We start from the raw sequence: 144,179 nt of genomic DNA on the forward strand, positions 1-144,179 counted from the left end.
AGCAATATATGCATTAGAACTAAATGTCAGCAGAAGATAGTGGCATATGTCAGCTCTTATTCTCTCATTTTCAGACAGGAAAGTTCTAGCAATAAACTATGCGTTGATCTTGCAAGATCATCAAGCTAGAAAAAATTTTCTCTTCTTTCCTCTTCCTAAAATTTGCTCCTAAATTCAGTCTTTTCTGTAGGGTAATCCATAGTGACATGACTTATCCTATTGGCCTATCCAGTTTTTGACCTTAATCTAGCTAGGAGGGCCATGCAAGATCCATGAATAAACCACATTTTTCAACCCTTTATTTACCAAAGCATAGAGTTACCCTTACTAATTAAAAAAAAAATTTAAAGAATCCCCCACCCAAAACAAATCAGCACCTGCCTGCTGATACCTGTGCAGCTTGTTCTAGGCTTGTGAAACATGCAGAATACAGACCTGCAGGGAGTGTCTTAGGCCTCCTTCTTCCTAACCTTAAATGCAGACAAGATGGCTAATACATTTTTACAAAGGCTAAGTCTTTACTCCTTGCCAAGTGTCTGGCTCAACCTTGTACTGGAGTCCTAGAAGATTCAGCAATTGACTGATCTTAGAGCTCTTGTTTTCCTGAACTTTTAGCTTTTACCTTTGCTATAATCATAGAAAGTGGGCCAATGTTTTTATCAAAGCCAAACATAAACCACTGGTTCATACTGACACAAGCACACAGCTTAGCCCTTTGAACCATACGTAGTCCAGAAATTAATGAACTCTTCCGTTTGTGGTAAGGCCTGTGACATTCAGCTTGTGTTCAGCAGCAGGAAGTAAAAGGGTGAAAAGTATGATGAAGTTTACCAATATATTAAGTTAAGGATATACCAATATATTGGTATATACACACACAACTCACACACAAATAGGCATTTCCTCACACAACATATAGATTACGGAGCTTCTTGTCACTGGGCATAGTGGATGCTGAAAGTTTACATAAATTCAAAAAGCAGTTGGGTTTTCTGTCCATGAATTTATCCGTTGAGGGTAATTAAACACAAAGATGTGATTTCATTCTCAAGAATTCCCTGCGCTGCAAATCCTTGGAGACTGGGAGAGTGTTTTGGGGGAGTTTCATTCTATGATTGCTTTGTTTTCATGCTCTTTTCCCAGCAAAGGTTTCTGTGGGAGACAGGATTTAAGTCCTTGGGCCTGATCTGGTTTGGATGTTCTTATGTTAGCCCTTGGTTTTCAAAATCTCAGCCTTGATCATAACCAAAGCCAGATGATGAATACTTGCATCAAAGAGAAACATAAGTAGGGGCTCACTCTTGATAGCAGCTTGCATCTAGCAGGATGATGCAAGATTAAATAAATCAATTTCTTCAATTCTGAAAACACACATTCATGAGGTAGTAAACTGAGATACCTGGGATGTTGGAGGAAGAGATATCAGAAGCATTTTGTAAAATTCAAAAGAGGATATCAGAATTAGCCATTCATGTTGAAAGGCAGTGCGCAGATCTGGACTGATGTCAGACCTTGGCTAAAATGACCATTCAAAGTTGAAAAGGCCAAGTGTTTGAGGAAGATGTTGAATAGCATGCTAGTCCTGTGAGACTTTGACCTCAGACAACATTCATGTGTATTCAACAGCTCTCCCTCACTCTTTTGTCACTTTGAACTGTATCTATATCTTAACTTGTGGAGGATCTTTATTTATGTTGCTGTATAAGATCTTTACATAGGTGAAACTTGATTATATCACAAAGGGTTGTAGGCTGGTGTTTCTTACATTTTACTTGTCTGTGATGTGACAGAGAGAGATCCGTTTAGCCATCTCTTTGTGCATATGTGTTCGAGGATAGAAGCTGAAAGACTGAGGAGAAAACTGAACTTGGGTTCCCCAGATCACTAGAGAAGTGCTCTATTGACAGCTATTGCAGGAAGAGTGGGGAAAGAGGGGAATGTGCATTGCAACCTGCTTATTTGGACATGTGCTTTGTTTTTTGAAGTATAACCCCTGCCCATTTTTTTCCCAAGAGAATGCTATAGTTGTAGAATTCCAGTGTATACATGACTCCTTGTAAACAAGAATTTGCCATCTAAAATTGAGAAAAGAAGTCATTAAAATATGTTTCTTTCAGTGTTTCCTTTTGGCTAGCTTTTGTGGCTTCCCTCTTAGTGTGCTGAATGTTTGCGAATCTTTTCTTAAAATGCCACACACAGAATATAACAACCAAAGCACCTAACTTAAGTGGTGTGAATATCACACAGGGAGCCGAGCATCTAAGAGGTATTACAGTGCATAAGAGGCACATAAATGTAGTTGTACAGGTTTCTGGGTATAAGCAGTCTCTTCTTGAGGGAATAAATATATAATTTTCTGAAGGGGAAAAATAAACAGAACTGCAGAGCTGGTATCTATGGAATCATAAAAACTACTCTTGAGAGAAAGTTGAGGAATGGCAATCTAATTAGCATTAAGGACCTCTTAATGCCAAATTTTAGAGTTGACATGTCTCTCCCAGGAGACTTGCAAACTTCAGGATTATATACCAAAGAAATGCTTGATCATAAGGATACTCTTCCATTGTCAAAAGAACACAGAGTGTAATTTATCACTCCACATTCTCTGAAGCCCTGTGCTGACTGCGTAAGAGAGTGTCATTTAGAGAGATAAAGATCATATCAAAGGTGAAAGCTTGGAAAACTCAGTACATAGTATGCATAATATATGAAAACTCAGCTCACAATGTGGCTATGAACTAGAGGCTAGCATGGGGTGACAATTAAAGAACAACTTGTCAAATCATGAAGACTTCGTTAACAGAGGGTAACTGACAGCAGAATAATAGCGGACTTTAATGGGTAATAACATTTCTGCTACACACATCTGTAATAATAAAAATGCCCTTTTCTTGCTAATATCAGGACCTGGTAATTATTGTCAGGGAGGATAATCTTGTTCTTAGATTTGCACTGAATTTCATAATCATTGAACCAGTCTTCAGTGCCAATTCAAAAATGGGAATTCCATCACCTTTTATCTCCTTCAGCTGTTAATATTAACATTTTAGTTTAACTCTTGACTCTTGATTTCAGTTATACTTCCTTCCATATGCCAAGTGAGCTCATCCTGTTTAAAAAAAAAAAAAAAATTTTCTTTTTTTTCCTAAGCCTTTCACAAAAATTTTGATCTTTCAACCAAGAAATTCAAGGATTGACCTTTCAATATGCATGCATTTATTATGTCTGACTCATAAAAAACAGCTTGTGACATTGCTCTGCATATTCATAGCCTTCAAATCATCATCACAACAACCTATGTATGCAGCCTGTGAGAGTCAAAATCCAGATTTGAGTGGAATATTTGTCTGGGGCTGATCGTTAAATATTTAAGAGATGGTCAGAAGAAGAAAGTGATCTAGGATTTATAGAAATCAATGAGAATTTTCTGTTTTCTTCACACAGCTTCACATCCCAGTCCAAATTGTAAGTGAATTACGTATGTCTTTTTATTTGTTGCTCTGCAGGGTCATTGCTGTAAATTTCCAAATTCTGCTGACTAAGTTTGTAAATGAGGTGCCTCCCAAGGTTAATCAAGACACCAACGTTTGGGATCTGTGCTTCCCAAAGGCCTATACAGTGACCTAAGCTTTGAACACTGGAACTTCAATTAGATGCCTGAAGTTACTGTGAATACTTACTCATCCATGTCTATCTGATGGGACTCTTGACATGGTGTAGATTAATCAAATTTAATTTTTAATCTTGCTTATAAGAAGGATGGTGAAAAATCTGCTGTACTAAATTTTGGAGCTTAACTCCTCTAGAACAGGATACAAATAATCCTTCATAACTCTCAGTGTAAGAAGCAGCTCCCTGACAATGCAGTAACATGTTTACCTACTAGATTGTAGTAGGTTAATAACATAATTCCAGTGTAATAAAATGAAAAAGAATACTCATGGGAAACAGAGTAAATTCTTTGGAATGAACACATATATTATTTACCTGTTCATACATTTAGTAAGTTTTTATCTTTTAAAAATAAGATTAAAAATAAGATTTTTTTTTTGTTTGTTTATGTACTGTGTGCACTTAAGCAACTTCGGCAGAATGAGGTCTTGAGTATTAATAGAATTAATGGAAATTTAATGTATCTTTGTCTCCTTGGCAATGTAGTCCTATGTTTCCTGTTTCCTGGACAATTTACATAATTATGCCAACTTAGTGGACATCTGTTTTAATATCCTCAGACAAAATTACATGGTTGGAAAAGCACTGCTTCCATTTTGGCTGTTGAGATAAGCTTTTTGAAGTTGAAAGGATAACTAAAAGCTGAGCACATGTTCTTGGGAAAATAAAAGCCATAAAACTAAGATACGAACATATGCTTTGGGTTCTTATCTCCTTAAACTCCATCCTATTCAGTCACACCTGAGCCAAACAAAGTTCAAGTGCTGACTTGCTAATTAGGCATAGTGGGGATGCAACCTTTCTTCAGGCTGCCCCTCAGTGATGTACAATCCAGGCAACACAAATTACTTGGCAATGAAAATTCAAAACTGAGAATTTAGCAACCAGAGTTTGAAGTGTGGCTTCCTCTTCTGCCAGCTTGTGTGTAGCTAAAGGAGTGAATTTCATAGAGTATTATGGACAGTCACGTTTGGGGTGTATACATTATGGTTACCTGTGAAATCTGGAGGGACTATTCCATGACCTGAGCCCTTTGCAGTACTGTGTTCCTAGGCCAACCCTTGGGGCATGCCTTTCCATTGATGGTTCTTCCAAGATACTGGGGAGTGCATTTAGGCAATGGCACTTAGAGTGTTCAGGTAATATCCCAGATGGGTCGGGATATGGCATACCAGAGTGGAGAAGAGAAGGAATATAATTTAGAAGTGGATATATCTAGCTGGAGGAAAAAAGTGCTTGAATTTTAAGTCTTCTCTCTGGTTCTATGTTCAAGTCTTTAGAAAACCACAGTCTGACTTTCAGATGGACTGAGATGCCTGATGATCAGAGATTTACACTGTGCCTATATTGTGTTGTCATCTGCTGTAATTTGTTAAGAACTTGAAGTGACTGGTGCGTGGCCATGGTGGTAATGAGAAACTTGACAACCTCCTGTTTTAATACAGGACAACAAATTAATCTGTGGTTTGCAGCAGTCATCTCTGAGTTTCATATCTCAGTGCACTGCAGATTTGTGGTCTTCAAACTTGATAGGCATCTTCTCAGCTATTTGGAGTGTGAGGTATATATTGCTGGGAGATTATATGGCCTTCAGTCAAAGCAGGATAGGCCCCGACGGTTGCCATCACTAGTGCTCTTTACCAGGAAGAGGGGCACTGCCAGTGTCTCTGGTAGCTGGAGAGAATCTGAAGAGCAGAGGAGAAGGTGAAAACACACTAGGCCTAAGTATAACTGGGGGAACAAGGAAATGCCTTCCAGGAGACTGGGGGATAACGCTCCATGGATTTCGTGCTATTATGTTGGACAGACACTCCCACTGATGTAGCAGGCTCTGGGTAGGAATGGGAACCTGTCTATGCATATCCAAATGTGGGCTTTAAGTCCTAGTCTGCAAATGTGGAGCAGGGATTTTGATTTGCCTGGATATGTAATCTCAGGGTCCTGGTTGTTGCAAGGCTGGTTTTCTTTTGGCTGTTTTTGTAGCCAGAGCCATATAAAAGTCAAATCTGTATTGATTTTCCTTTTCAAAGTGTGACCTGTCTTGATAAGGTTCATGATGACTAGGAACAAGAAGTGCAATAGCCCACTGTCATTACTAGGTGAATTAAATAATGGCAAACTATTTGCATCTAGTTTAGTCAGAGATCAAATTCCTGCACTTAGCTTTCTCTCCTGCATGTTATAAGGTCTCTTAAGATAACATTCACACTTATTCCACACCTCATTTTACGTTAAGGGCAAAATAAATCGAAATCAAACAGGTAAGGTATTTTGTTGTTCTGTTTACATTTCTGTAGCTATATAAATATTTCCTAGACAAAATAAACTACCAGAAAAATTATGGGACACTTGAAATATGCAATTTATACTAGCAGAGAAATGGAGACATATCTACCTCATAGTTTTTCCAAATTACCCTACCACCATTAAACTGTTGTTTAAAATTACATAGAAAAAACTTACCAAAATTCTGAACAAATCTTATCAGTTCGGTATGATTAGAAACTATGAATGCTTCATTATGAAGAAGGTTACAATCCACAATTGTTCACATTAGATGGCCAGTGCACGGATATGACAAATTCTGGAGCTTGCTGTGACACAGATAATGGGCACATCCACATAAATGCAGCGTCTAGTACACAACCATGAAAGATGAAGTGTTGCACTTCATGAAGGGATAGCACAATTGTACACTCTGCAGAAGAGTACATTTTGCTGGTAAAGATGTGAATGTTGCTCATGATACTAATAAAAACATAGCAAGCCCTTTGTCCTCTTGCTCTCCATTCTTTTTCCAGTTTCTTAATTTTTTTTCCCATATTTCACATTCAGGATGAGCTCTCCTGCACTTCTGTTCAAAAAACCCAGAATTAATTCCTGACATTATACACTTTTTTTTTATTTGCAGAGACATCCCTTTAGTAATAGTATGACATTTTCTCTACCTTGTTTCTCTGCAAAATCTAGGTGATCTCATATTGAAATATTTAGGGTGGAAGCCTATCTGGACTTCCTGTAGTCATACTCAGGTCCCAGTTCAATAAATTATTTAGCACCTCTTTGACAAAATACTTTAGGTATACATTGATAGACATGGAGATAATGGAGTTAAATAACAATCAGCCATGCACCCATCCTATGCTGAATTTATACTTAAATACAGCCTAGGTCTGGAGGGATAATTTAACGCTGGAGATAACGTGTATCTTGATTTTTTTTTTTTCAGGCATCTACCTTATTTTCTCTGCTTTTATAATCTTTTTCTTATAGCAATGGAAGAAAACTAGTTTTTATGGTAGATTGAAGAAAGTATTACTACTCTCCTTTGATGATGAGCTTAGCTTTTATTATTTGTACAAAGAATAAAATTGAAATGGGGTGGAAATACAGGAAATACAGCTATTTGATGAACTTGTCATCTCATCATAGAGATTAATGGGTTTTCTTCCATCAGACATCCCTTCAGAAGCATTTGTCTGACACAGCAATAGCCTTATTTATTCCATGGACAGGGTGAACAATTTTTTGGAAAATTTCAAGGTGAAAAGGGTATAACAATTTTCTCTTTATTTAAAATGTTCTCCTTTTTTCTCCCCCGTTGTCTATTAGAATATGCTATTTTTAAATATTCCACCACCAATTTCCAATTGCCCTTGTCTGCTCTATCTTACTAGAGAACTTTTCACCAGTGAATTCAGTGAGGACCTAACCTGAGAAAAAACACTCAAACATTTTTGCCCCTACATTGATCATGATTAAGACCATGCTGGTTTTTTTTGAGAGGTGACACTATGGTGAACAATGAATGATATTGCAATTGTTAATAATAGTTATTATTGACAACTTTTCCTGTATTAGATTCTCTTCATCATCTAGGTAGGTTTTCAAGGGCTCCTTACAGTTAGAGTCAAGCTCTGATGTATCTGTTCAGGCTGTGGACCACCTTTTTGAGTTGAGCCTTAACAGGAATGCTTAAATAGTAAAAGGTTATAAGATAAGCAGAATATACTCCATAAGAAAAAGCTCTCATCGCCATCAACATCTGTGTGAGCTGCCTGTGTGGCTGTTCGGCATCTTTTGTTTTGTTTTTTTTTTCTTCTAGGATTCTCTTCTTTAGTCATCATGCAAAGGTTGTGTCTGCATGAAAACTTTTTGTAGAAGCAGAGATGCACAATGGCTGGAATTCTTGGCAATCAGGAGGTCAGTGGTAATAAAACCAACCAGAGGGTGTCATCTTAAAATATTTTTCCACTTAGTCATCTGTGACATGAAACTAAGAAAAATAAGGGTTGTTTTGTTGCCTAAGGCTTTGCTTTTAATTTGCTCTCATCATTTGATATGTTGATAGCAGCTTCATTTTCTTATTCAAAATCTTGCACAAACTTTGCTCCTAAGCTAGTGTCAGGAGAGATGCTCCCTGAACAGCCTGGGCTCTTCTCAGTTGCAGAGGCAGCAGAATAGCCCATTCATCAGCAAATCCTGAGCAGTCTCCATTCCAGTTCCAGTTTGCTAACAAGACTCCCTAAAAACAAGCAGAGCTGCTGCCTGCTTTAAATGAACCAGCTGCCTTTTCCAGCTGCTACTTCAATATTGTGTCTGTCCCCCATCTGTGTTGGTTCCAACAAAACATTCATGTTTTGAAGGATCTACTTCTATCCCCAGATAAGCCAATGAGATCAGGATCCCACTTAAAAAACAAGTGTTGCTTCTGGTGCTGTTTGTTTCTAACCTGCATGGAACACTGAATAATAAAGGATCTGATCTGGGGAAAAGAAGAGAAGAAAATAAAAAAAGGTGACTGTGCGCATGTCTGTACTGCAAGCACATTAGGTGAGAAGCAATCTAGGTATGGTGATGGACTTCTTTATAGAGCATCATCCTTTCATCCAGTAACCAACTACCAACCTGCATTGGGTGTCTCAGCAATGCAGTGCCTCAGCAATGCAGTGTCATGTGCAGCACAGACATACCCTCCATCTCATAGCTAAAGAAGCTGTGTGTGACATGGTGTATGACTTATTAGTGAATTTCTGTCCTGACTACTCTTTTTCCTCACATTGAGTGACTTGGAGGACAAAGCTTGTTAGTATTTATTTATATGTGGGCACAATTTCTTTATTATTTTAAGTATTGACATTTGGAAAACATGTCTTATTTCTCAGTAAATGGTTGTTTACCACTTGTGATTAATTGTGTAACATCATAAATTAGTGCTGAAGAACTTGTGGTATGTTCTAACAGTTGTTAATCTGTGGAACTCTTGGCTACTTTAGCTCGTTGGCTAGAAATTGGATAAGTTATGTAGTTATATAGACAACATGAAGTCAATTTTAGGTAGTAATAATATATCAGATGTGAACTGGTGCAGTGCATTTGCACTTGACATTAACTAGTAAGTTAATATGGTTTTAAAATGTTGACACATTACTGCAGATGAAGCTAGTGAGTTACCATACAGGATGTGTTAGACTGACTTTAAGAACTTGAATCATGAGGTACCTGTTGATTATAACTAAATGAGATGACCAAACTATGAAAGCATGGTTTCTTGTTTCTGAGCAGGTATTTGTACTTTTAAGTTCTCAATTATATGCAAAGTTCATGGCTCTGAAATGACTGTTAAGCTTCTTGTTATGCTTACAACACAGAACCATGCTAACTAGCTATTTTGAAGGGATATGCTTCAGAAGAGAGAGGTGGTGCCAGACTGAGCCTTCTTACTTTGTAAGTTATTTGTGGAGAAGTCCGGGGCCTCAGAAAGATTAGATGAATAACATCATGAGTAGAGCTTAAGAAAATATCATGTATCTACAGTATTTAGGCTAACCTGACTTCCCCAGAAGCCGCCTCTTCTATTCATAAGTATAATATTTGCTATACTTTTCTGTCTGGTACCTAAGAAAGAAGTGGTTTTGTATCACTTGTGCTTTTTTGGGTGCAGCTATAGTCTGTTCTATTACTGATTTCATGTTGTCTTTTCCTAGGTTAAGTAAGGTCTCTTCATGCGTATTTATATGCATATATACACACACACACACACAAATACTTTTTCTGTCCTCCCTTAAAACTCACTGCTTGTGCTTGGACCTTGTGCTACTGTTTTGGTCTTTCAGCCCCGACTTGTATGCTTTATCCTTGAGTTGTTTGTCCTGGCTATGCAAGTTTCTGCAGGACTTTTTGGTTCCCATGCAGTACAACAGCTCAATATAAGTGGCATTGCAGTGCCAACATTGAAAATAATCAGATTCAGTCCTGGCCTTTTATTAAAAGCTACCTTTTTTACTATTCTCCAGTATATATCAGTTCTGGCAAGGGGTTGTGACAAGTTGTTTTTACCAGGCTAACTGGCAAATGATGAGTACAGTATCTTATTTCAATCTTACCAGTGGAATATTTGGGACATTTCATTTTGTCCTATCACATATTTTGAAAAGCCTGGCTGTATGTTGGTATTATGCAGAGTTCCATACAGAGCAATGTTTGATAGACTCGAGAAAATAGCTGAAGATCAGGATGGATGAGGCATAAAGTAAGCAAATGTATGTAAATACTGGATATTCCATTTTGGACCAGGTTTGTTTGATACAGTTAGAGGAAACCTCTTCCTGTTCTCAGTAACAGAGCTCTGAACAGAAGATTGTCTCTCCTTGCCTCTCTCTCTGCCTCTCTCTGCCTTATCTTCTCAGAGGTGAAAGATCTGGCTAGGTACCAGTGTTAAGCCGTGGACAACACCACCTTTTTATGAAGCCACTGGGCTTCATATGGGGAATTAGGACTGTGCCATTTCTTGGAAGTCTTTGAGAGGAGTCTGTCTGCATTCTTGTTGACAGTGTGATCTCTCACTGAGCACATTTATTAGAAGTATATTGATGATATACCTGCAAAGGCTGTTCAGGTCATCTGCTGTATTTCAGTGCCTGCTGAAAGAGGTTCACTTCTCCAGACTTCACAGGAAAACAGGAGATAGTGTGCCATGCAGGGCACCATGGTACTGGTGACTAACATACGGTTGCCACTGACAACATATGAACCTCCGTATTACTTTGATTGGAGTTAGGTAATATGGGAATAAAAACATCAGTGACAAGCACATGCTAGTGGTGCAGTTATGAGTGTTGCAGAATGCTTGATACCAATAGAGGGAAGTTAGTAAAAGGTGCTTCTTATAGACAAGATTGGGAGTGCTGGAGTTTTATCTGTCTAGCAGGAAGCTGCATATTTAATATGTTAAAGATGAGAGAGGAGATGGGCGTGCTCTTAGCCAGTCAGCCTTTATTTATCAGCACCATCATGAACACAAAGAAATTTTCTCATCCCCTGAGAACACCGTGCTGCCAGCCACTTCCCACCCAGCTGAGCACATCCACGCTTCCCTGGACACCAGCTCTTTGAACAGGTGCTGAGTACTCCAGAGCAATATTGCCTGGGAGCTGTGGGAATTAGGCCACCCTCTCCTGCATATGTTTTAATGCAGCTTTAATTGGATTTTTATTGTTTGCTTCCTCAAAGCTTTGTTCAACAACAGATGGGACCACTGTCCTACCATGTATGGGGCTGAGCTTTTTATCTAAGGAACAATCTTTGCTTTTAAGTTGCGCTTTATTTCAAACAGCATGACATCTATCCTATTCAGAGAACACTGATATCAGAGAAGGGGGGACTGAAAGGAAGTAGTAAAAGAAAAAGAGCTAAAATATAATAATTAATATAATAATTAATATAATAATTAAGAGATTTAGCTATCTAATAATTATTATTGATACTGTTATTTTCATAGAACTTTTTCTTATATTGGTATTAGTTTAAATGGAATTGCCCTTGTGTCAGCAAGAGAAGAATTTTTGTTTAAAGCACATAATGGGATGGGCATTTCCATCTATCAGCCACTTCTCCTGGTTTTGTATCATCTGCTGAGGTTGCACTCTGTCCCATCATCCAGGTCATTAATGAAGAGGTTAAACAGTGTTGGCCCCACTATCGACCCCTGGGATACACCACTAGAGACTGCCTCCAGCTGGACTTCATACTGCTGTCAGCAACCCTCTGACCCAGGCAGTTCAATCAGTTTTTGATCCACAGTCCTCGTATCTAGTTCATACTTCATCAGTTTGTCTACAAGGATGTAATAAAAGAGCGCTTGAAAGCCTTGCTAACGTCAGGATGAACAATATCCACTGCTGTCCCCTCATCCACCAAGCTAGTCATTTCATTGTTGTTGTTTCAGGTTGGTCAAGCATGATTTCCTGTTCCTAATGCTGACTATTCCCAATAACTTTCTTCTCTTTCATATGTTTGAAAATGGCTTCCAGAATTATTTGCTCTATCACCTTCTCAGGCATTGAGGGAAGCTGACTGGCCTGCAGTTCCCTGCATCTTTCTTCTTGCCCTTCTTGAAGATAGGAGTGACATTTGCTTTCTTCCTTAAAACCTTCCCTGATCACGATGACCCTCCAAAGATAATCAAGAGTGGCCTCACAATGACATTGGCCAGCTCCCTCAGCACTTCTGGGTACATCCCATCAGCTCCCATGGACATGCGTATGTCCACTGCATTTAAATGTTCCTTGATTTGTTCCTCTTCCACTGGTGGTATGTCTTCCTTGCTCCAGGCTTTCCCACTGGCCTCAGGGGCCTGGGATTCCTGAAGGTAAAATCATAGCCTTCCACAATGCTGCTATGCTGTCTGGAAGTAAGTACACCCGAAAATCTCTACAGCACCTAGCTGAGCTGCTTACATTGAGGACTGAAGCTTTTCTTTCCACCTGCTTTAGTTCAGCATTGACAGAGGAACAGACAGCTCTGTGTGCATAGTAGCAGATGGAAAAAGAGGGGGAAAATGGATCTTTGAAAAGGAATACTAACATCACAAGCTGGTTCAACAAAAAGCAAGCGTAAGCAAATCTGGGATTTCTTACACAATACATCAAGCAGATATGACCTTTTTTTCCTTTCAGATGCCTGCAGATCACAGCTGAAGTGTACCGTCATCTCGTTTTAGAGGATGAAAAAGCATTAGTATGTTGGAAGTATCTATCAAAACTCAGTTTACAAAATAGCACGCTGGATCGTGGGAAGTAGGGCTGTGCCTCATCAGCTGTCTGCCCAAAGATGCGCTCATTATAACCACTTCATTAGTGACAGATGCTGGTCTATTTCTTCTTAAAAACGAACACTGGAAACTTCTCACCCCCTCCCAGGCAATTTCCAAAAGGATGTCAGTGTCCTTTTTCCTAACGCCTAACATAAAAAGCTCCGTCCGTTCACTTCTTCACAGCTGGTTTAAACCATTATTTTGGTGCTCTGGATTATAACATAAGGGAAATACTTTAAAAGAAGCAATCCTGCTATGGAAAATGATGTTTGGGTGTCTCAAAGTGATAAACAGTGATAGCATTTGCCATTTACTCTGTGCCACTGTTTTGTGTTATTAACTGCTCTTTGCTGCTGACCTCTGTAGGTGCTACCAGGCCAAAGACACCTCCAGCTCTGTCCTGTCACTTTTTTCCTTTTGGACAAACTTTGCCAAGAACTCAAAGGACCAATTGTACTGTCAGGCCTCCTATAGCTTAGAGTGGTAGCCAGCAGGGATACTGTCACTCATGTTGGTGTTTTATTTTTCTGCCGTACCTCCAGAAGTCATAACTAAAAGGCCATAGCAGTGTCCCAGTCATCACCCAGCTTGTGAAAGTCATGGTACTGAATGGTGGTATGCAATACTGATGTGTTCCCTGCACTCTTCCACTGTGTAAGCTATATAAAGACTCAGTACTTTTAGCACAGAGATAATAAAGACCATAAAATGTTTGTTTCTCACCTGGAGGGGTGACCTAGAAGGCTGGACAAATACAGAGGGGTGCAGCTTGTTTATGTCAGTATTGTCTCAGTAATGTCAGAAGGGATGCAGTAGCTTACAATATTGGGTCCCTTATTCAGAGATGAGATTATTGATTTGGCTACAAAAATGGGACTGAATGGGAGAAAGCCCATTCACTCTTGCTTTGCTTTTCACTTTCCGAAAGATTAGAAGACATTGGGAGTGTTCTTTTGACCACTCATTTTGCAGGTAAGAGCTGTGGAGCTCTAGGTGTGGACTCTTGTGCTGATTCTGCTGCAGGCTCTGTCACTTCACAGTAATATTCAGGATGTGCCCCCTTGAAAGCTCTAAAAATTAGTTTAAATAGTGGGCCTGATTCACTCTGTTAACAACCTCCAGGCTGCGAGTTGCCACAGACAGAAAGTTGTACGAACAGGTACTCTGAGGTGTACACTTGATACAAAGCATGTGTCACATTGTCCAAGAGGATATTGGTTTATGGCATAACAAGCATTTGAACCAAATTAACTGCTTTAGTGCTGTCCTTCCATCAAACCTGCTGTGCTGCCATTATTCACTGATGTTCCTTTCGTACTAGTAAGCTGCTGTGACGTGACTCAGGTGCTGCAGCACAGCTGGCACATGCTATCTGGTACACTGAGCATACTGGTCAGCAGCTGGAGAATTAGATTGGTGTGACCCTGGGTGTCCTCTGTATCTGTCTTCTCAGTGGAGAAATACAAAATGCAGTATTTTCTGCAGGAATATGCAAAAACAGCTGATGTGGAAGGCTAGAAATTATGGTTTATGCTAGTGAAAAGAGGTGGGAGAACAAGTTCTTCTTAGTGATCAGTCTCTGTGTCTAAATGGAAGTGCAATAATAATAGGAAAAGAAATACAAAGCCAAACAATCTGAATGATAACTCTTCCTATTAGAATAGTAATGTGACATTCTGTAGCTCAGGTGCTGGCTGTAAATTCTTCCATAATATATTTTTCATCACAGTTATCTGCCTTCTCTCAGGAGAGAGGACCAGCTCCTCATAGAACAGTATGCACTATTATGTGTGTGAAAAAGCTATTCATTTTAACATTAAAAAACAATTTAATGCTTGAATTAACAGACTCAATTTCAGTCTCTTTTGGTACAAAGTCTTTCTAGACTTTAATTCACTTTCGTCATACACTGAAAGAATCTCTTCGGTTTCCCCCTTCATTTTTTAAAAATGTGGTGAGCAAGCCACAAATATTTCAGTGTCTTCTCCTCCATGTATGTAAGAACATGCTAACTTGTCTGTTGTCTTCTGTCCTGTTCCTTGCACATGCATCCTTTTTGGTGACATGCTGCTCTTTGAGGCCGGTTTGCTGAGTGGCTACATTTCATTCAAAAAGCACTGATGCATCTGAGTGTCTCAGTTTTCTTTCCATCAACATTACATTGTATTTGCCACCAGGCCATTTAATCTGCCATTTTGGTGTCCATTCTCTTTGGATATAATCCAAAGTACTCAATTCACACATCCCCCCAGTTTTGAGGAATGCAGAAGCTTAGAAGCTGTCTCTGTCTTCTTTTTAGCTGCAAATGGTCACATAAAGTACACATAACTTGAAGAGGAAATTTTTAATGCTCTAGTTTTAAAATCTTTGGTTTTCTTCAGGGGTTACCTGATCATAGCCCCTACTAGTTGAGACAGTGGAGCATGAGTGTTTGATGATCTGGGAAATCAGGTCCTCTGTGCAAATAAGATTTTCTAGGTCCCACAAGGGTGTGGTAAGGATCGATCCACCACGGTTTTGAGACGCTTGTGCACCTCCTGTAAGCATTGTTGCATAGTGATAGTGGCTGTACGCTGTAGGTAAAGCTGTGAACTGGATTGAGCCTGGGGAGATCCTGCTATCCAGTGCAGTGTTACCTACAGAATATTATGTTTGAGGGGAAGTTGCAAAATTACTGGCTTTGCACACTTTAGTTAAGACTATTTTTCACGTTGGGGATTTTTACTTATACGTGTCTGCTGGCAATGATGGATATTTTCTATGTGTTTTTCCTGTGTTGGAAACCTAGCAAGGGGGACAGTTCATTAGCAGTAGTCTTATTTTAAGGACAATCTTTAGTTATTTTGTGAAGAAGCCTGACTGTACAGACATAGCAATGGATTCTCATTAGCCCACAGTGTTCTGCTTTGCTACCAAGAAAAAAAGGTATATCTAAAAAAAGGCATACAAACAACATCAAGAACTTGGATTTTATGTTTTTTTTAGCTGGACAAGACATATTTTCCATTTCAGTGGAAATCTATTCTAGATTATAGACACTATTACAGAGTGGTGATGTGTACGAAGGAAAAAAATACAGTGGCTTCAAATACTTTTAAATTTATCATTTTTATTTTTTAAATAAATAAGGCCCTGTTTTTGAAGGGTAAGATTTGCAGCTACTTAAAGGGCCACTAGAGGGGAAATTGGTTTGGATAAAACTAAAGACTTCATTCAAAAGAAAAATAATATTTTATTTTACACTACTTAATCATTATTTTATTTATTAATTTGGGTATAATGTAAAGATAGTATATACAGTTTGAAATGCATCTTTTCACTGTCATATTTGAATTGAAACATTTAACTAAATAACCAAAATATGTTTTAATATTTTGGAAAAAACCTCCTTTGTTGATACAAGCTGAATTTGATCCAATTTATGAATGGTTTTGGTCTCCCAGAAGCTCCATATTATATTCTATTTACTTAAAAAAAAAAAAAGACAAACAAAAAACCAAGCCCGCCCCAACAAACTATGGTAACCACAGAAAACAATAACTTTCATCCTGGTAAGTTGTTACAAACATTTTGGGGGAATCTAGAAATACGTACACCTATGAATGCAAACATATATGCCATTCTACCTAAAAAAAGTAAGAGTCATACAAATTTATCTAGATTAATAGATTGCAGTCGTTAGGGTTCACTGGGTCACCTATTCTATTGTTTTATAAACCACGGACCTTAGAATGTACTCCAGTATCCGCTGTATTGAGCAGAAAACCTGTATTTTGTCTGAAAGAGTTTTTCCTGAAAGGCCTTCAACATATTTTTAAATTCCAAAATATTTTAAGAATTCAATTAGAAAAAGAGTTGACTTTATCATTTGAGTGTGTATGTAGTTACATGTTGCATCATTATTATATATACACATTTATGTAGTATGTAGTAAAATTATTGTGATTATGCATAAATTGCTAAGCAGATTGCAGAGCACAGAAAACCAGGTCAACAACAGAAAAGCAACTAGAAAAGTCCAGTGTGCCTGTGCATACTTTATTCTGGCTTATAATGCCCAAAATGAACTGGCTGCCTATCACCGATCTGACTATCAGTTGAAGTAGCATACTTTAGATAGTTCCAACCTTTCAAACTACCATCTGTTAAGACATAATCATAAGCCCACTGACAAGTGTTTGTCAGAAATCGCTTCATGCTAATTGATCTCTTTTCCGACACACTTCAGTAGCTAATTTTTAAGACCCGAGATCCATCATTACTACACATTAGTTGTCAAGATAATGACACAGCTGTCCTTTGGAAAAAAGAACCTAAAGTACTTGAACTGTCACAAAATTATAGGAGAATCACTTTTAAATAGCGATGTTCAAAATTTTAACTGAAACGAAAGGAAGTGTTGATCAAAACAACGTATCCCATCACCAACAGCTGCATTCTTTTGCATCATTAGTAAATTTAATTTTGTTTCGTTTACAGTGAATGAAGAGGTGCAATGATCATGCGAAATCACTGGTGCAAGTGATTTTCATTCTTTTCAAGCATGCCTTCTTCCTGACATAATTATGCCTAATGATTTGTTGCGTTCTGCATCTGCAATAATCATGATTTCATCCTTATCTTTAATCACTGCATCTTTGCTATTCTTTCAAAGATGTGGTCAGCAGCTCTGGAGGGGCAGAAAGTTAAGGGGCCAGTGACGGCAATGATGCCTATTCTTACTAATGCCAATGAAAATTTTGACAGTAATAGGGCAAATTACAGCAACGTTAAATGCTGGATAAATAAATCTCACAGTGTTAGTCATAAAGCTGAAGCCTGTTTACAATTTCCGTTTTTGCCCGAAGTCTTTATTTACTCCCATCAACACTCAATTTTAACATCTGTTGGAAAATCTGCCTGCCTATTGTTTGTCTCCAAAGAAAGAAAACATTTTGTTATGGGCTGTGTTCCTGTTGTATCTCTGCAGTCAGTTGAGGAACACCTTGTGTAAGGCTTGGTCTATTGTTCGGGGGCTCTTGACAACTTTGAAACATCTGAAAAAGGACTGCTTCTTGGCTCTTTTCAGATCTTCCTCCAGAGAGCTGAGTATCTGGAGAAGGGGCCTACCCAATACTAAGGGAGCATTATCAATAGCACTTCTGTTGTAGACGAGTCTTAGTCAAGTAATCTGCATAGACTTGAATTTTCCATTATTATGTAGATTCCTTGTGTAAGTCAATATCTAGATTGAATGTTCCCTGAGATGAAAGCGTGGCTGAGGCAGATACGTCTCAATATATATGAAACAATGAAAAAGAAAAAAAAAAAAAACAGAAAAAAGAAAAAACCACCTAAATTAGATCAGTCCTCAGAATGTTCTACTCCTACTGAAGCGCTTTGCCTGCTTTTCAGTGGAACTTGAAAACTTGTGGAGGGGTGAGTGGAAACAGAACTGCAGTATCCTCTTCAATGAGCAAAAAGGCTAAAATTTGTTTTACCAACTCCTTGATAAAAGGAGCAAAGGTTCAGTTTGCAAGATCAGTCAGCTGAAACTTGCGTTTCTGAAAATTAGGAGTTAGCAATACCAGGCATGTTTGTGATTAAGAAAAACTCAACGCTCAGCAGGCAAAGCAGTAAGAATCTTGGAAGCCATTAAGGTGAATTGCAAGAAAAGAAGGGTCTATAAACAGGAAAATCCAAATAAACAATGGAATTTTAAAATATAAGGTGGCTGTTAGACCAATTCTAAGGGCACCCAGTACCTTCCTGAAGAAGCCAATATTGAGAAGATTCTGAAAACTACTCAAATCACACTAGAGAAAACACTTAAGAAAGCATCCTCTGTTAATAAAGAGAGAAGCAGTGATACAAGCAGGTGATTTCCAGCTCTAATTTTTCCAACTTTTGGAAATCGGATATCTTGATCTCAGTGATACGGCTCCATCTTTGATAAATGTAGACATTTGGATGAGAACTCATATGTGAAGCTCCAAAATAGTTCATAAAAAAATAACTGGATTTGACTTTTTGAGGGATTGAAACTATACAGGTTTTCAAAAGTTTAATTGCTTTTCTGGTTAGATTCAATTTATTTAGGTTTACAATGGTTTAAGGTTATACAGCTATAAAAGGAAGCCTAAAGACTGATGAAATACCTGTCAAAGAACATCAGTTATAGCTAATAACCCAACTAATTAACAGCAGTCTACTGTGTTATGTGACACCATTCGTGCCCAGACATAAAAGTGGTTTGCAAATGAATTAATGGAACATACGCCGTAAAAAATATTATCTGCATTTTATAGTGGGCAAATGGAGGCCTAGAGAGACTAAAGTGATTGCTATGGCAACAAAGAAAATTTGTGACGAGGAAAAGTACACAGAATTTTTTTTACTGTCTTATCTAGCAGTCTCTTTTTAGATTTTTTTTTGTCTTTTGTGCATATTTGTTGTTTCTTTCCCATCACTATCACATCTCTGCTGGCTTGTCTCAACTGCTTATTCTACACATTTGATAGACATTTTCTGATTTGCAAGCCTTATATTAACTAACTTTTTTTTTCATTACATGTAATAAAATAATTTGATCTTTTGATTCTGTTTGTATTTTAAGGTTGCCTTGTAATGAGACATGACAAAGAAGATACTATTTTAAGACATCTTAAAGCAGAAATAGCCTGTGCTCTCAACTGAGATGTATGTGTGTCCACAAAAGAGAACTAATATCAGGGGGTTTATCCTCCAGCAGCAAATTAGAGTTAAGGTATTTTTTCTTTGGATAGGAACACTGGGTAAAACACTCTGCTGTTTTTCTTCAGGTTTTAAAGTTTGGAATCAAATTTTCAGTTGGCATGAACAGGCATTGCTCCAGTGAAATCAGTGGCACATAATGAAGTTCTGGTCCAGAGTAACCAAGTTAGTTTGTTATCTTACATAGATTTCTGTAGATGGGTGTTTCTTCTTCATAAGCCCACATGTAAAAGGAAGGGCTATCCTGACCCTGTGAACTGCATGCTCTTGTTTTTAGTAACTGACAGCCATCAAACTTGCACTGTGGAGAGCTGAAGCAACAGCTCAGCATAATTTTACACAGCAATAATTTTCCATTGCACGTCAGTCCTGCTCCACAAGGGGCTGTAGGCTGACTTGCACATGTCAGCTTCAGCAGCCCTTCTGGCTTGCTGCTTCTCTTAGCCAGGGCTGTGGGTTACCACCAGGCTTTGAGCCAACACAGTCTTATTGATGCCTATGTGGCACCTGCATTGGAGCTACTGTAATTTGACTGCTTGTGATGTGCGTGTTGTCAGGACACCCAGACTGGCCAAATCCCACATCTGTTTTACCTTTGTGTTCCTTCAGTTAAAACTAGTGAAATACCAAAAGAAAATTATCTTTTAGTACTAAGACACTAGTTCCTTTCTGCATTTTCTTAGGTTTATGTAGCTGCACTTGCATTGATTTCTATAAAGCAATTAATGGCCACCTGTGATTTACAAACTCTATTTGCCGTGTCATGTTTTTGAGCGAAGGTCTATTTCAGATTTCAGAAGTCAGACTTCTGCATACTAGCGCTCCTCACTGTTTTAATATTTCAAGGGAAAGGCAGCTGAGCAAATATATTTGCTTAAGATAAGGCTGGGGGTTTTAGAAGCATCTAGGTGACTGAAGTCCACACATCTGATAGGAGCAATAGCAGTGAGATTTCATTCAGAAGTGTGAGAGCTGAGTACAGAGCGTGAGGGCAGCCACTTTCTCTTCCTCCTTTCAAACTCAGCAGCATTAATGTTCCATGTGAAGTCTTCCGGTCCTCTGCATTTCACACAGACCTGGTCATTCTCACTCAAGAAAAAAATAAGCTTGGAGAAAAGTGGAAAGAAGGGCAACAAGTGAGATGAGGGGAATGGAGAGCCTGCTGTCCAAAAGGAGAGAGACAGATTGTGACTTACCAAAAGAGGTTCAGGAAAGCACTAATTCATGCTCAAGAATGAATTGGGTGGATAAAGATTGTAGGGAGAAAAAGAACTGTTTAAGCTCAAGAAAATAACTGATGGTCTGCATTGTGCATGCACATTCAAGCTGGAAAGTGGAACGTTTCCAACAATAAGAAGACTGAACTTCTATTTCCAACATGAGGGGGAAGAAACCAACTGCAGTGGAGTTTTTTGAACACAATGGAGCTTGATCCGTCCATGACTTGGTTGCCTGCAGCAGCAATCCCTGCCAGGACTGTGTTTCTTTGAAGTAAAACAGCTCTGTTGCAAGGATTGGGGATAATTAACTGAACATTGTGGAAGTGTCTTATATAGTAGAACACATTCTGCCCCCAGCTATACTGAAAACTGAACAAATAGGGATAAATGGATTGTCCTGTTCACAATGTTGTGCCAGTATTTCACCTAGGCGTGGAAGAACTGACCCTCCCATTGTGAGCCCTGATGAGTCCCTGAATTAATTGTACCTATTTAGAGAAAAAATAATCTAATCGTTTAAATAATATGGGAACCTACATACCCATAACTTTACAGTTATGTAGTTACTATGGTTATACAGTTACTCTATGCATAAAGTTATACATACAGGCAAGACTGTGAGCCTAAAGTTATATACATATGTCGTGGTTTAACCTGGCAGGCAGCCAAATACCACGCAGCCGCTCACTCACTCCCCCCGCCCCCCCAGTGGGACGGGGAGAGAATCGGAAGGGTAAGAGTGAGAAAAACTCGTGGGTTGAGATAAAGACAGTTTAATAGAACAGAAAAGGGAGAATAATGATAATAAATAATGATAGAATATACAAAATGAGTGATGCACAATGCAATTGCTCACCACCCACGCTGACCGATAACCAAGTAGCGATCAGCACTTCCTGGATCACGCCTACCGTTCATATACTGAGCATGACGTCACATGGTATGGAATACTCCATTGGCCAGCTGGGCTGGCTGTCCTGATTATGTTCCCTCCCACCTTGTGTACCTAGCTCAGTCAGTAGGCATGGGAGCTGTCCTTGGACTAGGAGGGCACTGAGCAACAACTGAAAACATCAGTGTGTTATCAACATTCTCCTCATACTAAATCCAAAACACAGCACTAGGAAGAAATTTAACCCTATCCCTGCCGAAACTAGGACAACATAAATATGTAATAGTGGAGATTTAAGAGCAGATATCTAAAATATATAATGGAATGAGTTTTTTTGCTTGTTCTTCATTTGTTACCCCTTTTCTTTCCTTTTTTATCCACCTCATGCTTTTTATTGAATCCTTCATTTAGCTCTTGTGTTCAGGAAAAAAGCTTGTTCACATACTTCTGTAGTCACAAAAACATTTTCTGATTTTTTCTGATTCACTCTGGCTTCTCATGTATCTTCCAGGCGATCCTTGGCATTCTGCTTTTCCTCCCTTTTATTTGGCCATTCTCATTTTTTTTCTCCTGTGGTATTTGCCATTTCTGTCCTTTCATGCTGATTGATAGTTTCTTTTCATTCTAGATGTTGAAAAAGTACAAGAGAAGGAACATCCCATCAGGGTAACTTAGACCTAAGTGTTGGAAGATGACCTTCTTCATCTTGGTGGAATATCCCTTTTCCAGTACTTTTCAAATACTTTCTTGCTTCCCATTCCTATTGTGAAAGTTCTTATTCCTGTTCCTCCATTATCTTTCCTCTTGGTGAGACTGTTTCTTACTCTTTTTTTTCTCTTTTTGACCATTACTCTACTCCTCCTGACTCAGTGTACAGCCTGAATACGATTTTGCTAATATGTGTTGCCAAGGTTGGATTCAAAACCTTTATTTATTCAGTGAAGTTTCCTTCATATCAGAGACATTCTTCTGTGTGAATATAACAAATGTGTGTTGCCTACTGCAGAATCTCAATGTTGTGGATTTATAGCAAAGAATTTATGTGAATAACTATGTCACTTTACTCTGTAAATATGGGGGATCCTGTTTCAAATATAATACCATGTTCCATGGTATTGCAGGTTTAGTAGGGACAAACTCCCAATTCTTAATTACTTAAAACGTACTGATTTATAGACACTTAATTTACAAACACATTTTGCTTTGAAGGCTGACCTTACCAAAAAAAAAAAGCTTTTGGGGGAGATTTAGATGTCTTTGTGTAATTTTGTAACTAATTATGATAGATGAAAACTACATGAGTGTGGTTAAACATGCATGCCCAGTATAATGGTTAAATTCTGATAGCATACTGCAGAAAAGTCTTGGGGACTAAGTTACTCTTCGCTGGGGTTATGATGGGCAAGGATTGATTTCAGTGGACCTACAGCAGCTCTGACTCGTGTGATGTCGGGATGAATAGGGCTGTTGGTTTAATCTGAATGTGTAATCCGCTGTAGGCATTGCACTGCTGCTGCAAAAGCAATTAATATTTGGAAAGTCAACATGAAGAGATTCTAACCTGGTAGCTGTTTAATCATGTTGTTCGAAATCTAAGGCAGCCCCCTCGTGGCCATTTATGTTTTGAAGCAATTTAACCATTAAAAACCATCTAAAAATAGCCATTGGAGGAGAAATTAATGCTTCCCGATTTAGAAATTCTACTGTGTACTGTTACGCTTGTTAAAGGTGATGATAACACCAACAACCTGTGGGGCTAATACAGGTCAAAACCAGTTTTTGTGTGGTATTGATCTGAAATGATTGAACTGCCAGGAGCAGCTCTCTAAAGCCTTGCCTGCAGTGGCAATCCTACATACCTGGCTTCAGCGTTGGCAGAGGTATGCTACATGAACAGAATCTGTACTAGCCCAAATCTGTGTGGTTGTCTTCTGTCACAGGACACTGATCCTCTGTTTCTTTTGAACTACATTGCACAGAGGGCTGCATATTCTTCCTGGAGCATCTTGATTTTTTTTTTTCTTTCTTCAGTTCCTGCTTGTCCCCAGATGCTGTGATGACCTGCAGTCACCTCGTCTTTGCTAAATACCTACTCAGTTAAATATTAATGTCTTCCAACTGCTTAGCTCAACCTTATTTACATCGTTTTGACTTTGCTCCTTATTGGCACTTGTGATAACAGAGCTCAAAACACAAACAGTGGCTTGAAGAGAAGAGCTGGGTCGTGAAACAGATTGTGAAAAGATGTCAAGACAGAAATGAGAGATGCTAATACTTAGATGGATGAGACACAAAGGTGAAAGAGGGGAAAAAACCTGTAGCTTAAATTTTGATCAGGTGCCTTTTGTGTAGCAGCTGGTCAGACTAAAAGCAAAGCATGTCTTCCTGGAGTTATGTGAAGAAGTCATTCAGTGAATTACGGTTTGGGGTTGTTCTTTTTTTTGTGGGGGGGGTGGAGATTGTTGGGTTTTTTACATTTCTGCGGCCATGCTCGGCTGATCCTTCTCTCAGTGCGCTGTGGAAACACCTCCCCGTAGGGACAGAAGCACCTCTGGCAGCAAACCTCTGTTTTGAGGAGGCGCTGCCCATCCTTGCCGGCACTTCTCTGTTTTGTCTAGTAAGAACAGACCCGATTTATCGCTATGGTTATGACTGACAGTGGGACGTTTTTAAGCATTCTTTTCCATTTCCGACCTCTCCGGCTGCCACCCTGCTCCAGAGGAAGCCCGGCCAGCCTTCCGGAGAACGGGGGAGTACCGGTCGCAGTCACCCTCGCCGGCGGGAGCAACTGCGGGTAACGGGAACACGCGGCGGAGCAGTGCCGGAGCCCCACGACTAGCCTCACGCCCGGCCAGCGGTGAGGCGCCCGCAGCCGCCCAGCCGGCAGAAACGGCCGCCCAGAGGCGGCGCGCCCCAGCCCAGCCCCGTCGCCCAACGGCCCGGCGCTGCCCCGGACTCGCCCGCGGCTGCCGCTAGCCAATCAGGGCGGCCGTTGCCGGTGACGTTGCAGAGCGTTAGCTGCCGGGGAGGTTTGAAATTTTAGCGGGCGGAGCCGCGCGGGCCGGGCGGGCGGCATGGCTGAACCGGAGCTGGGGCTGCCGCAGAGCGCGGAGGCGGCGGGGCCGCAGGGGGAAGGTCAGGCCGTGAGCAGCGCTGGCCTACGGGAGCGCGCCGAGGAGGCGAAGCCAGGTAGGGGCTTCCTGCCCCGGGCGGCCGCCCCGCGGGGAGGGAGGGCGCGGGGCCACCTACGGCCGGGCGCGGCCCGGTTCCGCCGCCGCTCGGAAAGGGAGAGGCGACCCGCGGGAGGGCCGCTGGCACCGTCCGCCCCGCTTCAGGGCAGTGCAGGCAGGGACGCGCGGTTTGCCCGGGGCGGCCCTGCAGCTGCGGGAGCCAACGGTGGAGGCTGCGTCTCGGCGCGAGGCGGCTGCAGCGTGAGGAGCTGTGAGATCTGACCAAGCTGCTCAGAGCTGCCCCGGCCGGGGCTCCAGTACCTCCGCGGGCGGAGATTGCACAACCTCCCCGGGCAGCCTGTGCTGCTGCTTGGCCGCCCTTACGGGGAAAATGTTTCTTGTACCCGCTCCGCCCCCGCGCAGGTGCCGGTACGGAGCCTGCGGTGCCCAGGGCCGTCCCCAGGCAGCGGCTCCCCGTTTCGCGAGGCTGCTGGTGCGGGGGGTGGGGACCGGGCTAGAAATGGTGCCCTGCGAGGGAACATAGGGATGTCTTTGGAAATAAACACAGTAAAGTAAATTTGTTTTTTCTTTTGATTATGAACCTATGGTGTGTGTCTCAGGTGCATACCGCAGGCATTTAAATCAGCGTCCAGGAACATGTACGTGTTTGAAATACTGACAGAGGAAAAATGCTTTCCTGGAATTGACTTTCTTGTCCTCTGCCTTAATAGCACAATATTGGAATATTGGTGCTTTTAGTATCTATTGAGTATCATTGCTCAGTGCCAGGTCATTACTGGTATGTGTTTATAGGCTTGCAGTTTGTAAACAAAGAGCAAGCTAAATTAAATGGCTTGTTCTGGAACGTGTGCTGTGCTCCGGAATTCATAGGGTGGCTTGTACAGGGTGTTGCTATCATAATTGCTGGATTTGATTATGGGTGTGTAGGAAAAAAATTCTTATTTACAGTGTACATGTAACATAGTTACAGTTTTACAGGAATCTGTTAAAATATTTCATAAATCATACTTGATGATTAAAATCACCTTTTCATTTCCTTTCTTTACATGTTGTACAGTGGTTCTGCTACAAAGAAAAGTTATATTGTCTAAGCACTTGTAATTGGCTCATACGCTGGTTCTGGTTTTTGTTTTGTTGATTGAGTTTGGCCCCAGATATGTAAGAACTTTAACAAATTTGAGGTCAAAACAGCTAGCTTTCATAACACATCCTGAAATGTAAGGGATGTGTTAGAAATAGAATGTGATTTTTTTTCTTTTTTTAGGTATATAGTAAAGATCAGACTGTAGTCTAATAAAAATGCAGAGGCCTATGGATTGTTAAAGACGTTAAGGACGATGAGGGTGTCTTGAACTGTTACATCAATGAAAAGAAAAAAAAAAAAAGACCTGAATCATCATCACCCTTGGTTTACTGCAGTCATCTCTTTAATATTTTCTGAACTTATGGATGACCAGGCCTGAGAGAGACTGTAAAACCAACAGTGACTGAGTTCACTGAGTTTGTAATGAGAACACAAGTGGAGACACTTTTTTGGAGACTTCTAAAGGGGTGCTATCATTGCATCGAGCCCTTCAAAGTAAAGATTCGGCCAAAGTCCATTTAAGCAGGCTAAAAATTACAACTCTGTGTCCCTTCTGTCTAAATATGTTGCTTGGAATTTCCATGGAGACTTCAGGTGTGGAGACTTTGTTATTTGTTAGTTTATTAAAATACAAAAAGAATGCTTGTACTGAAGAACAGGAAAAGACTTAAGAGAAGGAAGGGACAACTGTGAAAACATATCTTTAGCTGAGACTAGTATTTGCAGTTTTATTATGCATCTTACTTATATTTTGCTCTTTGCTCACAGTAATCCTGTGCATTATTTTGGATCAGTTGTGTGTGGGATCAGCTGGTTTTATACACGTACCAAAATCATTTGGATTATTGCTTGATATCACATCTGGGTGATGCAGGCAGTGTACTAACAAGGCATAATATGTACATAAATCGTAATGTATTACCCAAAGGATTTTAGATCTTACATACAGAACCAAGTAAATTAGTATGTAACTGCAGCTCAGGACAGATGGCAACAAATAGGGAGATCCTCTTTTGGGACAGGGTAAATATTCTGAAGAAGAGAGCGAGTAACTAAGTAAGATAGTCTCTTCACCAAGGATAATTTAAGATGTGTTGTAGAAAGCAGGTACATTATAGATCTTGGGCTGAACAGGAATTCTTTGCGAATACAGGAGTGAGTGATGATTGCATTGAACTGACAGTTTGTGGGGTTTGCTTTGTTCCCACTCCTCTCCCCAGATCTGCTCCAGGAAGATAATGATTCCTGTAGTGATTATGGCAGTCGTGACAAACCAGGGACTGCTTTAGGAAGGACAGTGCCAGATGGGAATGTGCTTTTTCCAGATATTTTTCACACCGATCGTCTTTTGTTTTACGAGCGATTTAAAGCTTACCAGGATTACATCTTGGGTAAGTAATTTCTTAGTAGAAAAAGAACATGTAGTCAGATTTCTTGTAGTGACTGTTTAAATGGTGCAATTTAAATGGAGTCAATTCCAAATTAAACTGTGAGATGCTCTTAATAACGGGGACTAAGAAAAGATGTAGTGTTTTGCCATTGCTTATGCTGTAACCTCAGCTGCATTGGTTTTAATACAAGTAAATAAAATCTGAATGATTGAAAGGAAAAGGTGCTAATACCGGATTCTGTGCCTTGTTTTAACTGATCTTACTAGAACTTTTTTGTGTGTAGTAAGACTCTTTAAGATAAGGCACAGGTTAGCTGTTTAATACCACTGGAACTGAAACCTTCAGTACCAGGAAGGTTGAGTACTGGATCAGAGAAGCACAAAACAAATGACTCTCCAGCTCTCTCAGTACTGAGGGAGACAGCAAAAATGCTGATGGTTATCATGAACAAAACAGAATGAAGTCCAACTTTAGATGTGGTAGAGGAACATTTCAACCATGTTGACTTTAATTTTCCAATGATCTGGAGGACTTTTCTTTCTTTCCTTGCATAAATGTACTGTCTTCAATTTCTTTTTAGCTGACTGCAAAGCTTCTGAGGTGAAAGAATTCACAGCTGAGTACTTGGAGAAGGTCCTTGAACCATCTGGATGGCAGGCAGTCTGGCGCACTAATGTGTTTGAGGTCCTTGTTGAGGTAAATGGAATGCAGTTGCTCAGGCATTTGTCTCCAATTAACATAATTTACCTCTGTTACAGACAGATCATTTGTCTATGAAGTTTATGAGCTGGTAAAAAATAGTAATGTTTTCATATCTAATTGCCAGTGATGGCTAGAGCAACAGGAATTTTTTCAAAGGGCTGCTTGCTTGAAACTGGGAGGGGGAACACCAAGTCAGTGCGAGTGAGCCGTGAGGTAGAACTCTGTGGGACAGAGGGAATAAGTACTTGGTCCACAGCTGGCTGTAATGTAGTCTTTTCAAATATCAGGCTCTGATCACTTGTCAATTTTTTTATTGGTAAAATTCTTCCTTTTAACCCACCTTGGTACTGACAGTAGCTCTTCCGCATTGCATACTTCTGTCATAGACCCGCTAAGGATTGCTGGTTTGGGATACTCCTTTTCTAGGTCTCTCAATGTCCAAGTTGTACATCTTTGTGCAAACCTTGGATGTTCAAACTTGCAGTTCCATTACATGCTTGAGGAGGGAAAAACTTTGTACCCCCTCAGCTTTTCAGCCCAATTAGTGACAAAATAGCTTTCACTGGCCCAGACAACTCTTTGGATTGTTTGTGTCTTGTGGGCACTTTGAAAAATGAGCCTCAAAGGAGTCCCAAAGAACTGTAAGGTATTGATTTGTTTGAGTCTGAGGATACTAATTTTGTGTGTTTTTAAAAAAAAAAAAAAAGAAAGAAAAAAAACAAAATAGGGAAGCAGCGTACTGGCCTTATATGAGTATTGAGGGATTTGAACCAAGTTTTGAATGTGGAAAAGGCTCTAGATGTGTGGTTCTGAGAAGCTTAATTCTGGGGTTATCACTTCAGCTGAATAGATTGCCTTCGCTGTACTATGCAATGTGCATTGGTTTGTGTGGGTCAACTGGCACTTGCAGTATGGCCTGCTGACTTATGCACGTCATGTTAGCCTTCCTCAGCTGTATCTAAGGTGAAAGAGAGAAATCTTGAGAACTATTTGTTCCAACAGGTTGTTGATGTGGAGTGCTCAGCTCTGAAAGCAGTTGTGCAACTCAGTGAGCCTTTCCTGTGCGAGTCACGGGATAGCACCTTTACCTTGGAGTGCATGCAGGAACTCTTGGAGCTGAAGGAGCATCAGATACCACTGCAGGAGCTGTGGGTTGTGTATGATGAGTCAGGAGAGTTTGACCAGACAGCACTAGCCGTAGAGCATGTCAGGTAGGAAAATGCTCAAGGTTTAATTTTTGTCTTGAACAATTACACTCTGGTAGTATCCAATGGGTGGTGCCCTGAGTTCTTGTGGTCATGCTGGCAGCCCCACAAGCCAAGCTTTCCAAAGTAAATCTGATGGCTGGTACTATGAGCAGACTGCTCACAAAGAAAATCTGTGGTGTCCTCTGCAGCTACAGGTAATCACACAATCACAAGGTACATCTAACTGCAGCTTATTGTCAGTCTGCTTTCTGTGTCAAAAGGGGGGGGGGGGAAATTTCTGTTGCATTTGTGCTCTTCTCCACCCCAGATTTCCTTGGGCTGTACCACCTTGCTAACTCTAGTGCAGTGTTCCTTTCTCTTCTATAACATTTTGGTGGATTTTTTCCTTTTTTTGTCCCATTCTGCTTTTTTCTGCATTTTGCCTCCTCCTCTAAATTTGCTCTTTATTCTTCAGGTGTCTGTTCACATCTTACTACTTCTATTTTCTTTCCCTTTCTTTATCAACTCTCTGTCTCTCTTCCATCTCCCTTGCTTTCACGTACTACATGCTGTTTGAAAGCTATCTACAAATAGGCAGTAGAACTGGATGAAAAAGCTAAAATAGGAGGAGTGGCCTTCCCATCTAGAAAATGGGCCGTTTCAGAAGTGGTGGGTGTGGGAGGAAAAGGGGAGAAGAGACACATTCTGTTGAATTAGTAGAGATTCTCAGTAGTAGAGATCTAAGCTTGAATGATGGAGGTAACAAACTCATTGTCAAAAAGAAAGCTTAGCTAGAAGGATGCCTGGCCAAAACCAAACAACTAAAAAGCCTCAGGATCTTAAGAATGTAGATCTTGTTTTCAAATCCAGCTTTTAGCTGTTCACTCTCTTTTGATGAAAGTGGGACTCGGGCTATTATGAATTTTGAACTTAGATACACTAAATAAAACTCTTTATGCAGGTAAACAATGGACAAGAAAGATAAATTCTGTGTATACTAAATAGTTTACAGGACAGTAACACGAAATTGGAGAGGTGATGCTTTGAAATGAAATCTCAAATTGGTTACATTTGTGTTTCCAGTGCTGTTGTCTCTGCTCAGGTAAATGTGGCCTCCTTTGATTAAACGCTTACTTTGCTTCAAAAGGTTCTTCTACCAGTGCATCTGGAGGACCTGGGACGAGGAGGAGGAGGATGATTTTGATTACTTTGTGCGATGTGTTGAGCCTCGACTGAGATTGTAAGTGCAACACCTTTGATGATATTAGGGTAGAAACACAGGAAAAGGTGACGTGGGAATAGTGACACACAACTAGATTTAAAAAAACCACTGTTCACTAGTAAATCAAAGCAAGTTTTTTCTAACAGAATTCACTGTCTGATGGTCAAAATTTTGTATGGAAAGAAGGTGCAACTGAGGTTGCCACTTGATTTCTGAACCCTCAGTTTTTCTCTGTAATCCTTGATCTTCCATCAGATGGCGCTCCAAACCCAGCTACAGCCTCCTTCAAATTGCAGGCATATGAATTGTAATCCTAATTAAAGCTAGCGTGGGATGCTCTGATATCTCTGGGCATAGAATAAGAATCAGAATGGAACTGAATGCAAACAAAAACTTGTAAATTGGTCATGCTGAAGGAGGAGTGTGTGTTTCTTTCCCTAGTGGGATTAGGCGGCATTAGGTTTTTCTGAAGGTGGGTTTTTAGTGCTGTCCTGCCATATGGAACTGAAGCAGTGCACAAGGACACAATCTGGTTATATTTTTGAGGGTGCTAAATAACCAAAGCACAACATAAAACATACCTGGAACGAATAATTGAAAAGTGATTTTTACTGTAGGTTTTCCCCTGAGATCTGATGCACTATCTTTTTCTTAAGTCTTTCATGAGAGTTATTTTTCAATTCCTTTTCTTTATTTATTATAACTTAACATCATGAGTATCCGCAAGTTTGTGTGTCATTCAGATCCAGATTTGTGACTGCTATGATTCTGGGGGATTACATCAGTGAATATTTATAACCTACCCTGAAATGCTATTTGGCATGTGGCATTACATGTGCTAGAATATAGCATATAGCATGTGCTTTACAAATTAGTATAATTACCCACATTATAAAGGTGGCTGTAGGCCTCTCTTTCAAACAGGACACAATGTGACATTTGAGGACTGATATCCCTGTATTTTTCTGAAATCGTACAAATTAGGAGGAAGTGTTATATATGGAAATATTATGTGTTTCTGAAGTGTTTAGACTTGTACGCTCCAGCAAATGGCTATTCTGTTGTTGAATTTTTGGAGCCTTATGAAGACTTTGCATGGAATTAAACCAGTATGCAATGATGTGCCATGGGATAATGTTTTGGTTTTTTTTAACACTGTGTGTGGCCTTACAGCCATTTTAGCAAGACTCCAAAGTCTTAAACAATGTCTTCAGGCAGAAAAGTAAATGTTATACTTTCTTATTCTCCCATACCATGCTTGATACAAAGCCTGTCCTCCAGGCTACACTGATGTTGGCGCTATCCTGTGTTGTGATCTAAGCACTGATGTGTCAGCTCAGAAATAACATTAATCTTCAATGCATGGAAACATATGATGCTTTAAACTTTTCAGATCTCTGGTGTGCACTGTTTTAATGAGAAACTGCACATTAGGTTGTAATAGTTTTCTGAGGCAAGTAAAGCTGTATGAACTGTTTAACTAAAGCTTGAAAAAAACAAAATAAAATAGTTTTATGCACTTTCATAGTGACCAGCTCTAAAATAAAGAGCATGCATTTCAGGGCCAAATTACGTACCACATTCTCTTTCCTTCAAATATTTTATATTTCTATATTGCTATAAATCCTTCTGCTGTTAATCATGCTGCATTGACTTACTCTGTTGCCTCTGATAACCCCATTGCCAAAATTTTGTGAGGCTCTTCGTGTTCCTGTACACCCTGTTTATTGGGACTGTATAGATATTGACTGCTCTACTACAAATTTTCCTGCTCTTCGCAGCATGCTTTAAGTGCACCCCTTAAAGAACCTCTGAAAGTTGAGGGAACATCTTTGCCCTTATTTCATATAGCCTCTTGAATAGAGCTGTTTATACTATATTCAATTGGTTCCCTACAAAAATGGTGCGAGATAATTAAATCTTGTTTTATTTGTATCATTAATTGCTGTCCAGCTTTTTTGTAGTGACCATGATTGGTCCTACATGATTAGCCTTGGAGTTCTTGGCACCGTCTAGCTGGCAGATGTCCACATCCTTCTGACTTCGATGATGCAACTTTGGGCTGGCATTTTCTGGCCTGCAATTTCACTTGTAGAGGATATTCTTGGGATGGTGCAAAATTTACTACGCAGTGCCTTCACATCTTCATCTGGTGCTGATAATGCCTTTCTTATTCATTCTGTGTTTTTGTCCGGGTAGTTGTTTAGATTGTTGCTAATAGAGATTTCACATTATAGGATTTTTCTCCTATTTCAGACATTATTTTCTCAGTTTTTCTAATAAATGCTTAAAAACAGACTAATTTTTATATCTAATTACCTTCTAAATTCTTACTATTTTTTAATAGGTGTGCTTATGCCTTTGTTTTAGAGTGAGTTTCTGATAATTGTGTATAATCTTTCAAGGTGGATGGGCAACTATTTAGAAAGTAATATGTTTGTGTCTGTTCAGAATCTTGGTTTTGCTGCTTTCAAAAAAAATAGAGCAGTGTCGATATGGACTGCAGAGAATCTTGACTAAAGTACTGATGCAGAACTCCTCAGGTTCTCTCTGGGTTTGTATTTGATCTTTCAAAATTGTTAATGCAAAATATACTGATCCCTTGCTCTGAATTGCAGGCATTATGACATCCTTGAACACCGTGTGCCTTCTGGGCTTGTAGCTGATTACCAGAACTTGTTATCTCAATGTGAAGAGCTTTACAGGAAGTTTTTAAATGTGAGGAACAGCATATCAAGCAGTGATTCAGACTCAGAAGTAGAAAACGTCTCCATGGTGGAAGGATTAAAATTGTATGAGAAAATAGAGCACTTAAAACAAAAGCTAAAACTAATTGAGAATCCTTTGCTGAGGTACTTGGTGGGCTTGTGCAAGGAGGAGGGCCATACGGGAAACTATACATGGATATTCTTTACTCAAGAAAGAACTGATGGCTTTGTTATTTTTGTTTTAGGTATGTGTTTGGTTACCAAAAATACAGCGGCCTCCAAGCTAAAGGACTGAGACCAACGGGTGCCAAGATCACTCATGTTGTATCCTCAACCATGATGGCAAGTCTGCTGCAGTCATTGATAAGGGACAAACTTTGCCCTGAATCTTGTGGTGAAGAACTAGAAATACAGGTACAGTAACAGGAATTGTCTGTCTGCTAATACTTTTTTCTCCTCAAGAAACAATGTGGAAGAATAAGTTAATTTATCATATGCAAGATACTGCATTTGCACAGTGTTATTTTTTGTCAGTTCAAAAAAAGCACTGTAATTTAAACAATAAGTGGTAAGACTGGATGATACAAATAACTTCTTGTAACTCATTTGTGTCTGCTGAGAACTGTATACAAGCAGTTTCCTTCCTGTGTGTAGGAAATAATGAGATAAACTTTCTGCAATAATTCTACAATGAAACATGGTAAGGCGTAATACTTATATTTAGTTTTGAAATAACAGTGTCTTTTGATGCTACTGATAATGATCTAGAGTTTGTTGCTTTAGTTCTGTGTAGGAGATACATTTGTTTTAGAGCAGTTGTGTTTAATTTTAGTGAATTCAGACAGGACTTACCACTTCAGCAGTTAAGAACAGTCTGGATTCCTTGGGCCCAAATGAAATTGCTTGTATTCTGATCAAGTTCATGAATTACAGATGGCCAAAATGGAGCCACAGGGAAGGTCCTGGATTAACTTTTGGGCTATAAATCAGATTTTCTGACTTGGCAATTGAAAACATACTCTCACTATGCTTACCCTGGAATTTGCTGGGAAGCAATAGATGTGCAATTTTTGTGTACTATTTGTTATCTTTCAATACAGAATCCCCCAGTAATATTTGTGAAGGATATCAGCTTGCCCTCTTTGGGCAAGAAAAAGGACCATGTGGACCCCATATTTGCCACTGTAATATCTGAACTCTATTTTGGGGTGACTTGCACCAGGAGTGAGGGTTACATCAGTGTTCAGACCAGCCCAAAGCTGGTTGCTGAGTTGTTTGTGCTTTTTATTTTCTTTACCTTCTGTCATCTATTTCTACAGTAATTCGCGGCAAGTCACTTGAGGCACAATTCAAATGTTGGCCTGGAACCAAGGCCATGTTGAGGTTTGCTTTCCGGTGCATATGCGCTTCAATCTGTCTCTCTGCCCTAGTTTTCTCATGGGGGAAGGGACATGACCGAAACATCAAAGGAATATTTTAAGGCTGGTTTTGTCCAGAGAGTGCTATGATTCTTGAATTCAAAGTAGAAATTGTGTATTATTGCTGCCATCAAAAAGGGTTTCTTTTAAACAAAAGCAGCAACATTTAATTGAAAAGCAAGCTTTAAGGGCATAAATGCATCCATTTTTATAGCATTCTTCAGGAGCTGATTATATTGTTTGTCTTTTACAGTTTCACAATGATCCACTGGCAGCTGTAAATGCCTGTTATGAAGGAGACAGAGTCATCATCTGTCCTGGTCATTATGTTGTGGATGGCGTGTTCTGCATTGCTGATTCAATTGAACTAGAAGGTAGAAGGTTTGCTAGCAAAAAGGTCCTTAAAACAAAGTAAACTGAATGTCTTAAACTAGCTCTGCATAAGGATTTACTTTTTGCGGAGTTCGGCATTTGCTTTTTTCTTCAAAGTGTTCCTATTTCTGCTTGTAAAGCCATGTCTAATGCAGGATGGAGTAAGCTGTTTCATTAGCCATAATTACTTCCACAAATAAACCGCATATTTTGCTGATTAATAGTAAATTCATTATTTCCTCCTATTTGTCTGGATAAATCCTGATTATATTGATAATAGAGAGGATTCAACAGAAACATGAGGGACTTGATTTTTTTAATCTAGGAAACACAGAAGTCATTCTGAAAGGCTTCAATTTTTAGAGCTAGTAACTTAAGAGTACTTGAGAGATGTCCTTGTTCTTTGCATGTTTAATCTGCTTCAGAGGTATACTCTGAGACTCACTGCCAGTATAGCACTGGTGCATACAGAGGGAAAGAGCCAAGTGCTATTAGAACTCAGTTTACGGTACTTATTGCATGTCAGCGATGTGGGGGGGCTACCAATGTGAATCTGCATTATGTGAAGCACATGGGTAGAGGAGGGAGCTGTTCATTTAACATGTGTGTTTATTCTGTAGAAACAGACACAGCGTATGTGATTCCATTTTTCTTGCAAAATATTTGGGTTTGAAATACTTCTGCCTTGTCTAGGATGTGTTGCTATCTCTTCCTCACAATTCTTGATTTCTCAGTGTAATTCCTCTGCTTTAGGCATGCACACTCTGGTGCAATGTAGTAGCCTGTATATCAATGGGGCTTGTGCAGCTGTTCAGATACTTATTTAGCTGCATTTTTATCTTGTCAAAACTTCTTAATGGGAAGAAGGCTGGGAGTTTAATTTCCTGCTGTTCTGGACTTTATTTTTCTTGCCCTTATTTTATGAGTGTCATTTTCTTTCTCACCCTTCTCTTTGTATGTTTGATTTATATAGATATGCATGCTGACAGACAATGCACCTGCAGGATGAAGGACTTCAATAAAGTGCTCTATTTATCTGCAAGAACGACATTGTTCTAAAATTGTGTGGGGTTGTTTTTATTGCTTTTCGAGCTTTGAGGAAACAGTAATACAAATGGTGCAATAGCACACCTATTAAAGGATGAGCTGCTCTATTTTAAGGAGCAAGGCATATAAATATGTATCTTTAGTACAAACCACTCTCTGAATAATGAGTATGTGTCAGGGTATTTAATCTTCTTATATGGACTCCTATTAGAGAAGTTTTTATAGCAATAGTACCAGCCAAAAACGTTTGAAGTAGGAGCATCAAGAAAAATTTTGTTGGCACTAAGTTGAGCAGCTGGCTGTTTTGGTGGCTTTCTTGGGATGAAAATGTGACTCATCAAAGATATAATGTCACTTTGCTTAGTAGAGCTTTTATTTTTTTCCAGCCACTGTGCAAGTTAGTACTAAGGTTGAAAGTATGAGGATTAGTAAGCCAGAGATAAATAAAAACTTACAAGAACTAAATAAGGTTAAAGCAGTAGCAGCTGCAGGAAATCATGGTAAGGATAACTTTAACACTTGACAAAAATGTGTAGCAAAGGCACCGAAGAACTTCCCTTCTTCTTGTACAGTAGTTGTTCAAGCTGGATGGGAATCTGTAGCATCAGCCTATCTAATCTCTGTGATCAGTGTTACTGGATGACAATTGCCTTTAGCTCCTGCGGAGTCACTTGGCTTACAGGCAGGGCGTACAGCCGTGACCATCCTGTGTGTTGAGCACCACCTGACAGCAGGTGACTCTTTCCTTCTCTATTCCCTGTCTTGTCACTGGCTTCCTTCTTACTACTAGAGCTGCTGCTTCACAGGTGACGTGTAAAGCAAGCTAAAAGCATGGTTAGAAAAACTGCAGGTAGCCTGTAGGACAATCATTCCTAAAACTCTTGCCTTGGATAATAACCTCTTTCTATAGTGGTGTGAAGTTAAACTAGACTGCTGCTTGCTGTCCCGTGGTGCTCTCTTTTTATGCACTGGAAGTAAACTGCCCCATGCCACCTCCTCCCCAGGGGTGATCATAAATCCGTAGCAGTGGGAAAAGATTTCTAGATAGTATAGTGTGTTGAAGTATCAATCACTTAACTTTGCATTAAATCTGCTGTCTTTAAAACTTTCTGCCAATACTTGTTCAAAGGTTTTTTCTTTTTTTAACCTTTCTACTTGCACATTACAGTATTTATTTATGTACTTGGTTAAAAGCTAGCATCTTGCTCAGGCACTTCTTATTTGAGTTTGTGTGTGCTTTCAGAAAATGATAGGACTTGTGCTGCTTTAATAGACGTTGCATTATTGCTTTCCTTATCATGATTCTTGTCAGTGACAAGCAATAAAAGCTTTACATGCTCATAAATTTCCCTGTAAGTGGTTGAACACTGACAGCTGTGGATGGCTTAGTAAATCAATGTTGGCATATGTTGTGAAAGTTTCTTTTTAATCTGAATTAATCTGGAAGCCCATGTAACACAGGAAGATTAAATTTTGACCCAAGTTTCATTTAAATAGGGAAGTTGAGTGAAGCTTACTAACAACATGAAGTCCTTTGCAGTTGCTTGTGGTGGTGACTGCTTTTTGCCTCGTGCTCTTTGGAACCTCTGCCTGCTCTAGTGAACTTCTGTACTTTGAAAGCAGACTGCAAGTGCCTGTGTGTCCTTGGTTACTGCATCTCCCTGCTCTGTTGTAACTTTTGGGAGTGAGAACTTTGGCCTTGGCAAATGTGAGCTCAGTTACTCTTTTGTTCAACTGTCTAAAATAACTTTGCGTTTTATTGTGTGTCATTCAAGTAAGGTAACTTGAGTTTGGTTGTGAGTGCCTGTACATTGGTACAGAGGGGATGTAAGATGTAGCCTGGTCTCTGGGTGGAAAATCCTATTCAAGATATTACACCTCAAGTTTTAAACCTCCATATTTAATTTAAATGTCTGTTATGTACTGAGCACCTTACTGTTACCAGTTATTCATGAAACTTGTGTCTTTCACCTCTGCTTTAAGGCTATGGTCTGCCAGATGATATTGTGATAGAAAAACGAGGGAAAGGAGACAACTTTGTTGACTGTACAGGATCCAATATAAGAATCTCCAGTTTGAAGTTAGTGCAACATGATGCTGTGGAGGGGATTTTGAGTAAGTATAAAGGCATCTTGATCTTGTGAATCTTCCATAATTTATTGTTATAATTAAAGCTGGGACCCAGTGTTAGAGTTTACTAGTTTTAACAAAATGTTATAGAGGGGAGCCCTACAGGTATAAATATCAAGGCTTCCCCTTTTTTTTAACTTGCTTATAATGTGGACTTCAAAATAACTTCTACTCTTTGGACTTTCAAACTATTGTGGCTCTTGTGTTTTATTCTTATACTTGGATAAGATCATTTGACTTGGATCATTTTTCTGCTGTTAAGGCAACCTGACTCTGGCTGCTGCACAGCCTATGTCAGGCTATCTGGAAAAGGAAATAATTCCTCTTTCCACAAAAGAACCCCCATGGCAATATTGAGCTGTAGTTGAACCCAGCCAGCTCTCCATTGAGGAATGACATGGGCTGTAGAAGTAGCGTAGATCTTTGCTGTCAGCACATTCAAACTGAGGCTCAAATAATCCTAAGTTGTATCCAAGGAGTTTATTGGCCATGGCCTTCTGTCTTTGCAGAAGGTGCTAATTAATACTTTGTCTCGACATTTGGTTTTAAACATGTTAAAATGTTTATTAACACCTGTATACATGTATTTAATATCTTATTAATTCAAAAGTCTCTTAGGAATGTAATGAAAAGAATCACTTTAAAAAAAAAAAAAAGCCAAAAACCCTCTAAGACAAATCTTTGACTAGTGGTCCCTTGCAGCAGTGTTCCTGCTTATACTAGAAAAACAGCACGAGTTCAAACCATGCACGAGCAAGTCAGTAAAACTAACCTGAAGTGGATAAAATTAAAATAGTAATTTTATCCCACTGCAAAAATGCTACAAGTCCGTTTATCTGTAGGAGGGGTTTGCGTTTGCATAACTGGTTCATTTAACAATGTTTGTTTTCTGCGTATGTAGATATTCATCATGGGAAAACCACCCTGGAGAATTGTGTGTTACAATGTGAAACTACAGGCATAACAATACGAACATCAGCTGAGCTATTAATGAAAACCTCAGATCTGTATGGTGCCAAGGTACAAACAAATTCTTAACTCTGGCTTATTTCCTAAATTAAAATAAAGATTTCTGCTTGGAAATAATACAGTCAGTAACAGGGTGACTTCTGTTGCTCTTGAGAGAACATTTACAAATTCATTTTGGACAGCTACATGTTACTGAATTTAAGAGGTTTGTCCCAGGGGTCTTGTAGCCTTCAGTAGTATCCAGTGAAGTGTCCCATGCTGATTTGTGTGTGATGATATGAAAATGATGTAGTAACAGGGGACATCTGTGAAATAATCATAGCTGCATTGCTGGACTGATTCATGTCCTGCAATATTTTTAAAGTGATTTTCTGTTTTCTCTGCCCATAAATAATTTTCTCATTAAACCTTGCATTTGTTCTGCAAATGAAGTACCCTTTTTGGACACCTTGTCGATCAATTCTTACAGAAAGATGATAAACACAGAATTGAACTCTGATTAGGACATGTTGAAGAATAATGAGGCTTTGAGTGTTGAGGTGGATGACTAAAGAACAAGAAAGTAACGCAAAGCTGTGCAGTTACTCTTTACCAGAGCTTTTATGGACTGGTGGCAATAATATTATCCATGGGGCCTCAACCTTGGGTATTGCTGCGTAAGTTGGTTAACATAGCCGTGAAGCTGGAGTGGTGACACAATTTTGCATTGTGCAAAGTGATAGATGAACACAAAGATCTGCAATGAAGTTGTCAAGTTAAATTGGAAATGTACCTGAACTATTTGTGAACTGCCATCAATTTTATCTTGTAGGGTGCTGGTGTGGAAATATATCCAGGTAGTACGTGCACCCTGTTAGACAACGGCATACACCACTGCAAGGAGGGAATACTTATAAAGGTCAGTTCAAGGCAGAATGTACTTGTTTTTCAAAAGCTTATACTTGCTAGAACTAATGCAAATAATTTGTGTTTAGGTTGGCTTATAACCTTGCTGCCTTATGGTAGAACTCTTATACGTCATATATGATGATGATGGTACTTGTTTGCCTTGGGTTGGTCCACCAAAGCAGTATACTTGTTTTACTTCTCATCTGCCAGAAAGAAAATGCCTTTTGCAATGTCACTTGCATAGGCAAATAATAAAATAGTAGCCAATACAACTGATTCTACCTAAAACTGGAATATTTTGCATCTCTTTAGCTGGACATAACATGTTGGATTTCCTTTTCTTTGCTGTAGGACTTTTTAGATGAACATTATGACATCCCCAAGATAACCATGGTCAATAATATGATCCATAATAATGAAGGATATGGTGTGGTCCTGGTTAGACCAACAATGCCCTCTGATGTAAAGGATACTTCAGCAGAGAGAACAAAAGGTATTTTTTCTCTTCCTAGAAGAAACTCCTAAAACTAGTAAATCTAGTATACCCAGGTTTTTGGATTGCATAATTCATAATCAAGTCTCTTAAATTTTCTAATAATGTCTAGATTGATCTAGCTGAAATAAATCTTCATAACTCTCAGAACACTGCAATTTCCTAAAGGATGAACTTGCTGCAGAGAAATACTGTGGATATCTGTGCTTCGTGGTGTATGTGCACTTTCACTGTAAAGTCCTTACGTAGCTGATCTGTGCTCCCTACTAAGCAGGGCCTGTATGACTGATGGTCTCCTTGGGTCATATAGAAACAAGAGCGCGACCAGCAAGAAAGCAGATACAGCTTCTCTTACAGCTCTTCTGGTTCATGATAATTCTGTGCTCATTTTTTCTTTCGTGCATTAAAGCTGAGACGTGCTCCCAGCACAGAATTTTTCTCTGCAGTAAATAAAATGTGGCAACTGTATTTCTCATATTATGTCTCATTCAAGAAGAACTGTCACTAAGTGTAATGTGTAAACCCACTGTAATTTTCTCTAATATCGCTATCACTTGGCAATTTGAAGTCCTCTCAAGAAGAAAGCTTTTCCTTAAGCATCTTACACTGTATTTGGAATATGTGGCTGTCACTAAGTAGTTATCCAAAAAGTGAGTGGATGAAGTGAAAATGTTAAGCCTGAAGAAAATTTAATTCCAGGAGTTTTAAATAATTTGGCTGTTTTGCGTGATTGTTGATGACATTCTTATTGTTTCCTGACTTAGGGAATACACAGCCTCCCCAATCAGGTGATGGGACAGCCTGTGTAGAGGGCTTCAGGCAAGAACAACTACCTGAATGTGTAACTGATGAGTTGGAGCTTTATGAGCAAGCTGAGATTTCTGAACAAACTGAAGGCAATTATGAAATTGCAAATGAACTCGGGGCTACTTCTGCAAAGAAGAGCCAGATGCACAAGAAAAGACTGAGTGAACTGGGAATCACAGAAGCTGATGACAACTTGATGTCACAGGAAATGTTTGTTTCTATTGTGGGCAATCAGTTCAAATGGAATGGGAAAGGAAGTTTTGGTACCTTTCTTTTCTGACTGTCCTGACTCCTAATGGCATTGCAGTAAGAGATTTGCACAAGCTATTATTTTCACTGCTGCTTTCCAAGGAGTTAACCTGTTCTATTAGCCTTCCATAATGTTACTAAAATGTGACAAATATTTATTAATAGTATATATATTGCATGTGGAAACTTTGCTTCCTTGCCGCAAGTATGGATAACATCGTAGACAACAGAACTCTAGCAAGGGACTGTGCATGTGTTCTGCTAATCTATGTGCTGCTTCTTTGCTAGCTCTCTGATGAATTTTTTTAGTGTATTTATTTAACTTCTCATTGTAAAAAAAAAAATCTTCAAAGAAAGAAAATATAGATAGGGTTCATCATGAAAGAGTGGACAACAAATGTGCAGCAATTAGTGGTACATCTTCCTCCATTTTTTTTTTTAAGTGTCATTAATCTGCAGCTGACTCCTATAAGAGATTGACATACTTTTTAGTTTTTTACATTGAACAGAAGCTAGTGAAATGCTCTTCCTTAGGAACGTAGTGGTTGGCTGCCATGTTTCATACTTGAAGGGTTTTCTAGAAAACTTAGCATTTGGAAGGGTAGCATCGTTCAGTCTTCTGTGTCTTTCTGTGCCCAGCTGTTTACTTTCAACAGCTACCAGTGCCTGTGCACCTTTTCCTTAGGGAGGACAGCATCTAACTAAACTCCACTAATCTGAATAAAGAGAAATCCAAGTAGATGTCTCTCTATTAGTGGCATTCATACTGTACCTTTCAGTGCATTATTCTGAAATTTTTAAAACTGTATGCTACTTGTAGCAGCTGAGGTTTTGGAAATGAATGGAAAATTTAAAAAATTACTTTCCACTGCAATCTATCAGCTCACAGCTGTGGAACATTCAGTAAAACAAAGGCACTTCAGTGGCTCACTGTTGTTGCACATTATTAGTTTTTACTTGAGGGAAAAATTGGAAAGACTGCCTGATTGAGGACTCTTCCTTCTCAGTGCCTCTCTGATTTTTAATTACAAATCCAGATGACTTTTTCAAACTTCTGTACTGTCTTCAAGAGTTTTAGGTCAGTTTTTGAACTGGTGTGTGAAATGTATGTAAGAAAATACTAACTCCTAAGTGATTCAGGACGGCCTATGAAACAGAATCAAATATGATGTTAAGAAAGGAAAAGCATGTTGCCAGCAAATTGACTTTGGAATAATTTCTGAAAGTTGCTTAGCAGGTGTATGCCTTCGCTAGAAATGAATGCGTTGCCTGGAAGTGGATGTGAACAGTCTGGTCCAGATTTTTCACTCTAGCCATTCTTAAATTGAGATGACAATCAAAATTCACTTCAGTACATGATTTTAGTGTGAGCAGCTGATAGAAAGGAAAAGAGAAAGGTGTAACTTACAAGCATTTTTTTTCCCATTATGTGAACCACAGAATTCTTTGCAGCTTTCCTAGCCCACTGCTTCTGTTTTGTTCTGCTCAAGACACTTGACTTCAGGACTAACCTTTGCGTTTTGATGAACATAAATACCATTGCAGTATCTCAACATTCAGAAACTCACAAGTGTTTACCACTTAGTGACTATAAAGAAATACTTGAGCCAAGTGAAAGCCTAATGCTAAGACTGGCAGTAGTTTAGTATCTTAAGCTATTCATCAGGTCACATGCCATGTTTCATGCTTTGATGTTATGCCTTTATTTCCGAGTGTAATCCTTATTAAAGAACTGGGGCTAAAAACTAATTTTGTGGTTCTTTCCTCTCATCTTTTCAAAACCGTAATTCTGAGTGAGCTGCCTTCATGATGTGTAGGTAGCATTTCTTTCTCTTGCACTTCGTTTTAAGGCTGGCTTATCTCTTGACAGCCTCTTATCTCCCTTTTTTAAAATTCAGCTTTACATTTATGAAGATACCAATAAAAATGTAACTCTTCTGCTTTCAATACCAGCACAGTTTTGCCTGTTCCTGTGCCAGATGCCAACGGTGATTCTATTGCGTAGGTTGTCAGTAGGTCAAGGAGCAAAATGTGAAAAGATGAGGCTGCTAGTACAACTTCCAGCCATTTCCTTTGTGCATGAATTGTATTATAAAATTGTGGTTAAATTCTTGATGACACTTGAGCCTCAAGGGACTAAGCTTGGAATGGAGCCCTCTCATCTCACAGTTTTGTCCTTCCGATCACTTATGTCACTGATAAATGTAAGTTTCTTTATTTTGCAGCTTTAATTCCCCTTTGAAGTGCAGAAGTAGAAATGTTTAAATATAAAGGGAATAAAGGGAAAGAACTGTTGACTAACACAAGGTTTGTACACTCAACTCAGTCATGCATTTTGTTAGCAGATTATATGTTTGAAATTATAAATTCAGTTTCTCCTCTGTAAATATTTTTCTTAAATTTTAATTTTTGTCTTATATTTTTAAATTTTCTTAAATTTTTAAATTTTTTCTTAAAGGTATTTGATGTTACAGCGATGACTAATGATCTCCTCTCCTCTCTGTGAATGTTCTCTGCCTCCTAAATGAGAAACTAATTCCAGAATGCTTTCTTGCATAGCTGTCAAAGAAAAGCTGGTGAAAACATTTCGTTTCAAGAAATGTTTAAGCAGCTGCAAAATAACTTTCTTCCTATGTATCTAGCCTGTTGTTCTTGGACTTACTACATTTTATGCTTATTAAATGTGCAATTAGGTTTACCCCATGGCTTACCTAGTTGCTCCTGGTCCCATTTTACTGTTTGTCTGGCCTCTCCACTGTTTATTCCTTTATCAAAGCTTGGCAACCTTGAGCTTCATCTTTAACCTTTTCCCTGTCCCTTCATGTCTTTACCAAGTAGATAAATTACTGCCATACAAATATTTCTAGGAGGAATAAGCTGCATGCAGTGTGACTTATACCTGAACCCCCTGGACAGTAATGCATGACAAATTGTATTAATCTCACCTTTCTGACAGCAAATTGGATCTATATTCCTGTTTTCTGAATCCACTTTTCCCAAAGGTTTCCTATACAACACAGATTCTGGTAATTAAGCATTGATATTTACATGTCTTCATCTAGGTTAATAAAAATGATACATTCTAGGCAAAAGATTTTACAACTGTAGCTGTAAGCCTAGAGTATATGAAACAGCTTTTGAGGCAAATCAGTTGAGTTGGAGCTTCTAGTTTAAAACTCAGTAAATTATTAATTAGACAAAGAGAAATTAATAACTGGCTATGTATTATCGCAACTTTAAACAATATTTCAAAAAATTCACTTACATTTTCATGAAAAAACACATGGGAAGTAAAGCTGAAGTGCTGCAAGCTTTGTCATAACTTTTAGCTCACCACCCACCTCCTTTTTTTTCATAAAACATTTATTAGCTCTGTTAAACTGTAGAGCTGCTACAGTACAAATTCTTTTATATTGGGATGAACTTTATTGGTGTAAGGGAACTCTGAATTTGCATCAGTGGAGGAAAAAGACCTAGAATAGCTCATAAGCCCTAGAGCAGTTGAAAATGTTCTTTGCTATAGTACTAGACTTTCCCATGATTTTTCTCTGGGAGTGGCGTACAATGGCTCCACGCCCCACTCCTACGCCTGCCAAATGGGAATGTATTGCTGCAGTGCACGTAGACATAGGGCTGTCGCACGTTTGGCCATGCCTTTCACCTCCTGTCGTGGTGCTCTTGGCACCTTGCATAGGTGCAACGGGTTGTTCTGTGGCTGTGACCCCACCTGGCACTGCCTCAGAAGGCCCAGGGTGTGCCTGGCTGCTTGGCGGGGCTCTTGTGGTGAGCAAGCTTTTGCCTTAATGACTAGACCACAGGCAGATGCTTGTCATCAGGCAAGAAAATGAAGGCCCTGGTGTCAGGGAGCAGGGAGGCATGTCTGAAGTGCTGCCTTGACAAGCAATGGCCCTGTGTAGCAGCTAGGTTGTTTGCTAAGTCACCCCCCAGCAAGTCAGAAAATTACATCATTGTTCTTCAACAGTTTTACTCTTTTAATTTTAAATCTTCCTCCCTTTGTGGGACAACCAGCCACTGATGTAGCAGAGGCAGCCCTCTCCTGCCTTAGATGAGGCAGGCTGTCCCTGGAGCTTGTGGAGAGTTACAGCAGGAGGAAACCCCTCAGCATGAATTGGGGGGTGCAACGCTACCTTCTTTCCCTGTAGTCAATCAGTGTGCCCCTTGCAGCACTTCAGAGGAGGAGGGGAATTGTAAAGCTTCAGATAAGCTCTATATTTGCTACAGGTAACCACCCTGCCTTACTCCTCACTGTTCAGGCTGGTTTCAAAAGTATCGGGAATTACCCAGCCAGCTATTGTACAGAACACTATGTTGCTGATCTGAAGAATACTTGGAGTTTTATACACTTGCAGTGGTAGAGAGAGAAACTTTTTTTTTTTAATGCTAACAATCTTTCCCTATTACCTTCATCTTCACAGGAGGATATTTTTTTTTTCTTGTTTTATCTAGGCCTTACAGCAGTCACATTTTCCTATGGATAATGTGGTGATTAAATCACAAGCCTGTTTTAGAAACCAGAAGTATAAAATTAAAAAAAGACTGCTTCCAGAATGCTCCAAACAGTGGCTATTACATTCACCTGGAATGTGTGAAATCACATTCAGCTGTGTTTCAATAAATATTTAATTATTTATACAAAATAGAATGCTAAAGCAAGAGACTTGGAGTGAGTAGCTAAGGGGTTTGGCAATTGGCTGGTCATGGGAGAGGTCTGATTTGAACAGAGCAAGAATCTAAAGGTAAGTAAAATTTGAAAGTAAATCTAATGTGAGTGGTTTGTTCCTAGTGCCACTGGCTGGTCTGGGGTCTGCCTTGTTCTCTGCTTTTGGATGTCATCTCCTCTGCTCCTGTTTCCCCATCCCACCCTTGGGGAATGGGGTGGGATCTATGCAGGAACAGAGAATACTTTTTTTTTCCCTTTTCCCTAAGCTGTTTCTCTGGAATTTCATACTTAAATTGCCATTATTTCTCAAATATCCTAGCCGGAATACACAGGCATTAAGCAGGTATGCTTTACCTCAGCAATTGATCTGCAAGTAATCTGGAAATGCTTTTCATAAAAGAAATTTAGGATCTAAAAGATCATTTCTGGAATGCCTCTGAGAATTTATGTTGTTATCTTTAAAGTTTCTTTCATACTGTTATCACCAGAGAAGAGTCAGAGTAGAGCACGGGCCCAGACCTCATAGCTGCTTTCTGGAGGAGGGGGCGGGGGAGGGGGAAGGTGATAAAACTCAGCTCAACAAAATTAGCTTTTGGAGCAAAGAAAAAAGTTACTGCATAACTACCACTAATCTAAGACTCAATTAGAGGAGCAATCAATGCTGTAAAGTGCCTATTTCTTATTCTAAAGGAGGGCTGAAATAAGTCTAGCCTCTGTCCTTTAATATGGGAGATTATCTAATAAGACATCTATGTATGTTGTCAAAGTGGTAATTCGGTGCTGCACTGCAGCAGGCTTGCCAGCAGCAGCATGCTATTGTGTGTCAGAGAAGATTTTTTTCCAGTGCAAAGGAATTCTGCCAGCTGGCTGGAGGGTTTTTTGAGAGTAATGTTTTGCCTCATCTTCTGCTGAAACTACTTAATGTAGGCTTTTGTTTGCAAGCATAGATTTTGTGGATAATATGCAAAACACTGAGGGTTAAAACATAGGAACTGAAATGAAACTGGCAGGTTTTCGTGTTTTGTAGGCTGGATCTAGCTTCTGTATAGTGCAATTTGAAGGAACATCATGCAGTTTTTTGTTTTGCTTCATCTATTTACTAATAAAGCAAAAGCACCGTTTACAGAGTTTCTGAGAGATAGTTCAACGTGCTTGCTTTGAAAGTGTTGTCTGATAAAAAGGGATTTTTAAAGTTTTTTAGTAATAATATAAATCAGTGTATTTACTATGCTGGTAGCAAGTGGAGTTGAGACATCAACGTTCTGTCGTGTTAAATTTTAAAGCGAATACTGTTCTGGATGACCTAGCTATTTTCTAAGAGGAGAGCTGCCTTGCTTTCAAGGGTGGATTATAGCTTCTTAAAAACTTTTTAGTGTATCTGGAAGTCCACTTTTTAGAGTCACATTTGAACTCGTTAAGGCAGGATAAGGAGTAATAACAAACAGAAGGTATTGATCAATGCCTACAGGAAGATAAGGAGGGCAAGACTTAGCTGAGCTCATTCTTACACCAGTTACTAGTGGTGTGTCTTCTACTGCTATAAAGCTAGCAGCGCATCTCATCCTATCCTTATTTCTGGTTAGGTGCAAGTGTGGTGATGTGAGAAGGAATTTTATAGCCTGCAATGGCTGTTGCAAAGACTGAAAACCTGGGAGTCTGAGCTGAGGGCTGAGGAGCTGGCTTAGGGAATGGTCTGCCTGATTCCCATGAGCTTGACTCTCACTGAAAGCAGAAATTGGTGACAGCCCAGATGTAGGAAGGTTCCTTGGCTGTTGGCAATCAATAGCTCCTGGTGAATTGGCTGATGGAGCTTTGTTTTCACTTTCTAATATAGCTGTAGCCAGGGTAGCTGCAGCAGTTTAGCTATATACTGCTTCAATACCCAGTGCCCTAGATTGATCTTGTTAGGCCACAGCGATCTCTGTGCCGCATGGCTACACTGTCATAAGTATCTGAGCTAGCAATTCGAAAGCTGCAGATGTGCTCTGTGGGAGGATGTCAAAATGATACTGACTGTAAGTAGAGGTAATTGTTGCCATTGAAAGTGAATGTCACAGCCGAAGATGTTACAGCTGTTTCTAGATGCACCTCTGCTAAGGCAGGATCTGCAAAAAATATTTTGCCTTAGGCATTTTAGTGCTATGTGGCTTCAAATTGCACTTTTAATAGCATTCCTTTAACTTCAGCCTTCCATTTTTATTTAAAAAAACCTTACCAGAGAGGATAGTTATTCCAGATTGGTATCTGGTAATAAAAGGTCAAGCTTCAGCCAGAGCTGCATCTAAAACAATTACAAAATGGGATTGCCCTGGCCCAATTAATGGAGAAAAACAAAACAAAACAAACCCCTGTGATTGAGTAATCTCAGTTTAGATGATACCTGTTGGTTTTCATGGGGTGGTTTTTTGGTTTTGGTTTTTGTTTGTTTGTTTGGGGTTTTTTTGATTTTTTTTTGTTTGGGTTTTTTTTTGTTCTTTTTTACTATTAAGAAGAAAGGGCAGAAAGAAAGAAAGATGGAAAAGGCTAGTAATTTTGGTGGGTTAGAGGATAGCGTATAAATTAACCACTGTATTGGTCCACTGGAGAAAAAAAAAAAGGAAATGGAGGAAATGGAAATTAATGTATATGTCCAGTAGGTATGATTTCAATGCAGCTCCTAACATCTCTGTCCAAATACTTGTAATATTACAAATACCTTGGAAGACAAAGCTCACATCACTGAAATGTGTAACGGGCCAGATCTTGATAGATACTGAGGCAACTCAACAATGCACTTCTCAGTGTCATGTGTGCAGGGTAATAGGCTCGAGGTGTTGGACTTCTCAGTGCTCAGCAGTAAGAGATTAACTTTCTGAAAAGCTCCTCTTCCTTATGCACACAGACAAGCAGATTTCTTAGTTTACTTAGTGAATTGATCATCCAATTCTAGCAGGAATAGTTATCCTTTCCTCCTTTTTACAATGCTTTCATCCCTGTGGCTCATATGGAAACATCAGTGAAATGTTCAGACTAATTTCAGCTGCTTCATCATGCAGATTTTAGTTGCTCTTGACTGACTCGTGATTGACTACTGCTCTGTGTAGGTCCACCAGCATGTTTCGCGGTCTGCAGACTGCAGTTTTTGAGACACTCACACTGTATGATGCACTTTAATTTTCAGTACGTGACTGGGCGGTCTTAACCCACTCTACTAAGGCCTTAATCTCCGCAGAAAATTAAAACTTGAAAGGAGTAGTATAACAGAAGTACCACTTTACTTGAGAGTCCTCAAGTAAAGAAAGATCTTTCAGATCTTTCCTTCAAAAGCTTATTTTAAAACATGCCATTTTGTTCAAACACTTCTGCAGGTTTGGTGTGCTTGTTTGATAGAGTGAAACATGTTTGTCACAGGTATTTATCACATTAGCACATTCTTAGTCCTCACAAATTCCTCCTGTGCAGCTATTTTTAAAGGAAATGCTATTCATTGATGTCCCTACTGCAGTTTGGGAGAGAAATATTGCAGGTTAAAGCTCGTGTCTGGCTGGCAGTGTACCTTTTCTCTGAAATGAAGTGGGCTAATGCTCAGTGCTTCTAAAGCTTTCCAACCCCTTTCTTGTTAGTTTGAAACAGAAATAGGATCATGACTGGAATATTGGTTAAATAACGGTATTTAAATTATAAATAATGTTTCATGACTCTAGGAAGGTATTTCCAAAACCTGAGTCTATTTAGCTCCTATTTACATCTCTGTCAATGTAGATTTGTGCATAACTGCATGTCAAGCTGTCTGTTGTCTTCAGACACTCTTTGCAGCCTCCGAGTACTTTTCCTTTTTACTCCATGATGCTATGTTGTAGTGGTGTTGCCTTAGTCATCTGTTCAAAGATGTCTTTCAGTTTACTCTAGTTTCTACACTTTATAATAGTAGCAGACAATAATTCTTATTGTCATTAGGGCCTGGGAGCACACTATATAAATGTGGAAATTAGTGTGTCAAAGTGCAATGCACTTACATAAAAATGAAGCTTGATACACTTTTTTTCTCTGTGGGGTGCAAGATGTTGCAGCGCTCGCATCTCCACTTTTCCTGTAGTTAACATTCCTCTATCTAAAAGCTTCTGGATTTTTGGACTTGGTTATTTTGGGACAAGTCCTTCTAGAAATACTTCCTAAAATGAGATGCAGGTTCTATTTGCTCTTCAGGATGTCTCAAACACTTTAAGTTTGAGCCCATCTGCAATTAATATTTGCTACTGTTTGTACCAAGTGAATAGTCTATATGGGGACATAATACATCTTCATGCTTCACTTAAATTTGTATATGTTCATATATAGACAGAGGAAGGTAACGTGAAAATGTGGATGATTTACTTAAAGATATGATGGTGACATATGACTTGCTTCTTGTTTAAGTTCTCAGAGGGGCGGTTGTGTAATTCTTTTTGATTATGCTTTTACTGCTGTTCACAGGTCTTGATACTTGTTTACAAACTCACGTTCATGCATTGCTGGGTTTCATGACTACTTTTGTATTGTGTTACTCTTTTTTGAATTCAAAAAGTCTGCCTCATGCTCATGGTGATACAAGACACAGAAAACAAGATAGAACATGCAGAAAAAGAATAAGATATTGCAAGACTGGATCCTGAATACAAAGCAGCCTAGGACAGTGTGCCATCCTTTCCCTGGTTCTGAGTGTTGGTATTTGACTCGGGGTGGACAGAACTCCTTATTATTTTTGTCTTTTTTTTTAAGCATATAAGGATCTCTTCCTTTTTAGACTTATTTGAAATATAGGGATAAAAAGCAAGAACCTTTTGGCCTTAAAATGGGATGACAGGAGGTGTGAAAACATTTGTCTTGCTTGCATCTCACTGCTTTTTTGGTCTTTAAAGTCCTTCCTTTGTGCTACCTGATTAAGTGGATACATACTGTAAAACACATGACTGCCTCAAGTATATACTGTTCAAATATGTCTGTCTTATATTCCATTTCCATTCTTGGGAGGGGATTCATAGACAATCATGTTTTGCCTTTTGGTATTTTATCCTGTAGTAATAGATTGCTTTTCAGTTGTGAAGCTTTGCATTTTCTTCTGGATATAAAGAAGCAAGCCTGTAATTGTCTCGTGGCAGGTAGATGCTTGATGATTTTAATTAGATTAATTAAATTCAGAGAGAGCAGCTAAATTAACCAGATGTAGGTTGTTATTTCAGTGTATCCATTTATACATGGACATTCCATTAGGATAATTTTTATTCTGTCTCTTTGGCCATGTACACCAGTCTTACTCTTGCTGTTTGCTGAATAGTAGTTAAGTGATACAGTAAATTAACTTCTTCGACTTTTTAAATTGCAATTTCTTTCAAATCAATAAAGAATTTGCCATAAAAACCCACACAGATGAACATTGATTTTGTTTTTTCCCATTAGGTATATGAAGTACTTTTATTTTTACTCCTAATGACAAATCAATTTCAACATTTCAATGCAAGGTAACTTTGATCATTCCTACTGTTTGAGGATGTTACTTTCCTGATTTCAATTTAAATATCATCTGTGTTTATCTTCCTTCACTGACTGAGAGTAATTTGAACAAACCAATAATTGTTTTGTTAGCACTGTATAGAATTTTCTTTGTCTGTATTGCTATATTAGTGGGAAAACCCTAAGACTACGCTAATGTTATGGGGAAATTATAGGACAGGCATAGAGGAAATTATCTTTCACTCTGATAAATGTATATTGTAGAACATAAAATGCTGTGATAGGAATCTTGATGAGACCAATAATATGTATAAGGGCCCTTTGTTATGGTGAAAGTCACCATTTCTCTTCCCAACCTCATTCCAGAAATAGCAAATGTGGAAAGCATTCTCAGAATCCATCCTTGATTCATGAGATATTTGGATTCTTCTTAGAATATAATTTCATCATAGGTTGGCTAGCCAGCTTTAATTTAAGCTGTATCTTGTAGCAAGGAAACATACCCTCTTAGTTTTGCAACTGTAATAATGCTATTTCTACAAAACTTTGTATAAAATTGCTAATTCTGTTTTTCTCTGTGTTTGCTATTGGTCACTATCAGAAACAGCAGTCTGGCCTTACTTTATCATGTTGCTTTTTAAAATGTGATTGCATTAGAGTTAAGTGCCTGAATTATTTAGGAGCACAGGTTTCAGATAAAGCCAGTGAAGTGTTTCAGAAGTTACACCTGAAGTATAGAAGGAATGATTATTTTATTTTTATAGCAACTTTACTAAAAAACTCACTCAGTGACATAAAGAAAAAGATAAAAAACTTCAGATTTAAAATTAGAATCAGCAAAGAGGCAGAAAGGAACAAATTTTAAAAACTGAAAAGGAAGACGACTCTTTAAAGGTTAGAAATAAAAAATTTGCTTTAAAGGTGAGGTTTAAATTACAAGAAATCCATAGTAAAGATTTGTCAGAGTCCTCCATTCAGAACACAATAAGATAAAAATCTTACTTTCCAAGGAAAATGAGAAACAAAAGGATGGACTTTAAACACAGTATGTTGAAGGATCTTGCAATAAATATTCAGCAGAAACACTAGGAAAGGGTGACAAGATATTTTTATTTAGATTAGTTGCAAAATGTGAAAGGAAAATAATGGAATAGAAGGAAACATTTTTCTTTGGACAGGAAAATACAGTATGTAAAAATCAGAAGTAAAAAATAGCATTTCTTGCATGTGTTAAAATAATGTGATCTGTAATCTTCAATCTCTGTAGCCAGTTCTAAGGATGCACCAGTTTGTTGAGTAGAGGGTGGTGCCATGTGATCAGAAACATAACATCGATTGCAACACTTCATGAATAACATTGATTTGATTTGAAAACATTGTGCCAAGCTGTTTTCCTTAGAAAGCTGCTGTGGATCATAGCTATGAGATTTACTAGCATTTTTCAGTATTTCCTGCCTACCTGTTATGCATTAACAATCCTGCAACTAGGGTAAATGCTGCTGATTCTTTTTTCTTCTTTTTTTTTTTTTCAAATTGGTAGTCTTTAGGTTTTCACAGCTTCCATTTCTTCTTCCACAAGTAGGTCAGATCCATTTCTAGCTCATCATTTCAAAGTACCAAACAGCAGGGCACTAGAAATAGCCACGTACAAGGTAAGGAGGAGGAAGAGAGCCAGGTAGGGAACTGGCAAAGGAATATATACTTGAAAAGCTTTTGTTTTGTTATGGGAGATGAAGCTCTGATTTTAAACAAGAGGTGCTATTAACTACTGCACGCTATAACATGGGGTGGCTCATAGAAATGACTGTTCAGTGCCTTGCAGTTGCTCGTCTTTGCCATGTTCAGGAGCATGCAGTGAAGACTTGTCTCACTCCTGCACTGGCAGACACCAGTTTCTTGCAGCAGCTGGTGCTAAGAGCGGAGAGGGCACCTGAAGCACTGAAGTTGCTTATGAGAAGCAGCAATGCAGTAATCCCCCAACCGCCAGCCAGTCAGGGCCCGTCACGGGTGTACTGTGAATGGCAGTACCGAACACAAACTACCCCTGCCCTGCAAAAGCAACAAAATTTTCACAAAACATTGCTCTGTTTTGTGAAAACATCATAATGTTTGTGGTGTTTCTTGTTACTATGGTTTTAGGAAATTAAAAAAAAAAGTTTCATGAAAAACATTTTGCAATGAATTTTTCATCCTGCTCCAGTAAATAAAAATCCATTGGAAACACACTGAATGGATTTTTGTCACTAACATCTGTTTCCTTTATTTTTCCTCCATGACATTTGGGTAGTAGTTTATTACTGTATACTTAGATGATTTCAAAATTATCTGTATTTTTCCTCCTAAAATATTTTAGCTTTTTCCTTAAAAAAGGGAGAGCAGTGGAAACTTAAGCTCATATAGCTTAAGTGGGTTATATTCTGATAATTTTATTTGTGATAAATATATTTACAGTCAGATAAACATATAAATGTTTATTCAGAGTGGAAACTAACTAATCACAAGTAACAAAGAGAGAAAAAACATCCCCATTTCATTTAACACAAATGCAAGCAAAAAGCTTCTGAGTATTTTAGGAGGTACAAATGCAATGAGATATAGTAGAAATCTTTTTTTTTTTTTTTTCTGGCAAAGTTCCACCTCTTAGTGACATGGATTAGGGAAAAGAATTGGTGCTTTCAAATGGAACAGAAAAAAATAGATTTTAACAGAGTTCCCATAGCATCTCACTGAAGAGTCAAACCAGAATAACAAACAACTATCAGCTGAAAGCAGGCTGATTTGCTTCCTTAAATATGGACATACTTAATCAATGCATGCTATTGTGTTTATCCATGGAAGTTGGGTATGATTTGGTTAATGAAATGGAGAACACTTTCAGAGTCAGCTAGTGGATTGTGAAGAGTTCATGTTCGTGCTAACCAAAGCAGCAAGACAACCTTTTGACCTGTGCAGTAGTCTAATTTTTTTAAAAGAAATGCAAGTAATTAAATGATAGGTGATGAAATCATTAACAGTCAGTAAGCTTCTAACCTGAGAAGTGTGTCAGTAAGTGGGGAAAAAAACAAATGGTGGAGGAAAAGCCATAGAAACAAAGTTATGCCACCAAATGTGCAGAGAATTAAAATAGGAGGGTGAACTGTCTCAAAGGCAAAGTGTTTGAAGAGAGTTTGATCTAAATTTATACTAAAGCCATTACTGTAATGCCAAATTATATCAAAAGTTAAAAATAAAACTTAGCCTGGTATGCATAATTCTCTATTCTAAATTTTATTCTGAACATATCTTACCAAAAAGCTATATATGCTTTTTCTCTTTTTGTGCTATACATGTGTTTCCCTTTTGTGAGAGTATATTTTAGATGAGTTAGTAAGGTGCTTAGAATGAACATAGACTAAAATCATAACTTCTCTTGCTTGAATGTTTTCAAATCCATAAGAAAATACTATTTTGGACTGTATATTAATCACATCTTGGGTGTAAAGTGGTGAAATGCTGTGCTTTTCTGTAATTAAGGCTCATTAGACATTTTATTTGTAATGTGTGTTGTTTTAAATCTCTTACAATGTTGAAAAGAGGTTAAAACTGCATTTCGGGTGTAGGGAAATAGCTATAACTTTCCTATTTCGCATCTTCTTAGATTTAAGAAGGAGGGTCTAGAGCTTTTGAGTACATCTCTTTTTACAAGCAATCCAACTTTTTCAAAGGGGAAACAAAATATCCATGGGCGACTTCAGATTTCAAATTCTCTTCACAGACACAACGGTCATATCTGACTGACTATTACATATTCTGAGGACATTCCTAAGGCTTCACTCCAGGTCATAGATGTCCCTCTAACGGGGCTTTTATTTTCTTTAAACTCTATGATTATATAAAAATATTTGTAATTTTGGAAAATATGTACTGTATCAGAGAAAAAAAATCTAGATGTTTTACAAGTGAATTTAATGCTGGCTGATGTGCTTGACTGACCACCCTAAAGACAGAATGCTCTAATTCATGCCCCAGAACAGATACATCATAGAATAATGATGTGTCATAACTTTTAAAAATTCATAGTGAAAATTCAGTCTCTTGCTTTATTCATACTAGAGTCATGTATTACATCTGTTCTGCTAATGCAGCCAGTAAAGCACACATCTCTCCTGTGATACAGTGACTTCTTTTTATTAAGGCAGAGATCTGTCTGCATATAAAATATGATTACATAAACAATTCATATAGCCTGTGCCTGAAATTTCTGCAAAGCACTTACTGCAGCTGGTTACTATAGCAACAGGCAAAGGAGGCTGGTTTAAATTTGTTAGTTCACTATGGGAGAGGCTTTCTATTTTGTTGCATTTTGCTTCAGATGGGAAACACCAGTGTGTTTCCCACACACAAACAATTTAAACCTCATGTAAACCAGTCCAGGGGAAGTACAGCATGTTCCACTTGTGTAAATCACTTACCTGTGTGAGTGTAAATCACTTACCTGCGAGAGTGCTCTGCTGTAACGCTGCCTTATTCCTCTGAGTTACCTCAATCATTTTTGTGCGTGAGACTGTAGAGAGAATGTCATAAGCACTAGTAGTGTATTTGTCCTCCTTCCCTCCTGCAACACATATCTTAAAATTATTTTTTTAAAAACATGCACTAAATCAAGGTGAAAACATCAGGAAAAGTGGGTGGACATAAAAAGTACAGTCACCTGTAAAGCTAGACAGTTTCATGTATCAGGACACAACTAGGTCTTTCAAATTATGGCACAGAAGAGAAAGCCATACCAGCATGCTGCACAGAGCAAATGTCATTAACTGAAATAGTACTTTTACTGCAAGAGATAAGTAGTAAAGCGTAAGGCAAGTTCCAATGGAGGAAAAGAATGAAAATCAGTGAAGAATAGCTATACCCATAGCAGATTTGCACTGAGCCTCCTTCCCTGGAAAATATTTAGCTACTGAAAAACACCAGTTTACAGCAAGAGAAAGAACTTCACAATTGACTTTGCAAAGCTGCTAGGGGCTTTCCACCAAAACAGTGGTAATTTTAGAGAGGTAAATGGGATAGTCTTTGTAGTCTGAACAGTTCCTACAAATTATGGGAGGGCATGATGAATGCAGATATTTTTCTTGTGTCTAAGTTAGCTTTGCATAAGGACCCACATACCTATGGCCCAGTGACCTAAAATCTCTATTTGGGAAAGGATTTAATAGCAACAGCAGAACTGAACCAGCCATACCTTCTTTGCTCTGTGATTCTGCTCTTCACCCACTAGAAGTGAGCATCTTAGAAAAACCCTGATAGATACTGCCAAAATGATAATTCATTTAGGTATCTTATCTGCATACAATGCAATGCAAAATTATGTACTGAAATGCTACATTTACTGCACATAAAGTCATATCTGATCTTTCTGATATTCCAAGAGTCTGTGGAAAGTTTCAATTTCTTCCCATCTATAACAAGTCCCTCCTTCTGCACCTACAACAGGGAACGGATGCTGCAGAAGCCTTGAGGTCTGTGTGGTCTTAGCTTAATTTTCTCCTTCATTTAATCATAGTATTTAATCATAGTACATTAGATTAATTTAAAATTTTTATTCTAGCTATCTGGTTAGAAAAAGAGCATTTCATAATGGCAATACAGAACGTTAACCCAAAGAAGATTATTCTGCAGTATTTGTGCACCAGCAGATGTTTTTTCTTATCTAAGTGCTGCAATCAGTACAAAGAATAGGGAGTTCTATGGCTTTCATGCCGAAATGTGCATGGAAAGCTTTTTCATTTTATTAAAAAAAAAAAGTGGCCTGTGGGATTCAAACAAATCCAACTTCACGCTGTGATTCAGAAGACTGGCAGGTGAAAGATGCCTCCTGGATGACCTTGCGCGTTCACAAAAAGAATGGGAGTAATTTTCTTCTTCAATAGAAAATCTAATGTTTGCCTAAAATTCATCTTGTGATTACGATAAATTAGCTATACTTACTTAAACATTTCCTTTATTCAGGAGATAAGGTGTATAAATCTATGACGCATTTGGCAAGCTTGCCACTTGGAAACAGAATTAGACACGTTAGCCATGGCAATCAGAGAAAGCTTGTCGGAATCTCTTCAGCAATAGCGGCATGACTCCACAGCACAGTCCGGTGCGCTTTTGAGGAACAGGCCCAAACTTTTCCCTGTGTAGGACATGGTCAAATCTACCTAATGAAACCACAAATCTGTGTCTTTGGATGTTGCTTACCAACCCTATTCCGGATGATCCATTTGGTTTTGGCTTTGTTTTTTTGAATAAACTGGCCAAATATTAGGAAATCTTCATGTTTTCTCTCAAATTGCCAAAGAAAACAGTGCTGTGCAGAATCTTGAGGCATTACTGTTCTTCTTTAGCCATACTGACAGTAAACCAATTATTGCATCTTTAATTTATATGCCCTGGACAGTTTCTGGTTTTGAGCTAGTATTTTGCTTTTTATCACATGGTTATTTGGGTTTTCTAACAGACTTTTATTGAAGAACTCTGTCAAAGGCCTTCTGTGAGCCTGAACAGATCCTGCCAGCTGGTTTTTGTGTAGTTACTCTGGTAAAGTTCATGTGGCTGACAGTGGCCTGCAGGGAACATGGCTCACTCCTGCTGTCTGTGTCTGTCAGCAAATAGTCATTATAATTTTGTTTTTAGTTTTTAAGCCAATTTATTGGAAGCTAGATAAGTGAGGTCTATGATATTTCTTAAAAGAGTAGAAATAGCACAAGCAATCTTGTCCTCCATGCTAGGAAGTGAGGCGCCATTTTAGCCAGCAGCTCAGCCATTTTGTTTCTGGTAGGCCTCCGTGCGATACTGTCATCTTCGACCTTCTGCTGTTGTATCATCGGTCCTACTGGAAAAGAGCAAGTTAGGAGCACTCAGTTTTTGTGTTATTCTCATTGTAAGCTGAGGCAATGTGAGCTTTTCATTGTCTTAGTTATTGAACTATTCTGAGAGCTCTAGAATAATAAAACTGTCTCAGATTTTATTCACCATGTCACCCTCCCCTATGAAAATGTGTTTTGGTCTCAGGGATGTCCTCCAAATTCTTTCATGAATGTTAAAGCAAATAACTTATTCAGGCCTTCAGCCACATTAACCTCATCTGTCACTATTACATTCCTTAATGATCCTGTTGACTTTTTTTTTTTTGGCTACTTGCTTCTTTTTAATGTCTATCTGTATTAATTTTGAAAAATATCCTTTTTATTTGCATTTTTATGAATATTCCTATAATTTTTAAAACAGCCAATTAGCTGTGATCAACATTAGCATTAACTGATTTTATTACCTTTTTAATAATTCTTAAACAATCAGGTTTCTGGAATCAAACTGCTGCTGTAACTAGGAAAAGATTTTTCTTTTATTATAACCATTGGATTTTCTCTTTTTTTTTCAGTTGATTTCAGTAATATTTTTGTTATCCTCAGGTATGTGATCTGCATCTCCAAAGACCTTTGCATGCTTTAAAAATACTGTTTCTTAAAAGCCTATCTTCAGATAATCCTCATCACAAGAAAATTTGTACAAGAAGTGTAGGTGTTGACAGAGGTAAAGAAGCAGTGAGGAACATGGAGGACTGGAGTAAATGTTCCTTTGGATTACCCACGCATAAGAATGATGCACATTGCTGTGGAATTACAAGCTGTTAGGTTTTTGTTTCTTTTATAGATTTAATCTATAGGGAATGTATATGCAAAAGATATCTGAATATGAAAAAAAACCTGCTTGGTTTTGTGTTCATTTACAACTTTAGCTAAGGCTGATGTCCTGCTTTGCTGGATGTTGAAAAGCTAAACCATCATGTTCCAAAGACATCCCCCAGTGCTCATGGGCAGCTGACTTTCTAGGGACTACATCTGAATGGCTTGTAGATCTTGAACATCATGAGTAACAGACTTGTAACTGCACCATAATATTTGAGGTGGGAATGTCTTTTATGGGACAACTTCAAAATGACGGCAACAAATGAACAAGGAAATTAGTTTCATTTTTCATCTCTTGAAGTGAAATCTTACCAAGAGCAGATCTGACTTTTGTTTGGTCAAAGTAAACTGCTAACATTTTATGTTTACATAAAAGGCTTTTCAATCTTCCCACCTGATTTACTATGAAAGTTATAGTGCTGCAAAAAGTTGAAATTGTTGTAAAACTCTACCCTGCAGAAGTCCAGACATGAAATTCTTGTTTCAGTAACATCTATTTCAATATAATAGCTTACTTTTTTGAGACAGAACATTCTGGCTTGTTGCTGATCATCCTTTTCTGGTAATGATTTAGCAAAGGGCTTAATGGAATGCCAGTAGGACACAACTGGCATTTGAAGGAAAGTACGCTTTAGTCTGGGGCAATTTCAGTTTCCCAAATAGGCCAAGGGCAAAAAGCTAGTCTTGTTTCCATGTATTGCGTATGCTTGAATGCTTGCAACAGGAGGCAGAATGAGCTGAAACAGTAGAGAAAACTGTATTTTTGTGTTTGTTTAGCTGGAATAGAAAGACGTTGGAAATGTATCTCAATGACAGAGCCCATATATGCTGGAATAGGAATTCTGGCAACTAAGAGAAAAAGGCCCAAGTGAACTTTGACAATTTAAACTACGCTAACCATCCCCAGAGGGTGTTATTTCTTCACAGTTAGTAGACTGTGCCTTTAAGCAAGCTCAAAAAAAAGCACCCACTCGATGTAGTGCTCCCTTCCTCATCTTTTCTTGGCTTAGAACTTGCCACAGAACTATTTACTAATATACTGTTAATGGCTGCCAAAGTAGTAGAGGTATTATAATCTGATGGGTATAAGGTTCGCAAGAAGACGTGATATCTTTTATTAGGTATGCTGAGAACTGGGAAAAACTGACACCCAATCATCTTGATCTGTGGTTGCTTCCAAGGATGACTGAGCACCACAGGATTGTGTGAAGGGAACAAAATGTCTCATAAAGTCAGAACAGTTCCGTAAGGGAATGGTAGTGACAGTGAAGGGTTCTGATTACAGTCTTTCTAGTCTTTGACAAAAATAGAGGGAACAATTAAGGATGCCATTTAAAAATGGAGAGGGAGTAAAAATTGCTTAGGAAATCCAGTGGAGAGAAAGTTAGGTATTTCTTCCAATTTATGTAAGAATAATCACCATTGCTTAACCTCAGTGTACAGGGTTGTAAGAATAATCATTGATGGTCACGTGATCAAACTATTTCTAGGCTGTTAGGTGTCTTTTACTATCCCTCAGTGGGTTTCTCTCTTAAACAATAGACTTGCTTATAGCTCTGGTAGTGCACAATAGTGCAGCTTGTTGGTAAGCAGAATGTGCATCCCAGTTCTATGAGAATGTGCAAGAAAAAGATCTTTGAGATTTAACCTCCTGCCCTAGTCTATTAAATAAAAACCCTAAAAATTAAAATAGAATTAAATAATTCTGGAATAAAATCCTTTCTGTTGTCCTGGTGCCTTGTTCCTTACTTTGTGGTCTCTATAAAGGTTTATGTATTTTTCCCCCTGAAGTGCTACAGTGGAGCTTTTGCTTAAGATAACCAATATTGGTATTGTGTAAAATGCTACTGAATGCAGCTGTTAGCATGCCAATCATTTGCTGTATTATTTTCTCTTTCTGCAATAATTCATACAGCTTTCTTCTAAGGATACATTACAGCTTGATCCTTAACTTGTATATTTTAAATAGACAAGACTGACAAAGGGGACTAGAGAGGGTAAATGGCAAGTCATAAACAGAGAGGTAAAATGGGTTTCCCAAAGTCATGCAAAAGGATTGTAGAAGAATTTGGGAGCAGATGTGATCACCCTTGATCAAGTTCCCACTTGCTGGACAAGAGCGTTTTGGTATGAAGATATGACATGAGTGTTTTTATCTGTGAACATTTGATTATCCATAAAGAATTAACATCTTAATGAAAGAATTTTGGTAAATTTAGTGATACATTTACTTGTCTCTTGAAGCTGAATTCAGATTTGTCAGCAAAAGTGTATGGATTTCTCAGTACTGGTTTAAATGGATGAACTATTTGAAGGATTTGCCTGTATCAAATCCACAATGTCTACCAATTACACTACCTTAAATAACCTGTTCTTTTGGTGCTCTAAAGTTTGGCTTCAGGCCTCTTACTCCTATTCTAGCATATGAAGATAAACTGGCCCTTTGTTTATTTCCCAAATGGAAGTTTTGAGCCTTCATCCAGAAAATAAACAAAAAAGTCATACATGTATTTCTAATGGTATAGAAAACTTCTCTTTTCTGAATAACATTACTATCAAGCTTCTGCTTTAATGTCTGTTAAACTTGCTTCAACTGGAATACATTGAAAAGATTTTGAACTTCTATCACATGCCTACTGCTTTTTCAGTAAAATTACTGCAATATATCATGCCATCTGTCATGATCCCTTCTCTCAGCAGGGACTCTTTGCCAGTTATAACGTTATAAAGTCTAAACCATTAGCATGAAAGAGTATTATCGCTGGGCATTTTGTTGCTCAGCCAGAAGGTAATGTTAAGGAAAAAGGAACATGATGTAAGATTTTTCTTTTTTTTTTTTTTTGGGCAGGGGGGTTATATGATTTTAAATTTGAATTAAAATCTTTCTAAAAATACCAGATGGTGTAATAATCTTTGATGTATTCTTGGCTTCTGGACTGCTATTGTGGTTTGCCATAATAACATTTGTATGTTCTGAAGAACAGTTGCTGGCTTGCTTGTTCTTGCTTCTCAGAACTCTTTGCCACATGCAAACACTTTTTGAAAATGATCCCCATGCAATGCGTGGGAGTTAAATTGCAATACCAAGTGTATAGTGTGTGGCATGTGTGCTGCATATTAATAGATACAGTGTAGTGACTGCTAAAAAGACTGACATCCTTACAAGTCACTGGATACTGCACTTGCATTTCAGTGTGCTGCAGTACTTTCTTGTGGGATGCAGGCTACTGTCAAAATGCTTTGACAAATAACTTGGGATGATGTCTAAGTCTTCACCCAAAAATCTTTACAACTGGTGCAATGCAATTTCTCCTGGCACAGGATAGTTAACCTAATACTCCTGGCCAAATTCCAGCTGAGATAAAACATCATCAGACCTAAATCTTCCATGTACAACCAATTTGAAAAAGTGTTTCCTTCCTGTTCAACATGAGCATGCAGGGTATTACTGATGTAATGGCAGTCACGGTTGCTCTCTCATATTGACATGAGTCCAACTAAGTTTAGCCATGGCATTTGTTTCTATGCATTCTTAACATGCCTCTGTCCCTAAAAGGCAGTGGAGTATCAGGTCAAAATTAAATACCTATGTTTCTGCAGAATTATTAATCAAAGGTCCTTTTTCTTAAGAAAGTAGTGGTTGCAAAACATTTTTTTAAGACATACTTTTGTGTAGTTTTAAAAGCTAATAGACTTCTTTATATACTGAAATATATAAAGAATTAAATTATTTGGGAGTGAGAATCTTTCCCAAAACTGGGCCAAATCTTCATCTAGAAATTGGATTATAGTTAAGCAAGTGCATTGCTTATGGAAGCATTGACAAACATTCTGCTGCTTAATTTTTCTTGAATAATCCTTCTGTGATGTTTCAGTAATTCTCGAGTATTCATGTCTGGGAACATTAAGGATCAAAATATGCTCCTTTTCCCCTAGCATTGGCTTCATTCATGCCTTTCATGCTTGTATCCAGGAATATCTTTGGAGGGCTTAAATAGCTGTAGTCTAAGCTCTGTGAGTCACGGAGGAGAAATGGAGACGAGCAAATGAATATTTAAAAAAACTTGTAGCAGCATGGATTTGTAAATTGCATAAATTCCACAGGCATTTACTGTTGTGCCTTCAACAGCTGGTGAGATACTCATCAACCTGTTCTGTAAGGACTAATCACAATGAAGCAAGGTTACTGTTCATTTCACTTAAAGTATCCTATGAATCAGTCCTTTGCATTCATCTGCTTCTTATGTAAACAATTTGTCTTATACAAACCTTGGTGTTTTTTATATAGCAAGATGTACAAATTCTAGTAATTTGCTTGCCTATGCTGGAAATTATTTCCTTGACCCTGAGTTTTCCATCAAAGCAGAATAATCCCCTTGTTCAAAATTAAGAAATGTATTTTTAAAAGTCCTGTGGTTTAATAATTAATTTATGCATGCTCATGCTTTTTTTTTTTTATGTCTTGGAATGTAGTTGTGAAAAATGTTATGCTCTACTATAAGAGTTTGTCGTGTCTCAGTAGTCATTCTAATATTCCACATCTCCTTCATTTTATGTATTTGGATATGTTTAGAAACAAAATTAAGATTGAAAAGGAGTTAAGAAATTTCAAATTTATGGCTCTGTGGACAGCCTCATTTTTCAGTATATACAACTGTTTTCATTCTTAGATACCCAAGGATTACTTCTTGCTGTAGTTTGAACTGCCATTCAATGAGATAGCACGTATGAAATGCAAGTGAGAGAGTTAAAACTTAGGTCTTTTTGCACAAAAGTATATTTTTAGTTGCTCATTTTTATTATATTGTCAAACACCACAACACATTAAACAATGATGGTGACACATGGTGATGCCACTGCTAATGTTTAATACGAGATTTCTCTTGCACTGAATACTTAAAGCCTCTTTCTATGGACAGTTAATCTGCATTAGCTCTGCTTAAGAAAAGAGGATCAGTCAAAGAACTATCTATTTTAATGGTAATCAATTTAGTAAAGCTTAGAGCACCATACAGGGGCAGGGCTCCATCATAATCTGAGCTGCACACATACAAAGGAAAGACAAGCTAACACCAAAAAATCAGAGAGAAATGTCCTTTTCTGCAGAAGAATATAATATAAACATGATTTAGAAAGAACAACCTTGGGTTAAAGCTCTGATATCCAGCCAGGCTTAGCGCATGACCGATAGATTTATTGGAGGACTAACACTGCCCAGTGTCTTTTGTATATTTTGGCCATGTGGTACAGTGACAGTGGCAAACATTCCCACCTTTTTCCCTGGAGCTCTGGCAGTTTTGTTGCAGTCATTGAGACTACCTGCATACCTTTCTGTATTGGCACTGTAATGTGCCAAAGATAGTACAGAAGGAATTTGTACCATTACCACTGTAATGTACCAAAGATAGTACGTTACAGCGGTAATGGTACTAATTCCTTCTCAGTGTCCTACTGCCTTGGACTCTTGGAAAATCTTTTCCCTTTCCTTGACAGAGAAACACATATTCATCACTCTCACCCTGATTTGTGCCAAGAAGTGGATCTGTGCTCTTTCAAGACGTGGTGTGTGAAAGAAAGAAAAAGTTTAGTTTCTCTCTCCTCTGTGACAAAGTGCTGATTCCTGGGTTCTGTTGCACCACTAGTTCCTGGCTCAGCATCAGCAACTCTCAAAGTTACAAACATTTTGGTAGCTGCCACTTCCAGCTGAGAGCTGTAAGAAAGTTGGCTAAGCTAGCAAATCAGTGCCAGGAACATCTGGGGTGAAATGACTCTGCACATATATTCTTTTCTGTTCTTTGTAAAACAACTTCAATCCTGGCAAACTGGACATACTAGTCTGGTTGAATTAATGCAATCTGTAAAATCTCATCCTATTTTTCCAGCATATTCTACATATTCAATTACATTGAGACCATGAAAAAGAAGTATAATTGCATCATACAAGTTGTTGGGTGTGGAAGAAATCTGGGATGTTAAATAGCTGTTTTCATGGTCTGCAGAAGCTTTACATGGATTGGAAGGCAGCGTTATTTGCTGAGAGAGTATTTTGCAGATGCCAAAGTAGTAAAGTGATAAAATATCTAATGCTGATCTTAAACTGCTGGGTTAGTTCTAGGCTAATGAAATTAAGGGATAACTTCTACCTCTATGTAGAGGGTTTTAATTTGCTCATAGGCACAAGCAATGAAAAGCTACAGTGGTTTATAAAATTTAAGATTAATTTTCAAAGGCAAATGTAGACATTTAAGGCACATTTCTAAGGAAGTGAAGGTACTGTGGAAAATTCTTTAGCTCTAGGTTAGAATAGTTGGTAATTCCGGATTTATTTGTTCATTTTAAGCTAAGGTTGGGTCTACATTAAAGGAATACTGGAAAACTTGTCTAATGGAAACTCACATCATACTAACAAGAGCATTCCCTGTTTTTCAAATGAAACTGAGTTTACTGAGGAAAGTGCTCTTGCTGGCAATGGCTATAAGGGGTAGGTTCTGTAAGGTTATTAATACGCCTTACATAATCATGCTGACAAAAACTTTTAACTGTAGATCGGGCCTCAGTGTGCAATAGAAGGACTTCTAAAGAAGTTAGAATATTTTTTAATCAATTCGCTGTTGTAAGTAATTTTGAAAAATGTCTGCACAGCCTTTGAGCCATGTTGATTTTTTATTTTTATATGGTCAACGTATTTAGGCTCCCTGCCCAGTTTAGGAAAAGGATAAGGAATCTTGAAGCTTGCGAATGCAGACTGCCTGTTCTCTGGTTATGGGATTTTGCCCTTTGCTCAGTTTCAGGTTCAAATAAACTTGAAGAAGTAAAATAACTGCTAAGATAAACTTCCTGAAATCAGTGGAATTACATCAGGAGTACTTCTGAGATCTTTTTAAATTTGGTTCATTATTCTTATCAAAATCATACTCGGGTTTCTCTTGTGGGAAATTGGTGGTCCTTAGTTTCCTAGGTAGCTAGTGAGTAAGAGTTGTTCAGATTTGGTGCAGAGAATTTTGATGCTGAGTCTCTAGTTCTATTTTTAAACATTTATACATTTAAGGCAACTTAAAATATCAGTTTCAGGTTTTGTGGCCATCACAAAGGTGATACCATCTGAGTCTTAAAGTGCTTACAGCTTTGTAGTGACTGTCTGATGTAGCTCGACTGCATACTGTCAGCAAATTGTTACTGGAGATGTACTAAAGATGAAGCAATAAGCAAGCCGGGTAGATTTAATTCCAGAAATACTCCTAAGTGAAATTATATGACCTTGTTACTTGGCTGCTGGAAGGTGCACATAAGCATGCCTCAAGTGAAGATTTCTATTACTTGGATTTCATTATTTGTTTTATATTTGACTTTTTGGATTGTAGAGGGAATGATGTCATAAGATCACTGGATGAAACATCTAAGGGCAACATCTGGTGTCTGCCAAATGTTTTATGGCCTTTTTGATACAGTGATTATTGATCCTCAGAGTCCTCCTGCTCTGGAAGAAATGTATGAAGTCTTATAAAATATCCTGTTCACTTTATATGATATCAATACTTATTTCGTCTTGACTTTAAAAACAAACAGAACAAGATTTTTACCTCAAGTTTTAAATGCCCTGCAAGTTAAAAACGTAACTCCGTTATGCATGCCTGGTCTCACAACTTGAACACTTAATAAAAGGCAAGTTAATATCAATGCAACTGCAAAGTTTTGATGCAGAGCACTAGGACTTAAAATTTTAGCTTGTATACTGTATGCCTTTTGAGCGCTTACATGCCACAGAAAAAGAGATGGGGCTTAACAAGACAGACCTAGAAATCAACATATTTTCGGAACCAGCTGGTGTTGGAGTGTATTGTGAAGTCACTGGTGGAGAGAGCCTTATTTAGTAGTTTTCACTTTGAACAAAGAGTCTAAGACTTCAAAAGCTCTATGAATCCCCTGAGGTTTGTCTCATTTGTAAATGAACAGTTGGGTTAAGGAATCCTATGTATTCCTCTGCCTTAGAGAACCCATGACTTGTTTTTGGCCAATACTCATTTATAAATGCTGAGACAATGCCTTGTAGAGCAAGAGCTATTGAACACTTAGCTATACCAGATTGTAATAGTGTTTATGTTCTGCTTGCATGGAGTTTATCCACCGTGGTTCTGTCCAGGGTGGGTAAGGACACAGGAAGGTTGATTTACCACTCAATATTCTTGTGCATCAGTTGAGGAAAGTCCCTTTTAAAGAGCCTTTCTGCTTTGGAAGGATTTCCTTGGAGAAGCACTGGTGCTTTCTTTTAGAAAGAAAACCCCATGCAGTTTTGCAATAGTCTGTTCATTCTCAGTATAGGTTTTCAACATATGTAGTGAAATGTGTACACTCACAGCATATTTGCACCATGGTCTATTTAAGAGAGAAATACCCACTATTCCCATATTAGAACAGTGGGTGTTCTTTGTTGAACCTGGAGATGGAGATAAATATAACATGTTCCTAACAAAATAACCTTGCCAGCTTAAAATCTGGAACGGTGTGTCTACTGTTTGAGAGAGCAAAAATAAATCAGTGAACTATATTTCCTCTGTGGAAATAGGAATATCTCTGATTTACTCTGCATTGCTTGCCTCAGGGACAACCCAAGTAGAGAAGGCTGCCAGGCATCTTGTTGGCAAGGTTCCCTGTTTTTATGCATCATCATGACTGCTAGGTCTTTGTTATGTGACTAAGTTGTGGAATAATGTGTAATGTGGAAGGTGGGAGTTAGTTGCACTCTACTGAGAAACTGCTTTCCCCTTTGGTAATGTGACGTTAATTATTGAAGACACAGATGAATACTTTGTATGTGCAGAGGACCATGAAAGCATGAATAAATAACATCTCTAGTGATCAACTGACAGAATTGCAAATATGTTGGTATTACACTGAACAGACGGATTCTCTGCCAGTTGTGATGACTTCTGCAGTAAAAGGGTCAAATGTGTTTTATACTGTTTTCTTATCCAGGAATATCTTCCTGCTTCCCTCAAATAGTGAATAAAGAGCAAAGCAATTCTGACAATGTCTTTTCTTTCTCCTTCATTCTTGCGCTTTGGGAGCTGAACAATGTTTTATTAATTTTAGGGGTTGCTGAAAGGTTAAAGATTGTGAAATCTAATCCAGAAAAAAAAAAATCCCCCCACTTCCCAAAGAAAAACCGAAAAGCTGTATGGATAGAGATCTCATAACCTGACAATTTATTTGAAGGGCAATTATTTGCTTTACATGAAATGTGCCAAACCACAGTGTCCTTAGGAGTTCTATGTTCCTTCTGAAAACAGCAGTAACTGAAAACTTGAAGAGATTAGAAAAATCTTTCTGTGCCAGTTTGTTTTGGAGTTTGTTTGCCTTCTGTTACATTTGATAAATAGCTGCAGTGATAAAATTCAAAGAGGCTTTTCTGGAACGGTCTAGCTGCAGGAGTGCCGATGATGTGGAATTCTATACAGCTTGTCAGTTTTCACTTTCTCTTTTCAAGGGGCATGAACAGCTGACTGTATCTAATTGTATTTCTTTCTTGTCACTACAAAATTTTCCCACATGAGCTAGGGCTGTGGTAAGCTCTCTGACATATGGGTCAGTGGAGATAAACTGCAATCAGGAATGCATAATTAAAGACACTGTACTTCAGCTCTGTTGCTGATTATCCTGGGTGCCTCTATGTCACAAAGTGTCCAGCATTCTCTAGGGAACCATGCCACACAGCCTTGAATAAGGAAACTTTGAGCTATGTTTGTTATGGAAAGAAGAGGAAACCGTACTGCAGAATAATGGATGTGAAATAGGTCTAAGAGAAATGTGCTCCCACAGATAAATGGTTGAGACCTATTGTGGGAAAGGACACGTTTGCATGATGCAGTCATGGAAAACGGACATAGAATTAGCTCTATGGAGTAACAGGGTTTCCAAGATGATGTGAGGGTGTTAGAACATCCTCTGGGCCCATATCATCAACTATAGATTATCCATAAGAGGATGGGCCAAGTAGTGGGCTCAAGCATAACATACTCCCTGATCTGTAACCCACACATCTAAATGATACTCGGAAGCCACTTGTATTTTAATTGTGTGAGGTCTTAACTAGGAATTATGGCAGATGAGAATTTGGACTTATGCAGGGCTTTCCCTGGCTTGTTCACACTGCTGAAAGAGGTTGCATGGGACTTTGTCTTGCAACACCCCAAAGTTTGCCCATTTGAAGATGAGGTGAGTTTGAGGAGTGTAGGATTGAGCCACTACTTACACAACTCAGATGCACTCTAAAGCCATCCAAGGTATAGCAGTTGTGGTACTTGGCCACTTATGGGTAAAGCTATTTTTTTCCCCCTTTCCCAATTTCTCCAGTACAGGACAGACATTCGTGGATCTGGAATGCAATTTGGGTATTTTTGTTAAAAGCCAGTACTGACAACATTAATTCTCGCCTGTGAGGGCATCTCTCTCCAAGGTCAGAAGCAAATATAAGCAAACAATAAGCAACATTAACAAAATAGGAATTTGCTTCCCAGCTCATTTCCTTCAATGTTTGAGTGCATATGTTCTTGTGGTTTGATTGTGTGATATGTATCTGTAGAAAGACAGATATTTCCCAATTTTTAAACTTTTGGAAAATGAGGCTTTGCAAGTCCTGCCCAACATCTGCTCCAGATGCAGATCTAAACATTTAGGCCATTAATATGCAGGCAGATTTATAAAACTGTTACATAATATATATTCCCAAACCAAACATATACATATTTTTCTTTGTAAGTAGAATTTCCTCCTGCCTTGCCTCACATCACCATTTTGCACTCTGCCCCACTGCTCCTTATCTGCTGATAATGTTGAATATTTTTTTTGAGTAGGATAATGTATACTATTACTTAAAATAAAAACTTGAATATTCATGAGAGAGCTTTTTTATGGATATTGTATCTGCTTTCATTTTCTGTGTCACTAGTTCTCTGTAATATAAATTAGTTTAACACTTCCCATAGGCCAAATTCTAGTCTTACATATGCCAAAACCCTGCTGAAGCAAGATTGTGAGTCTGTTCCTACAAAATCTCTTACTGTAGGTGTCGTGGTTTAACCCAGCAGGCAGCTGAACACTACACAGCCGTTCGCTCACTCCCTCCGCAGTGGAATGGGGGAGAGAATCGGAAAAAAGGTAAAACTCGTGAGCTGAGATAAAGACAATTTAATAGGACAGAAAAAGAAGGGGAAATAATAATAATAATGATAAAAGAATGTACAAAACAAGAGATGCACAATGCAATTGCTCACCACCCGCTGACCGATGGCCCGCCAGTTCCCGAGCAGTGCCCCCGCCACCAGCCAACTCCCCCCAGTTTTTTGTTCAGCATGACGTCATATGGTATGGAATATCCCTTTGGCCAGTTTGGGTCAGCTGTCCTGGCTGTGTTCTCTCCCACCTTCTTGTGCACCTCCAGCCTCCTTGCTGGCAGGGCAGTATGAGAAGCTGAAAAGTCCTTGACTCTGTGTAAGCACTGCTCAGCAACAACTAAAACATCGGTGTATTATTGTCCTGGTTTTGGCTGGGATAGAGTTAAATTTCTTCCTAGTGCTGTGTTTTGGATTTAGTATGAGAAGAATGTTGATAACACACTGATGTTTTCAGTTGTTGCTAAGTAGTCTACTAGTCAAGGACATCCAGCTTCCATGCTCTGCAAGAAGCTGGGAGGGAGCACAGCCAGGACAACTGGCCCAGCTGGCCAACGGGGTATTCCATACCATGTGACATCATGCTCAGTATATGAATGGTAGACATGTTCCAGGAAGTACCGATCGTTACTTGGTTATCGGTCAGCGCGAGTGGTGAGCAATTGCATTGTGCATCACTCATTTTGTATATTCTATCATTATCATCATCATTATTATTATTATTGTTATTATTTTCCCTTATTCTCATCCTAAATCCAAAACACACCACTATACCAGCTACTTCCCAACAAAAGTTTTCATCAGGATATTTTGAGTCCTAAAAAAATCTTACTGACACTCGAGTGGCAAAATTGTCACCTAACACACACGCAGCACATGAATCAAATTAGAAAGATGCCTACAACTCCCATCTGATCCGGTTAAAGAAGCACAGAGGCATAGCAGTATCGCAGAGTACAAGATGAAACAACCTGTGAGACTGGGATCCTATTATGTAGCATTGTATTTTATAGCCTTGATGCCTGTTGAGAGTCTGGCCTTTACTAATGTCATGTTTCTCTGTGGGCTGATATGTCATAAAAGCTTAGATTGGCTTAACCCTCTTTCAGTTTGAAAAACTGAACCAAAATTTAATTCTAAATAACACTTGACTAATTTTGCCCTGGACCTAGTGTTTGTTGGAAATCCTCCCTGTTACAAAAAGGATGATGAAAATTAGAGTGAGAATACAGAAACCAAGACATTATTATGCTACTATGTAGCAAAGGGTACTTTTAAAATGTTATTCCCTCCCGCAATATACAGTCTGACCCACTGTTTCACGTTTGAGCTAGAGGAACAATTTTTTTTTTTTTTAAAATATAACACACTCCTATTCAGTAGGTACTTTATACTTGTCCTATGTATTTTTCTGTCCAGGCTACTCTATTATTACCTTTGACTATTTATCTTACTGCTGATATAACCATGAGCCTGTTAAAGGTACTACAACCATTTTCTTCAGTTTAAATTTAGCAAAGGACATAATTGTCTCCAGTAAGATTTAAGCTTGGTCTTTAAAGCCTAAGTGGTCTACTAAACTGCTGTCTACCTGATAGCAATCAGAAATGGATATTCATTCCATCGATTCACTACCTGCAGTAGTAGAAGCTTTTGCTCATTTCAGAAGCAAGTAAGACTATTTATGAAGCAATTTAATAAAAGATGTTGATAAAAAGCAAAACCATAAAGCTGGGATTTCATCAGTTACTTTAATAAAGCAGGCCAACATTACATTCTTTCCATTTTAACTGACCTAAAACATTTTCTTCTGTACTGATGTAAGAAATGGACATACCACCCAGACCAGAATCTTTGGAGAGTTCCTTCAGCTGTAGCAGTGCTGTTCCTCTTCACTGAAGCTCTGAAAACAGAGAATTTATTTGTGCTAGCAAAGTGTTTGCCAAATCCATGCACTGTCTAGTTGAAACTTTCCCACTTGGTTAAATACTGTTTTTATTTCCATAATTATAGATAGTTCTGCTTTTTTTTTTTTTTTAGTGTGGTATACCATTCGATTGCTTCCTTCAGTAAAAACAAACTCAGTCTCTTCTTATTGTCTTTGATGGGAGCCGTCTCATTAATCACAACATGCAGCCAGAAGGACCATCCACATATGCGGAGCATACGAAAAACGTTGTTAGAATTTGTCAGTAATTTTTTTAAAGACCCATTGTCAAGAAATTCTGTTTTGTTAAATTAGAAACATTTTGCATGAATGTACTAATCTCAAAAAACACTTATGAACACAAGCTATCTGGAAATTAAAAGAAAATTAAATCACTTGGGTAAAATGGAATGAAAATAGCATTTTGGCAATGATTTTCCCTTGCACGCTGTGCTCTTATAGTATGGACCCTTTCCATCCTTAGTTAATACCTTTTTTCTCATTTAAAAAAATATAAATTGATGCATATTTTGGGTGGCTAAGAAAAGACTTTTTTTTCCCCTGCCACTTCAATGCTCTGCTTGTGTACCTATGCTCTGCATTACCAGGATTCTCCCAGCCTAGCCTTGTGCTGCAGGCTCCCTCCTTGCTGCCCTGCCACTTCCTGCTCACCTACGTGTGGATTGTAGGAGGCTCTTCCAGCCAACTGTACTTGTTGCTCTTAGGGAAGGTGTGTCCTTTCCTTCTCCTTCCTGACAATTTCTCATCGCTCCCAGGACAGCAAGGCAAACCATCCATCTGCATGACCTCTTTTTTAGAATATAACATAACTTGCATTGACTGTGAGCAAACAACAGGAAAGGATGCTGTCCTTCACATCTCTAAAGTATCAAAACCAAGAAGCCAGAAGAACCATAATGCACCATTTCAAAAAGCATTGATGTCTGAAAGTCAATCTCTTGATTTCCAAGTGCTTAAGATTTCAGTTGCCTGTGGCTAGCATTGTCTCTGTAATAACAGCCATAGATTAGCTCTGAACAGCTGCTTTTACTGGTTGTTTTCTGCACTTTCGATATTTGAACACTCCAGCAGCAGTACAGAGTATAATGATGATGCAGCAAAAGTTCTGTATGGATTTGAAACAAATCAGAAAACAAACATCTTCAGAAAACATGTTTGGATTTGAAATGAAATGTTCCCAAAATACTGCTACACTCTTCAAGCTCTCTAATTGCTGCCAGAGTGCAATCTGTCACAATACAGCCTTGTTATTGCATGTTTTACCACTACGCTTACGTGCTGCAAGTATGAAATATAAAAACAAGGTGTCAAACAGAAGCGAATCTCAAGAATATGCTGTCGGCACTATTAAAATTAACAACTCCCACCCTCAAGACTTGATATCAGTAAAAAGGTGTCTTTATTGACACAAAATGTATCAACAAAAAAGACTGAATTTATGAAAGGGGGCAAAAATGTCTTCTGATGATCCACATACAGCATATATTATTAAGGAATTAGTATTTCTACAAAACAGCTGATCCACGTGCAGTTTGTAGAATGAAATGGATCCACTACAATCTAGATTAAAGAGTAGGAGCTCTCAATTCTAGATTAAAGAGTAGGAGCTCACAAGAGGATTAGAAAGGTAAGTTCTGAGTCTAGCAGAGAACCTCCTGGGAAAGCTGAAAGTCATAACCAGCACATAGAAACAGAAATTTCTAGTAAAGCTGAAGGCAGGAAAAGGAGAAAAAAAATTTAATACTCCTGTTTTAGCTTTAAAATATTTTGAAAACATCAATTATCTGTTCTCACTAATCTGCTAAATGTAGTAAACTATGTTCTCTTGTCTTACAAATGGGAACTTGGTACAAACAGCTCATGTGTCTTGTCGAACTATATGGCACCAGCAAAGAGGTGGGAATATAGAAATTCATAACTGCCAGTTTTATGAAGGGCACCTCCTGCCCTTCCCTCTTTCACCAGGAAGCTTTAAGAAGTCTATCTTAGAAATTGTGTTCTGTACAACCATTCAAGCTCACTGATTAAGAATTGCTTTTATAGCAGACTAATACTGGCTGCTGCTCCTTGACATAAGAAATACATATATATTACAAATATATTGAAAGAAAGAGGAGAAACTGAAACAGGATTAGAGAATTATTCTTCTGTTACTAAAGTGTTGGCTCAAGTGTTGGTATGGAAAACTCATCTTGGTATCGTTCCTCTACCTAGAAGGGATACATAGATTACTGTGGCGGAGTTAAAAGGTAATTGTCCTGATGAAGAGAGTGGATTGGAGAGAATGGAATTGCAGGTGTAGTCATATATTAGAAATTTTCCCTGGCTTTGTATGCTAATCAAAGCTAACCTGAAATTATTATTTCCATGTACACAGAACTACACGTGTCAGGAAGGGATGTAGGAATGTTTATGCGCTGAAGACCTCTTGCATTTATGAATTCAGTAGAAAATGCTTTTAGAGGAGAGAGGACTAGTTGTGGAGAAGGAACAGAGTGATAAAAACAGTTCAGCTCCTGCCAGAAGATGTTGCTGAGGTCCAGGCCTATCCACACAACTATTGCTGAAGTAGAAGACAGTAGAAGACCTGGCCTGGCTTGTATTTCCAATGCAGGTATGCCGAGCTAGGCTGCAACCGTGAAAATTTCTTTAAAGTAAAGACTGCATTTGGCTTCTGATGCTTCATTTGGAATATTGCATTCTGTCGTCTTGATAGTCCTGAAAAGCAGACTATAGGCAGGTCCCACAAGGCTTACTTTGCCATGGGGTAGGCTACCTGTTCCATTACTGATGCTCAGCTGATGGGAGAGCATTTATCTTTGGCAATTTGGTTGCTTGACAGCTATTAAGAAACTAAGTATGCAGTTAACTAGTGTATGTGACTTCTCTGGTAAACCGTCTTCATTGAGTCTCAGTGAAATTAGTAAGAAATTAGTGAAATTGTTTACATAAGATTCCATTTTCCATAGTGTTTAATTTTGCATGTATGAATTGGCCTGATTGGTGTAAATTGAATTATTCTTCTGTGACTATGCAGGTGACTGAGGCAGCGACTCCTTACAGAGGGAGCCTGTATGAAGGCTGCGTTGTGCTGTTCGAATGTTGTGCAACAAAGCACGCAAGTGATTTATTACAGCCTTATGGGCTATGGTGAGGTGGCATGGCCTCTTCACTGTCAGGCTACAAGCACAGTTCTGTATGTATGGGGAGCTGGACGTAAATCCCACAGCAATCCTCGGTGTCTGTGGTTCATCAGGTACCGAGTCCCGCTGACAACAGAGGTTTGAACAGCGTCAGCATCACAGCCACGATAAACACAGCCAGCAGAGCTCCTGTACCCCAAACGCGAGGACGCACCTGTGCGGTTCCACCGGCGGCCCGGGGCGGTGGAGCTGCGTGCCACAAACGCTGCCAGCTGCCCCCGAGCCTTTAAGAGGCGCGGGCCGCGGGGGCGGGCGGCTGCCGCCTCACGCCGGGCTCAGCGGCGGGCGCCCGGGGAAGAGCTGTAATGCCGTGAGCCGCGCCGGTACGAGCCCCGGCCCGGGCTGAGGGACGTTGGCCGAGCGCCGTGCCGGGGAGGCGGGAGGCAGTCGCGAGGCGGCCGGTCAGTCGCGTGCAGCGAAGCGTTCGAAGCGGGGGCGGGGGCGCGGGCGCGTGCCGAGGCTAACGGCCGACCAAGGCTCGCCGGCTCCCGCCCTCGGAACGATTAGGGCGGCCGCGCGGAGCCCACGGCTTCCAGAACGTTCCCGGCCGCCCGTGTCCGTGGCTGGGAGCTGGTCCTCCAGCCTGGGCCTGCGGCGGTGGGATGCCCAAGGTACGCGCCCTGGGGATGCCGTGAGGCTTTAGATAACTCCGCCGGCTGAAGGCACCTTTCTGTCCTGAGGGGGGATCAGCCCGCGTCGTGAGGGGAAGTGGTGAGGTGCAGTCGGTAGTGGTGGCCCCAGGAGAAGAAGAACAAACTCCTCATTTTCTGTCTGCTAGGTGGTTTGCTTGCAGATCACCCGAGGGCACTCCAGTACTAATACTTCAGTTGATGTTTATAATTATCAGTTTTTATCTACATGCACAATTCCCTAAATTACTAGAGGTTTTTGTCATGTTTTTCAACAAATGTAAATAAATCACAGAATTATGTGAGAGAAATACATTCTCTGGTACAAAGCTGTCCTAACTGAGAAGTCTTCATTGGGGATTGTGGGAGCAGCAGCATTTACTTTTTGACTTAAATAAGATGATTAGCAGTGATGTGTGTATGATAACTTGGTTGCTAGTCACAGAAGTGATTTTGGAAACTATGGATTATTAATCTGTTGTCTCTAGAAATTAATTTGCAATTGGATTTGAGTCTTTCTTAACTTTTAATAATGTAACCTGAATTTGAACAAACTCCTCTCCCTAGATTTTCAGTAAGCATTAAGTATCTCTTCTGAAATGCATATGAAATATTAAAATTAACTTAGCGTCAGTTTGGTGCATAACCTCTTTTGATTTTCCTTGGATGTAGCACAGTTTCCCAGTAGTAGTTTCCCAAACAAGTTTCTTCTCTACAGTGGTTTGTTATGTTTCTGGAAAAGAAAAAGAGATTTGAAGAAGTGACTTCAATGCAGTATAGTGCTGGTGCACTAGCCCAGAAGTTAGGTGAAGATGCACAAATCTCTTTGAACAGACAGGTCCCTTCCCTCCCTCATCCTTTCCCTCACCAGTAGTTTCTATTTCTTCCTATAACATTGCAAGCTAGAGGGTTGTTCCAAAGCCTACTGCCATTAGTGAAAGCACATTAAACACAGCAGCCAGGGATCTACACCTGCAGTTTATATATAACTTAACACAAAGTCTCTGCAAAACACCTTACAGATAAGGTTGATGATAGGCTGAGAAAAAATGCAACGATCCCTGAACAATCTGACCATTTCTTTTCCACCTGTTCAGACAGTTTTATATCTCGGGGAATTTCCGGTTGTGACTATGTTGTTTGTTTGTAATATTTACTTTTGTAAACTCCTAAGGACTGATTATGAGGTTAATAGTGCTTGATATGCCTAAGTTGTTACAAAAGTACTTTCTGGGCCTTTTTTTCTGTACTGGTCTGATTCTCAATCTCATTCTGTAGTCTGACCGAAGTATTACAGCCCGGACTTGGTTACAAAGTACAGCATCAGACGGTGGTCTATGGTTATTCCCTTTCCAATTATTAGCTCCCATACACTGGGTTTCTGAATAGGAGCCAACAGTATCCTTTCACTACTTCATGCTTCCTTTTCCTAGGAAAGACCTAAACAAACAGGAGTTTAGATGGGTATTTAGATAACATGAATGGGCTATTATTATATGTGTAACTCACCAGTGAGGATTTCTGATCTAAGAAAGAAAATTGTGTAGTTGGGCATAATGCAGTGTTGGTCTATTAGATGTTGAGCTACTGTGGTGACAGATGGCTGGCTGAAAGCTGTTAAGCAGATCGAAGTATAAACTTGTGTGTCATCTTTTTTTTTTTTTTTTAAAAATGGTTCAATATTACATAAACTTTTGATGTGTGGCTGATATGGTTAAAGATCATTCTGATAAATACTTCTAATAGAATTGTTCAATGAAGTTAACTAATGATATTGCTAATTTTTACCACCTGGCATAAACCTGCAATCCAGGTCAAGTATTTTCCCAAAGCTGAAAAGTGTATTTATTATCTGTTGTTTTCTTGCTTATTCATTTGGTAAATAATACTTTTCATTCCTAAATTATGTTTGTATTTTTATAAACAGCATTACCATGGAAAACTGTGGTTCTGACATGCAACAAATATTTCCAATAAGACATCTATAAATATATTTTCGTGTGGATTCATTTACTGAATAATTATTTGGTAAATGTTAGGATTTCTATTTCAAGCTGAGGTTTGTAGTTCCTTAACCACTAGAAGGCACTCCAGTATAAAATGTCCTCTTTAACAGCTTACAAAAGCTGCATCTAAGTAAGGACAACACATAAACAAACAAACATTACTGGCTTTAAGCAATTTCCTTCTAAAGATAGCTATGTTCACTCTTCCGTGAGATGATAACCTTCAAATTATTGTTTGTCCAGCTACACCAGAACTTACGCTCAAATGCACACATACTGCAAGCATGTGTATGCATAGTAATCAGTGTGTTGATTATTATTGCTGTTCCATCAGGTAGCACTTAGAAACCAGAAAGAGCTTAAGTTGTTTCATGTTCTGTGATTTGTATATGTGTATACTGAATACATTGCTGACATGCGCTAGCGGGTGGAATTTTTCACCTGCCAAACTCTGCTTTCAGTACTGAATCTCTCTGTTGGCTTCTGTGAGAGCGATGTTACTCCACCACTGTGTATTTGTGTGAAAGTACATCATGCAGTGTTAAGATTCACAGTTAAAATAAACACAGAACTCTAGAAATGTGAATATGTCACTATAGTAACACTAAATTGTTTTGTATGCCGAGTAGTTGCACTTGGAAATTGGCTTCTGTTTTGTGAGGTTATGAGATGTTTCCAGTTTAGCGAGTAGTTTGGAAAACAATAGGTTTCAAGTTAAAACTATAACTGATATAATATAATATAACTTGTTCTTTTTTCTTTTCTTCATGTGTAGCTGACTAATTTTCTGTTTCTATACATAGCAGTGTTATATATTGGGTTAAAAAACCAATTTAATATTGGATCACTTTGAGTCTCAATATTTTTGAAAGGTGTTCTGTAAAATTATTTATAGTGCATTTGTACTTGCCAATATTTACTGAAAAGGTATACAGGACTATATATCCTGATCAGAAAAGGCAGTCATATTGGAAGAAATCATCTGACTAGTGAAATTCCGTATATGTCAGCATTAAACTTGGTAATCAGTATAGCTAAATGTTGAATGTCAAAATCTGAAACTTCAGAAATGTTTTTCTTCTCGTTTAAATATTATATGATTTTGAATAAGAATGTACTTGTTCTCCCTTCTTGTTTTAGTAAAAAGTTTGCATTTTGGCAAAGAAAATACATAATTAGGAAAATCTAAAGAATTTACTAGATTATAGCAAAAAATCAGGAGATCTTGAACTTGAGCCATTTGTGACTTTCATTAATCCTGACTTTCTTCTTTTTCCTCATACTTGATGTTTAATGAAGATTATTTTTTTCCTTTTTTTTTTTTTTCCTCCTGAGTCTCACTAAAACAACATATATCTTGTATACTAGAAGTCTGAAAGAAATGGCTCAAACTCTGTCTGGGAGGACAGAGGGAAAAATCTCTTCCGAGAGACTTACTACTTATTTTTATATTACTTATTCTTACTACTTCTTATAAGCATCTGAATCCTGATCAGTTGTTGGGGTTGGAACATCAGTCCCTCCATCACTAGCACTACATCAAGAGACAAACCTAACTGCTGTCAAGTTCAAGAAAATAATTTTGCATATTAAGAGTCCTTAAAAAATGTTAATCCTATGCTAATTTTTTTACTTCATGCAGTTTAGTTTCAGGGAAAGTTAGTATCTCTGCTCTGGAGGAATATGTCATACTTCATTGCTTTTAGACATAAATTTTTCCCAGTTGTAGGAAAACAGATTTGCAAAGATACACCACAAGGTGCTCTTTCGGTAACTGAATCCAGAAAGGCAAATCGCTCTGTTTGGACATCTATAATTAATATTATACATAATACTAGTTTATGTAATCTGGTTCCAAATACATTATCTACAACCAATTCTGATGCTGTGACATCCATTTAATTCCTAGGGAACACTTACTGAGTTGGGATAAAGTTGAAATCAACACTTCTGTGGAAGTCCAGGACTGTTTAGAATGTACTGACATTTAAAATCAAAACCTCACAGGATATGCTTTTTTTCAAAAATCTGAAGTGCAAAGTATATTTGACATAAAATCCAAGGAATAAAATAGTATAGTATATGACAAGAAATAAAAAACCCTGCTTTTATGCCACCTTGAAAAACGAAAGCAATGAAATGCTTGGAAAACTCCTTATTAGCTTTTATTTATATTCAAGGATTCAAGGCTTGATCCTGCAACTCTTGTTGCAGTCTGGCACTTGGGCAGTTGATTGTTCTCAAGGATAAGAACAGTTAGACATACACGAGTTAAGTTTGCCAAGTCAGCTTGCTGGAATGGAGGGCCTTGTCTTTGCAAGTTTGAACTTTGTTAAAGCAGTTATGTTGTTATCTTAAGAACAAGTGAATTCTCCCTGGGAGGTGTAAAAAAAATCTCAAACATGAACAACTTTCCTCCCTTTTCCCAAGGAAATGCTCAATGTCAGTGGGTAAAAAAAAACACTGCAGAAAGCAAGGGTAACCTAACTTTGTAGAATAGAATACCACAGTATAAGTGCATAAGGAAGGTTCCTCATATCTTTACACTTGAACCAATTAGGAAGCTAATTAGGCAATCAGTCCCCATCCAGAGCATTGCAAAGAAGGTTCAGTACACCTGCCAACCAGTGAGTGTGTGAAGGCTGGCACACGGGAGGCATCTGTTTGTGTAACACAAAAGCTTCTGCCTGTTTACATCAAGTAGAACATCTGCGAGAATCCCCCACCCTTTTTTTTTGGTGTTTTTTTTGTTCACATATGAAAGTTTTTACGCAGAAGAACATGCTTGAAACTGCAGAAGGGATGAATTTAATTTCCTTCACTGAGCCAATCCTGAAGCATAAAGTAAATCTCCCAGAAAAAAATGTAGGTTAAGTAGTAGCAGTACCAATAATATACGTTTTGATGAGACCGTTTGGCTATAAGATTATTTGTCTACTGAATTAGAGGCCAGTGGAAAGTACTGGTATTATAGTTTAAACTGCATGTCATGAAAACAGAAGCAGAAGGGTTCCTATTGCGTCTTAGTTCTGTGCATCCCAGTTTATAATTGATGTTGGTGTCCTGCATTGAACCATCTTCAGTTAAATAGTCATTTGCATAAGCAGCTTATAAAAGTCCTGTGGTGTGTCCAAGGGAGAGACTGTATTTGCTTTAGTTTTCTGGGGAAAAAAAAAGTCTCCCTGGAAGTGTAATCAATCAGGAGAATAAAAAAGTCAAGACAGACATTGTAATGTGTCTTAGAGAAGTAGGGAAGCATGTGGGCATCTTTTCAGTTTTTAGCAATGACGTTACCCAAATATCCTTGGTCAGGAATGGCCCTTGCAAGAGTTCGTGATAGAATAAAAACAGGTTATAGCTATATAGCTTATTTTATTTTATCTTGAAACAGTTTCTGGATAGAGGGAAAACAGACAACTTTATCTTGCTTTGTTAAGAGCTGAGCTTGTATGCTTGTGCTTCCCTCAAAAAAATCCTTCCACTTCTCTGTAATCACTAGTCCCAAAAAAGATAAGTCTCATAACACTCACTGAAGAGCTAACTCTCCTCCAGAAGAATTAAAGCATCTGTAACTGTAACTGCTGTTTCTGAGCACTTCTTAAGGGTTATTCTATTGGACAGCTGCTATCTCTTTCACTGGTGCACATTTGTCAGAATGAAGTGAGCTGGACCCACTGAGGATAATAGTTCTGCTATTTAGTGCAAAGAGGTCAGAATTTCATTGTAAATCCTCATGATAACATGATCATTTGTGACTAAATCATTATCTAGATGAATGCTACTGTAACACACAGTGCTTTTTTATCACTAAAGCCTATTGGTTTTCAGGAATTTCACATCAGCTGAGACCGTCATCAGCTGAAAATTGTTCATATTTTTGCAAAATGATCAGGATTCTAGCAGCACTCCAGGAGTGTTCAATCAAACAGAAGCGAAGATGTTTTGCTTTCCCCAAACCTCTGGAAAAAGTTTTATATAAACTTTTGTATAAGCTTATTTAGATAAACTTTTTGTATAAAGCAAAACTAACAATTGCTGAAAATTGTCAAAGCTTCCTTGACATTCTTTTGTTTTGGATAAACTACTAAATATTATATCATTAAACCCGTTAAATATGGCTTAATTTGGACATGATAAAACCCCTAATTATTGTGGATTTGTCAAAGACGACAAGAATGCAAGTCCTTCCCCTGAAATGCTGTAATTCTGGACCCAGGTTTATAAGCCTAAGAAGCCATGAAAACTCTAGAGGTTGTGACTTTCAAAGTCATGACCACCCAGTGTTAAATTTCACTCATAACTCAGGTTTTTAATTAAGTTTGTTCAAACCTGTACGTTTAGCAACACTTAGGCATTGTATTCCGTAGGAAAAAAATGTTGTGCGGCAGCCCAGGAGGTAAAGCAAGAACAAGTTTGCATAGTAGGACCCAGACAAAGTCTCATAACTTCTGAATTCTGAACTGCAGATATTTTCTCCAGCTGAATATGCCCGTGTGTGTGTGTGTGCCCACGCCCTTGTTGGAAATTCTGCATGTATTGAGAGTATGAATGTGCTTAATTTAAGAAAAAATCTGAGGTAGGCATTGCATGGCTCTGCTCTTTTTGATGGGATAGATGGATGGAGGGCTAGTTCTTCCTATATGGAGAACAAACTTTTAGGTGAGACTTGCTGCTGGATTTGCCTTAACTCCTGCTCTAATATTTTTGCACTGGAGCATGGCACAGACAAGAAAAAGTGGTGAAATACAGGCTACAGAAGATGGGGCCTCTCTCTCACTATGAAAGACAGAAATGCTGACTTTATTAGGTTAAATTATTTTTAAACCTAAAAAAAGAGAAAGAATTCTTATTTTGAATGTATGTGGTGTTTGTTTACATTTAATGGCTAAAAGTAACTAAGAATTTTCAAGTAGTGCGCACTTATTTTAAAATAGTACATATGAAATAGTATGTAGATATAATCGCAAAACTGTTTTGTGAATCTTAAGAAATTTTCTTTTGAAATTGTTTTAAGACAATTTCTTCACTTATATAGTTTAGACCAAGTTTATTTTTAAAATAATGGATAAAAAAGAGCAGCTTCCCTTCCCCTCTAAATATTGTTAATACATAGCAAAATAATAAATAATAAAATGTTCCTTTGCTTCCAGATTCAGTTTTGCACTACCACTGATGTCTTGCAAAATTATCTCCCTTTTTTTCTACAATGTACATCAATACAAGAAAACAAGAAAGAAACTTGCTTGACAGAAATCAATGTTGAAGGAGTAAGGAATTCTATTGAGGTAATACTGTGCAAACCTCTCTGAAACCAGCCTTAATCTAGGACAGTAGAAAGTTACCATATTTCTGTGTTGGTTGAAGATTACTGTGTCAGGATAAATGCAGAAATTGCTTTTGCAAATGTATTAAAGTAGTAACTGTGTTTATAACTAAAAGGAACATACAGTTCTGTGTAGCTCCATGTTGTGTTACTACTTGTGCTGAACAAATGTGGTTAAAGTACATCTCATCCTTTCTTAGGTAGCACTATCACCCTGTGCATGTAATGACAGCTATATATATATTTGCATACAGGCTCTAGACATTCTTCTGTTTCCACTGGTGCTAAATTGTGAAAATAACCTTGTATCAAGGCTTTTCTTATACTCATTTATAGATGAGTTACAGTGGAGCAAAATCTGTGTATAGACCAGGCTTTATCTTGTATGAAGGAGTTTCCTTCGTGTCCAATAGGAAGGTATTGTTAATTAATCATCAGGGTGACAGTACTGCGGTGAAGAAGAGAGGAGGAGGTCAACTGACCGGTTTTTGTAAGAGAGCGGTTGGCTGGGGGATATCCGAGAGACAGTTTTCCTATTGCCTGTAGTCATAACTGCTCTGTTTTCATGGTCTGAGAGTTTTTAAAGGGTATAAAATAAAATACATGGGGAGAAGTAGTGACTCCTAAACAGAGAACAGTCAACCTTTATGCATGCGAGTGACAGACATTAGCTTACATGAAAGCACTACTGTTAGTATGATGCACAAGATTAATGTGGAAAAGAAATACTGCAATGGAAACAAAAATGAATAATCATAGTAAAATTCTGTGAATAATCTAACTAGCAATAATGTTAGAGCTTCATTAGGTTTTTAAATGATACAGAATGCTCTGGCATATTGCTATAGCGATGAATAAATATCAGAAGGGCTGCTGTTACAGCTTGAATGCTACATGGCTGAAGTCAAATGGGAAAAATAAGATCAGAATTAAGGCAGAATGTCATGCAACTACTAATCATTGTTCACTTTTATGTACAGCCTCTGCAAGACTGTTCTTGCTGAAGTAAAAGTTAAACAATTTATTTGGCTTTTGTAGTCTTAATTGCTGTTAAGCTAAATTGACATATTTTGATTTGCAAGCCAGTTGGCCTGTGTCTGTGTGTACGCATGTGTGCTTGTAGGACTGCAACAGACTACCTGCTTTCAGTGGACTAAACACAGAATGGGTTCCTGTATCACATCCTTATAGGACAGCTGGTCGGAACTGTGACAAAATAAGCCCAGTAAACCTAATCAGAAATGTGGGCTGATGAGAATCAAAACTTTTCAGTAGCATATAGTGATTTCTTTGATGTAACTTGCATCAGAAAATGGCTTTAGAATAGACTTTCCTGTATACAAATGCTCCCACTCCCCCAAACAGAAAGGCAGAGGAATTGTTACCTTCTGCTACCAGTAGCAAATGACAGGGATATCCCCAGATTAAAGAGAAACAGTTTTAGGCCAATACATTGCATTTTCTTTTTTTCTTTTTCGTTTCCCCCCCACACCTCTTTTCTTCATGTATTCCACATAAACAGCAAGATCTAAGTTACTTTAGGAACATGGTATTTTTTTTTTTGCTTAATATTTTTTTTCCCCACAAATTTAAGCAAACAAAATATTCTTTTCTTCCAACTGTTTTAATTCCTGAATTACTTCTTTCTATACAGAACTTTGTCAGCCATTCAAAATAATGAATGATTTTGAGACTGAATCATTTTGAGTCATGCTTATTTCTGATCAATAACTTGAAACAGCAAAGAATCTTTCTACTGCCTCCCAAATGTGTTGTGCTCTACTCACTAAGAAACTTAAAGCAAATCAAGAAAAAGAAATTCTCTTGATGTAAACTGTGATAAATCTAGAATGTTGCTTGCTAGCCGGAGAACTTTAATGTTGAATGGAGATCTCCATTCACTGGTTAGAAAATGGAACGGTAGCTTGAACATCAGGTTATGTTCTTATTAATCAACGTGATGAATGAACAGTGTACAAATGGTGCCTGTCTGCTACCTCGTAAGCATACAGCGTTCCATGCCAATCGCCTCCCCGGGGAGGCACAGGGAGTGTGTTACTCTTGTATCAGGAGAGAGCTTCTATCATGTTTGCTGCAGGTTAATGCCAGCCAAAATCTACTTATTTTAAGACAAGGTGCTTTCAACTAAGTGCGCAAAACTGGACCATGTCATAGTTCAATCAGTGGGTGATTTTGTGAACCTCTACGTTTCTAAACTCCCAGAGGGTCCAGCCAGACTCTGGTCTCTTTAAGCACTGTTCTAGGAACAGGTGTTAAGACTTTCTGGGCAGTAAGAGCTGCAGTTCTATTAAGCCTCAAAGCCAAACCATACAATCTACTTGCATTTGCCAGTTATTCAGGCATGCCATTCTGCTGCTCTGACGAGTTTATACTCTACCTCTTGAGAGGTGCGTAATATCTGATACCTAGAAATCCATGTAACAGATTTCTTAAAATCTGTACTGTTAAGTACAGGTGGCATTAGTGAAAATGCCTGGGCTTTCAACTTTCAGAAAATTGGATCCTTTTTATAAGTACATGAATATTTTTTTAAAATTGTGCCTGAATTCCTTCATCTCTCTGGCCTGTAGTTACAGGGATGCTGAAGACTGGATTTAAGTGATGTTTTTTATGGAACGTTCATAGTCTGTAAATTTAGTAATGTTTTGACTTTGAGGAACTAGTCTGCTCCCTGCTGTAACTATATGAAATAATTTATATAAGGACCATCATTGTCATGTAATAATTTGCATAATTATCCTTTGCAACTTGCTGAATTTAATGTTGTGTGGAAAGTTCCAGCCAAAGTTTCTGGTACAACACTTGGGCTTATTCTGGGTACAAAATTAACCCAAATCCTATCTCTTACTATGGTGTTGCACAGTTCTCTGATATCTTTAGGAAAACCTCATCTTTCCCATCTACTGTAAGTACCATACAAGAAGTGTTTGTATTTTTGCTGTTGTTTGTAACTGTTTTTCAGACACCAGAAAAAAGCTTACAAAATCAAACTTTTGTTGGAATTATGATCTTGGGAAGGAATATAAGAACCCTTCAATTTTGAAGACAAATCTTGAGCTACTGTGATTAAGCTTAAAGACACAATCTTTGTACAAATCAGCGTGGTTTTTTTTAAATTGTGTAATAGATGTTGATATATTGTGAGTCATTGGAGGTAGGAATGCATACTTGCTTCTATTCATTTTTTCTGTGAATTAATGATCATATACTTTTTTCCACTTTTCATTAGTTTAGGCCATTTTTTTTTCAAAACCTTTTATCTTTACAAGGATGTTGTGTGAATCTTCAGCGTAACACAGTGATAACAGAGACTTACATTTTATATATCTAGTAATTCTTATTCAGACCTACTGGCAAAGTTAAATATAACTGTTGGCTCTTGACAAGTGTATCTGAATTCAAATTTTTCACTCAAAAAGGGGAAAGATATACATGTGTGTGTGTCTGTATGCATATATTGTAAATGAAAATTTGAATATATGCATATACACACACACATATACTCTGATGTCACAGTAACTGTGTGAATATGTGAAATTGCCTTTTGCTTCAAGGCTTAGCAATATGGTAGTAAAAGTTTTTATAAGACAAATTACTTATAGTAAAATGTCATCTTCACAAAGAAATATACTGTATGGTGGTATTGCTATAGCTGTCTGGACCTTTTGGACAACCTGAAATATGAATGCATAGTAAAAAAGTGATAGTTGGTTCTGTCATGGTAGAGCAGCTATTCTATGCCCACTTGGGCACCATTCTCTGTATACTTCAAAGGATGTAGTTAGTATGCCGGGTTGCATTGCTCTTTCTCTTGAATCAGTTAATTTTTATGTACATGTTTTTATTTAGAAATATATTTAACGTACTCATATTACAGTAAACATATTAGAATTGATTAGGGAGACATTTAAATCTATTAGCATACTGGTAATCACAAAGACTTTTCCTTGATTAAGTGGTAACGGTAATAAGTACTTAGGAACTGGTAACGTTCAGAGAAAAGACACATTTAAATGTCAGCTTGCACATATAAAGCTGCCAGTATAGATCACTCTTGAATTGAAGCATATTGCCATGGTTTTTAGTTTTTGGCCTTTTCTAAGCACAGACTACCAGTTGTGCCAGACTTCATGGTGACGAAGCAATCATGGTGACTAAGGGCAAGCATGTCTAAGTGACCATGTTCAGGTAATACCAGCCTTTTTAAACTACATCTAAGTTCTGCTTTCCTAAGAAAGAAAGACTCTGTCTAACTCAAGTCTGTTGACTACATGTGTGAACATAGCCAGCTAGGTACCTATAAGCCCTGTTTCTTTTTCTTCTGTCATGGCTCTTATTTTTTGACTTAATGATTGTTTTATTTTTAAAAGCTGCCTACACAAGCAGGATAACCACATTCTCTTCTTTTTCCACGCTTTTTTTTTTCCTGCTAAGAGGTCAAGCCTTGCAGAAGAAAAATTGCAACGTTGAAGCATCCCATTGACCGCTACACCAAACTGAACTCGCCTGTACAGTTAATCTGTTATTTTGATGGACAGTCATGGTTGCAAGTAGAAGATGCCCATCATCTTTTGTGTTTCCTTGCAGAGAGAATGAATCATATTATTGGGATAATGAACCATTTAATGACTTGTGTGTTGATTTATCAGATTGTGCAGAGAGACCAATTTAAAAATATAAAGCCATAAGTCACAGTGTTGCTGCATATGGCCTGTTGAGGCTGCTTGGCTCCCTTACCATCAATTGCTGTGTTAATCAAAGTGTCATTAGGGTTTGCAAGAGTGAAGTGCTTATATGCAACACCTTTTCTGTTGTGCCATTTATTCAAAATAAGAATTCTTTCTTTTTTTCAGATTTAAAAATAGTTCAACCTAATAAAGTCAGTATTTCTGTCTTTCATAGTGAGGGAGCTTCATCCTGAGCTAAAGAAATGTATTAATAGTAGGCACAAGGATAGACTGTACAACATAATAATTGGCACTACGTTGAGTTGGCTCCTCAGTGCAAGAACAGTAATGTTTTGTGCCCTGGTTTCTGTACTTTAATAAGAAATACATACATTTTAGCTAGTAAAAACGATAGCAATGTCCAATATAAGTAAGAAATGATTGCAGGAAATTCTTCACTAAGATGTGCTTTTTGATGATTTTTCTCTTTACAGAGGAATGTATTTTATTTCTTCATTTTAAAAATAGTTTTGAACTGATCTCTGGCAAAAGCTGAGCGAAATGTAGCCTGGAGTAATGCTTTCGTTTATTAACTGTTGCAAGGTGGCGTAAACTGCCTTAACCTCTTTCCATAGAACACAGACCAGTTTCTTGAATCTTTCCAGTTAGTCCACATGTTTCTTTAAGTGCGGCACCTAAATGTCGTGCTAGAGTTCTCCAGTTGAGACTTCATTAGTCTCTATAGAATGGAAAGGTTCTCCTGGCTTCTTTTCAGACATTGTAGTATAATACTTGCCTTTCATGCAACAGCATTACTCTGTTAACCTGTGTTCAGCCTGTGACAGACTTACGGTTTAACTCTAAGCAAGACTTACAGTCTTGCTGCTTAGACTTGCTGCTTAACCACTTTCTCCTCTTTCTGTATTAGTGGCTGTTGGTTATTCCTGTCTTCACATCATTCCTTGAGCTTAGCAATATTTATATCCTATAGAGACCACTTTTAACATTTCATACTCTCATTCTGAATTCTAAACCTGTTTTACAGCATGACTGTAGTCCCTAGCTTTGTATCGTGCAAAATAAGGGTGCATCTTTGTAAGAGTAGTCCTTATTCCATCACCCAGGTGGTTCACAAAATTACTGAACAGACCTTGGTGAAACCTTCCTGGTGTGTTCTTGACAGGTAATCATTAATAACTCTTCTTTGAGTGGGATTGTTCAACCATTTTCTCTCTTACCGTGCCACAGTTTTATCTTCATCTGATTTCCAAGCTTGCTTAGGACTGTCACATGAAATGCTATCAAAAAACCTCCTACAGACAAGTTACAGGAAACCTGATATTTACCCAATATCTAGAAGCTCTTGTGCCCTGTGATAGAGGAAAATTAAGTTAGTTTGACCTGGTTTGTTTTTGAAAAAAAATCAGTGTTGCCTGCTATATAATTGCTTTTTATCTTCAGGAGTTTGTTGATTGTGGTGGGGTTTTTTGTTTGTTTTGTTGTTGGTGATTTTCTGTTTTGGGGTTTTTTTGAGTTTTTATAGAGATGAAATTAAGCTGTTTAATGACTTCCCCAAGTTCCCTTTCAGAAGATCAGCTCCTCATTTCCCATTTTTTCAGTTTTCTGGCACTTCCTTTGTCTTCCATGGCTTCTCAGGGCTTACAAAAACTAGATTTCTTGGCAACTGAAGTATTTTAGGATAAAATCCATTGGGCCTAACCAATTTAAAAATATGAAATCTGTCTATGTACTCTAACCTTGTCTTTTCTTGCCATATGATTTTTTTTCTCTGAAGAAGGCTTCCATGAAATAAATGTCAAGACTGAGTTCCTGAAAACGCTGATCAGATTCTGTTCACATTTAGAATTTCTATATTACAGCTGCTTCACTCTGAAAAACATTTGCCAAAACAGTTTAACTCTTGGCGTCCCTGTAAAACTCTTTAGCACTTCTGGATAAACTCTTTTCCTTGCCAAGGGAAGTAATTCCATGTATTTGCTTTTGTCCTTGCACTCTTTGCCTGTTGATGAGGAGTCAGTGTGCCATGGGGTTCAAAGCCGCTCTACTGTCCTCAGCCATTTTCCTGAGTTTTGTCAGCTGACGGGCCATATCTTTCTCAGACTTTTGTCTGAGTCTCTCACTGATTTGCAAAAATGATGCTTAGGAAGTGATGTTAGTCATGACCAGACCCCTTTATCTAAAAAGCGGGGGGAGCTACACGCTCCAAAGTGAGGTGCAGTTGTTTGCTATTAGGCTATTCTACTTACGCTCTTTCTGTGGTGTTAACATATGCTTCGTGGGCATACTGTACCTTAAGTACAGTTTTTTTGAGATCTGAGCTGCCCTGTATCTGGCTCTCCTGCCACTTAAGAGGAAATTATTTTTTTCTTTTGATTTAAATTGAGTGACTTTTTTTTTTTGAGCTAAAGGAACTTGAATAGTCATCGCTATGGTCCAGTTAGTTTACTGGCATATAGTCAATATTTCTCAGAAGGTATTTCTATACTACAGATCACAGTGAACTTTGGGAAAACAGAGTAAACTCAGAGGGCATAAACGTAGAATATGTTCATGCTTTGATAGTCACTAGTCTTTTGCTAAATATTAGCTTTGGTGATTAAAAAATCTCTTTCCATGCAGATATAAGTGCATACATCTCCATTTCAGCAACTCTGTGCATTTGAACTAACTTCAAAATACACCAGAAAATGATACAAGTTCTATAATACAAAGAATTCTAAAGGTGAGGATGCTCTTTCATAAGTGAAAACCTGCTGTTAGCCGACAAGAAGTTAAACACTAATGTGCTAAGTTTGCAAGGAAGGTTTTAATTGAAACAATATCCAGTAAAAATTAATTGTATGGACATTTTTCACTGGTTTGCTTTTACTTTAATAGAAATTTACAGATTTTCTGACTGAATTTTTGTCAGGTAATCCTTTCAGCATGTTTCATGAATTGTTTTCTATTTTTCATCTTTATGAAATACAATTTGTCCTGAAATACATGATGAATTTGATTCCTATGGGATCATGCTATAAAAGTGACCATAAGCCTGATAGTTCAGAAACTGAAGAAAGAAATTCAGTCTTGTATGCAACATAAAAAAAAAAAGAAGAAAGTTTCTGATTTTCCATAATGAACACCTTTGTTCTGCAGAGATCAAGTAGAAGTAGTAGGGTAGGTGCAGGAATTAACTGCAGGATCTATGGTCTGAAGTATGCACACAGTTGGATTAAATGATCGTGAATCAGGCCAGGAAATCTATTACTTTTCTGCTGTGCAGTGTGTAATTATTGGTTCCATTAGCATGGTGTACATAGTATTTGCAGCTGTATGTATTTTTAAGACTTACATGCATATTAGATTATTAGTTTTCTTCCTCTCTCCCAAGATGTTCTGTTCCTTCTAGTGATAGTTTTTAATGTCTTTTTTCCTTGCAAAATGTTGTAATAGCCACTAGAGTTAGATAAAACAGCAAGAAGAACCACATAAAAGCCTGTTGTTAAATAAATGGAAATGACAGAGTAAAAGAGCAATTCTTTTCCTATCCTGACTTGGTGGCCTCTAGAGATCAGTATAAGTGAACATTTCAGATGCAGCTAAACACACAGACCCATGCTTAAGTGGTAGAACAAAATCAACAGACAGCAGATGAAAATTATTGTGTTTGTTTCAAAAAAAATAACTGATGTTTCAGAGTATCAATGGTGATAGTTATTATCTGGCAGGTAAAACTTCTTCAGAAAAGGGGCTTCCAAAGAAATTTTGCAAGAGTGAGACATGTTTACTTGCATTAATCTCAGTGTGTCGATATGTTGATTATCAATAATAATTTCCTGCACCCTGCCAACGTGATTGACCCATTCCAGTCTGTTCTGCAGATAATTAAATCTTATTAGTTATTCACCAAATGCAGTCAGGGTAATACACAAAAATGCCAGATCTGTGCAGTGAAATTCCTCAGCTTAATTTTGATCTTTGGTACTCAAGCTAGTCCTGCACTGTGTAATCTCATGCTTTGTTTAATAATTAATGGTTTATTTGTTTTGTTTGTGCTACTTCATTGATTCATTTTTCTTTCCCTAGCCGATTCTTCAACTAAGAGTTCTGGTTAGAGGATGGGCACAACTAATCTCCTAACTCAGCAACTTTTATTCATATATTATGTAACTATAAATTAAATTTAATAGTCTCTAGCAAGAGTTTCTCCAAGTAGAAGCTGAAAAATAATTTCACAAAATTAACAAGTAATAGTGATTCAGAGTAAGCCAAAACTGATAAGGTCTATTCACATGAAGTTACTGCTTTGTAAACATCTGTGGCTATTCAACTGACTCCCAGTTTTCACTCATCACAAATATTTCCTGGATTTTGAGGAAGTAGTCTAAGTAATCTAAGGTGTGTTTGTTCAAAGTGAATCTCAGGTGTTTTTTTGTTACTCTTGTCAACATCTCAGTTCAGTGCTGTATTATTTTCAGCAGATTGACATTGTTTGAAAAGTCCATGCTATGACATTTCATTTAATTTCTACTGACAAAGTTTGTGGGTTTTGAGTTTTTTTTTCCTGGGGGTGTGTGTGTGCTAAATTTGTGCTATTTACCAGAGCAGAGGAGTTCTTGGAACTGTCAGAACCTCAGTGATGTGCTGCTTTGTGCACAAAGGAAAGGAATTTTGTAGACACTGTGGGCCCAAGAAACTAGACTAGAGTGTATACATAGAAGATTGCCTTTGGCTACACATTAAAAAAAAAAAAAGGGAGGAACAACTCTCAGAATGAATTCTGTGGAAGGAAAATTCACTTAAATTAGTAATACAGTACTGGCTTCTAGTTACACAGGTCTCAGAATTATGACTGTAATGGCAGCTTAAATTGAAGGGATCTTAAATTGAAGGGATGAGTAGCATGAAGTGATGAGTGACATTTTCCAGAAGGAGAATAGAAATTGTTATTCATTTTTCCTAAGATCCAGGAAGCCCCTGGACTTTCAGTTAAATATGCAAAAGAAAACAATATATGTAATGGTGCTCAGAATTACTATTTACTGCATCGTATATGCAAATTGTAGCATGTTTTATGTTTAACTGATAAAAGCTGTGAAAATTTCATGTCATTAGAGGGGCAGTATGTCCCTTTTCCCCAAAATGCTCTTTCTTTTCAGCTGATCTTGATGCGAAGAATATAATGGTGGGAATACAAATGGTCTCAACTTCAGTGCCTGCATGCACAGTAACACACAGGCGTGAGCATATGCACGTTTTTTTGTTCCTTACTCACCATAAATAGTGTACAAAGAACATAATCCATCAGATATGGTTTCTGCTTACTGTTCAGTCTGTTTGGCAAAACCACACTGCGCTAGATTTCCTGTCTGAGGTCAGATTAAAGGTATTAATAACAAGCACAACCTGATGGCAGAGGATTTGTAGCAAGTAGCTTTGAAATGGTATCGAGGGTACTGCCTATGACAAACTGTAGATGTGCTGTGAATCCTAACATGCAGCTCAAACAGAAATTGTTAAAATTCTAAAGTGGGCACACTCCCACACAGACACAAGCTTGCAACATCCAATCAATTTAAGAGGTAATGCACAAATATACTATTCTTCAGCTTGAAGGGTTTGCTATATTACAAACAGTAAAGGTTTTCAGATGCAGTGTTTTATGAGGTTTCAGTAATAAAATAGCTCATTTTAATCTTAATTGTAGGACTGCCAGCCTTTATAACAACACAGTATTGAAGTGTTCTCAAAAAGTGCTCAATAATCTAATGAGAACAGCTCCTATTTGGGCAGTGCTGACATTGATATGTTAACGTTCCAAGGAATATTCAGTATCTTGATCTATGAAACTCAGACTTTCAAAGCTACAAGTGATAAATGTGACTCAGTTGCCTCTCTTACATTCTATAAGTACATCTGATTCTGTAACAGGTTAAACATTTTGAGGATGAAATGGTTATGGAGAATTACTAGTATGGGCTAAAAGGTTTTTGGAAACATGTCAGCCATTTGAAATAAATGTGATACATGGTTTATCAGAAAGAATGACAACAGGTTTTGATTTGAGCACCGCAACGTAAGATGGCTGCTACTTTGAGATACATTTTATTTCAGTGTGGTACTCAGAACTTAATATATTTTGGGGGGGTTAGATCAAGTTCAGTATTTCAATCTTAAGTAAAAATCTTAGCCCTTTTAACCTTATTCTGTGCACATTGCTTTCGTAAAGTAAACTCAAACTTAAGAAGTACCCATGAAGATGCTTGTTATAACTGCTATAAATATAAGGAAAACAGCCTATTATTTAATTGAACCTTGTTCTGTCTTGTGTTTGTCTAACTAGTGAGTACTGCTCTTTTTCAGGCCCTCAAAATATATTGCTTCTGTCAGTGTTGGGACATATGCTGTACATAGCTAGTGTGGTTTTTTTGATTTTTCTTTCCTTCTTTTTTTCCTTTTTTCTCCCCTCCTACCTCAGTTCATCTCAGAGTGATAGAGCACACAATTCACTAAATCGGCATGATTGATTGTGAATAGCATGTTTAAAAAGGCATTAGCAGGCCTGTGAAACTTAAGAGTGAACAAAAGCTCAATTCAATAGCCTGTTGCACCAGTGTAATCCCAGTCTCAAATGGGGTAATGGTGAAGAATTATTTGTTTGTGTCAAATTTTAGCAATCAATGCCATCATTCTACTAAAGTTTTATTTCTTCTGATTTTTAGTTTTCTGTGGCATATCCAATATGTAGAACTTTCACTAAAGCCAATGGGACTTGTGCATATGGAGTAAATATTCATTGTTTAAATGACATACCATGTGTCAGATAATTTTGCCTCATTAATGTTATAAATTTGGAAGGGAGCCTTCACAAAAACCCAAAATAACCTCCCCAAAACAACGCATCAGAAAATCCCCTCTAAGTCTTATTTGTTCACAGATACCATAATTAGCTTGTTGAAAGCTGAGACATCAATGACACGGATTTCTGATTAGAAATCCTTACGTGAATTCAGCCCTCATGTAACACATGGGTGATGAAAGAATATTGGGTCGTACATAAGGCCACAGCTTGGCCCATTGTGAATTAGATGGAAATCAATTGTCAATGATTGTAGAAAGTACCCTGGTTATGGATCATTGAAGTGACTCTAATTAATTTAGGAGACTGACAGGTTCTGGATAAAATTGCTGCCTCGCTTAGCTAGGAGCGGAAAGTAAAATGCAATTCTGTAGCTGATGTTTGGAAATTTAGAAGACAGCTTTAGGCGTTTAAGCAATACCTGTTGTTATTTTTGTTCATCTACATTGTCTTTGGTCTGCACAAATTTCAAATTGTTTTCAATTTCAAACTATTTCAGGCATTAAAGGCTGTGCAATTATAGCTAGGAAGATATGAAATGGGTTACTTTACGCTTGACTTAGTTCCAAGGAGGAAGGCCAATATAAAATTAAATACTTTGCTGTAAGTCAAGTGAAAGAATAGCCCAAATTTACTTTGCTGTTTATAAATTAGTGCATATGCAAAAAACAGGACTGTGGAGTGGGTCTGTCCATGTGATCTGCGGCAGCTGTGCATGCCTAGCCACTCAGCATCTGGCCGTAAGGATAGTCAGGACTTTTTGAGTGTTTCTGAAAATTTGCATGAGTAATGCTGGTTTGTTGACATCAGTAGACTGCAAGTTCCCTCAGGAGTTATTGAAATCTATTATGCTTGAGCCAAAAGTCTTGTATAAGATTTAGAAAAACTTTAATAACTATATCCTATTTCTACAAAATGGCAAACCTCACATTGATTTTTAAGTGTGATCAGAAGTCTGATGCTTAGTATACTCAGCATCATCTTCCATTTTGAAGTATTTTGGAAGTCAGGAATAGTAGTTCCCGTTAGGCAATTGCTTCTTTTCTTTTACAGCCAATTGACCTGAAGTTCCAGGGGTTTGTGTTTCCTGTATTATTAAAAAAGTAATTCAGTTCCTTCCATTTCTACCTTCACCTGTAGGAGAAGCATTGTATCCAGTGGTTTGCATCCACTCTCCTTCCCTCTTACCACCAGTCCTCTAAATTACGATGAGTCCTAAGCTGGCATTTTGCAAAATGAAAATTATACATTTCCAGTGTTGTTACTTAATGCAAATAGCAACAGTTCTTCTGGTGGTGTCCAAAGATGGCAGCTGCAGTGAAAAAAACTGAGAAGCGGGAACCTCATAGCAGTATTAAACCTCTTAAATGACAAACGTGTAAATTCTGTAAGAAAAATGTTTCCCTGAGTATGTGTTACAACTTAACGTTTCAAACTGTTCTTGCAGAAATTGGTTTCTGCTCAGGAAAAGATAATGTCAGTGAAGATGCTAGTTGTTCTGATCAGTTCTGTGCTCCCTCTGAAGGGAAAAAACTTTCTGTTTGGAAAACAATACTTGCTGGAAAGCTGAATATTAAAATACAATTCCACTTCCTTGTTTGAAATTTTGTAAGTACTTCAAAAGGAAAAATCTGCAAAATGAAAATGTATTTTCAAATAATCTTCCAGTTTTGTTGCAATCTCGATACAGAATTATTGTGTTCACAGGAAAAGATTGGTCAATTCTGATCAAATACAGTAATATAAAAGGTGCCAATTTAATTAAAATTGGAATCTTTAGCAGAGGTATCTGTTATGATGAAAAATTCATGAAATACACGTTACTTTGAAGTTGGAAAGATTTGTGAAAGAAGCTGCCTCACTGGAATGTTAGATAATGCTTTAATTTCAAAATAAAAACTTCTAACAGGTTCTCAACAAGTCATGAAATACAGACTTCTTTTGGAGTTAAAAGTGCTGACCTGGTATAAGAGCACCAAAGTGGTTTATGTTTTGCTTTTTAATGCAGAGATGTTAACCTTGGTCTTTCATTCTTTCATGTCCTATGTATATCTCAACCATTAGAATACAGACGGCTTCTCCTTATCTCTCAAAACGGTGTGTGGGAACTGTTTTGACTTGAATAAACAAGTTGCTTTCATTGGATGAGAGGGAGAGGGGCTGACTTCATATCCTGGTTCTTCCCCCCACCCCTTTTTAATTTTAATGAATTATTTTTGTACCAAGGCTCACTAAGTTGACTCTACTCCCTGGGTGGTGATGATTAGTAGCTTAAACATGGGCCAGGAATCTGAAAAACAGAGGACTTTTGTGATATTCCTTTGGGTTAGTTATCTGTTAACTATTTAACTATTGGTAGTTGATAAAGTGCAGATCAGCAGTAGATATCAGATTTGAAATATAATCCTGATTCAGCAGAACTCTAAGAAACCTGGCAAGCTTGGGGAAAAAGAAAAAAGGCATTGCGAGGTTTAGCATATGCTGCCTGTGACACTTTTAAGAGAGAAATTCTACTTGCTGTGAAGTTTCAGAAGCAATTGCTTTGATTTGGATCCTACCTGACTATAGCAGTGCAGGCTTGGGCTGGAAGAAATGACTGCATTCCATCAAATTATACTTAGATGTGTCAGGCCTGAAAGCAAATTAAAGTGTTGAAGTGGTGGTGAATAAAATCACAAATTCAATGTATTTGGCCTTGTGAGCAAGTAAGATCTGAAGTGCTCTTTGAAATGCATAATGAAATATTGGTTACGTGCACAATTTAGAAGTACTCAAAAATATAAAAAAAATTTGAAATAAATATTTCAAACCCAATAAAAAATAGAGAACAGATTAAAAAAAAAGCATCAAACTGGATTTTGGGTGACAAATAAACATTATTCAGTTTACCATTCTTATTTTTAAACAGACAAAGCTTTCTTAGTTGTTTATCTACCTTTTAGACACCTAGTTGATGGGTGTATGGGAATATAACTTTCATGTCCTTCAATTCTTTAAATGACTGTTCCTTGAAAATACCCATCATAACTGTAGCTTAAGGTGAAGCTTATAACTCTTTTAACCTTTCCAGATGTCAAAGGATTTTTAAATCTTCTGAAATGTTAACATCACCACTGGATAAATGGGTTAGGTGTTCCTTTTTTGTTAAGGAAAAAGAACATCACTATAATGGACAGACAAATGGTAGAAAATGTGCTTAATCCCCATTTCAGTGTGTTTAATTGCTGTTGTTGCCTCAGCACAAATGCTGGTACTAAATTAAATGCATGCGGAAATATCATGCTATTCAGCAATCTAGTGTGACATGGTAATTGAGCTATATTTTTGGTAAATGTGAATTAGTGATGATTGTATGCTTCATTTTATACTAGTAAGCAAATAACTTCCTTTTTTATAATTGGTCCTCTTCTGCCCTTGAAATATTTGAGCCTTAAGGACTGAAAACTAATGACAGAAAGAGGGATGAATACCCAGGGAGCTAAGGGTAACATAGCAATCTGATATAAAAATTTAATGAGCTTTCTTTTGACACTGTAATTTGTCTTAGCAAATTTTTCTAGTGAACAAGGCCAGAAGCTGTATGTAAATGAGCTTTTCTTGTGACTTGTGCTTGCCAGACTGCTGCAGCTGCAGGGAGTGTTAGGGTGATGAAATGATACTGCACATAATGGGGTTAATGAAGATTACAAGTTATTTCCTTCAGGGAAGTGTACTCTGTTCATTTTTTTGTTTTGTTTTAAGCAAGCTTATACTGCAAGTCAGAAGTTCAAGCCTGTGTTTAAAATACTGTAAAATCTAAGTGGGATTTGAGGCAACATATCACAAATTGCAAGTAGCTAATTAGCTATTGTGATCTTTTGTGATTGCTTGTACTTCTTTGCGTGTGTAGTTTTCACTTCAGAAACTAACACCTTAATGAGCAGGCCTGCAGTCTTCTTTATAAATGTTCCTTGTAACTCACAACTAATCAAAATGATTGAAGAAGAAGCTATTGGGCTTGTCCCTAGGCCTATGCATACCTTTACAATACAATATTTAGAAAAGACAATAACAAAAATCTGTGAGCTGTTATTTAGATATGTACAAAAAATTCTGAAAATACTGTGATTTGAGTCTTCAGATTAATGAGTAGCTGTAGAAAAACCCGTGATGTGCTTATTTACTCAGGAAAGGAGTAAACAGACTTGAGAAAAACCTGTTTTTGACTAAGTGTAAGTTGCCAGGAGACAGTACATTTCATGTACTTCCTATCAGTGAAGACTTAAAAATCTAAGTTGTTACCTCATGAAAATTAAATATTCTAGATATCTCTCTGTCATTCAATAAAGTTAGATTTTGAGAAGAACCAAAGGAAAAATAGGAGGCAGTGGCATGTTTTTTTTGTCATCCTGGGAGAATTGTGCTCTGGATTTTCAGTTATCCAAGTGCTCGAGTCCAGATTGTTTTTCATTTTATTTAATGCATCAGGGAAGGGAAAGAGTTGCTTGTTTATTTTGCAGAAAAATGTATCCCAGTCTGTTGTCATCAAGTGCTGTGCTTCACTGGCTTCAGAGATACACTATAAAGAACTGTTCCTATTTTCCCTTTCACTTGTATTAAATCACTTTGGTTTTAAATTATCCTTAGTCCTACCTTTTCTTGTTTTATTTACTTGTTAGACAAAAAAAAAGTTTTTTAATGTTGATAACTCATATTTTAGTTCCTATATTAGCAGATTTTTAAGAAGATACTTGTTCTATTTTTTGGTGAGTTTTTCAGTGTTTACATTTTTTTTCACAAATCAGTTTTGAGTCAAGGTTGGTAAGTGATAAAAATTCCTTGGTAAAAATTCCCATGATAAAAAATCCTTCTATGTATGTGTAGATTTTAATGTTTGGTGAGGTAGTTCAAGATTTCTTATCTTTCACACTGCTGCAACCAGGGTGAGGAGAAAGGTTCAATGCAGTGGTTTGCCCACGTCAGTGCCTATTTTAACCCATTTTTAGAAGCCTGGCATTTTTAGAAGCCTGGTTTAAACCGCTTCAGATAAAGTAGATGATGTACTGCAATTTAAGAAATGTCATCAATAAAGTCTGCATAATATATAAACATTGGAACAGGTGCTCTACTTTTCATGATTACTTAGGACCCTTTTCTGAGCAAAGTAATTGGCCTAAAATACATACATTCAAGTATTTTCACCAGAAGTGTTTTCAGAGCTATTGGACTTCCATTATAAATGCATACAAGATATAAAATCTTACAAAAGTTGACTTACTGAACCAATTTGCTACTGTCATGTTACTTTTAATCTCTTTAATGTTGTATTTAATGAGGTAAAGAGGAGAAGCAGAGGCACTCTAATATGTCTTGAAAAGTTCTGGTGTAAAACAAAATTGAAAAGTTGATAAAGATGTTGTATAGTGCCATTTACTTATTCACTGGATCCAAAAAGATATAAAGAGAATACAGATTACTTTACTATTAGGATATATACTGTCAAAATATAATTAATGTAGTTGTCGTGTGAAATAAGATGTCATAGTGTAAAATTGGTTAATCTGCAAGGAGTAAGTTAATAAGAAAAAATATATAATTTACCTTTCAGAAATACACAGTGTGTCCATAAATCTAAGTTTATATTTTAGTTTAAAGCTATTCAAGGAGTTAGTATTTTCTTCTTGTATAACATCTGTCCAGGCCTACAAAACTGTGATCAAACATGCTGAATGTGGAGTGTTGTGTCTTAATGATTATAAGAAACAGAACACACGAGAGAGTAAAAAAGCAAATATGTCAAACGCCTCCCTTTTGCGAATAGATACTTTTGTAACTGGCTGTGTGTCTGAAATATTTCATACCAGAGAAAAAAGTGAATGACTCTTGACATGTGATTTTTTAATCTTTTCAGTGGCTAGGGCAATGTTTTCTTACTGAGTACCATAGTAAGTGAGTATGCCAGATAACAGTTACCTTAGGCAACCAGAGCTTAGCTGATGATCAGACCAAGTGAATGTGACTTGTATAAACATGCAGGCTCTTAAATAGGGAGTCGCATATGTGTATTCATAAAGACTCTCAAAAAGCAGTGTACCTTTTGATTATACATAATTCCACTGTTACTTTTTAACGTACCCTGAAGTATTTAGCTCTTCAGCTCCAAAACGCTTTTGGAAAAACTTTGTTCTATATCTTGTGCTGGCTTTTCCTGGGAAAGCAGTGGCCTTACATCACTGATGCTTTCTCAACAATCCATTTAATTTGGTTAAAAAAATTAAAATCTCTTAATGGTCTTCCTTTCCAATTAGGAATATTACAGGAATTTACAGGATCAACATAATTAATATAGATTATTTAAAACATTGTTTTGAATGTTTAAAAATATCGAGAAATGTTTGACCAGTAAGTATCTATATGAATTATTATTGACTTATGTTTATGTAGGGCCATTTTTCCTAATGGGTTCTAAAAAGAGTTTTGCAAACAAGCACAGCTCTAGTTTTCAGTTTGGTAATTCAGGCAAAAAAATAAACCACCAAAAAAAATTGGTTTAATGTAAACTCAAATTAATTTCTGTTCATTTTGCATTTTCTTTTGCAGCTGGTGATGGTCAGGATTTTAATAACTTCAACTTGCATGAGATTCATTTTTCCCTCAAATATATTTTGGATTTGTTAGTTTTAGTATTTTTTTTAAGGAGAGCATTGGAAATTTTCGCTTAGGCTTTCAAAGGTTTCAATGTTGCTTAGAAAATAAGGTGGCAGAAAATGGTACAACTTTCTACCTCAGTGCTTGTGGTGCTCTAATTAGTTACGATAATCCTGGTTCAGATCCCATTCCTGCTCTAAATCAAAGCAGAGATGATTTGGAGTGTCCTGTCTCCTGCATGTTCTCCTTTAGTAATTGTCGTGTATGCTGGGTGGATTTCTTTAAATTTCTTCTTTCTAATTTACTTGCTACTGTTCTATACTGTTCTATTTTAGCGTATTTCAGTTAGTAGGAGGGGGGCTAGGACTCTACTTCCCTGTTCCCCTGCCACCACCCATGGTGAGTGCTCTAAGCAACATGTTACAGTCACTTTCTTTCCCTTTTATGGTCTGTGCCAATGAGTTTTCCATTCTGTCCAGTGAAGATATGGGGCAGTATTATGTGGGTCTCTCAGCATCATTGAAGAAGCTCTGTGGCTGCATTACCATTTAAGCTATACTGTGAATCACAACAGGGAAAAAACCCTGCTGAAACCAACTTTTTGAGCAGGATTTTATTTAAGCTGAGCCCATTCCCTGATCTAGGTCACAGCAGAGTCCCACAGATAATTGTTAGCACAACTTAATGGGGCAGCAGGGGGCCTTGTCATGCAGATGAACAGCTGGGTTGTTCTCTTCAGGAACTCCTCTACTGACATCCCTGTATGTCAAACTGAGCAGTAAAGGAGAGGGAATCTCTACCAAGTTTCTGGGTTTATTTCATCTTTGCCTGAACCAAAAGTATTTGGTGTATTCACGTTTCAGAAATACTTTCTGTGATGTAGAGGTTGTGTGTTGAATATGGCTTTTACTTGAAACAAACAGCTATGTCCAGTTTGAACGCAATTCCAGTTGTAATTTGGTGTAATTCAATGGTTACTCCATCGACTCCAGTGAAATTAAATTGGATGAGGAGTATTATATCTTGAACATACACATAAAACTCGTCTGCAACTGAATGATATTAAGTATTTTGGGATTCTGTATTTCCATGTGCAGGCACACAAGTGAAAGTTTAAGCCCCCACATTTGCTGTAGTGATTTTCTTCACTGCAAAAATGTAAATATTTTTGCTCGTGCATTAAGTAGGTTACCTCCTATACTTTTCTGTATTTTTAATGCTGAGGCAGAAAGAATCAAGACTATTTTGTGAAAATGTCTGATTCTCCTCTTGATAAATAAACATATTTGAAGCCAGTTATCTAAGTGGTAATGTTGGTGACCTTGTCTGCTCCAGGTTAAAGAAGGAAGGTTAGAACAACACTTGGAATAATTACCTTTCCTTTAAGTTAACAAACCCATTTTTGTGTCTGGTAAGCACTTTACCAAAATGGGTTTATCTTTATTAAGCAACAATTCCAGGAGATGCTCCAAAGAGGACGCTACTTCTACCAACTGTGTAGGACAGCTTTGAGGCTTTTGTTCATTTGGGTGTTTTTATGCCTCATGTACTGCAGTATTTGAAAAGATGGTGCCTACAGGAGCAAGGTTATTTTTTAATGTTATTTATAGACATGTTTATTGCGTGGAAAACATTGTACTGAAAGGTCTACTTAAAGCAAATAAAACATGACTGCATATGTGTGCCAATTGCTGCTTGGTTTTCATTTTCTTAAATTAATAATCCCATAGTGCTGTGCTCGTGTATGTTGTTTAGGGAAACAGATGACATATGTTGTAGTACTTAACAAGCTGAAGTAGAGCCAGGACAAAGACAGAAGGTGTTTATTTAGTTTTAAATGAAGCACAGTCTATGAAATGACTTAACACAGTGATAAAGGATAGACAAACATGACATGCTTTGTAGTCAGTGGCCTAAGAACTAAAGCAGTTAGCAATGCCCAAATGAAACAAAAGAATTATTTGACTCAACCTTTTTTGTTTGAGATTAAAAATACTTCTAATTACTCCTGACAAAGGCTGGCAAAATGGTTTACTTCTAAAACAAGGATCTGCTGTGAGGCACTCTTAGTGCATAATCTTGCAAGCTCTGTCACGAAAAAAAGGAGAAAAACTTCAAGAAGTACATGAACTATGACTTTCAGCTGTCGCCCAAACTGTGTTTACTGGAAGGGTACATTCCCCTCTGGATAAAGTCCTGAGATCAAGTCTCAGATACAATCAAAAGACAGAAGAAGTAAGAGATGAATAACTGATTAATTAGAAGAAAGAACAAAGAAAGTTACTTACAAGAACAAAGTAAGTTACTTCAGGAGTGCAAAAGTATTTTTCTCATATTCTTAAGTTGCCAACAAAAAGCTCATTCTCTTGCTGTGGCCCTCTGCTGAGGTCTTGCTGGTAAAAGAAGTTTATCCAATCTACTTTGCAGTGGATTTACGCTGGGCTTTACCATAGTCTTTGGTGTGGTCACTTGAAGTAAATGTATTCACAGTGTTACTACAGTGTTATAACTGACCTTGAAAGGCTGTGGGAAAGAACTAACAGGAACCTCGTGAAGTTCAACGGAAAGTGCAAAGTCCTGTGTATAGGGAGGAATTACGCCATTTATTGGTATAGCCTGGGGGCTGACTAGCTGGAAGGCAGCTCTGTCAAAAAACACGTGGAAATCCTGCTGAACAAAAAGTTGAACATGAGCCAGCAATGCACCCTTGCAGCAAAAAAAGACAACAGCATCCTGGGCTGCATTTGGAAGAGCGTTGTCAGCAGGTCGAGGGACGTGATAATTTGGATGGCTGAGCAAGGTTTTATTCTTAAGGTTCCTTAGTTTCAATCTGCCTTCTATTGCAACATATTTGCAAATCTGTGCTTTTCTGCTGCTTTGAGCCACATTTTCTCTGTTCTGCTCTTTTAGCCCATGTTTTTAAGTGCATTCTTCCCTTACTGATCTGCTTTTCTGCTCCATTTCATAATTTACCTTGTTTACCCTTATCATAACTTAAATTTAGCTATTGCCAGGAAAAATATTCTGACCTTTTCTTTTAACTGGGTTGTCCGATGGGTTGTTATTGTTGTCTCTATTAGAGGGAGAAAGAGAAGTTGAGTATTTCTAGTACAGTTCAGTTTATTTACAAAGACTGTATAAGAACAGGTTCCTTGGAGCACATGAGGAATCAAACATGATGTTGGTTATAACACCAAGTCTTCACTCGGGGAAAAAAATGTGCCTTTTTCTTGGGTGATAACAGTGCTTGTTCAAGCTGCCCCTTTTTCTTCTTTGCAACTTCTTTGTCTGCCTTACTGGATTTCTCTTATGCAGAAAGGCACACTTTTACAAATATTATCCAGTGAAACCCCACTACTAGCTGGGCATGTATATTGTGTGGTAATCTATACCTGTGTTGGTAGTGTAGTGTTATTGTTCCATTTAAAAAAAAAAGTGTATTTTAAATTATAATTTCTAGAAGTTGGAATAATTTTAGGGAATAGTCTATGATGCTTTCATTAAATATCTAGCCATTCTGAAAGCCATGCTTGATATATTTCTGTGAGTGAGGGGAAGAAATTTCTAACTTGCACATACGACTTTTTCACGATGTCAGTTGACCATTATTACCTCAGTATAAGCAGAAAAGATAGGAAATATAGTTTACTGGGACCATTACCTCGTAGTATATTAGTACAAAGATGATACATTTTGTATTATGAAATGTAAGATTTAGGCCCATGAAATCTTTTTGCTTTATCAAATTGAAGTTAATCGCTGTCATCTAGTTTGACAGAATGTGATAATCTGTTTTACTGTACTGTACCTGTAATCCTTTGATTGAAACAAATCTTTATTCCAAACTTGTAAGTTTTTTTAATGTCGTGTGAAGATGATTTTTGTTAGAGTACATTAGTGTTTTGAGCTGTTGACATTTCTGTCTGTTCGTAGAATCATAGAATAGTTTGGGTTGGAAGGGATCTGTAAAGGTCATCTAGACCACCCGCTCTGCAATAGCAGGGTCATCTTCAACTAGATGAGGTTGCTCAGAGCCCCGTCCAACCTGACCTTGAATGTTTCCAGGGATGGGGCATCTACCACCTCTCTGGGTAACCTGTTCCAGTGTTTCACCACCCTCATTGTGAAAATATTTCTTCCTTATCTATAGTCTGTATTGTTTTCCTATTGCCTTGAAGACTGTTTTGTGATAATTATTCTTGATGGTTACCATGATTGTTTGAAAGAGAGGTTTAAATGGGGGACCTAAGGCATTTTTGAAGATATATAGAATAATAACAAATACAAAACCCATGCTTTTTATCTAATCTAGCTGCATTATACAAATGAGTGAATTTGGAAAGGATTCTGTGCTAGTATTTAATTTCTGTGTTGTAATGAACATGTATGAAACTTACTTCATCATCACACTTTTTTACTTTTTTAATATTTGTATAAAAATCAGAGAATCAGAGATATTACCTTACAGCATTACCTTATCTTCCACAAGGGTTGTATTGGTGCATTTAACATTGCATTTGCCAAATAATAATATCACACATAAACCTATTAATTACTATGAGGACCAGCTTTGTAATTTGTGATAAATTTGTTGTGCTTCTGTCGTGGTTTAACCCCAGCCAACAACTAAGCCTCATGCAACCACTTGCTCTGTCCCCCCTGGTGGGCTGGGGGAGAGAATCAGAAGAGTAAAAGTGAGAAAACTCGTGGGTTGAGATAAAGACAGTTTAATAGGTAAAGCAAAAGCCGCGCACACAAGCAAAGCAAAACAAGGGATTCATTCACTCCTTCCCATCGGCAGGCAGGTGTTCAACCATCTCCAGGAAAGCAGGGCTCCCTCACGCGTAACGGTTACTTGGGAATACAAACGCCATCACTCCAATCGTCCCCCCCTCCCTTCTTCCCCCAGCTTTATATGCTGAGCATGACGTCATATGGTATGGAATATCCCTTTGGTCAGTTGGGGTCAGCTGTCCCAGCCGTGTCCCCTCCCAACTTCTTGTGCACCCCCAGCCTACTCGCTGGTGGGGTGGGGTGAGAAGCAGAAAAGGTCTTGACTCTGTGTAAGCACTGCTTAGCAGTAACGAAAACATCCCTGTGTTATCAACACTGTTTCAGCACAAATCCAAAACATCGCCCCGTACTACTGTGAAGAAAATAACTCTATCGCATCCCAAACCAGCACAGCTTCTGAAGCTTCTTCCTAATAGTAACACACACTTCCATCTTTGTGTGGAAAAGATTAATCTTTTTTCATAAATGAGAAACTGAGGAATGTGCATGTGGTGGTGTGCATAGTCATATAGAAAGTCTATTGCAGACGGAATTTGAAACTTTAATCACAGCCCTGTGCCTTGGTGAATGTATTATCCTTTCTCTGACTTTGTTGGGTGGGAAATTTACTTAATTGCTTCTAGTGTGTCTGTCTTGGACTCTATTTCTTCATATAATTTTAGAGAGTAGTACATAATTTAATGTACTTCCCTTTGCACTTATGCAATGTGTACTATCTTAGAATTGATGCCATCAGTAAATACTAAGTTTTCACTTAGATAATCTGTTTCTGCTCTTTACAAAAGTGAGACAGGTAATTTGTAGATGAGTCAAGAGAATCTGATTAGGTGTTTGAGATCATATATACCTTGTGGGGCTGTCTTCTGTTCCTGAACATTGTGACTGGGAAGAGTAGTATGTCAGAATAAATGTTGCACTGTAAGACACCTCCCACCCCCCACCTTCCCAAAGAACTGAAGTTACACTCTATATGGGCTTTATTCAGTTTTCATTCTGACCAGCCGATCCTAGAAACTATAAAGATTTAATGTTAAACGTAAGAAGAACGGGCGGGGAAGACGACCAGCCTGGCTGAACGGGGAGCTCTGGCTGGGACTCAGGAAAAAAAGGAGAGTTTATCACCTTTGGAAGAAGGGGCAGGCAACTCAAGAAGAGTACAGGGATCTCGTTAGGTCGTGCAGAGTGGAAATTAGAAAGGCAAAAGCCCAGCTAGAACTCAACCTGGCCACTGTCGTGAGAGACAACAAAAAATGCTTTTACAAGTATATTAATGACAAAAGGAGAGCCAGGGAGAGAATCTCCATCCTCTATTGGATGCGGGGGGGGGGAACCTTGCCACCAAGGAGGAGGATAAGGCTGAGGTACTTAACGCCTTTTTTTCCTCAGTCTTTAATAGTCAGAGCAGTTATCCTCAGGGTACTCAGCCCCCTGAGCTGGAAGACAGGGACGGCGAGCAGGATAAACCCCCCATAATCCAAGAGGAAGAAATTAACGACCTGCTATGCCACCTGGATGCTCACAAGTCTATGGAGCTGGATGGGATCCACCCGAGGGTACTGAGGGAGCCGGCGGAGCAGCTTGCCGAGCCGCTCTCCATCATTTACCAGCAGTCCTGGTTAACTGGGGAGGTCCCGGACGACTGGAGGCTTGCCAATGTGACGCCCATCTACAAGAAGGGCCGGAAGGAGGATCCGGGGAACTACAGGCCGGTCAGCCTGACCTCGGTGCCGGGGAAGATCATGGAGCAGTTCATTTTGAGGGTGCTCACGAGCCATGTGCAGGACAACCAGGGGATCAGGCCCAGCCAGCACGCGTTCATGGAAGGCAGGTCCTGCTTGACCAACCTGATGTCCTTCTATGACCAGGTGACCCGCCTAGTGGATGAGGGAAAGGCTGTGGATGTGGTCTACCTGGACTTCAGTAAAGACTTTGACACTGTCTCCCACGGCATTCTCCTAGAGAAGCTGGCGGCTCACGGCTTAGACAGGTACGCTCTTCGCTGGGTAAAAAACTGGCTGGACGGCCAGGCCCAGAGAGTTGTGGTGAACGGAGTTAAATCCAGTTGGCGGCCGGTCACGAGCGGTGTTCCCCAGGGCTCAGTTTTGGGGCCGGTCCTGTTCAATATCTTTATCAATGATCTGGACGAGGGGATCGAGTGCTCCCTCAGTAAGTTTGCAGACGACACCAAGTTGGGCGGGAGTGTTGATCTGCTGGAGGGTAGGAAGGCTCTGCAGAGGGACCTGGACAGGCTGGATCGATGGGCCGAGGCCAACTGTATGAGGTTCAACAAGGCCAAGTGCCGGGTCCTGCACTTCGGCCACAACAACCCCATGCAACGCTACAGGCTTGGGGAAGAGTGGCTGGAAAGCTGCTCAGAGGAAAAGGACCTGGGGGTGCTGATTGACAGCTGGCTGAACATGAGCCAGCAGAGTGCCCAGGTGGCCAAGAAGGCCAATGGCATTCTGGCCTGTATCAGAAATAGTGTGGCCAGCAGGAGCAGGGAGGTGATCGTGCCCCTGTACTCGGCACTGGTGAGGCAACACCTCGAACACTGTATTCATTTTTGTGCCCCTCACTACAAGAAGGACATGGAGGTGCTGGAGCGTGTCCAGAGAAGGGCAACGAAGCTGGTGAAGGGCCTGGAGCACAAGTCTGATGAGGGGCAGCTGAGGGAGCTGGGGTTGTTTAGCCTGGAGAAGAGGAGGCTGAGGGGAGACCTCATCGCGCTCTACAACTACCTGAAAGGAGGTTGTAGCGAGGTGGGTGTTGGTCTCTTCTGCCAAGTAACTAGCGATAGGACGAGAGGAAATGGCCTCAAGTTGCGCCAAGGGAGGTTTAGACTGGACATTAGGAGAAATTTCTTTACTGAAAGTGTGGTCAGGCCTTGGAACAGGCTGCCCAGGGAAGAGTCACCATGCCTGGAAGTATTTAAAAGACGTGTAGATGAGGCGCTTAGGGACATGGTGTAGTGGGTATGGTGGTGTTGGGTTGATGGTTGGACTCGATGATCTTAGAGGTCTTTTCCAACCTTAATGATTCTATGATTCTTGTATGGAAATTTTCTTTTTAGACCGTACACTGTGTAATGTTAAGGAAGAAAACCATAGATTCTTTGATATATAAGATGAAGAGACTGTAAATATTGTAATACATAGTTTAATTTAAAATTACATGATAAATGTAATACATGTCTTTAATTTTGTTTCTAATTCACTTAACCATTCACTCCATATTTACAAAAAACCACTTCTCATTAGGTTATCATTTAAAAATGATAATATTCTGTAGAGCACATCTAGGAAATGACCTTTCTTCACTTGAAATGCTCTAAAATTAAGTTTTCATAGACTGTAAGCAGCACTCCAGGGACAGGTTCTTTAATGTACTGGATATTGCTTTCGAAGTACTCTTAATTGCCTAAATTAATAATGGTTGTTTTTTTTTTTTCCCTTTGGTTCTTATAAGGGACAAATGAATTTGAATCACTCTCTAAAGAATTGAATCACTGGCCATCTTTTTCTGATTACTTTTTGAATTCATTACGAAATTTTAAGAACAGCAAGGTCACCTTCAGCATGTTTTTTGTTTGTGAGAAAAGCAAAGCAAAGTGACACTGACTCAACTTACCAGTTCTTAGGAAAGAACAGAGACTGCAAAAACTGGGGGGACTTATGTCAGCTCTAGATGGCATATGTATATGTAAAGGCAATGTGATAGCTTCTGAATTGTATAATGAAAGATATATTTTTATTCATCTAAAAATACTGACATAATAGTACTGCTGTGTAAACAAAGGCCAATACAAACAGATTTCTGACCTAGTCTGAAAACTACAGGAAAGGATAAGCCTGATTTGTGAGTCTTGTATTTTTTTAGGAATGTAAAAGTAAAGCAGATGTAAAATCTTCTCTAGTTTTTTTTCTAGCTGTAAGCTTTATTCATTAATGTGAGAATCTGCATTATGGGAATGTAGATGAGTTTTCTGTACTCCATCTGGCAGCTCAGGAGAGACAGAAAATTAGTCAGGAACTTTATTAATCACTTTGAGATCAGCTGAGTATGTAATTAGCCCAGAAGAGCTTTTTAAAATGTTGCATATAAGGTATGGTAAATCAATTCCAGCTCAATAAATCAGGCTTGTTTGCAAGCTTGAACTTCCAAAAGTAGTACATTCTGAATGCTGATCTACCAGCAATTTGATAGAAAGCTCTTTACTGCTGGATACCAGTGTCTTGGGTCCTTAGCGGTAGCCCTCAAATTAAAAAGAGAAATGTGGGAAATGAAAAGATTGAGAAATTGCAGTTTAGATAGTCTCTAGTGCTAGTGACAGTCTTTGAGGAAAGCAGTGTATGGGCATTCAGGTTTGTGCTTTTGACTTGGGCTCTCATGGTACAGGGATGTGCCTTCTCAGACTGTACCTGCTAATGATAGAAAAAGTATGAAAATATCTCGTGTCCTGTGTTAATTGTGACTACAGGAGTATTAACATAGTGAAACAAATGGAGCCGGTGGAAGCAAAATAAATACCTGTGGTAATTTAATGTAGTGGTATCTTTAAGATTTTTTTTTCCCTCTACTCTATTATAGCTGCTATTTTAATATTAAAGTTAAATATTATTCTTAGACAAACCAGATGCATCCTTTAATTATTAATTCAAGGAAAATTAACTAAGGGAGCAGGAATACTATGAGTAGAATTTGGTGGCCTGTTTCAGTTCTTAAAATTTCCCGTGTAAAGAAGCTTAAAATGGGTTTAAGTTCTTTTCAATATAAATGTATAATATATTGTAAAGATGCAGTCTGAATTTTTTGTTTAGAGGGGAGTTCAACTTCATTTTATGTGGAGTTTTCCCTGGAAGAATGCAAGACTTGACATTTTAATGCTAACATTCTTCTAATGATATCTTCTCTATTTTTTTGAAAGCCTGGCTGGCAGTTTCAGTAGTCCCAATGCAGTGTATTTTCATGAGACAGGGTTGCAGTGGGTTGTTCTGTAGACTCATATTTTGCTGTTAGAGGCCATTTACTAGCTCTACTTTCAACTGAACCATAGCAGGAATACTACAAGCAATTATGGCAAACACTTGCTATGGGAATGCTCAAGGTAGTCCAGCTTTGCAGCTAAGAGAAGCTTATATTATGCAAAGGCTTACTGTATTTATTAATCAGCAAAAGTTATATTACAAAATCATTGTATATAAAGTAGAGAGATACTTCTTGATTGCTTAAATTTTAACGTGATGGATTTCAGGCTATCTTGCCTAGGTAACTGGAAGCGAAAATTCTCTCCTAGCATGGCAGAGTATGTATCACATATCCCTCAACTCCCTCTCTTAACATTTTGGATTTCAACAAATAGAAGACAAATCTTATTCTTAAAGATGATACAATGTTTAGATATGGCTGGGTCTTCAGTAGGCTTTCAGAGGCATGTATGATTTTGCATGCTTTTAATCTGCATGTATATGCTGATGTGTTAACAAAGGTGTATGCTTTGCACTAACATCTTAGTGTGCATTGTAATACAATAATACCTCCATACATACAGGTGAAACTCTTAGGTCCGGCATGTAAAGCTGTCATCACCTGCACATACAGTTAATCAGCACTTCATAGTGGTTATTAGAACATCTGACTATATGTATCGAGAATTGTGTGTGCAGTCCTGGACATGTGCGTGTGAAAATCTGGCTCTTTCTATGCAAGTGATGAGTTGATGAAAGGAAAAAAAAAAGCAACGGTATATTATACATAGAAGAACAATTCTAGGGAATAACAACTGAATTTTCTTGTGTCACTGTCATATAAAACTGATATCACATATTGCAATACCTGGCACAACACACTAGGTCAAAGATAATTTTAGTCCCGTACCTCTTATTCTTCCTATTATTGGGTCTCATTGGGTCATAGTTCAAGTGGCTGGCTGCAACTGGAAAATGTAGAGCCTAAAGTGGCACTTGGTTTCTACGATCATTACCAAAACTAGAATTCATTTTAATAAGGGGGGAGAAGTTTCCCAGAGCAAGATTTTTTATATGCTTTAGAAGATTAATATAACTTTCAATAGAAAATATATCTGTTATCTTAAAGTAAGAAACATGCTGCTACAGCTGTGACTCTTAATAATCCCTCAGTTTGCTTAATTGCTTAGTGTTGCTTTTATAATTAAAACCCATTAACTTGTCACATATTGATAGTGGGGATGGATCCTGAAAAAGGCTGGTAGTCTCCTATAGTTCTGAATGTTCGTAGGAATGCGTTGATCTTCTATTGTTACTGCAAAAGCAATAGAGAAAAGTAGAAAACTGATTCTTATGAAGTGCTGGAGTCTGACTAGTAGAACAGGTGTAGCTCTATATTGTTTGGCAGCTGATAGTTAAGATAGCTTTATTCCTTTTGATGGCACTTGTTAATCTTTTATAAAGAAGATCAGATATTCACCAGCAATTATAACATGGTGTGTTAGAAATCCCTTTATATAAAAGTTAGGTTGTGCAACAATTAAACTGGGAACCTTTGGGTCCAAAAGGTATTCACAATCTTAAGAACACACCAAAGAGATCTCCAAATTTTGTGATCATGTACCTCTGAATTTTTTAACTTTTGAATTTCCTGAATATCTGTCCGCAAAATACTACCAGCTGAAATGAGCAAGAAGATCTCAGGGAGGAAAAACCAATACTATGTAAAGTAGCTTTTGAAGATCTGTAAAGGCTGTTCTTTGTACTCCTCTGGGCTGTACAAAGATGCTACAGTTTACAGTAATTGTTTTAATGTACTTTCTGTGCATCTCACATACATAAATGACAATTTACCAGGAGGTCTGGGATTGATTTCAGTCAATAACAGTTTGGGATCAAGGCATGAACCGAAATATATTGCATCTTTTCCTTTTTTTAAACAGTAAAAGTGATAGAAGGAAAAAATGCCATCCTTTCTTTTTTTTGTATTACATTTAAAAAACATCAGCATACAGGTAACATCAACAAAGCCACTATTTGGGCATTTTTCCTTTTTAACAAGCTTTCTTCAAAGATACAATAATTGACATCCACATACTAGTCTTTTCAGCATTCTACAATATTGCACAGATATCAAAATTATACTGAAAAGATTCATCTAGAAACGTTGTTTTAATCAACTGTATGTTTGAAAGAACTGGTTTCCTGCATACACATTTTTCCCTGTTTTGCTGCAGTTACTCTGGACAATGTGAACTTGTGGTATAGCTGAAAAGGAGATTACAGCTGAATGTGAAGAAACCCTTCTGGCATGGCATCTGTGGCACACTATATCCTTTACTCATGTATGCAACTTTGAGGAATTTAGCAAGCAGCTGATTTGCCCCAAGGTTCCCACAAGTTAGTGGGTCAAAACTGGAAAGATTTTATGTAGGACAGTAATTTTCTGAAACGTGTGGGTTTTTTTTACATACCACATCTTTGTGGTTGGTTGTGTTTTTTTTTTTTTTCCTTCTGACATTCTCCTATGACGTGTGTTTGGTCTTGGACATATTGTTATAAATCTAGTAAAATTAGCTTTTATTATTTTCTTGTAAGACACAAAACTAAAACACCGTATTAGAAGGAAACATTGGACTTGCTGGAAAAGGACCCTTCTAGGTCTATTGAGCACATAGCAGAGCTTGGCAAATGGCATAGAATAGTTGCTGTTTGTGGAATAATCACAAGCCATTTTTGTGGTTCATTAGCAGTTAGAGACTATTTTTGAAGTGATGTGTGCAATATACAATATTTTCTCAGAAGCCTATCAAACAAAAAAAAAGAAATCTGATTAAAACAGTATCAGAGGAAGCATTGCGATGTGCTGTTATAACTTGAAATCTCATTAGAATATAACAAGTTAAAGGCAGGGCAAATTTTATGCTTCAGCAAGTTATGAGGGTCTCTCTGACATTTTCAGCCATAAATAATTAGTTCATGGTGACGATACCTTAGTTAGTTCCTTCTCTTGCAGCACAGTATATTGAAGCAAAGCAATCTGTTGGATGCAGATAAGCATTTACTGAAAGTCATTATAAGGTAACAGGAAATTGTTCAGAGACCTCCACTAAAGCTGAAGTTGAATAACTGCAGGAGCAAAACTACATACTAATGGTCCAATTACACTCACAACAACTTACATTTTATTATTATTTAATAATTTATAACTAAGAAAGGTTATATGATGGTGTGTTTCATTGCTGGATTACAGATTTGAAGTAAACTGTGAAAGGTGAGGAGTACGTTCATTTTCCTAGCGTAGTCTCAAACAGGCATGGCAAATGGCATTATCTTCTGCTCGGTTTGGAAGCATGTTTATTTAGATTATTTAGATTTATTTAAGTTAGTGATGAATGCACCAAATGTTACCAATATTTTTATTTCTGTTGGCACAAGACAGGAAATACCTTGCTTCCTTGAAATATTGATAAGGTTATTTGTGGAAGTATTGGGCTGTTTGCTAGTTAAACACCAGTATTGTTGTATTTCTTATTTTAAAATGGAAGTGGAATGAAATAGTTGTGGTCATAGAGCAAGTTGGAGGAAAGCCTGGAACAGATCTGTTTTGCATATTTTGAACTGGAGTGCAGAGTTGTTAACTCCAATAAGCTGTTTTCGTTTGGGTTTACTAACAGGAATTTGGAATATTTTTGCAAGTGGGCTAAAGCAGTGTGAGCATATTTTAAAGTGTACATATATATCTTGGGGTTTTTGTTGTGTTTTTTTTTTTTTTGTTGTTTGTTTTTTGAGGAAAAGCATTAACAAATCTCTGCACAGGTGAAATACAAACATTCATTGAAACCTACACAATATTAAGTTTCTTCTTTTACACAGTAATCCCGTGCTGAAAAAGGGTCATTAGGTTTTTGCACCTCACTAAGTACTGTATATTACACTCCTCAAAAATAAATTAAATAGTTTTAACAGAATTTCAGAGTTACTTGCTGGCAGAAAACTTGGAAGAAATTAACCTATGGGGGCACAGGGGGCTACCATATGAGCCTGAAGGTGAGTGCACTAATGTAGTCTGTCCTCCCTTGAAAGTGAAGGAACCAGGATGTTTTCCACAAAAGACCGTCTCCTTGGTGGCAACCTTTTCACTAGCTCTCTGTTCTGATTTCTATATTGAGTCTGCTCGTTGGTTGAAAGTCAGGATGAGACAAGGCCAGGAAAGAGGCTTAATCAAACAGCGTGTTATTTAAGGGACGTGCTGATTCCTAAGAGGTTATGATAACTAGAGGGAATAGTTTATATGGGAACATTTGTCTCACTACTGTTCTCTAGAGAAAATCTCTTTCTTTGCTGAGTCTAGACTGTCTTCAACAACTTAATGACATTGAATAGTTTAAAAAAAAAACCAAAACAAATGAATAAAAAAATCCTAAACTAGGGCAAAACTGATCATTTGTGAAGTCTCTGAGTACAAAGTGAGACTTTTCTTTCTGTTCCTATAGACCTTTTTCAATACAAAGAGATTGTAAATGACTTGTGCTTTGCTGGTATCAGTCAGCGGAACATTAGAAACAAACATACTTTTCAGATAATTCTTTTCACATTGTGTTAGCCATACACAGAGCTGTACTTCTGCGGGTTTACACAGCAACTGAATGTTGTCCTTGTATGGCACCTCCATTTTAGTGGAGCAGGATGAGAGACTATTTATTTGTTTATTTTTAAATTGCTGTTCAATAATTTGGAGAATTTTCAAACCTAAGATGGATTCAATATCAGTGAAGCTCATGAAGGAAATTTAGAAGCTTTTTGATGCTGTACAGGATTCTCAGTAATGCTAAACTCCTAAATTTCCCCTTAACTCCTTTTCTGGAAAGCATTCTATGATTATTTTTTTCTTTTTTCTGTAGACTCTTCAGTGATATGCACATTTCCCTTTTTCTATGTAGAAGAATAAGTCCTTCAAGCTGAAAGTATATAGTCTAGTCCTGTCTTTCATTGTCGCTTCAAAACCATAAAATAAAAGCCATAAAAAAACAAAACAAAAACAATTTCCAAGGAGCTGTATATATTTAAACAGCATTGTTTTGCCAATATGACTGGGTCCCTGGCAGACATTAGAACTAGACTGGAAGAAACGAGTTAGTCTTTCGGAATAAACAATTATATAAGACTGGTGAGATGAATGAGAATGCTCCATAAGCTGTACAAATAAGCTTAAAATCTGACTGTCATACTGGCCCTGGCTTTTATTACTGAAGGCTTGTAGAGGCCAGGTTATTGTCACACAATAGAGGATGGCTGAGTTCAGAAAGCTGCAGGGCCTGCTCTGACCATAGTACAGTGGTTATTAATAAGCTCTGCACATAATATTGTCTGCTGACACTGAACAGCATGGGATTCATTTACACTGCAGTGAGTGATACAAAAGGAAAAGAACTTCCAAAGAGCTGATAAGTGATATTAAATCAGAAAGTTTTTCTGGTAAAGAGTAGGTGATACGACAAGAAAAAAAGATAAAAAGCTTTATCTCTTGCTTAGGAGAAAATGGGGCCTTCGGAAAGGAGGGGAGACATGAAATGGAGTTAATACTAGACATAAAAATAGGAAACAGAAATAGAAAAAGGAAGTGAGTGTAAGTGAGATCTGGAAAAATATTCAGAAACACAAATTTGAAGAAAAAGGCATTATTACATCTGTATGCATAATGTAAAATGGTATAAATAATTGACAGAGCTAAAATTCAAATTAAAAAACACAGAAGAAAATCCTTAGAGAATGTCTGGTTTTCCCCCATGTAGAATTATGGCTGATTTAAAAGAAATACTTGTAAAATAGGAAAATGACTTTATGTTGAAGACAAGTATTTCTAGTATTTCAGTTTGGAAATTCTGCTTTTTTGTTAATATCACATACTCTCTTCCCATCTGTCCAAACCCAGTAGAAATTAGTGGGCATTTATAGGATGATTTGGATAATCCAAACAACATTGAAGAAATTGGCTTTATGTGGAAACATGTCAAGTGATGCTTTTAAAAATGTTAACAACTAAAGATCTGTTATGAGCATAATTTGTTATGAGCAATAGATTTGATACCAACATTTAACTACTGTGGGTTGAACGCTAAGGTTTTCTTTATGGCTGTATTTGACAATTATCAGGTAAAAATTTATTATAAGATTAATGTTATTTTTAAGATGATATATTTACAGGCATTATTACAAAACATGAAGGTCAGCTGAGATATGTTTGTAGGATTCATTTGAAAAGAAATTATTTGTTATCATTCCTGAATTGATTAGTCATAATTTTTCTTTCCTCCCTGTAGCTTTTCTTATTAAAAAGCCAAGGTTAAATTTTAATGACCAGTTTTGTTTGACCTACCAATGTATAAATGCAAAAGACAATATAATAATACTCAATATTACTCCATTAACCTTCAAGAGTTTGTATTCACAACTAGATCCAAGATTATATTAGCAAACAAAGTTCGTTATTACAAGCTAATGCCATTGTCTGTAATACTCCCTCTAACATATCCTTAATTTATGGCATTAATCATCAATGACAAAAATTTTAACCTTTTATGGCCTCCTTTAAATTAATGAAAATTAAGCCTCACAGGATGTCAAATTACTTAGGTTACTGCTATTGATGGCCTGTCTGCCAAACAAATTAATGTGACTTTCTGTTATGGTTCCTTTTGTGAGCTAAGTTCTGTGAGAATCAGGAAAATAATATATTTCCTAACCTAATCTAGAGTAAATTCTTCAAATGGAATTCTCCATGGGAACTAAACACTGGAATTTTCAATCAGATTTCTGAAATAAAACCTTGTTCATCATCTTCTGCTCTCCAAAGAGGTGCTGTTAAATAGTGTGTTCTCAAAACGGAATTACTTATTTTACTAAATTATTTACATTACTTCAAAGGACAAAAGGAAATAGATATAACAAAATCAAGAAATAGTTTTCATTTTCATTCTCCACTAGATTTATTAGTAGGCTTTTTGGATGTGAGTATAATTATCCCAATATGAAGGACAGTAGAGTAGACCTTTCTCTCAAAATTGTTGAATGGGCAATCTTAAAATGACTTAAAATTTTAAATTGCCCCAATCCCATAGAGATATTATTAGAAAGCTTTTTGATACGAAAAGCCCTGTGTTGCATAATGTTTGTTTTTTCACTTCAGTTTTACTAAGTACACCTGCAGCATGCACACTGGCTTTTTATATTGTAAGAGTTCCTCCACTCCTCCTGTTTTTTTTTCTCTGAAGTTATCTTCTCTTCATGAAGAAATAATGTAATTGATTGTGGTAGAAGTCATTCAGGGGTCAAAAATAAAGGATTAGGATGACTCCAGGTGGGGAACAGGCATTGGGAATTAATATCATCTCTTAAAAAACAGAAGTCCTGCAAGTCTAATGAGCCTTTGGCTCACAAAAGGAGAAGGACATCTAAGCTATTTGAACTGCTTCTCTTCCTAAGCAAAGTATTCCTTCCCCTCCCTACCTCTCCCAACAATTTCTTTTGATACAAATATGCTTCTAATTGTATAATGAGATTTTTGTGTCTTACATGAAGGCAGAGGAGTGCTGCTCAGGCTTAGGCTGCCTGCAACGACGGACAGAATTAGGTTTTATAATAAACATTGTAAAACAAGAAAGAATAATAAAAAAGTGATAGAAGGGTTATAGGTAACAGTGGACATATTTTGTATGTCGTAGGCAAATGCTGATCATTACTGGAGTGAGCTAGAAAACAAATGTGGTTTCTATAAAAAAGTAGAATTTTGAATTTTTTTTTTCCAGACTGTTAATGGTTGCTTTTTGGATGAAATACCAATGTCATAAATATTTTGTTGCAATTTCTCTAATGCTTTTATTAAAAACCTTACCAAAAAAAGTTCAATCCTTTTACATAAAAGTGGTGTATCTTTCACTGAGTGAGAAATTTCAAACACCATTTGAATGTTTACAATAGGAAAAATCAAGAAAAGTGGGTGTGTGTGTAGGGACTGGATGAAATGATCCAGTATATACCAGAAATAAACATCAGCTAAAAATATGAGTGCTCCTAGAAGGTCACTGTGAAAGTGAGGGGCAGAATTATTTAAAAGACAGGTGTGATGGAAAAACTCTTTGTTTATGACACTTTTGAGCAGCCATAAATAGCATGTTTGCAACTGCTTAGTTTTTCATTTTGTTGCCTTGTTTGGTAATTAAAATAGTTTAATTCTGCACTCTCTGGAGAGTAGAATGAACAATGAATTTGTGACATTCTGACTTGAGTCAATTCTTTTTACATCTCTCTGCCTTTTATTTATATTTATTTACTTATTTATTTACATGTGCTTTGTCGGTATTGTTGGTAGAACTTGCACACTACATGTCTGGCTGAAAAGTAATGGCCTCCTAACTCTTGCTGCCTGATTATTTGTAAAGAAGCGTCCTATTGCCACCTTCATTCTACTTACAATAAAAACATGGGCCAGGATAAAGCATGAGTCTATAGATACGGTGTTCCTATGGCTTGAGTTACCAACCAGAGCATGCACCTAACATCTCAAGAGGGGAAGATTGGTTACTAGCACACGTGAAAGCCCATGCCACTGCTGCTTTGTTCACCATGCTAACCAGGTTAAACTGACACTGAAATGTGCTGTAATCACATCTAGTTTTCCCAGTATAGGTGTATTGAGAAAAGACTGTCAGTTTTATTCTGATTTTAATATCTTGAGAAGAGTATCGAGACTGAAGGCTGTGTTGGGTAATAGCCTAACTAAAAATAATTGGCTTGCAGGAGAAAACTTTCTTTCACTGGTGGTTTGTGAGACTTCCCGTGGAGCATTTCACTGTCCCCTAATTTGAAACAAGATATTGCAATAGAATTCACAATCCAGTCTGTGTGAACAGGATTAGCAGGACCTGGGTTGTACCCAAGAGACTTTATGCTAGAGGCTTCACAAATGATGAATGTGCTTGACTTGAAAATTACTTAGTTTTTTTTTTTTCATCAAATATTGGTCTACCTATCCTTGCCCAATTTAGCTTTGTTGTTGTGTTTGCACTATTCATCTTGCTTACAAATGTGGTGATGGGGATCTGTTTAACTAACTTGTTTATAGTGCTTCAGGATTAATGCTTTGGGACCCAAGTCATGCCATCCTTTGTAACTAAGTGCATGGTTGTATCTAACCTTTTATACCTAAGTAGTAAGCCAAAACTTTTGGTTTCTCTGTTTAGGAGGAGGAAGACCATCCACTCTGGATTATGCAAGAGATGGTAGTTGTCTTTGAGGTGGAATAGACTGTTAGGTCAAAATCAGCAAAAAGAAAGTGGAGTGCATGCTACTTTTTCTCCAGCACGACTTGGCTACACTTCTTCCTCTTCCTGTCCCTTGTGGGACTTGTAGCCAGTCTCACTTGGAAGTACTGTTTGATTGGAGAAGCAGGTAAGGAAACTCCATGTGCTCCTCAGAAAAACTGTGGGTTTTATCTGATGCATGTATGAAAGGAGTGCAATTGTCCTCTACACCTGTTTATGTAGTTTTGTTGTCTCTCAGCTGTGGAGGACAATAATCATTGAACAATTTAAATATAATACGCAACAAACATTTGGTAAGTCTGAAATAGACAGTGTTATAGGGTTTTGGGCTTCGGCTCTTCAGAAGCCTAAGGGGGGGTTACATTCCTTACTCTCACATAAGAGGATGAGCTCCGTGGTTTCTTTCCCGAAATGTGAACTGTTAGAGGAGGGGCTAGGAACCCCGCTTCTGAAAGCACCTAGCAGGATGAGTGAATCATATTAGATAAAGCAGTTATCTCCTGACTTTATTTAAGGGGTGCTTTCAGGATAGGGGTTTGTGGTCATCTGTCTTACAGCGCAACAGAAGCCTGATCAGGGCACATATGCACTCTTTTAGCTCTTTTAACTTCTGTAAGTCATTAACTGACTGGAAATAGTTTGAATCTGTAAAAATAAAAAAGTTGATTCATGTTTGTGTGTGATGTACTTCCCACTTTTTGCATATTTATATCCTTATGCACCACTGTGTTGAAAGAAAATCTTATAACACTGTTAAGCTCCATATAGACCATGTAGTTATATTATCAGAGGCCTAATGGTACAAAACCTTCGTTATGTCCAGAATCTTCAAATACATGAATATAAATATGAATTTAATGCTTTAGGATTTACAACTGTGGCATTGTTATCCCATAGTTCTGAAATGGGAAAAACCTTCTGCTTTTGCTGCTAGTATTATGAGTTCCTATAATGGTTTTGGAAGATGTACTATTTAGTTAAATTCAGATTCAAAGGAATCTTTTCATGCGTGAAACAGGTAGATACCTTCTATCACAAGAATGAGAATAAGGAAAGGAGATGGATATGTTAGATTTTTGTGAGTATATACAGTATATACAACATTTCATAAAAGACAACCTGGAAATATGGTTTCACCTTATAAGCATATGCTTTTAAGCATAACTAGCTTGGGATCAGAAAACTGCAACAGGTAGGCTTACTAGTCTAAATGTAGTCATCATATAAATTGATTTTCTATTGGGAATCTTTGGATTTTAGTGATTACAATAGAATAAGGCAACGTGATCTGAATCTGGTTAAATTTCCAGGAATTAAACTGGTTTATCACTGTGCCTGATTTGGAATTGTCTGGTATCCTGTTATCTTCTAGGGAGCAAAGGCTGATGTAATGGAAAAGAAAAACATTTAAATTGTGATTTCTGAAGAGCTATATCACAGGGATCGAGTAAAAGATACTTTCTCTCTATAGAAACCTTGGTTTGCACACATTTTTCACCTGAAGTGTGTATTACAAGATTTCTAGCATCCAGACCTTTCAGTAGACAGCATGCTGTTTGTTTATATTTATAAATGTTAATCTTTAAATGAACCAGTTTTGTTATCAAATTAAAGTCTCTGCAGAACACGTGCCACAACAATAGTCACTGTTGCATCAAGGGTCTCATACTAACCAAGTAAGTGGGGAAAAATCCCATGAAGATAAAGAGAACAGAATTAAGTGCCTGGAGGGCGTGTTTTGTGCCGACTTTCCCTGCACAGTACGTCATAAGCATTTGGCTGAGGCTGAGAGATTTTTGCTTAACTGCTTTCTGTACAGGAATGCGTGCAGCTCAAGAGCAGAAGTCAGCTACCTTAAAAAGAATTATCCAAGATGAGTCGCAGAAAGATTAAAACCTTGACATTTAGTGAAGATGATGAGCTGTTAGGAATACATGACAGCAGTGAAATGAAACACTTCCATGCAAGATTTAAGGGAATCCACAAATCGTAATATGACAAAGCAGGATACCTACCTTTATCTGTGTAGCTAATGACAAATGATGATAGTAATTTCTGAAATACTGAAGAAACAAACTCTTAGGAGAAAGAGGAAATTATTTTCTTTGAAAAAAATGAGCGCTATCTTTAGCTAAACTTTAGCTATACCGCAACAGAAGAAACCATACTGACACTTGAAACATCCTAGAAAATACTTTATTTCAGACTACAAGTTAAATAGAAACCTACCATGGTCTTAAATATTTCAACAGCTTCTGTGATTATTTTCATTAGAGAATTTTGAGTTCCATTACTGTAGCTCCAGAAGACTTCGTCAGAAATTTTATTTCTTTTCCCTCTTCCACATATTGTGAGGGAAGTACTCCATGTTTCTGAAGTAATAGATGAAGCACAGTGAGGTGTCAGAAGACATGCAGAAAGTTTTAGTGGAGTAGGGTTCTAATTCTAGATCTTCGAACTCTTACTTTCATAGTGCACCATTCTTTCTCTTACATTACTTGTATGATGTATAGCTGTTAATTTAGTATCTATTATACGCTGTTATTTTTAAGCAAAATTTCTTTCCTCCTTTAAGGAAGCTTTTTTGTGAAAGTGATTTTTCCAAGTTTATATACTTCGAGACTAGGGAACAGTAGCTCAACTGCAGATAATATTTAATGTTTGCATTGCTGTAGCCCCAGTGAGTATCAGGCTGTCAGTGATTAGGCTCTGTCCAAACCTGAAGACTTAGTCTTTGCTGTAATACAACCACTCAAGTTTGTTGTGTGGGAGACTTAGCTAACCTCTAGGGACTGAGGGAGGATGGCTGATGCCAACCCTTCCTTTTCCACAGTCCTTTCACCAGTAGTGAACCAGTGAGAGAAGAGATATGACTGGCCCCCTGCACTCTCACTCTGATTAACTTACACCTGTGTTCAGAACTCCTAGTCTTTTGCTCTGTTCACTACCTTGTGCATTTTGAGTACCTGCATTGTTGCAATTTGAAAGATGAATGTTTTTTTTCCTGGTTTTAGCAAATCTGCCCAACACTGTGTTTCATGGGTTAGGAAAGAGTCTGAAATGAAACTGAGTAGAAGGATATGAAAAGAATAACTACCAAGACTAGGACTTTGCAACCAGAGAAAGTAATGATGCCACCTTGACAGTCCCTTTCAACACAAGGGTTGGAGGACATCAGACAGAACTATACTCAAAAGAAAAGGAGATTTTTTCAGAAAACCTGGTAGCAGCTGAAGAACTAGAAACTCTGGATAAATGGCTTCAGAAAGTGATTGGATGAACTGATGGGAAAGTTTGTTCTCAAAATTAAGGACATCATCTCTTGCTCAGGAATCCTCTGAGCTGCAGTTTGTTAGAAGAATATTTGGGGGAACCATCATTATATGCTAACCCTGTTCTTACTGCTGAGAAGGGATCTATCCTGGACTGTAGATGTGCCTTTTGTCTGACCTGGTAACCCTTCCTATATTCTTATTCAAAGCAAAGTCTATGGTTGTAACCCTATAAGCAAGCCCTGCTTTGATTGTGTTCAAATCCTTGATATATTGAGTTAAAGTTGTGGCCTGCTGTTTAAATGCTCCTGTGCTGTCATTCCTTCACTTGTATGTCCCGACTGATACTTTTACTTCATTTACTTTGTATAACAAAATATGGCTGTATATATCACCTGAAATTTCATCCACATTTAAATCTGTGTCATGTTAAGTGGCTCTTTTTGTTCAGCAAAGAGAAGGTAAATCTTGTTTATTCTTAGCTTCTTAAGAGGTTACAGTGCGAGCCCATGTGCTAATGAACACAAAAAAGACAGTATTTAGGTTTTCTTTAGTAACAGATGCGGTCAGGGTTTTAGAGAATCTATAGAGAATCCATTCATATGGCAAAATTACTGCAGAAGTCTCCATTTTCATCTAAATTTTTTTTGTCAGTGTATGAGATTGGAGGGGAGTGGGTTGGCCTGTAACCCATCTGAATATTTCTCAGCAGGCTCTGATGAAAACCTTTAGCAGTTTGTTCTTTATTTAAAAAAATGTAATTATGAAATACAAATCTCATTTAAAAGTAAGAGCTGAGGAAAAAATTCTGTGCTGCCCATAACAAAAGGAAATGCTTAGGGTCCATTTTATGTGATCATAAGTTAAACATTGGTTTCACAGCGCAGTGACCCATGCTTGCTTCTCTGACTCTTCACTATTTCATACTGAGATATTGATTAATCTAGAAACAAGATTTCAACTGCTTCAAGTTGCAAAAGAAAAGCAAGGAGATAACTTAGGTTTTCCAGTTAAAGCAGGAAATAAAAAGGTAAGTGTAGCTGAAATGCATTAATGGTAGATAGCTAAAATATTATGACTTCATGGTGTAAAACTACTGCAAGTCTGAGGTTCTCATTAGACAGTACAAATGTAGCTCCTTAATTGCCATGATCTTCCTTCATTTTCCTTTTACTTTTAATTTTTTTTTGGACCAAGAGAGCCATTGAAACAAATATTGCATTATAGTATTCTAACAAGACAAAGCATAAAACCAGTTCAATGATCAGAAGTCCAGCATGTCTGACCCGTGCAGGCAAAATTTTAGTTTAAGTATCAAAGTAGCAGTATGCCATTTTCCTTTATATGCTGATAAAGGTGACAGAAGAGTGTTGAGAATCCTTGCAGCCTATTGATCTTCAACAAATTATTTTTTGGAGGCATAAGAAGCCACGTGTGAATTGGAGTTGCACTATAAACTTAAGTGAACCAAGAAAAACAAACAAAATTTCTTCAACTCAGTCAGCAAGTCAACTCTGGTTGGCCCTGAGGTTTCTCCGTAGTGTGGAGCTGGCTGTTCTTCCTAGTTGTCTTTGCCTTACACACATTAGTTGCAACAGTGAAGTGTGTTGCCTTATTCAAAGAAACAGTTGTCAATCAGAAGATAAAAGGCACTCTGACAACGTAGCTACAGAAAGGGAACCTTTTAGGTGGCAAAAAAACATTAAAGCTTTCCTAAATATTAATGTATTTCTCCTTTTTTCCATCAACTTGCAGGCCTCTATCACTGGGAGTTAACAATTCATTGAACTCAGCTGTGATTGCTCTGGATTCAAGTAAAATTCGATAACCCATAAACCAAAGGAAGTTTTATTTTTAACCAGATGAAGTGCATAATTTTCCTCCCTCAAGTATTGAATTCTATTGATAATAATGAGATTAAAAATTATGCACAGTTAATCTAGAATAAAGTATTTACCATTAAAAAAATCAATTTGAATGCAAATTGGAATGACTCCATTAAAATGAAAATGCATATAAGCCTACAAATTTTACTTGCACTTATTGACTGTGGAAAACAGTTATTGAAACAAAACATTTCATCATAGAAACAATAATGGTGGGTAAAAAGGCTTTTCACAGCAACAGCACTAGCCATACCATCCTTTAGGGAGTCGCTGGGAATGTCTCCTTCTGTAAGGGCATCTGCAGCTTTGAAAGCTTTGCTTGTGACACTCTGGAGGTTTTGTAAAAAGCCTGTGAGAAGGGTGATTCTTTTCTCCTGTTCCCTCCAGATATGCATCTCAATGAAAAGGAAATCGTCCTGTATGAAGGAGCGCCAGAGAAACTGCTTACATTTCATCTTATGACTATGCTGTTCTAAGACTGTCCTCTTGATGTGGCACATCTATATGTCACTGAGACCTGTCACAAGAGCAGGGAGAATTGACAGTCACAAGTGCAAAGCAGGAAGGAAATAAAAAATTAATGAACCAGATCATGGGTTTAAACTTCCATTGTGTTGTCAGCTGCGATACAAATTTAGGAAAAACAATGCTAATAATGTATTTATGTTACGAAGAGGTGGGCTTATCATCTCGGTAGAGACAAACTAAAAGCCTGTGTTTCTGGAAAGTACTAGTTTTGTAGTTGAATATCTGTTGAACAGATACTAAGTACTGCTTATGAATGTGTAGCAAATAAATATTGAGCTTCTGTAGACAGAATTGAGTAATGTAGCTGAGGGAGAGATAGTATTTTACTTTAAACTCCTCATAGATTATAGAAGAAAATCCTTTGCTGCTAAACTCACAGAGCATCTTGAGTGGTCTTTGAACTGAGGAATTGGGCATTTTGAGTTTCAGGGGAGGCATGAATACAGCTAATGGGATTTGTGTGACATGCACAAAGTAATTAAGAAACGGTTGAACAGGAAGTGGAAGTGCATTTTTTTCTTTTTCCTTTGGTGATTGGATGGTGCCCCAGATCAATAGGTCTGAGTCTGAAATTTCTGTGTTCTATTTTTGTAGCACTCTGATTTGCTCATGGAATTTGAGGTTCTGTAAAATAGCTACAGCAATATTCTTTTTAAAGAGGATTAATGTCCTTTAACTTTAGTGCTGTATTAACTACAATGTAATATTTATTTTTTAGGTTTTTAATATCTAATATAAATTCTGTCACTTTGTAAACGTGGGTGTTTTTTTGGGGGTGGGTGGAGTTTTTTTGTTTGTTTGGGGTTTGTTTGTTTGTCTTTTTGTTATTTTTTTTTTCCCCTCACTGCCTTGGACTGATGAGGGGCAAAGGGAGAGTAGGTAAAAATAATCCCTTTATTCTGAAGTTGGAACTGGCAGATTTTCTGGTAGGAAATATCTCAGAGCAAAGGGGTTTCTGATCAAGGACTTGCATTATCCTATCCAAGAAGTAAGAAAAGAATCAGAGAAAGTGATCAATAAAGCAAACAGGGTAAATCAGAAATAAGAACAATGAAAGGGAACTGCTGTGGTCATCCTGTATAAGGTAAGTTGTGGGACTTCACACTCTAGTTGAACTCTAAAGAGCTGAAAACTCCATGTAGTTGGGGAAACCTTGGCCTGACAAGTTGGTCATAGGATGTTTTAGGAGTTGAACATCAAAGATGACATTTGTATGGGCATCTCCAACTCCTAAATGTAACATAGCGGCTTTTTGTGCAAAAGATGGAGATGGCAGGAACACGTAATTTGCTATATTCCTGCCTAACTTCTCTCTCCTTTGGAAGACAGGAGAACAAAGTGTGGGAACTTTTTTTTCCATAATAAATTTACTACCAGTGGAAATGTTCTCTCTCTCACTGTAGTTGAGTTTGCAGATTAACTGTACGTAAAGGTCATTTCCTACCAAATGCTCAATGTACTAGGTACATTCTTCGTCAGAAGCAAGGTCACCTGCTCCATATGTTTGCTTTCATTGTTAATAACGTGGACATTTTTCCTGAACATTAAGCTAAATCAATTTAATTATGTGTGACAGCTAATTTTCTGAGTTATAAGGAAGTGTTTAGGGAGTAGATTTTTAATATCATGAAGGATCATCTGTAAGTTGAAAATTGTGGCCTGGTAAATAGGTTTGTACTAGTGAGGAGAGCTCACTGAACAGGTCAGCTGAGGGAACGAATTAATAATTAAGGTACTGAGATATGAGGATATATAAAAAAATAGTTTAGGGTCCTGGAGGAAATGGGAACTGCTATTTTGGGTTTATCTTGTTTTTCTAAAGAGAGAATAATTCACAAGTAGAGGTCAACTATTATTAAAGAAAATGCACAACAAACCTGGTTGGCTTTTTAACTTTTCAGTGTCAGCCCCTAAGGACATGGGATGGGATTTTCATGTTTCTTTAATGCATCTCTTACTGAAATTATTGGCGTTCTGTCATGGAAAGTGTCTGAAATAGCATCTTATTCTAGGAAGTGTTAACAAGCAGTGGTGTCAGATCTGACTGTAAAGAATGTTTATGCATCTCAAGTAACAAGATTGAAAACTTAAATACACAGTTCTTTTCCAAAGACTGGAAATTCATCCAGATATATTAGTTTTGAAATAATTATTGTTCAACTATTTATAGTCACTTCTTTTCATGTTGTGTGACTTTCTTAAGAAGAATTTCTGTTTGGCATATGAATTGTAACTGCTGATTCAACCTTTCAGCTACTGTAATCCCTCCATCAAATGGAATACAACATGGCAGTAATCACACCATGCCTTATCTTAAATAGTTCCAGTGATAATGCCATAAGTTGGCAATATATTCTTCTGTTTTTTGTCCTCATGGGAAAAACAAAATGTTTTCTAATTCTCACATTTGTTTTAGTTCCTGATAAGAAGAGGTCTCATGTTTTTTTTGTTTATCTCCCACAAACTTCTGCAAGGGAAAGCATGATTGCTATATGTTTATTCATCAGAAATCAGTTCATATTTGTAGTATTAATCAACAATTTCCCATTTAGGATTTTATAGCGTTTAATGAAGGTGACCTCACTGTTGGCTCAAAAAAACCCCCATAAAATATGCTGGATTTCTCCCTACATACCCATATGACCAAAAATTGTGAAGTTGGAATTTATGGAACAAACAGATACTGTATCACTAAAGACCAAAGGACACAACACCATCCTGAAAAAGTATTCTTTAAATGTTGATTCATAATCACTGTTAACTGCCTTTGGTTAATGTTTATTAAATAGAAAAAACACTTTTATCACTTTTATTTTTCTTTATACAAATAGTATGCAAATAAGATTGAATATCAAGTAATATTATTTTATCTTTTTCCATGGACAACTTTATGTGTGATGCCAAAAATTAGGAGAGAACTGTAATATTAATTTCTATTTACAAGAATATTTATTAGGAGTGTATGGAATTTGTTGTGTTCTGCAGATGACATGACTTGTTCTCTGATGTATTTTGGAATCCTTTATAAAGTTATTGAGTATTCAGTTGTTGCGATACTGTTGGGAGGTCATAAGAGGTGCTCATTGGACATTAAGTTGCTGCTTCTTTGCGTGAATGTGACACCTTGTTGAGATATCTACCACTATGATAGGAGGGGTCATATGAAGTCTAAAAGTGTCATGAAGCCCAATTGCAGTGAATGGGAATTATAAAGTAAGCCAAAATAATATTGAATGTGTAAAATGTGGATGAAATAAGAAAAAAGTCTGGACCAAATTTTAAAGAATTGTAAACTGGATTAACATTCTGGCATTCAAGATTATGACTACATCAGAAGTTATTTTTTGTATAAAATCAAGTATTGAATCCAGTGGGGTGGTCTCAGTTACCTTAGTGTGAAGTTCAACTTTTCACCTATGTGATTGGGATATTAACAGCATAACTAAAGATAAAATTTGGGGCTTTTTATCCTGAGTCATATAGTTGGGTGTTTGCTCCTTGTATGCTACATGAATGCCTGCTTGGAAGAATTCCATGGGATATGGCCCTGAAGAGAAGCGGGGTCCAGGAAAAATGGTTGATTTTCAAGAATCACCTCCTCAAAGCAAAAGAATAGTCCACCCTGATAAGCAGGATGTCAAGCAAAGGTGTTAGGATGCACTGTCCATTTTGGATGAACAGGCAGCTCCTGACAAAACTGGAACATACAAATGATATGTACCAGAGGTGGAAGCAGGACCAGGTGATCCAGAAGGAATACAGAGACATGATTTGAACCATGTGGTGACATGCATAGAAAAGTCAAAGCCCACTTGGAGTCTGGAGATGTAAAGGGCAACAAGAAAGGCTTCTACAGGCATATCAGCAGAAAGGAAGACTAGGGAAAATGTGGGTCTGCTGCTGAAAGGGGCAGGGGATCTGTTGACAAAGGATGTGGAGAAGGCAGAGGTGCTGAATGCCTTCTTTGTCTTGGTCTTTACTGGTAAGACTGGCCTTCAGGAAATCCAAGTCCTTTAGACCAGTGGGAAAGTCCAGAGCAAGGAAGTCATACCCTTAGTGTAAGGGGATCAGGTTAGGAGATAAATAAAATGGCCGTGGGACCTGATGGGTTGTATCCATGAATGCTGAGGGAGCTGGCCAAGGTCATTGCAAGTCAGTTGGGAGAGGTTCCCAAGGACTGGAAGAAAGCAAATGTCCCTCTCATCTTCAAGAAGAGCAAGAAGGAAGATCAAGGGAACTACAGGCCAGTGAGCCTTACCTCAATCCTTCAGAAGATGATGGAGCACATTTTCCAGAAACCACTTCCTAATACGTGGAGGACAAGAGGGTTGATCAGGAGCAGTCAGCATGGATTTCTGAAGGGGAAATCCTGCTTCACCAACCTGACTGCCTTCTATGATGAAATGTCCAGCTCGGTGGATGAAGGGAGAGCGTTTGTGGTTTTTTTCTTTACAAGGCTTTTGACACTGTCTCCCATATCATCCTTATAGACAAACTTATGACATATGGATTAGTTAAGAGGACAGTGAGCTGTATTGAAAACTGGCTGAATGTCTGGGCTCAAATGATTGTGATCAGCATCACAAAGTCCAGCTGGAGGCCACTCACTGGGTGTTAATATCAGTCAGTATCCACGTATTACAGTGTGGAATAAGTTAGGAAATGACCAAGTAAATCCAAGTTTAGTATTTTGAAGTAATCCATGTTAACTGCAAAAATGAGTAGTATTTTTAGTAGGGAAGAAAAGCCTCAGCATGAAAAATGGAAGCAACCATTTTGGTATATCTTAAAGAAGCCCTTAGAAAGACATAAGAAGACATTAAAATAGATTTGCACAAAACCAGGTTACAAATACCACTTTAAAGAACTTTTTCTGGAATACTAGTGAAGGAAAGTGAGTGATGTGGAAAAAATTGTATTTGCTGAAATCCCCAAAGTACATAACTGGGAAAAAAATTTACTAACTGTTCTATATGTTTAAGGATGTGTCTTGTCAATGCCTGCCTGAAGGAATAATTGTGTTACATAGTCATTGAGATGTTTGCTGTATTGCATGTAAATGAGCATGACATCTTTCATAAACATAGTAAAGAAATATTTCAACATATTTGACAAAGAAATCCTATTTAAATATAACAATTACACAGAGAGGCTGGTACTTTACATTTGACAATTTGGAGGCCACTTCATGATAATTCAGGAAGAAAAAAATTTCATGCATAGATTAGATTAGATTAGCTCAAGTATGAAGGAGAAAACTGCTGGTTTCTTTCAAATATCATCTGATACATAGGGTGTCTTCAGTTTTGTGTAAGGTTTCAGTGACTTGAATATTGATTTTTCTAGGTTTTACATCACTTGCCCCACAACCGCTGATGTGTCCCACTCTACCTCTGTCCTGCTTCTTCGCCAGCCTTCACCTCCTTTTGCATCTCCATCTCACCTCTAGCAATCCTTCACACAAAATTCCCAAGGACTGTAGATAGAAATATGACAACATGCACATTTGAAAGGAGAAGTTCAGCAGGTTTAAGGGAGTTGCTCATTCTACTTTGCTTTTCCAAGTACAATACATTTCAGAAGTGATCCCCTCTCTTAATAAATGTGATCTTACTTGATGCAGTAAAGTTACTATTGTGCTTTTAAGTGTTTTAATTAAACGCTCTTTTTTCTAAGGCTTGGAATATCAATGGCATATCTTATAGTCATGCAGTGATGACAGCACATTTTGTTTTTATAGCATGGGCAGATATTTTATTTATGTTTTATGCAAAATAATGTAGCCAACATAATTAGACAGTAATTTGTGACTTCCAATGTAAACATTTTAGGAGCTATGTAGTCAGAAGCGAGTGCTAATTGGAGAGCTGTTAGCTAAACATATATAATTGGGAACAGACTGACAGGCTATTCCAAACAGCAGGCTATTTATAACTCCATGCTGTTTTTAAATTATATTTTGTTTAATAGACTTTGGACAATGCATAAGAGGAGAGTTTTGTGACTTGATCTGCACTTTAATTTCCTTAAATAAAAGGAAACCTTGCAAATGGGAATGCCACACAGGCTAGCTGTGATAATTAAAAAGTATTATTAACTAGATGACTTTCTGGCTGTGCCATTTTCTAATTTCTTTAGGAGTGTGGACTCCCTGAAGAGAGTTATAAATTCAAGTATTACTTAATTATGCTTTTAACAATAAAGGGCACTTTAATCAGCAACCTCTCAAAAGCCCTTGTCTTGTAGTCATTTATTCAAACAATGAAAAAGTCAAGAGATACTTATAAAGTCTTCTGAAAGTACAATGTACCTATTCACAGGCCCTAATTTATGTTGTAGCCATTCCTATGGACACTTACCCTTCAATATCAATATAAAAGTATTATTTTAACTGTCTTCAGCTAACTGAGGTGTGATTTGCTACAAGGATTTTTTCCTTTTTAAAGGAAAACTCAGAAGATATCTAGGCATCATGATCATGCTTATGGATAGGGGTGAATATGTGAATTCTGATAATTGTCCATTAAAGAATGTGTTATGTTTCAGAAGGTGGGAAAACTGAATGTACCCTGGAGACCATTTTAAAGTTGAATGGGAGTTTTTATCTGGATATTTGAGGGAGAAGTGTGTTAGTTTCTTTTTAGGATAGCTTCTTTTTGGAAGCTGGGAGAAGAATTGATTAGGGTGCTGAAAGGGGTCCTAGTGAGACTAGTAGAATGGTGGTGGGTGTTGGGAAGTTCATGCTACACGTGTGGGTTCAGCTCAGGCCCCAGCAGGGGCTATTGAGGATCAGGTAGCTTGTTATGGAATTTAAAATTTGCATGGAACTCTTCATGTATAGAGAAGAATCACTTGTACAGTGAAGAGGACTGTCCAAGACCCAAAGGAAGAGAGCATTCCTCTTCCAAAAGATTTATCTATAAGACTACATTTTGGAATAAATAGTGATCTACTGTGCTGCTGTTCCAAGGCAGTGCTATTGCATGAGTGAACTTACTGCACTTAAGCAAACAAATGAGTGTCAGGGCTCAGAATATGAGATTCTTCAGGCTCATTTTGAAAATACACACATACACTGAATAACACTGTCATTGCTTACTCCTTCTCTGGTTGGTAAGTTTAAGCAACTTACCATGTGGTAAAAAGGGCTATAACAAATATACTGCTGTCTATTCAGCTGTGGTTTTCGGTATCCACCTTCTGTTATTTATGTTTTGTTTTGTTTTATTCTTCTCCTTGTACTGTTTAACCCCTAGATATAGTGTCTCTCATTTTATTTTGTTCTAGAATAAATAATGAACCAAGTGGAGAGAGAACTGGCCACACAAATCCCTGATTAAAAAATTTTGCTGAAGAAACTAAATGAGAGAGGAAGTCCTTTCTTGTAAGTGTGACTCTGTATATTTAAATTCATCTTCCTGATACTTCTGTTCAAACCTAGCCTATATTTTGGCTTGCAAGATGGGAGTGAATCCAGATTAACTGCATACAACTAATAAATTGTTTGGATTTACACTGCTATTACTGAGAGAATGTTTTGGAGTTGGAAGCCCTAAGTATCTTTGCAGTCCTGAACTGATCAAAATGTTAATTAACATTTATGCTACTGTAAGATCTAAGTGTTCGTCTTCAGTGTCCCTTAGAACATTAACTGTCTCATTTGAGGTTTTATAAATAGTGATTTTGGTTCCTAAGCAAAAAATACCACTTTTTTTTTCAACACTGGCTACAGAGATCATAATCTAAAATTTTGTCAGTTGTTACCTTGTATTATATTCATCCCTTAAAGTCATGAAGAGCAGGCATGAGATGTTTATAACTAGTGGTCTTTAAACAGATAATAAATACTAGGGACTTAAAGGCTGCTGTATTTTTTGTATTTTTTGTTTTTTCCTTCTCATTCAAGAGAATGAATCTCCCACTAATCCCTCTATAATCCCTGGAAGTTTATGAAAGCTGAGAATTAAATATTACTGAACATTCACTGTTACAAGAGCAATAAGTCATCAAGAAACATTTCTATCAATATACTTCAGCTATGAGGCAATTTGTCTTAATCAAAATGCCACAGTATCAACAAAAAAAAACAACAAAAAATCTTTACTATTACTCTTATGCTGTAAAGAATTATATATGGTGTAGCTTATATGTCACCACATTATAGGTGGCTACAAGTGCTCTTATTAGGTTTAAAAGAGTTTCTAGATCATGGCATATACAGAAGTAAAACCAAAGTAGTATTGACAGAATATTCCAGATGTATTTTAGGGTATACTTTAAACAAAATATTGTCTTAAGGGATTGATACAATGCCTGTTTTTGAAAACTCATGTTTTTACCTTCTTTGGTTTATTACAACTTGTAACAGCCTGTGCTACTGTTTTGTGCTGCACTTAATGTCTTCTTTTTCAATCGGCTGCTTGATGTCTATCAGATTAGTCAATCCATATTTAAAAAATGCTTTGGATATAGAAAAATTAATAATAAAAAAAAAATTTTGAACAGAGCTGTGACTGTGGGGAGGGGTAGATTTGGTAAAGTTCTGTGCTTTGTGTAAATAGTGCTATCAAGTAATTTATTTATGACTATTTGCGGAATTAAGCAGGTTAAAATGTTGAAGATAAGTCTGCTTTTATTTGTACTCTTTAGACACATTGACTCATCTTTAACTCATTTTAATGCTAATCAGGTATGATAAGAACTGTTCTTGTGATAGTGTTTGCCCCCTGTTCTAAAAAGAAATCAAACGAGATGGAGGGACAAGAATATTATCTTCAGTTTGCACACTTTTCACTTTATTGATTAAATGTACTCTGCAAACATGGAAAATAAAAATAATATCAAATTAAGACTTAATGATGAAACAAGGCAGGTTCTGTTGCAATTAAAATTGCTTTCTATTTGAGTTAGTTTCTTTCAAAATTCAAATAAATAAATGGTATAATGATAAAGAATGGTAAAAGCTTCTTTTTTCTTATATTCATCATAATTGTTGCTTACATTGCATATAAAATACAGCTGTGTTAGTGTGCACAGGAAAAAATGAACCGTCATGATGTAGAAGCCAAAGGCAGAAACAGCAGATTTAAGCCAAAGTGCTGTCAGATTTCTCACGCTGTTGCTGTGAAGTGTTCACACGTCAAAAAGATTGTGCAGATACAATGTGAAGAGCATGACGCAGTTCTTGTGGCAATGTCACCTCTGCTAGGAGCTGCCAAGACTATTTACACGTAAACTGGAATTGCAGTCGAACAGCAGCATTCCCTTAGTTTTAGCTTTTCTGATGAAAGAGAGCTAGTTCCAATAAAATCTAAACCCCAGAGAGTTTTCTTTGCATTTAAGTGGTTTGGCTAAACTTGAAGACTGAAGCTATCAAATAATTTTTATGTTTTAAGGATTCTAAAACTAAAGAGAAAATCACATACTCAGAGAACATGCGTACAAATAGATATAAAGCCTTATTCAGTTCCTGCTAAAGCTAGTGGGAAGTTGATCAAACTATAAGATGACATGAGAGACCTCACAAAACACAGTAGCATTTCAGAAGAAGGTAACTTTTTAAAGCGCCTGTGTGGTAAGAAGTCTGACTCTAAAACTGCAGGTAGCATAAAAATGATTCATTGAGAACATGTATACTGTCATGCAAGAATGGTTTAGTAGTTCTGGGTCCTATATTATTGGACAGCACTGCGCAGTCTTACCACTGTAATTGTACAGTATAAAAAACTGTAGATGGTGTACAAAGATTCTCTTAATCTGAAAGATTCTTTTAATCCATGATTACTGAAAAACAAAATTGATGGTAAATTAATGAGGCTGCTTATATCAAACTGCATACTGATGGTCATTTTCAATGTATGGTGCATAAATTGGAAATGGGAGAAGGCTGAGATTTCACTAAATTTAATTTTAAAAATTTTTGTTGCATTCGTTAAGTCACGTTCTGTCCTTTGGATATCTTAAATGGTTTTGACCAGAACTGTAGCTTTCCTCATTGAAATTACACGTACTTTCCTCATTGAAATTACACGTACTTTTGAAAGTAACATTTGAATACAAAACGTTCAATATTGAAAAGTGGCTTCCAATTAAAAATTTAGAAAAAGAAAGTTAGAGGGAAAGTTGACTATCTTTCTTGGCTGTTTTGACTGTTCATTTTTTCCTTGATGGTCTCAATTCTTTCAGTAAAGACCCCTGGATTGTCTGAGCTTTGCTAATTTCTATTACTTATCCAAAGGTTTAGTGATTAATTTTAAACTATGTTGGGTCTTTAATGATTAAAAACCACCTTGGACATGAATCGTTTCTAATTTGCCATTTCTAGTAAAGGAAGTTTAAATGTACTAACAATAAACACTATGGCCAAATCATCAGCAGAAATGTTTGTAAAAGGCAATTTCAATTTCTTAGACTATGTTAGTGTTCTGACATTTCTGTGCTACATTAAAAAAGTGAACCTTATTAACTTTTTCACAAGCAATTAATTATGAAAGCAGTGGGAGTAATAAGACTTGGTTTCCAATTCATGTTTGGATTCTCTTATCTAAAAAGGCAAATCAGCAAATGCTGATTAGTTTCTCCTATAGTTGGGATATTCATAACCCTTTCTCTGGTATATAATATGAGTTGGGTTCATATTGCAGCTTTTAATAAAACTTCTAAGAATGTAATTACCTTTGAGATGCTGATCCAGTTATCTTTGTATTGAAATTGGTGGATACGTTCAGAGATGTCAGGAGCACAGGTGAATGTATGTGCATATATCCAGAAATGCACATACTCTCAGAATATGCCGATTTGCATAGTTTACTTAACCTCAGGCTAAAGACAAACCGAGAGACAGATACAAGGCAACAAGCAACGATCTCACTAAGCAGTTGTCTGCTGTATGAAATACCGGAGTTCATATTCTAAATGAGGCAATATACAAATTTTAAATTAGGCTTCTCCCATAAGTTCCTGAAGGAGGGCTGTTCTGGAGTCAGTGTGTATGTCTACTACTCTGAGAAACTTTCCACAGAACTTCCTGCAAAAGCTTCAGTTTCAATAAGTTGGGTTTGTGATGAAAAATAGTCTCCATAGTCTTTAAAAGTGGACTACGTAGGTACTTTTGACCATCTGAATGATGATTGGGTTATTTAAAAAAACAAAAATAAAAAAAGCACAAATCCAGGTCTGCATCTGAATAAGCATATAATAAAGGAAAGGGCTGTAATTACTAATGAAAGGGCAGCTTTGCCGTACGAGCCAGGAGTTAGTTGGCAACATCTGTTCTCTCTTCAGATACTTACTTCTTTTTTTGAATCGCCTGTCTTCATTCTTGATTTTTGATACATGGTTTGTCTTCATCTCTCCGTTAACATTTTCCTCTTCACACCTTAAACATAAATTTGTGGATATATTCTTGGAATTCTACCTGAGATTAAGCATTGTAATTAGTCATGACATCATTAATAAGTCTGAACAAGCCAATTACAATGCATCTGTGAACAGTAATTAGTTCTAGAAATGCAGATATTATAAACAAAATATATTAAACATTTTACAGATTCATTCCTTTCTGTGGGGGGCAAGGGAAGGAAGGGTTTTGTTTTACTGTTTGGAATTTGGTTTACTCTGGATTTCTTCTCTGAGGAGATTCTTATATTAATTCCATGGCCAAGTGTTGAGAAAAATCAAGGAACTTAAATCTAAAGATTCTTCATCTCTTTTAAAGAGAAATTCTCTAAATGAGATTTGTAATAACTAATACTAATTAGGATGTAATGCGAACAGGAGTCTGTATTATGTTAGTTGATCAAGATTGTATATTCTTTTTCTTTTCTATGCGCTTATTTCTATTATTGGAAAAGTTTATAGCTTATTTTAAGTTGCTGCCTGCTTATTATTTTGATCCAGCTGGACTCAGGAGAATTTCTCTGAAGTATCTTTATTGCTTGCTTATTATTATATTTCCACATGCTACATGCTCGTAAGAGCATATTGAAGTGACCAATTGGTACTGAATTCTTCGGTGGTGACAGCTGTTACAAAATTCAGATTACTTTTTCTTATTCTGAAAGCTTTTTAAAAATAGAGCACATTTATTTTCAGCTAATAGAAATTACTCAATTATTGTTAATCCTATTTTGTAGATAACTACAAGGTAGCTTTTTTGAGTGTGATTTTTCAGATATGGTTGTGGTAGGTTTTTGGTTACACAAATTGAAACACGATAAAGAGATCTGATTTCTGCAGGAGAAGCACTTGGTTGGGCTGAGTGACTGCGCAAAGATGCAGTGTTATGTCAATGAGAAGTATTCATTAATTCATTTGGAACTGGGTGAAGATTTACTATTAGGAAAAGCAAAACCAGAAATAGTCCACTCCCCTATTGCCCTCAAAGAATAAGTTTCTGTTAGGGCTGCACCTTTTGATTCAAACTTCTCAGAATAAAATAAAATGTTTGGCTGCTTATCTGAAGACACTATTTTAATTAGAAACTGAGCTAAATTCAGTTACAGATAATAGGCTGCTCAAATATGAAAAGTAAGGTGACCTGAAAGACAGCTTTTCACCTCACTGAAAATAGACTTTTTTTCAGATCAGTTAGCTTGAAATGAATTTTTCGCAGTCTTTGTTTCCTTTTTTACTTTAAGCTGAAAAATAAATGATTGACAGTTTGTGCACCTGTTTCTGTGAAAATCCGTGTCTCTGTAAGGTGTGTAAAGCTGGTAAATATAATCGTAACCCCCCCACTCCCCACCCTATTCTGTTTTTACTGTATTCACTTAAATATCCATGAACTCAAAACCTAATGCAAGCTTTAGCATTTGGAGTGAGAGACTTGGTACATAATATATTAACAGAACTTGCTGTTAAAATTTCTGTTAGCAATTTTTCTAATGGTCCTAAGATTTCACTGTAAACCTTCAACTGAAGAAAAACCATATTTCTCAAAAAGACTGCCTGTCCATATGAAACTTTTTTACAGCTGTTGGGAAAAGTTAAGTGTTTGCAGGTGCTTTGAATTAGTTTTTGGCAAATATTGCAAACAAGTATGTGTAAATATATATTCTGGTAAACAGGAATTTGCTTCAACACATTTCTAATCCCTGTGTGGTATTTCATCAAATTTCATTCAAGCATCATTTTTAGCCAAGAAAGTATCCTTTCTATTTTCAATGGGATTAATGTGCATTAAGATTTCCTAGATTTGGCTTTAGAACCATTCAGAAATAAGCAAAAAAATCTAGGATAAATATAATTTTATTTTCCTCAAACATCAAGCAATCAAAGGCTCAGCTGAGGAGTTTCTTGTGTTATTAAGGGACCTGTGTTTATAGTTAAGGGATCTGTGTGTGTAGTTTGATGCCAGAATTGCTTGATATTGATAGACCTTAAATTAGTTCTATACTTTATAATTCATGAAAGGAACAGAAGATCATAGTCTGGCAAGAGATGTATGTTTTCTTTTGGGAGGATGACGAGATTGATTCCCGTACAGGGTAGATATACATTTAGAGAGGCAGAAGTCACAGACTCACCATAGCTCTTAGAGTACGAAATACCAGTAGGTGCCCCTGAAAATCTACACAGTAAAATTTCTCACCGTGGAAATTTCCGAATTGTTGAATAGCCTAGTATTCAAGAGCTGGGTTTTTATACTTTTACTATTATTAATACTTTCCAATTGCTATTGAGATTTGACTGTCTATGCTAAATAATGATTCTAGGTTGTTGCATATGAAATTTCTACCAGATTACTGGAGCTGGAAATGGAAAGGGGTGTGGGGGGTAGTGATTACCGGAATCAAATCTAAAGAGAGCTGAATAAAAAAGGCAATTATGTAAAATAAGATGATATCCAATATAATTTTTACATGGAAGAACTGTGTTCGTTTGAATTTTTAAAGCAGTGTAAAAAGTTGTTCAGAAGTTTCTGAAAAATGTGTATAGGTGAGGTACTATTCAGTCAGGGATGCAAGGAAATCCTGGAACAACAGTTCGCTTAAAATATGTTGTTAGAGCCTTACACTATTTCATTCTGTCTAGTATAAAACATGATGTAGGGACATTTCAAGATGACCGTATTTCCTAATAATTGTAGTAATTAAGTTTAGAAGCTGGGTATTATGTGGTTTCTATGTGTTTTTTTGCAAGGAAAACTTGCTTTTTATTTATTTATTTATTTTTTTAAAAAAAGGATCAGATGTGAAAATGGGCAATGAAAGGCACTTAAAACCACCCTTTCTTTTTTTTTTTTTTTTTTAAAAACTCTGCACCTCATAGTCTTTTTGGTATGTGGGAGAGAAGAAACCAAACTAAAAAAATAACATTAACTGTAATAGTATTAAATTAATTTAATTTAACATAATCAAAATATTTTGATTGACCAGAATGGAAATTTAATAGAGAAGGTAAAGATTTTAGGTTTTTAAAATGTTTTCTAATCCTCAAAATATTAATTGAATATGAAAACAATTTCCACTGACTTCAATAACCAAGTAATTAATTTTTAAAGAATCATGTATCTCTTCTTCCCCAATATAGAAAGGTTTATATGTCTAGCTATTTCTCTTCATTAGAAAATAAATATAGTCTTGGTTTTTATTCAGTTTTTAGTGGAAGCTGTTTGTAAAGGTGGGATATAACTCTAATGTGACCTACAGTAAACTTGAGTTTGATTCAAGCAAGTAGATCTGTGGTGTAATTGCTTTCATAATTAACTGACGATATCAATTCAAATAATACAGTGAGTAACTCATGGGATTTTGCTGTCTCTTGCAGCCCCTCTTTTACAGCTTCAGCTGAATTTGCTCCTGGAGTTTGTCTTGCTAATGTTTTCAAATTTGGCATTAAATAGTGCCTTAGAAACTTTTTGGAGCAACCTGCTGTGCCTTTCATTTTAACAGGCCTAACTAATTGGAACATTTATACAAAAGGGCACAGTTAGCCTGTACTTAAAAATTCTTGACGTTAAGCTGTGCCTCCTTGAAAATGAAGCATGCTTTGGATTCTTTTACCACCTGCTGGTGTGAGGATTTATTTGAATAACTAAGCTGTCCAGATTTTTAGGTCTTTTTGTGTTCTAAATTTTGCAACATGCATGAAGAATAATTTACTAAATCCACAAAAATTTTCTGGATGCGTTCATGCAACTCAAGCTTTATTTAGAATTTCTAGTTTCTCTCCTGAACCTTAATATACTTGCAGTCCAGTATACAGTCCTGAATATTCTGTGAAAATGAATTTTACTCTTTTACTTTACTTTAAATGAATGATGAACTTTCTCTAAGGTGCACTCAGATTGAGTTAATCACATTGATTGTGTGATTGCCTAGTGCAGTGGTCTCCAAACCTTTTGATCATGCACCCCATCAGCAAAAACATTTTTGAGCATGCACCCACAATATATGTATTTTTATTTATAAATTATATATCTGTACTATTGTACTATTATGCACATTATAAAACATACACAAAAATAGAAATTAAAAAAGGATGAGATAAAGATAAAATAAACTATTTCAAAATAACTTTATTTTATTATACTTACTTTAATATAATTATTATTTTTATTAACTAATATTTTTAATGGGAGTGAAAAAGCTAGTAAATACCATTAATAAAAATTATTATAAACAGAATAAATTGTTATAAGTAACATTTTTAGTGAGAGCAATGTGATTGAATATGCTTCATTGTTTTTGAAAATCTTGATTTAACACTTTGTGGTGCAGTTATTCAAAGGTCTGGTTCTAAGTTCAGTTTATTTTGATACTTGGTTTTAACGACTGTGATAGCTGAAAAAGATACCTCACAAAGATACATAGAGCTAAATGGAAGAAGTGCATCTTTGGCCACACTTACTAAATCATAATACTCATTTTTTGAATCCCATCCACCAATTAAGCAAAGGTTTTTGTTGAAGTTTGGCTAGTAAATTTCCAACTTCCCTGATGTGAATCAGTTGTTCTCACAAACCAATTGGAAGGTGTTGCATTTTTATGTTTTTAATCAATGGGTTAAAAACCCACTGAAACTTTTTGCGGAAGACTTTGAACAGGCTAGAAAATTCTTTTTCCAAGTATGTGTGTACTGATAAGAGAGGTTTTATAGGTGACATACTTTATATGATTTTGTTGTTGAAAATGGCGTTTTCAAAGTGCTCTCTCCATAGCACGAGTTTCTTTTGAAAGACAGTTACTTTCTCACTAATTCTTAAAACGTCACCTGTACCTTGAAGGGACAGATTGTATTTATTTTTTCAAAAATATCTTCTAGGTAGCATATCACTGACAGCCACTTCTCATCACAGAAAAGGTCAGCAAATTTGGAACACTTGTCTTTTTATAAAAGGAAAATGTGTAACGTCTTTAAGTTTGACAGCTGTCTTAAGCACTCTGCCACGAGATAACCAGCAAACATCCATGTCGTACAAAAGATTTTCACGGCCACTGTCCATCTCATTACAAAGTATTGTGAAGATTGTACTATTTAAAGGTCTTGTTTTTATAAAATTGACCATGACATCCTGTAGCACTTTCTGCATTTCTGTCCCCAATTTCTTTACTGCAATAGCTTTCCTACGAAGAATGCAGTGAATAAATTTCATGTGTGATACTATCTCTGTAACCTTACCACAGAATCCATTTTTTATTCCAGTCAAAACAGCTGCTCCATCAGTGTTTACACTTACACAATTTTTCCATAAAATGTTGTTTTTATTAAAGTCATTTCTTGTTGAGAATATATCTTCTCTGGTACATCTTTCCTTTAGTGACTCAAAAAACGTAGTTCTGCGTGTATTTTATTATTGAAACAGAATCTAGCAAATAGCATAAGCTGAGACATGTTAAAATCATCTGTACTTTCATCCAGTTATATAGCAAACATCCCACATTGTGTAACTTGTTCTAATTCTTGTTTCTTCAGCAATGTGTTCTCTGTGTCTTACAACAGAATTTACTGGCAAAAGAATCCATTTTAGTTTGTCACCATATTGTTTGTGTGTATTATTTCAGTCATTTTTACTATGGCAGGAAAAACAAGTTCTTTCACCAGTGGTATGTGGCTTTCTGTTTTTTTGCTATTGGGTAACAAACCTCGAAAGAGGCTTCTAAACATTTATCGTTAAGTTTAGTGAAATTCTGTAAAGTACTGGGTGAAGTATTGCATGACTTTAAACATCACAAAAAATTGTAGAGGCTTATCTTCATCTTCTGGATGCCTAAATGTCTTGCTAATTGTGATGGCTTCGTACTATCATTGGCTAATATCTCAAGGCACAATATAAATTTAGAACAAGGTTCATTGTTAATGACAGCGGAAGTAAATCCATATTTCAAATAGTTATCTTGACAATTTTGAATTTTTTCGGCCAATTTCTTGTCAGGTCTGATTAACTCATCATTGTTTTTTACCTCATAATGTGGCTGATGAAGACCTCATACCAGGAGTAAGAGAACTGTTAGCTCTGCCATTTTCTTGTTGTTGGCTTGTACTTGCATTATTAGCATTATCTTCTATCCATGGTTTCTTTGCAAGAATCTGTTTAAGCCACTTGTCCATCTTGTGAGGGTTAGCTTAGTTAAAACTAGATAATATAAACTCTAAATCCACTTAAATGGGCATATGTAAACTGCA

At 37.5% G+C, this 144,179-nt stretch overlaps 1 protein-coding gene across 1 annotated transcript; it reads left to right on the forward strand.

Moving 5' to 3' along the window:
- Positions 1-24,679: 24,679 nt before the first annotated feature.
- SHCBP1 (SHC binding and spindle associated 1) lies at positions 24,680-42,202 on the forward strand. Its single transcript, XM_075161271.1, has 13 exons — positions 24,680-24,799; positions 27,106-27,276; positions 27,857-27,972; positions 28,981-29,189; positions 30,313-30,405; positions 33,006-33,239; positions 33,341-33,509; positions 34,767-34,887; positions 37,916-38,047; positions 38,964-39,082; positions 39,843-39,929; positions 40,271-40,412; positions 41,177-42,202. Exons 1-13 carry the CDS (start codon positions 24,685-24,687, stop codon positions 41,497-41,499), a joined length of 2,031 nt encoding a protein of 676 aa, XP_075017372.1. The 5' UTR covers positions 24,680-24,684; the 3' UTR covers positions 41,500-42,202.
- Positions 42,203-144,179: the final 101,977 nt, after the last annotated feature.

This window comes from Calonectris borealis, chromosome 12 (genome assembly GCF_964195595.1).
Source record: "Calonectris borealis chromosome 12, bCalBor7.hap1.2, whole genome shotgun sequence".
Classification (NCBI taxonomy): Eukaryota; Metazoa; Chordata; class Aves; order Procellariiformes; family Procellariidae; genus Calonectris; species Calonectris borealis.

Coding starts and splice junctions, on each gene's coding strand:
- SHCBP1 (XM_075161271.1), top strand. CDS start 24,685: ATGGCTGAACCGGAGCTGGGGCTGCCGCAGAGCGCGGAGGCGGCGGGG. Junction 27,973..28,980: donor TGTTTGAGGTCCTTGTTGAG/GTAAATGGAATG, acceptor TTGTTCCAACAG/GTTGTTGATGTGGAGTGCTC. Junction 40,413..41,176: donor TTCAGCAGAGAGAACAAAAG/GTATTTTTTCTC, acceptor TTCCTGACTTAG/GGAATACACAGCCTCCCCAA.